The sequence below is a fragment of the Nerophis ophidion genome, linkage group LG11 (genome assembly GCF_033978795.1).
Source record: "Nerophis ophidion isolate RoL-2023_Sa linkage group LG11, RoL_Noph_v1.0, whole genome shotgun sequence".
NCBI lineage: Eukaryota > Metazoa > Chordata > Actinopteri > Syngnathiformes > Syngnathidae > Nerophis > Nerophis ophidion.
The window spans coordinates 52601410-52745588 of NC_084621.1; the positions used below are offsets into that span (position 1 = coordinate 52601410).

Below are 144179 nucleotides of genomic sequence, written 5' to 3' on the forward strand. Positions count from 1 at the left end.
TCTTTTGCAATTTGTTCAATTATTAATGGAGAAGTCAAAGTAGAAAGATGGAGGTGGGAAGCTTTAGCCTTTAGCCACACAAACAGACGGTGTTTCCTTGTTTAAAATTCCCGGAGGTGAAACTTTACTATGGATCAGAGCGGTCAAGCGAATATGGTTCCCAACCACTTGTCAACCGGCAGTTTTCGGTGAGAAAATTGTGGCAAAAAGTCGCCTCTTACCGGAGCTCAGCGGACCTTGCGCCATCCATGCAGCTGCCATGCTCAGACACTGGCGTCAAGACACCCGTGGACACACACCTCTGACTATCAGGTACTATTTAACTCACTAAAACACTAGCAACACAATAGAAAGATAAGGGATTTCCCAGAATTATCCTAGTAAATGTGTTTAAAAACATCTGAATTGCTCCCAATGCAATCGCCTTTTTTTTTTTAACCTTATTTTTTATTTTATTTTTTCTAGTCCTTCGCTATCAATATCATCATCCACGAATCTTTCATCCTCGCTCAAATTAAAGGGAAAATTGTTGTTTTCTCGGTCCGAATAGCTCTTGCTGCTGGAGGCTCACATTATAAATAATGTGAGGATGTGAGGAGCCCTCACCCTTGTGACATCATCATCTGTGACTTCCGGTAAAGGCAAGGCTTTTTTATTAGCGACCAAAAGTTGCGAACTTTATCGTCGATGTTCTCTACTAAATCCTTTCAGCAAAAATATGGCAATATCATGAAATTATCAAGTATGACACATAGAATGGACCTGCTATCCCCGTTTAAATAAGAACATTTCATTTCAGTAGGCCTTTAAGAGAAGGAAACGCACGATTGCAGCTATTTCGGATACAACACATCTCAGACTGCAACATAGCAATGTTGAGTGACGGTTTTGGATATGGCCTGGAATATGTTTGTCAACAAGAGTGTTGTGCTAAAGGAATGGCTAGAGAACTTTTGATTGTACAGGTCAGCTGTGATTCTACTCAGTGAAAAACTTTGTTCATTTGTCGAAGGGGAGACAACGAGAATGCGGGCTCCCGTGAACGTAATAAAAAAGGCAGCGTGGGCTTTGTATTACCTGGCCGACAAGGGAAGACGACGGAAAACAGCCAATCCATTTTGGACTGGCAAAGCAGACTGTATCAGTTATTGTCAACCATATATGTCTGGTGTTGTACTCCATAAATACTGTAATACCATGAAGGAGCCACTAAACGAACATTCAGTGGTTGCGGCCGTCGATTACGACCGGCAATTTCAGCCTCCAAGCACAGGCAGGATTGCAAGAATGGAAAATAAAGGTGGGCTTCACGGTGGGAGAGGGGTTAGTGCGTCTGCCTCACAATACGAAGGTCCTGCAGTCCTGGGTTCAATCCCAGGTTCGGGATCTTTCTGTGTGGAGTTTGCATGTTCTCCCCGTGAATGCGTGGGTTCCCTCCGGGTACTCCGGCTTCCTCCCACTTCCAAAGACATGCACCTGGGGATAGGTTGATTGGCAACACTAAATTGGCCCTAGTGTGTGAATGTGAGTGCGAATGTTGTCTGTCTATCTGTGTTAGCCCTGCGATGAGGTGGCGACTTGTCCAGGGTGTACCCCGCCTTCCGCCCGATTGTAGCTGAGATAGGCGCCAGCGCCCTCCGCGACCCCAAAAGGGAATGAGCGGTAGAAAATGGATGGATGGAAAATGAAGGTGAAGGCGAAAGAGTGAGGAGTGTCCTGACCAGATATCTAAATCTCGGGATTGATTGTTGTAAAATGTTCTTTTTCACATTGTTTACTTTCACATGGTCCATTAAAGATTTGATTCTTATTTGACGGCTCAGGTGCTATTCACTACAATAGGGCTAGTCTAACAGCTGCTGATGGTGAGGCAAGCAAGGTTTACTTTTCAAAGAATTGTGGCAATAGGCTGCATTAAAATACTTCACATACCATACTGCCGGGTAAGGATACACTTCCAGGTCAGAGGTGACTATGACGTAATATACTTTATGCATGTCTGACATTTTCCAAACATGCATACTAGGTCGGAGCGGGTAGGGGGGTCTTAAATCAAAGCTTAAAGGCCTACTGAAATTAGATGTTCTTATTTAAACGGGGATAGCAGGTCCATTCTATATGTCATACTTGATCATTTTGCGATATTGCCATATTTTTGCTGAAAGGATTTAGTAGAGAACGTCCACGAGTTCGCAACTTTTGGTCGCTAACAGAAAAGCCCTGTCTTTACCGGAAGTCGCAGCAATGACGTCACCCGTTGATGGCTCCTCACATCCTCACATTGTTTTTAATGGGAGCCTCCAACAAAAACAGCTATTCGGACCGAGAAAACGACAATTTCCCCATTAATTTGAGCGAGGATGAAAGATTTGTGTTTAAGAATATTGATAGCAACGGGCTAGAAAAAAAAAAAAAAAACCCTGATTGCATTGGGACGGAGTCAGATGTTTTTAGACACATTTACTAGGAAAATTCTGGGAAATCCCTTATCTTTCTATTGTGTTGCTAGTGTTTTAGTGAGTTTAACAGTACCTGATAGTCGGGGTGTGTGTCCACGGGTGTCTTGACGCGCAGTGTCTCAGGGAAGTCGACGGCAGCTTTATGGACGGCGCAAGCTCAGCTGATCTCCGGTAAGAAGTGACTTTTTACCACAATTTTCTAACCGAAACCTGCTGGTTGACATTCGGTCGGGATCCATGTTCGCTTGACCGCTGTGATCTATCGTAAAGTTTCACCTCCAGAATTTTAAACAAGGAACCACCGTGTGTTTGTGTGGCTAAAGGCTGAAGCTTCCCAACTCCATCTTTGTACTTTGACTTCTCAAATATTAATTGAACAAATTGCAAAAGATTCAGCAACACAGATCTCCAAAATACTGTGTAGTTATGCAGTTAAAGCAGACGACTTTTAGCTGTGTATGTGCGTGTGCAGCGCTAATATTTCCTAACAGTCCATGACGTCATGCGTACACATCATCATTACGCGACGTTTTCAAGAAGAAACTCCCGGGAAATTTTAAATTGCAATTTAGTAAACTAAAAAGGCCGTATTGGCATGTGTTGCAATGTTAATATTTCATCATTGATATACAAACTATCAGACTGCGTGGTGGGTAGTAGTGGGTTTCAGTAGGCCTTTAAATGATTGCATTGTGTGTGTATGGACAGGGATAAGGTTTGGTGGGTTATACCCTGTACAACCTTAGCTGTCTTTGTGTACAGGCACCCTGACAAGAATGGCTTCTAAAGATCCGGCTCCCATGAAAGAGCCATGAATCTAATTTCCTGATGTTGTCATGATTGCCGAACTAATGTGTTATGTCCTCTTTCGCAAGCAGTTTGGGGACAGAAAAAAACAACTCCATAAAATGTTTCCTATACTAATACAACGGCTCTTATGTATTTCACAATCACTCAGCGACACACAAAAAAAAAGTATGACTCCCTTTGGGGTTCACTTCCATTGGGACCATGTTAACTGTCACCTAAGACCAGTTTGTCGGTGACTGTTCAAACAGATTGGCGAGCAGGAGGTCGTAGCAGTACAGACTGGGTGATAATGAGGAAGTGTGCTAACTAGACCTCATTTGGCATGTATTGGAGTCCTCCACAACTTGGTGTCAGATTAGTAGCTATGGGAGTCATGAGCCTTGGCTCAGGAAAGAGGAGCGGATGAATGTGAAGAAGTCATCAGGGTGGAGGATAAGGGGATTGGTAATGGGGTTTGAAAGTGTTACGGAGTAAACGCAATTTATTGTGTTTCGTGCAGGCCGCTGAATAGCCTACTTACACGACCGAATGCTGTACGTCAGGTTTTTTCTTTTCTTTAAAACAAGGCACAATGATTGTCATAATAGCTTTAAGAAAAAAATAACGATTTGGTAAGATTTTTCTCATTTCCAGCATAAAAGCAATGCCGAGGACATCAGGTTAGTGAGCTGGATCCCAGCCGTGGGACAATCTAACGTCACTTTTTAGTCCAACACCTGGTACATGTTGGTGTATAACTGCATTTCATACTGTTATGTTTGAATCAAAGCATGTTTTATTCTGTTTCATACGTACCGTTTAGTAGGCTGTTAGCGTTACTTGTTTTTTCGAGGTCGCAAGCCTTTGGAATAGTGTACAGTTTGTCTCGATATGGTCCCTTGATGTTTTATTTTGTTCGATCCAGTTTGTTTCTTTCTCACGCATTACCACAAATAAAGTAAACCCATGTAAACGAAAGCTTTGGCCAACAAAAATTGCTACTGCAGCCCCACAATGCATTGCAAATCATATCATGCAAACTGTAGATCAGGGATATTCAATAAATTGTATTGTAGGGTCATATTTCCAGGGGGGAGGGGTAGTGGTGCTACCTCTACCTTCCCTATAAGTCGTATTTAGTATATTCCTGAGCACCAGCATCCTCCACAGTAGACATTTGATTTTGCATAACGCGGTGGAGAGGGGTTAGTGCATCTGCCTCACAATACGAAGGTCCTGAGTAGTCCTCGGTTCAATCATTGTCTCGGGATCTTTCTGTGTGGAGTTTGCATGTTCTCCCCGTGACTGTGTGCGTTCCCTCCGAGTACACCGGCTTCCTCTCACCGCCAAAAACATGCACCTGGGGATAGGTTGATTGGCAACACTAAATTGGCCCTCGTGTGTGAATGTGAGTGTGAATGTTGTCTGTCTATCTGTGTTGGCCCTGTGATGAGGTGGTGACTTGTCCAGAGTGTACGCCGCCTTCCGCCCGAATGCGGCTGAGATAAGCTCCAGCGACCCCCTGCTATCCCAAAAGGGACAAGCGGTAGAAAATGGATGGATGGACTCTATAGTGTTTTTCAGTATCTGCTTCAATAATGTAGGTCTCTCACATGTATTTTGAACTTAACTCGCAGGCCACTAGTTTAATAGCCCAAATAATGAAAAAGAGATGTACCAAAAGTGGAACTTTGATGAACACTACTAGTATAACAAAATAATTTGAACAAATGTCTACTGACTACATCTCAAGGAAACTAGCTACAGCAAGACCTTAGTTGCATAAATCACATTACGGAAATAAACTGTGACTCCCAAAAATGAGAGGACCTAACAGGATGCTTTGAGGAACATCTCAGTAATGTAAATCACAAGTTTTCTAGCTAGGTTAAAATGTCAATGCAAGGATCTGCTAATTTGTTTACAGTGATCCAAGTTCCTCTATATCAGTGGTCCCCAACCACCAGGCCGCGACCCGGTATCAGGCCGTGGCCCGATTGGTACCGGGCCGCAGAAGAATTTATGTAATTTTTGTTTTTTGTTTTTTTATTAAATCAACATAAAAAACACAATATACACTTACAATTAGTGCACCAACCACAAAAAAACTCATTTTTCATTAAAAACCTCCCTTTTTCATGACAAAGAAGAAAAAAAGAAAAAAAAAGTACAAAGTTTCATCTGACAAATAAGTCAGTATATTTTGCGTCTAGGTTACGTTTAAGTGACAACAATCAAGTAACATCAACAATCCAAATGATTCTTGGACATCCACCTCTAAACATTTTGAAATCTACAGCCAGTAGTGTACATGTTCCTCCATGGCCATTGACTCACAGTATTGGATCAATGCAGGACACTCTTGAGCATGTCTTCATGATCATTTTGGAAAAACTCCACTAAAAAACTCCACTTAAACATGCAGTTTTGTTTCATAACCAAAAATAACATACAGATTTTTCAGCAAGATTTCATATATCTGTTACCTTTATCTGAAACAACATCCTCAAACCTATCAGTACTAATTAATTAATCAAGGTTGACCAGATAACACTTAATTTGTCTGCTGTATTTGTATAGGGATAGTCTGAGAAATAATCTTCCAGTATAAAGTCATGCAAACAGGATCTCATTAGCGAATGCAAATGAGAAAACACCAAGTCTTTGCGGAGAGGCAGAAGTGTATCTCCATGGGATAGCTGGAACATGTCAACTCACCAAGTGCCCCCACGCTGAGCACCAAATGTGACGGTCCCGCTCCTGCTGTTGCCCTTAACAGGATGGGGGACCCAACAATAAATGGAAGATATCAGAATCAGAAATATTTGTATTGCCATCGTCTGTGAGAGAAGGATTTTCGTCTGGTGCAAATGTGCGACATGAAACATAAACTAAAAACATTCTTTAAATGAAACAACATAGAATAGAAATATTATAGAAATCTGGAAAGGTTTTTGATGGTATAGCCCTTTGCCTTTCGACATTCAAGCTATCCCTCAGATTTAACCTACATAGAACAGCCTCTGACATTTTCTTGTAGATTAGATTAGATAGTACTTTATTTATTCCGTCAGGAGAGTTCCTTCAGGAAAATTACAATTTTCAGCACAATCCCATTCAAGATCAGACAAACATTACAGGGAGAAAGAACAGGATCGCTGATGGGTCTGCCGGCTTCCAGCGCCCCTTACAAAAAAGATAACATACAGGTAAACATGGGGGGGGGGGGGAGAAAAGAATAGAAGATTAAAATAAAATAAAAAAAATCGGTCTTAGCCTAGGCCCTGTAGTGGGGATGCAGACTGAGGCCAAGGGAAAGAAAAAAAAAAACAACAACTCATAGCCATAGTACACATCCCTCTTACATGTGTGTAAGAGGGAAACATCAAACATCAAAGAACACAGAGGACATTAAAGACATTAAAGCAGCAGATACAACCAGACACTTCTACATACAGCTATGAATAAAAAGTAAAATAAACATATACACTGTGGTGGCCTCTGCGGTGTTCCACGCCATTGTCCGCTGGGGAGGAGGGAGCACGGCCAGAGACAGAAGCAGACCCAACAAGGCAACCAAGACAGCGACTCCACTCTCGGCCAGTGTAGATTGTAGATTTACAATTTACAATAGGAACTTTGTTCATTTGGGCTACAATAGAGATTTTAATTATACTGCCCTACGCAATAGTACCTCAATTTACAAGCACAATGTGTTCCACGACCAAGCTCATAACTCAGAACACTCGTACATCAAAGCCCTTCCAAAACAGCACTGTTTTAACATACAACATGCCTTTTAAAACTAAAACAAACTTTTAGACAACAACTATTGTTTAAAAAACATTTCAATAGCATATAATACAAACAACTACGGTATTAGTATGTAATAACTTCATGGTCTTGTAAAGCATTTACTTTGAGAACCAGACTATTGTGGTGTCTATGCTTATTATACGCGACGCGTTTTCAAAGAGCTGGTTGCTTGTTTTTCTCGTGACATCAGGCAACAATGTCTCTGTCGTGTAACAATGGGAACTAGAAAATTGTTTTTATGTTGCACACAAACATTTTTGAGTGACGGACCGTAAAGGTCGGAGTTAATAACTGTCAGGCTTGTCCCTGACAGTTTGGTTTTGTTTTAGTTTTTCCTCTGTGTATGTCTTTGTTTCCTGTCAGCGTTTTTTTTTTCGGTCATTTCCTGCTTTTTTCCCTGAGCGCTGTTTCCCCTCAGCTCTGGCTGAGTGGCACCTGGCCACACCTGGTGTCAATCAGCCCGCTTCCTATTTAAACCTGCTTTGTCTTCCAGTCAGTGCTGGATTATTTGTCACCACTACCTGTCAATGTCATTATTACTTATCGTGGTAGCTGTGTCTACTTCTGTTCACTCTGCTCATGCCGTAGTTCCTTCGTGTCACAGTAAGTGTTTTTGTTCATAGCCATGTTTGTTCTCCGCCTTTTGTTAGTACCCTTTTGTTTGTTCTTGTTTTAGTGTTAAATTAAGTGATGTTTTCCCACACAATGCCTGCCACCATCTCTGCATCTTGGGGTTCGTCACCAACTCAATGTGACAATAATAAGTAATAAGTACATTATGTTTGTGTGTATTCAAGGTAATGCTTGCCGTCCAGTTTATTGGATCAGGACGAACAATTTGAAACATGGCAAAAATAGCATCTGCAGCTTCTCAATGTTTTTATGAATAAATGTTGGTCAACTGGATGTTTCTGGCTGCATGCCTCGCAGGCTGGCTGCAGCTTGTGCGATGCTGACTGACGCTACCACAGGGCTGACTCGCCGGGTAGGCTACTAAGAGGTAGGACATATTTTTCATGTTCTTTTTTTCTCTGATTTGGTCTTCCGTTTCTTCTCCTGTACACTAACTTTTTCAGTTGTATGGAGGGCAGGCTTCCGTCGATCTCTGAACTGTCTGATCAAATCTAAAGTTTGCATCTTTTGTAAACAAAGCAAGAACAACAACCAGTAACAATATATTAATTCTTTATTGCTCAAATGACACTACTCTCTTACAAATATCACTTCAACCGTGGGTGAAAATGCTTTGAACTCAAATTATGCTTGCAACTTAAAGCACAACAAAAAGCTAAACGATAGCTTGTATCTCAAATTGCTCGTACTGTAAGTAGGTACCACGCTGATGACACATTTTCCCCCAGCGATAAACTAGAACAGGCTCCAACAAACGTCTCATTACAGCAGGGTAGCATTCTGAGAAAGGTGGCACGGCTAAAGAATGTCCATTTTCAGTGCCGAATCACTACTCTAAACTACTAATCCTCACTTCCATGGCTGTGAATAAACTACATTTCTTACAAGTTTAATTATCGCTGGAGTATGAGGAATAGCTTAGCAGGCATCACATTGAACAAGAGAGAACGTGGGAGTGATGCTAACCGCTAAGTTAGCTTGAATATAAAGTAGAAAAACAACACAAGAATAAGTGCTAAGTAAACTTTGTTAGAAATCAATATAGAACCAGGTTACATCGCACAGTAACTAGCTATAAAGAGAAACTTAGCAAGTAGATTAATAATAAAAAATTATACAACAACTACACAGAGCGTGCACATCGGAAAACCAGTAATGACGTTAGCGTTTACAACAGCAACCAAAGGAGGAGACTTTTTAACCCGTAACCTCCGTCAGCTTTTCTGCTGGACAATATGTTCACATTTGAATCGTAGTAAGGGACGGACTGTGACCTTTGTTGGCTCGGTGAGTCGATAGCTATGTCTGAGCGGGTTCAGTGACTTGTCCGTGGAAAATAAGACCACTTTTACTTACAGCACGCATACTTTGTTTTAGTTTCGAGCAGGGGTGTCAAACTCATTTTAGCTCGGGGGACAAACGGGGAAAAATCTACTCCCAAGTGGGCCGGACTGGTAAAATCATGGCACGATAACTCAAAAGTAAAGACAACTTCAGATTGTTTTATGTGTTTAAAAATAGAACATGCACATTCAGAAAATGTACAAATCATAATGTTGTTGGTTTTTTTTTACACTTACATGTTGCGGTTATAAATGTATTTGTCGTTATTTATATTTTCTGAATAAAATATGTGATAATGTTCATCAGTCAACTCACTGGTGTTAATTTTCAATGAAGATACAAAAATTATATGAAAATCAAATTACAAGATATATAATTTGAACATTTTCCTCGCCAGATGTACTAACATCATTTGGTTTATTTTGTACATATGTAGCATCATCTACAAAGATACAAGTAATTTCTATTACGACATATGACGGACACATTTAGAACAGCTGTTTCTTTCATTAAAAATGTTAAGGTTGAATTTCATACTTAGCAAACTCATCCCGTGGCCCGGGTAAAACCTGTTCGTGAGCCTGATCTGGCCCTCAGGCCATACGTTTGACACCCCTGCTTTGGCGAAACATGGCAGTTTCAGGCACAGAAATTTTTAAAGGAACTATCTTTTTGCCGCTTAGTACACACTTCTCTAATGCCTCCTTTTTCCCCACCCTGAGTCAGTTCAGGGTTCACACAGGACCTGCTAAAATAGCTGACCCAGGCTATAAATGTAAAACCTGTTTTGAAATGGTTGCCAAAGAATATATATTTAAGGCCGTGTGGTTTTTTTTTTTATTTGAATATACAAACCCCGTTTCCATATGATTTGGGAAATTGTGTTAGAGGTAAATATAAACGGAATACAATGATTTGCAAATCCTTTTCAACCCATATTCAGTTGCATGCACTACAAAGACAAGATATTTGATGTTCAAACTCGTAAACCTTTTTTTTTTGTAAATAATAATTAACTTAGAATGTCATGGCTGCAACACATGCCAAAGTAGTTGGGAAATGGCATGTTCACCACTGTGTTACATCACCTTTTCTTTTAACAACACTCAATAAATGTTTGGGAACTGAGGAAACTAATTTTTGAAGCTTTGAAAGTGGAATTCTTTCCTATTCTTGTTATGTGTAGAGCTTCAGTCGTTCAACAGTCCGGGGTCTTCGCTGTCGTATTTTACGCTTCATAATGCGCCACACATTTTCGATGGGAGACAGGTCTGGACTGCAGGCGGGCCAGGAAAGTACCCGCACTCTTTTTTTTTACGAAGCCAAGCTGTTGTAACACGTGCTGAATGTGGCTTGGCATTGTCTTGCTGAAATAAACAGGGGCGTCCATGAATAAGACGGCCCTTAGATGGCAGCATATGTTGTTCCAAAACATGTATGTACCTTTCAGCATTAATGGTGCCCTCACAGATGTGTAAGTTACCAATGCCTTGGGCACTATTGCACCCCCATAACATCACAGGTGCTGGCTTTTGAACTTTGCGTCGATAAAAGTCTGGATGGTTCACTTCCCCTTTGTTCCGGATGACATGATGTGGAATATTTCCAAAAACAATTTGAAATGTGGACTTGTCAGACCACAGAACACTTTTCCACTTTGCATCAGTCCATCTTAGATGATCTCGGGCCCAGAGAAGCCAGCTGCGTTTCTGGACCTTGTTGATAAATGCCTCTAACTTTGCATAGTAGAACTTTTAACTTGCTCTTACAGATGTAGCGACGAACTGTAAAAATGACAGTGGTTTTCTGAAGTGTTACGGAGCCCATGTGGTGATATCTTTAAGAGATTGATGTCGGTTTTTGATACAGTGCCGTCTGACGTGGAGTGATTTCTCTAGATTCTCTGAACCTTTTGATGATATTATGGACCGTAGATGTTGAAATCCCTAAATTTCTTGCAATTGCACTTTGAAAAATGTTGTTCTTAAACTGTTTGATTATTTGCTCACGCAGTTGTGGACAAAGGGGTGTACCTCGCCCCATCCTTTCTTGTGAAAGACTGAGCATTTTTTGGAAAGCTTTTTTTATACCCAATCATAGCACCCACCTGTTCCCAATTAGCCTGCACACCTGTGGAATGTTCCAAATAAGTGTTTGATGAGCATTCCTCAACTTTATCAATATTTATTGCCACCTTTCCCAACTTCTTTGTCACGTGTTGCTGGCATCAAATTCTAAAGTTAATGACTATTTGCAAAAAAAAAAAAAGTTTATCAGTTGGAACATCAACTATGTTGTCTTTGTAGCATATTCAACCGAATATGGGTTGAAAATTATTTGCAAATCGTTGTATTCCGTTTTTATTTACATCCAACACAATTTCCCAACTCATATGGAAACAGGGTTTGTACAATAATACAATACAAACACAATAATGCAGGGCATATTTACAGTGTCACACAAAGCTCAACTTGTCCAAAAAGGAGTAGGAAGAAGCTATTACAAAATCTTTTTTGTCAATCTAGAACATAAATAATCAATCAATAAAACATTATTGATGTAAGACTTTTCATGTGCAGGCAATAACTATTGACAATAACAAGCCATGGCATGGCATTGAGGATTAAGGAAAGTTAAAGTTAAAGTACCACATGTAGTCAGTCACACACACAGTCTAGGTGTGGTGTAATTACTCTCTGCATTTTGACCCATTCCCTTGTTCCACCCCAAAGGAAGTGAGGGGAGTAGTGAGCAGCGGCGGTGGCCACGCTCTGGAATCATTTTGGTGATTTAACCCCCAATTCCAACCCTTAATGCTGAGTGCCAAGCAGGGAGGTAGTGGGTCCCATTTTTATAGTTTTTGGTATGACTCGGATGGGGGAAAATGGCGTCCACACTGGAGAACGACAAATAATGTTGGTCATCTATAAAAACTTTATATATAATATATCTTTAAATCTATGTAAAAATTGTATATAAATAATAAATTAATGGATAGATAAAAACATATAATAGTGGTGATTAGAGCAATAAATAAAATGGAAAATAACATCATAAAAATTCAAAACCCAAGAATAGAAAATCCATACATACATAGTAAATAAATAAAAATATTCACATACATAGAGGGACAAATTCTGGGAAATGGATGGATGGAAAAGTTATCAAGAAGTAATTTTCCACATAAACACATAGTTGATGGTTAAAGTTATCAAGTAGTTATTGTCCACATATGCCTGATTTATTAGTAAGGTTCAAGATTCTACCTTGTACTTTGTAAACATTATACATTTAAACTGTTTCTTAAACTGGATTAGGTTATATTCCTAATCCATTCCATGATTTAATCCCAGATATTTTTATACTGAAAGTTGTATGTTTTGTACTTGCCGACAAATGTTTTATCGGCCATCCCTAACTTGTATTTTTTGTCTTTTTTTTTTAAAAGGAAGGAAAAATTAATTTATGTCTTAGGCTGAAAAAAAAAACCATGTGTAAATCATGTGTACATATTATTAAAATAGAATAGTTGTATTAAAATACAACTACTTTCATATGTCAAAATTACATAAAAATGCACTATTATGTTTGGTTTCTTGAATAATCTGGCAGTCGACAAGGCAGGATGGACATGAAATGAGATCACTTGCATATGAAGTGATAATCAATTAAGTTTTTATGTTATTAACATTGTGGCACGGGCATTTCCCTCCAAACATCAGAATCTCTGAGGGCCACACTGCTGACATCACAAGCTGCGGCGGGCAGAGTTCCTACTATGGCTTTAGCCCAACAGACCTTCTGCTGCCAGCAGGGTGGCGGTGGCCCATGGCAGCGTGCTGATAGCCAGGTCACCCTCCTCTTCGCCCTGCCTGGCATGAACACTGCGGGTGGGGGAGGCTGGCAGGATGGCTCAGTGTCAGAAAGAAGCCTTTAAACGTGTCAAAAAGCAAGCACGGCGAGGGCAAGATGCTTGGAGAGTGTGACGAAGAGAGCCCACTGGAACCTTTCAACACGTGCAACTTAGTTTCATTTATCAAAAATCATGACATGATTCATTATTGTATTGGGTGTATGCGACCAATGCCAATGAAAAGAAGTTATGCTCATCTTTTGCTGCAGAGCATTTTTGAATAGGGTTAAACACATCAGTTAAATGTTTTCCTTTCTAGAAATCCAAAACGGGGCTTCACGGTGGAAGAGGGGTTAGTGCGTCTGCCTCACATTACGAAGGTCCTGCAGTCCTGGGTTCAAATCCAGGCTCAGGATCTTTCTGTGTGGAGTTTGCATGTCCTCCCCGTGAATGCGTGGGTTCCCTCCGGGTACTCCGGCTTCCTCCCACTTCCAAAGACGTGCACCTGGGGATAGGTTGATTGGCAACACTAAATTGACCCTAGTGTGTGAATGTGAGTGTGAATGTTGTCTGTCTATCTGTGTTGGCCCTGCGATGAGTTGGCGACTTGTCCAGGGTGTACACCGCCTTCCGCCCGATTGTAGCTGAGATAGGCGCCAGCGCCCCCCCGCGACCCCAAAAGGGAATGAGCGGTAGAAAATGGATGGATGGATGGAAATCTAAAACATGTATTCCTACAGGACACATACAATGGTGTAATGTTTTAAATGTTTTTAGTGGTCATTTGGTTATGATAAAAAGGGGACTTTTTGGAAACATGGCAAAAAAAATCATACCAATAGTAAAAATAGTGGTCATAATTTTTTTAAGGCTTTTTTAAAATTTGTATATGAAGAGTTAATTTGCAAAAACAGATAATTAATACAGGCATTTGATTATAGTCTGATTATCTTAAATGTACAACAAAAAAGGTCTTATAAAACAAATATAACCAATTTTTTGCAAAACAGGGTTGTGAAACTAATTTTTATTGAGGGCTTCATCACAATTATGACTGCCACAACAGAACAGAAAACATATGTGAAAGCAATTTTTGTAAAAGTCTCATTACGCAGTTTTTTTTATTTTTTTAATTAAATCAACATAGATAAAACACAAGATACACTTTCAATCAGTCCATGAACCCCCCAAAATAATTCACTCCCCCATTCATTCGTTACACAGTTTGCATAAATGATTATGTCAGCTTATATATTTTTACGTACATTTAAATCGTAAGTCAAAATATTAAAGAAATATCTAAACAACGCTTGGAATAGCTTGTTGATTGATCCGATTATATTAAAGTTTAGAAGATATGCAATTACATGCAGTACATTTTTATGTCAAAATGAATGAAATAAAAAAATACATGTATTTTGCATATTGTTATTATTAATAATGTTTATTTACATTTTATGGGGCTTCACGGTGGCAGAGGGGTTAGTGCGTCTGCCTCACAATACAAAGGTCCTCAGTAGTCATGGGTTCAATCCCGGGCTTGGGATTTTTCTGTGTGGAGTTTGCATGTCCTCCATGTGAATGCGTGGGTTCTCTCCGGGTACTCCGGCTTCCTCCCACTTCCAAAGACATGCACCTGGGGATAGGTTGATTGGCAACACTAAATTGGCCCTAGTGTGTGAATGTGAGTGTGAATGTTGTCTGTCTATCTGTGTTGGCCCTGCGATGAGGTGGCGACTTGTCCAGGGTGTACCCTGCCTTCCGCCCGATTGTAGCTGAGATAGGCGCCAGCGCCCCCCGCGACCCCAAAAGGGAATAAGCGGTAGAAAATGGATGGATGGATGGATGTATTTTGCATATTGTTATTATTAATAATGTTTATTTACATTTTATGGGGCTTCACGGTGGCAGAGGGGTTAGTGCGTCTGCCTCACAATACAAAGGTCCTGAGTAGTCATGGGTTCAATCCCGGGCTTGGGATTTTTCTGTGTGGAGTTTGCATGTCCTCCACGTGAATGCGTGGGTTCTCTCCGGGTACTCCGGCTTCCTCCCACTTCCAAAGACATGCACCTGGGGATAGGTTGATTGGCAACACTAAATTGGCCCTAGTGTGTGAATGTGAGTGTGAATGTTGTCTGTCTATTTGTGTTGGCCCTGCGATGAGATGGCGACTTGTCCAGGGTGTACCCGCCTTCCGCCCGATTGTAGCTGAGATAGGCACCATCGCCCCCCGCAACCCCAAAAGGGAATAAGCGGTAGAAAATGGATGGATGGATGGATGGTAGCCATCCACAAGCCTCTGGTTGAATTTTTGACCACTCAGCTTGACAAAATTGGTGCAGAACTTTCCTCCAGAAGGTCTTATCTTTGTCCATGTGATGTCAGATGAAGTAAAAATTGAGCTGTTTGGCCTCAATACCCAAGGCTGTTTGGCCTTGCGATGAGGTGGCGACTTGTCCAGGGTGTACCCCGTCTTCCGCCCGATTGTGGCTGAGATAGGCACCAGCGCCCCCCGTGACTCCACAGGGAATAAGCGGTAGGAAATGGATGGATGGATTTACATTTTATTGACATACATTATTTTCCAGGCCTTTCGCAGGACCACTTGAATAATGTGGCGGACTGGACTTTATCCAAACAATATTTTCAGTATACTACTAAGTTTTTTAATGGAACCAATTTGGTTAAAATTCACACTTTAGTTGTGTCCTCATTCCTGTTACCCTAATAAACCCTGTCTGAAAAATTTGAAACACAATTCACATATTACACCGGAAGTTGCATCATTCCTCTGCAGCCCATGGAAAGGCGGAAAGTAAGTACACTTGTTTATTTTTCTGCGTTTTAAATTGTATTTCAACTTTGACTGAAAGGGGTTTAACTTTCAGCAATCTTGTTGCCTATTAATTTAATTATTTTGTAAAATATATGTTTAATCACGGTAGTGTGCTGTGTATCATGCTGCTTTTAGTATAAATGCCATGTGGATATATTTAATTGTATTCTATGCTAAACATTTGCTCCTGTAACTAGCAGTCCTGTTACTCAAAAGACACATCTTCATCTTAGAGACCTAAAAACCAACAAAAGAAATTGCCTCGCATATCAAACCACTGGCCCAATAAATATTATGTGTAGTTGACTAATACAAAAAATTCATTTTTGAGAGTGTGACAACTACAGTAGAGGTTGGTACCGAATTTTGTATTCTAAAACCCCTGGTTCACGTAAAATCAAACCGTATGTTGGTGCTTTTTCACATGTCCTGTTGCAGACTCTATACCAAAGCATTTAAGCATCTAGAGAGTGAACTAAGTCGGACTGTCTTGGGGTGGTATTATAATTGTATTATTACATTTTTTATAATCAAAAAAATAAAAAAATAAAATAAAAAGTATATGTATATATTAGGGGTGGGCAAGTTAATGCGTTAATTACGAGTTAACTCATCAATCTATTAACGCCGACAATTATTTTATCGCACATTTGCGTATGTTGTTTACATGCTTTTATTTTGTTAACGCCTTTTCTTATAAAGATGGCGGCACCCGGACGGCCTTCGACGTCGAGGGCTCTTGGTAAAGATGGAACTTTTGGCAAAAATACCGGACAATTCTGCAAATTTCATGGCTGGCTCACAGCGTGGTCACTCCGGGATCACTTACGACCGCCAGACAATTCTGGATGTGGATAGATTGGGCCGTTTTGGACTGAATGACGCGTGCTTGCTAGACCGGCTAGCTAGCATGGGAATACTTTGCCGGCTACATCCAGCGGCCTGTGAAGCAGCGGAGCATATGTGTTGTCTGTCTATTTATCAATAATGCAGACGAGGAGTTTTGGCTGAGTTCTTAACATTTACTTTCAGAGCGTGCATATCACATCATACAAGATGCCGTCATGGCGACACACAACCTTTACCGGGCTACCGCGCATGCTCGTCACTCCTGTTGCATGCTGGGTAGGGTAGTTCTTTTTTTCCCTGGCTCATAACATCACAATATAGTACCATGTATATGATGCGTTCAGTTTATCAAAGCACCAAGCAAACAATTGGAAAATTCCCATCATATCAATTCCTAGATATGGTCATAATTATTTTAAGTGCACTACGCATAATAAACACAACATTATTAATATTGCTACTACGGATAATTTAATCAAAAATTCCATAAAACAGCCCACTACCTATAATATAGGTTTTTTAAACATAAGATCCCTGATAAAAAAAATGTTTCTGCTGTTACCTCAGAAATTGCCTGTTCGAATGTTATGATTGTGGCTCAGAGATTTGTATGTAGATTATATTTATTTTCCATAACAAACAGGATAACTTAAATACCCTGGCAGTGGAAATAAGCTTAAATGTTTGTATTTACATTTTTTGAGTTGATTTTCATAAAATATGCTATTTAACTGCAACTGTTTAACAAGTACTGATTTAAATTGTGTTTGCACAACAAATGTTTTGGCGCTTTTGTTCATGTGGGAGAATATTCCAATAAAGGTGCACTACACACTACTTTTGAATTCATTATTGGGCTTTGCGTATACAATGCAGTTAATCGCGATTAATCAGAGAAATAGTGCGATTAACTTCGATTAAAATTTTTAATCGGTGTCCAGCCCTAATATATATATATATATATGTATATACAAACCCCGTTTCCATATGAGTTTGGAAATTGTGTTAGATGTAAATATAAACAAAATACAATGATTTGCAAATCCTTTTCAACCCATATTCAGTTAAATGCACTACTACCACAAGATATTTGATGTTTGAACTCAAACTTTATATATTTCTTTGCAAATAATAATTAACTTAGAATTCCATGGCTGCAATAGGTGCCAACGTAGTTGGGAAAGGACATGTTCACGGCGTGGCGCAACCCGAGGGTCCATGGTTCAATCCCCACCTAGTACCAACCTCGTTACGTCCGTTGTGTCCTGAGCAAGACACTTCACCCTTGCTCCTGATGGGTACTGGTTAGCGCTTTGCATGGCAGCTCCCTCCATCAGTGTGTGAATGTGTGTGTGAATGGGTAAATGTGGAAGTAGTGTCAAAGCCCTTTGAGTACCTTGAAGGTATAAAAGCGCTATACAAGTACAACCCATTTACCATTTACTATGTTACATCACATTTTCTTTTAACAACACTCAATAAACGTTTAGGAACTGAGGAATAAATTTTTTGAAACTTTGAAAGTGGAATTCTTTCCCATTCCTGTTTTATGTAGAACTTCAGTCGTTCAACAGTCCGGGGTCTCCGCTGTGGTATTTTACTCTTCATAATGCGTCACACATTTTTAATGGGAGACAGGTCCGGACTGCAGGCGGGCGAGGAAAGTACCCGCACTCTTTTTTTATGAAGCCATGCTGTTGTAACACTTGTCTTGCTGAAATAAGCAAGGGCGTCCATGATAACGTTGCTTGGATGACAACATATGTTGCTCCAAAACCTGTTTGGACCTTTCAGCATTAATGGTGCCTTCACAGATGTGTAAGTTACCCATGCCTTGGGCACTAATGCACCCCCATACCATCACAGATGCTGGCTTTTGAACTTTGCGCCTATAACAATCCGAATGGTTATTTTCCTCTTTGTTCTGGAGGGTACCACATCCTCTGTTTCCAAATATAATTTGAAATGTGGACTCATCAGACCACAGAACACCTTTCCACTTTGCATTAGTCCATCTTAAGTGAGCTCGGGCCCAGCCAAACCGGCGGCGTTTCAGGATATTGTTGATAAATGGGTTTGCCTTTGCAAAGTAGAGTTTTAACTTGCACTTACAGATGTAGTGACCAACTGTAGTTACTGACAGTGGTTTTATGAAGTGTTCCTGAGCCAATGTGGTGATATCCTTTACACACTGAGGTCGGTTTTGATGCAGTACCGCCTGAGGGATCAAAATTCCGTAATGTCGTCGCTTATGTGCAGTGATGTCTCCCGATTCTCTGAACTTTTTGATGATTTTACGGACCGTAGATGGTAAAATCCCTAAATTCCTTGCAATAGCTCGTTGAGAAATGTTGTTCTAAAACTGTTCGACAATTTACTTACAATGTGGTGACCCTCACCCCATCCTTGTTTGTGAATTACTTAGCATTTCATGGAAGCTGCTTTTATACCCCATCATGGCACCCACCTGTTCCCAATTAGCCTGCACACCTGTGGGATGTTCCATATAAGTGTTTGATGAGTATTCCTCAACTTTATCAGTATTTATTGCCACCTTTCCCAACTTCTTTGTCACGTGTTGCTGGCATCAAATTCTAAAGTTAAGGATTTTTTGCAAAAGAAAAAATGTTAATATTGTCTTTGTAGCATATTCAACTGAATATGGGTTGAAAATAATTTGCAAACCATTGTATTCCATTCATATTTACATGTAACACAATTTCCCATCTCATATACTGTAGTTATTTTGATAAAAAAAAACAAAAATGCGACAGCAGAAGTATTCCATACTTATTTTGTAAAACAAAAACAAAACAAACAATATCAGATACTGGCATCTAGATCCACATAAGTATTTGCCCATGTGGCTTGACAGGACAGCCCATCCATCAATTTTCTACCGCTTGTCCCTTTTGGGGTAGCGAGGGATCGCTGGAGCCTGTCTCAGCTGCTTTCGGACAGTAAGCGAGTTACACCCTAGACAAGTCTCTACCCCATCACAGAGCCAACACAGATAGACAGACAACATTCACACTCACATTCACACAATAGGGCCTATTTAGTGTTGCCAATCAACTTATCCCCAGGTGCATGTCTTTGGAGGGGGGAGGAAGCCGGAGTACCCAGAGGGAACCCACCTGTGAGGCAGATGCACTAACCCCTATTTTCTACCATGTTGCCCCAGTTTCAATGGCACAAACCAGCAAAACCATTACAAAAACAAACACGACTATTTTGTTATTGTTTGGACAACAAATTACACTGTTTTGGTCAAAAACTTAATATTCCTGTTTGCTCGTGATGTCACATTACAGGACAGGTTGAAGAATTTTTTTTTATTTTTTACAAAAATAAAAATTGTAATAAAAATGTATCAATAAGTTGCAATTTTAAAGCGCTCAAACATACAGTAAGGTCTTACTTTTCAAAATGTGGTAGCTTGATGGTAATTACCTTTACATTGTATATGCCATTGTTTTTTGGTGATTTCACACATCCAAATGTGGCTATCAAACTGCTGGTGTGTGATAAATACAATTTTTACAATATAAAAGGGCTCCACAAAAGACAAGACTGGCATATTCAGGTTAATGGCAAATACTACTTCTTGACTAGGCAACACAGTGTAGTTAATGTAATGTTATTTTTTTAAAATGTTTTATTATTTAGGTTGATTGGCCACACTAAATTGGCCCTAGTGTGTGAATGTGAGTGTGAATGTTGTCTGTCTATCTGTTTTGGCCCTGCGATGAGGTGGCGACTTGTCCAGGGTGTACTCCGCCTTCCGCCCGATTGTAGCTGAGATAGGCGCCAGCGCCCCCCGCGACCCCAAAAGGGAACAAGCGGTAGAAAATGGATGGATGGATTTTATTATTTAACAAATAACATTTCAAAACTAATGAACGCGCCAAAATATGGTGGTGTGGCTCAGATGGTGGAGCTGCTCCGCCAGAAACTTGAGGATTCGTCGTTCGATCACAACTTCCGCCATGTTGGTCACTTCTGTTGTGTCCCTGGGCAAGACACTTCTCCCTCCTTCCCGCCCACACTACAGATTTAAATGTAACTTAAAGGCCTATCGAAATGAGATGTTCTTATTTAAACGGGTTAACAGGTCCATTCTATGTGTCATACTTGATCATTTCCGATATTGCCATATTTTTGCTGAAAGGATTTAGTAGGGAACATACACGATAAAGTTCGCAACTTTCGGTGCTAAGAGAAAACCCCTGCCTCTACTGGAAGTCGCAGACGATGACGTCACATGTTGATGGCTCCTAGCATATTCACATTGATTTTAATGGGAGCCTCCAACAAAAACAGCTATTCGGACCGAGAAAACGACAATTTCCCCATTAATTTGAGCGAGGATGAAAGATTCTTGTTTCAGGGATATGGATAGCGACGGACTAAAAAAAACAAATAAAAACGTGATTGCATTGAGACGGATTCATATGTTTTTAGGGACATTTACTAAGATAATTCTGGGAAATCCCTTATCTTTCTATTGTGTTGCTAGTGTTTTAGTGAGTTTAACAGTACCTGATAGTCGGAAGTGTATGTCCACGGCCGGGTGTTGACGCGCAGTGTCTCAGGGAAGTCGACGGCAGCTTTATAGGCGGCACAAGCTCAGCTGATAGCCAATAAGAAGGGACTTTTCAACCACAATTTTCTAACCGAAACCTGCTGGTTGACATTCGGTTGGGATCCATAGTAAAGTTTCACCTCCGTGAATTTTAAACAAGGAATCACCATGTGTTTGTGTGGCTAAAGGCTAAAGCTTCCCAACTCCATCTTTCTACTTTGACTCCTTCAATATTAATTGAACAAATTGCAAAAGATTCAGCAACACAGATCTCCAAAATACTGTGTAATTATGCCGTTAAAGCAGACGACTTTTAGCTGTGTGTGTGTGCAGCGCTCATATTTCCTAAAAACCTGTGACGTCTTGCGTACACGTCATCATTACATGACGTTTTCAAGACGAAACTCCCGGGAAATTTAAAATTGCAATTTAGTAAACTAAAAAGGCCGTATTGGCATGTGTTGCATTGTTAATATTTCATCATTGATATATAAACGATCAGACTGTGTGGTGGCTAGTAGTGGGTTTCAGTAGGCCTTTAATATAGATAATGAGTCTTCACAATGTAAAGCGCTTTGAGTCACTTGAGAAAAAGCGCTACATAAATATCATGGATCAGTTGCTATATTTACTAAATTAATGGAATGACCAATATCAAGTAAATACAGTGATGTTGATGTTGACATTGATGAAAACTGGTCATAGTTTGCTTGCAATATTTTACAAAATGTTGAACATAAATGTCATGTGACTGTGGGGCACATCGACTGGTCAAAACAAATCATTAAAAAAATCAACTGATGCTTGTTGTGATACGTCCCCATATAAATATGCAAATAATTTGAAGTTGTAGTGCAAACTATTTAGTGATATATCGTATACATGTGATGGTAAATGTGTTTTTAATCAGTGAAACTGCATGTTGACACCAAGGTCTGTGACTTTTAAACCCCACATTCACGACTTCCTGCAATAATCAACAACCACCGTCATTTATCAATGCAATCAGTCCATCACTTGTTTGTTGTCCTAATAGTTTACCCAAATAGTTGCTTTGCCGTGTTTGATGTGCAGTGTGTTTATTTCAGAGGTGGCCACCTACTTCTTCTAATCCTTTCACTGCCTTTCTCATGCAAATGCCTTTAAACAAGCGACATCAGCCGAGCATCGTCTAGCCCTCCAGTCATGAGTTGAGTGCACGACTCGAAGGTGTCCCATTATCACACTAATGCAGTATGATTTGAAGCCTCAATCTGGTTGCCTTTGAACTGGGGGAAGTGGAGGAACTAGAGACTTGAGGAGGTGCCAGTGGAAGAACACTTGCAAGATGATCCTTGAATTCTTTGTACTTTGCTACAAACAACACTTCTACTGTGTAATGTTAGGACAAAAAATACTTCACTTCCTGTTATATTTGATTGCTATTTTGGATCGCACACAACAAGTTAGGATACTAAAGAGTTTAAAAGTGAGCTTTGACATCATTCACAATATTTACAGCTTTTGGACTTGGCAACTGGGCTCTTAATGCCTTAACAGCCGCAATGACACCAAATGAACTGCAAACATTGTGATTTTTACAATTCACTGGCTAATAACTGCATTACTTTCACAATAACAATATATGTACAGCAATTTACTGTGAAGGCAGAACTGTGATTTTACAATGAATTACAACAAAAATACAACTGAATATAGTAACTTCAGTGTCGTAATTGTATTGTTAATTTCAACAAGATTACAACTTTATGATGTGACTTTACAATTGTAAGTTTATTATAAATTACATGCTTGTATTAACTGCATACCGCCACCCACTGTACAAGAACCCCTGAAGGGACAAATCAATTTGAATTTACAATAATTTGTTTTGAGGACTGTGATAAAAGTATATTACAGTAATATAACACTAAATTGCTGTGAAATACAAGGGTATCATAATTTTTACAGTCATTTGTTGTAATGTTACAGTCAATTTTAATTAAAGTATTTAACTGTGGAAAACACACTGTTAAATGTTTTAAAGTTTTAGTTTTTTTTGTTTTACCATGTCAACAATTACAAACAATATTGCACATATCCTATAACAATGCACGCCACAAATTCGTACACAACTGAAAATACATATATTTAAAGAAGTGCTGTCAAATGATTATACATTTTTTTTAAATCAGATTAATCACACTTTTAAGTTTGGATTTTTTTTTTTTACCGCAATTTACTGTAAAGAAAGAGCAGTGATTTTACAGTGAATTACAACATAGATAAAACTGAATGCTGTAACATGCTTCAGTGTCATAATTGTATTGTTAATTGCAGCAAGATTACAAATATATGCCGTGACTTTACAATTGTAAGTTTATTATTAATTACGTGCTTGTTTTAACTGCATACCGCCAACCACTGCACAAGAGTGTCTAACGTAGTCTACGGAACCCCTTAAGGGACAAATCCAGTTGAATCTACAGTAGTTTTTTGTGAGGACTGTAATTACAGTACATTAAAGAAATATGACAAGGGTATCATTCATTTTTTTAACGGCATTTTTAGTAATGTTACAATCAATTTTAATTACAGTTGGGAAGACTATGTCTCCCGGCTGGCCTGGGAATGCTTTGGGATCCCCTGGGAGGAGCTGGACGAAGTGGCTGGGGACAGGGAAGTCTGAGCTTCTCTGCTTAGGCTGCTGCCCCCGCAACCTGATAAGCAGAAGGAAATGGATGGATAGATGGATATTTTACAGTGGAAAATATACTGGTAAACACTTTAAAGGTTGTTGGTTTTTTTTACAGTGCAGGTGTACCATGTCAACCATTTTTAAACAATATTCCACATATCCTATAACATGGCACGCCACATATTTGTACACTACTGGAAAGACATATATTAAAAGAAGTACTGTCAAATTATTGTTTTAAAAAAAATATCAGATTAATCACACTTTTAGGTTTGGATTAATCATGATTAATCAGGTTATTATGTGGTAGCATAACATAAATTCACTTTACAAAAAGACCCCAATATTACATACAGTTATACAAGAACATCATTTACATGTTTAACTTTAATGTACATTATTTATTTGCTCAAAAGGTTTTATCTGAACTCCAATCAGGGTTTATTTGGAAATTACTCATCTTTGCAATGACGTATGCATTGACCTGATCACTGGCCGTATAAAAAACGCACACCTTTCAGGTAGTCATCTACAGTTAAGGTAAAGGAGCATTTGCTGTCAAAATAAATAGTCTGATTAATCTGCATGTATAGATGATTAATGCATTTTTTTGGTGATTAACCACATGAATAATATCACTTTTTTTGACAAAAATTAAAAGATCACCATTGTACAAAAACCATTCACAAAATAAGATATCACCATTGTACCAAAACCCTACACAAAATAGTGTTCAATATACAGCCCTCAAGCAGCATTGTTTAGTATGGGGGTTGGAACAAATGAATTCTTAAAACGGTTGAGGATTCTATTGTCTGCCCGACTTGATAGCTTTCTTATGACCTGTTTCTGTCTTTCAATGGCAAGCCTTTCCACTTAGGAGTCATCTTGAGCACCCATTACTTTGAAACAGAAACTCGGCTGGGGATAGCTGCCTTTTTTTCTCTGTACACTGTAAATATTTACCAGGACTTTACAGCATTTAACAGTATTTCTTCACTGTAAAACACTGTAGTCAAAATGTACTTTAACATTACAACAAATGACTGTAAAATAGGGTAGCTTTATATTTCACAAAAAGTAACTGTATCTCACAGTAAAATACTGTAATCGTAGCCCTCTGTATCTGCACACCAAATGATTGTCAATTCCAACTGATTTGTCTCTTGTACAGAAGGTGGAAGTGTACAGCAAATAGTTGTCATTTTATTGTACTTAACCGTAAAATTGCCGCTGTAAAGTTATATAATTTAGTTGTAACGTTGTTGTGATTAATCTTAAAATCACAACTACAGTTACAGAAAAAGTAATTAACATAAAATTGCAATTGCGAAGTTACAGCATGTAGTTATAATTTTATTGTACTTAACCGTAAAATTAAAACTGTAACGTTATATAATTTAGTTGTATCTTTATTGTGATTAATCTTAAAGTCACAACTACAGTTACAGAGAAAGTAAAAAAACATAAAATTGCAATTATTAAATTACTGCATAGAGTTTTAATTTCATTGCACTGGACTGTACAATTACAACTGTAAAGTTATATAATTTAGTTAATCTTAAAATCACAGCTACAGTTACAGAGAAAAAAATACACATAAAGTTGCAATTGCGACGTTACAGCATACATGTTTATAATTTTATTGCACTTAACTGTACAATTACAACTGTAAAGTTGTATCAATTAGTTCTAACTTTGTTGTGATTAATCTTAAAATCACAACTACAGTTACAGAGAAAGTAAATAATATAAAATTGCAATTGTGAAATTACAACATAGAGTTTTAATTTCATTGCACTTAACTGCACAATTACAACTGTAAAGTTATATCAATTAGTTGTAACTTTGTTGTGGTTAATCTTAAAATCACGGCTACAGTTACAGAGAAAAAAATAAACATAAAATTGCAATTGCGACTTTACAGCATATGGTTATAATTTTATTGCACTTAACTGTACAATTACAACTGTAAAGTTATATCATTTAGTTAATCTTAAAATCACAGCTACAGTTGTAGAGAAAATAATACACATAAAGTTGCAATTGCGACATTACAGCATACATGTTTATAATTTTATTGCACTTAACTGTACAATTACAACTGTAAAGTTGTATCAATTAGTTGTAACTTTGTTGTGAATAATCTTAAAATCACAGCTACAGTTACAGATATAATTTGATTGTACTTAACTGTAAAATTACAACTGTAAAGTTATATCATTTAGTTGTAACTTTATTGTGATTAATCTTTAAATCACAACTACAGAGAACTAAAGATATTGATACTGTGAAAATAATGCACTTACTAGTCAGTAATGGGCTGTAAATTTACACTCACATTTTTTTACAATCTTGCACCTTTGCATGTTTATTATATTCAACATTTTAATTTTATTTTTGCCATAAGACCAACATTTTATTTGCACAATTTGCACAATGTGGGATTAGTGTTCCGCCCACATTGGCTCAGGTAACAAAAACAAGATTTTCTTTGCAGCCAGAGCCAACATTTTTGGTCAGAAAACTTTCAGATGCATGAAAGTTGTTTTTTTTTTTTTAGAGAGAGAGTTATTGTACAATAAAGCATATGCAAACACACAATGAAAGTCTCTGTGCTAAGTGAGTATGGATGAGGGGCAGCTTTGCTCAATGTGATGCGTAGAATCTCCTGCCCCTCCCCACGGAGATAGAAGGAGAATCTGATAACAGGCTGCTTATCTGGGAGTTGTGGCCACAAGGAAAGAGAAGCTGATGGGTCCAACACATCTTCATGTCACGTAGACTGAACTCTATTTAATTATTTTTTTCTTTGGTTTCTTCAACTACTATATTTGGACCAGAGACCATATTACCAGGTGAGTAAATGATATCTTATCTTCATTTTGTTATATAGTCCGACAATAATATAGGCTTAGTTTGCCTATAGACTTAAAAGGAATGATATTAATTCCCAATTTTAAACTTAGATTATTTCCCCCTTAAACTCCAATACTACTATTTATATATAACTATATATAGTTTTTTTTCAAAGGCCTTCACAAAAAAATTGAAAATGCAGCTTATCAACACCTATAGCTGTCAGCACTAAAAAGATTACCCTGTTTTTATGCTAAGATAAATGTTATGTTGTGATGTTGTAATTTATTTTTTATCATATTGGATAGGTTGATTGGCAACACTAAATTAGCCCTAGTGTGTGAATGTTGTCTGTCTATCTGTGTTTGCCCTGTGATGAGGTGGCGACTTGTCCAGGGTGTACCCCGCCTTCCGCCCGATTGTAGCTGAGATAGGCGCCAGCACCCCCCGCGACCCCAAAAGGGAATAAGCGGTAGAAATGGATGGATGGATGGAAATAAGCAGTGATCACATCACATGTAGCCTGTCTGATCCAAGGAACATCACAGGTTTCTTCAAATGGAAAAATAATTGCCTATTTCCCGTTTTCACGTCAGGAATCCCGTGGGGACCCTACAGAATCGCATCAGAAATGGAACGAATCCAAAATCATTAAGTGAATGAATAATAAAGGTTCAACTGCGGCATTAAATTACAGAGACAATTCAGAATTGCCTTCATTTATGTATACATTTATTTATTCACTCACAGAACCATGTAGAGCAAGTAGTCATTCCAATGATATGAGCGTTGAACAAAATCGCGTTTATTTGTTCATTCATTCATTCATTCACAAAGTGAACATTTTGATTATATGAATATTGAAAGAAATGTTAGTCACGAACATATGTGGGCAAGCTTTTCAATTCCACACTGATGGCTGCAAAATTGGTCACGTGACTTACAATAAGTCAACTTTTTATTTTAAACCGAAACTTCCATGAAATTAACCCCCCCTCCCCCCCTTTAGTTTGTATCGTGCATTTATTTTTAGCATGTTATTCATATCTGTTTCTACTTTCACATTTAACATTTGGAGGTGATGAATTGGTTTACGTCGGTATCAGTCAAGGTTTGGTATCAGTCCGAGCCACACCCACGCGTGTTGTTGCGTGTGTGTGTTTTGTTTTTTGTTTTTCTTACATTTATGTTGTCATTATGTCTTAGGGTGGGGGAATAACACCCCCACAAAAGTTCCATCTTCAGCCAAAAGATGCTCGGTGCTGAGGGGGAGACTGACTCGGTGGAAGACAGGCGCAAGTCCCCGCTCACAGGGGCCGAGGATCCGGCCTCAAGGAGCCGCTACTCGGAGCACGACCTTGGGCCGGAGCGTTACTTCCTCCCGCCGACGGCGCCTAAACCCGGGACGGACACAACCCCACCCTGCTCCTTCCTCCCCTACACTCCCAGCGGGGCCGTCTACGCCCCGTCCAGCACGACCAGGTACTCGGCGTCTCTTCACCTAGGCTCGGTGGGATTCCCCACTCCCACGGGCCCGCGGAACCACTTCAGCCCAGCCTACCAGATCGGGCAGAGTCCCGGCTGCCTCTACCCGCCTTACAGCGGCTCGGGCCCGGCTCTCGGCAACATCGCCATCCCGGCCAATGGGCCGAGCATGAGGGCCCAGGTCTACCTGTGCAACCGGCCTCTCTGGCTCAAGTTCCACCGGCACCAGACCGAGATGATCATCACCAAGCAGGGCAGGCAAGCTAACATTTTATTCCAAAAAACAATATTGTGTAGTGAATTATATTTATTTTTCTCTAGCGACTCAAAACACTTTTACATAGTGAAACACAATATTTAAGTCAGTGGTTCTCAAATGGGGGTACGCGTACCCCTGGGGGTACTTGAAGGTATGCCAAAAATAGCAACAATTCAAAAATCCTTTGTTTCAATATGAATATGAAAATATGAATGTAAGTGCATAAACTGTGAAAAGAAATGCAACAGTGCAATATTCAGTGTTGACAGCTGGGTTTTTTTTGTGGACATGTTCCATAAATATTGATGGTAAAGATTTTTTTTGTGAAGAAATGTTTAGAATTATGTTCATCAATCCAGATGGATCTCCATTAAAATCCCCAAAGAGGGCACTTTAAGTTGATGATTACTTCTTTGTGTAGAAATCTTTATTTGTAATTGAATCACTTGTTTATTTTTCAACAAGTTTTATATATATTTTTTCCAAATAGTTTAAGAAAGACCACTACAAATGAAGTTACAAAGTTAAAGTTAAAATGAGCAATATTTTGCACTGTTATACAATTTAATAAAGTTTTTAGTTTTTTTTATATCTTTTTTTCAAAATAGTTCAAGAAAGACCACTACAAATGAGCCTTATTTTGCACTGTTATACAATTTAACAAATCAGAAACTGATGACATAGTGCTGTATTTTATTTCTTTATCTCTTTTTTTCAACCAAAAAAATGTTCACAGGGGGTACATCACTGAAAAAAGGTTGAGAACCACTGATCTAAGTTACATTTAAACCAGTGTGGGTGGCAGTTAGGTAAAGCGTCTTGCCCAAGGACACAACGGCAGTGACTATAGGTGGAAGCGGGGATCTAACCACGAACCCTCATGTCGCTGGCACAGCCACTCTACCAACCGAGCTTTACCACCTGAATGTATTTAATTTAGAAACACAATTTGCATGTAGAAATATTTGTATTTATTTTTTATTTTTTTTTACAGGCGAATGTTCCCCTTTCTGAGTTTTAATATAGCAGGTCTCAGCCTGACTGCCCACTACAATGTGTTTGTTGAGGTGGCCCTGGCAGACCCGAATCACTGGAGGTTCCAAGGGGGAAAATGGGTCACCTGTGGGAAGGCAGACAACAGCAGTCAAGGTACTTTTTTTATTTTTATTGGAGGTGTGAGAAGGGACTTTTGTGTTTTATTATATACACTCTCAAAAAAGAGGTATGAGACGAGATTTCTGTCCCGGCATTTTTTAAGAATGTGAAGAGGCCAGACTTTATACTAAGAAAAAGGGTACAAATTACGAATGTATACAAACAGTACAAATTTATAAGGGTACGTGTGCATTAAAAACGTTTTTAGGGGATTGATATTATCGTAGTATTTTAAATAGGGTATAGTACTATAATTAAAATTAAGAAATTTAAAACTGACAATATTTTGTATGTTTATTGCTATTCTATTAACTTTTATTCATCATCATTTAACATGATCGTCAGTGTAAAAGTGTTCATTTTTCAATATATTGTCTAATAATTGCATTATTTTTACAGTAACATTTACGGTATTTTAATTCAGTAATTTACTGTAACTTGCAGTAATTTCACAGTTAATTACATTAACGTTGCAACTATGTGCTGTAACTTTACAGTTGTAATTTTATGGTTTAATTACAATAAAGTTACAATCTGAATGCTTTTGTATATATGTATATAGTATATTTATTTCCTGTAAACAACACATTAACATAAATCGTTCTCAGGACTGGACTGTGCACCATATCTCCTTTTGAACTATTTTTCTTTTTCTTTCCTTCCTATGTTTTGCATATTTTGTACGTAGACTGTCACACTGATACCGAAGTTGTTTTTGATCTAATTGTACCTGTGTATAGTGCCAATAAAAGGCATTCTATTCTATTCTACTATATGCTGTGGTTTTACAGGTAATTCCAGTGTTGAAATGCAGAATTGCTGTGCCTTGTTGTATCTAAGTCACAATACATTGCCTGTAGATGTACATATTTTCTGTGAGAGTAATGCGATACTGTCAAATAACAGTTAAATGCGTTGAATAAGTGTTGTTTTTTTGTGAGTTTTATCTTAAAATATTTTGTTGTCTATTGAGCTAGTATTCTCTTTGTTTGTGGGTTCAAGTACATGTTTACATTTATAACATATTTTTTTGATCATTTTTAAATTTTGAATATTTAAATGGCTGTTCATTTTTATGTCACACAGGCAACAAAGTATACATCCATCCAGAATCTCCAAACACAGGAGCCCATTGGATGCGACAAGAAATCTCATTCAGCAAACTAAAACTCACCAACAACAAAGGGACTAATCACAATATTTCACAGGTAAAAACAATTACCGGTAAGTAGACCACAGTCTAACAGAATAGACTTTGCAATATAAACATTATTCATTATTTTTCTTTTTTAACATTTATGTATTTAATTTTTTTGACACACACACAGAAATACAATATATATCAAATGTTATTTTTTCCTCGACCCGAAGAAAAAAAATCAGTCAAAGGCAAATATTGATATAAACCCACAGACAACTGCACTTCCGTGGTGCAGCAATGCACAAAAGCAAACTAAAGGCAAACAAATAATGAATCTTCTTATCAAATATTTTCTAAATGTTGACCAAATTTGCTTTAGACTGGGATTTTAGAAGATAAAAAATATGCTAATAATTGTGTAGACTTTACAATTAATGTTTACATACTATATGTATTTATGAACTTTTTTCACATCAACTATGAAACAATCTGACCATTTATGAAACAAATAATTGTATCATATTTCTGTACTGAATCATAATTATTTTTACAGTCCTGATGCAGATATGTCCAATATATAGATATTAAGACCGTAATTACCAATTCCACATTTCCCCAACACATTAATTTTGCAAAATCTGCTTAAAAACTTTAGTTAACATATTTATCAAAGTTGTTCTAATGTACTTGCAAAAAGGACATGTGTATTAAAGTTTTTCTAATGTATTTGCAGATGATCGTGCTGCAGTCACTCCACAAATATCAGCCCAGGCTGCACATTGTGGAGGTGACAGAGGACAGTGTGGAAGACGTCAACACCGATCCAAAAACTCAGAGCTTCACCTTTCCAGAGACCCAGTTTATAGCAGTCACTGCCTACCAGAACACAGATGTAAGATACATTAATAAAAAGTTAAATATAGCTCACTATTGTTTGCATGAATATGTAAAATTACTTATTTAAGAATATTGCGCAAGTATTGTAACTCTTGTGAATAATGCTCACACATTGTATCTTGATTTTTAGATAACACAACTGAAAATTGACCACAACCCCTTTGCCAAAGGATTCAGAGATAATTATGATTCGTGAGTATTCCTTTACATGTTTTGCTGCCACATATAGGGATGATGTTTGATAAGAAATTATCGCGTTCGAGCCTATTATCGAATCCTCTTATCGAACCGATTCCTTATCGATTCTCTTATCGAGTCCAGATAGGTTGTTGTACATGGAAAAATATATATATATTTGGTTTAACAAAAGCTCACTTTTATTATACAAGAAAAAAATAAAATCTAATAGATATTGACTGTTACCCCTCTAAAAAAATAAAATCAAATAAATAAATATTGACTGTTGTTACCCAAAGTATATTAAGTAGGATTTTTCAGGAAAACAAATATATACAGTAACACAAAAACAACCTGTCTCTGTGATCACTATAGGTGTATAAATAATAATATAGTGTTAAATAAAATCAGTCCCCCTGGGCATAAAACTGAAAATAATACAGCTCTCCAAAAAGTGCACTTCTGCTACTATTTCACATAACTGTTATGATGCTTTGACAGTTTTGCACTTTATTTCTTCATTGAAAGAAAATTCTATGACGAGAAAAGTTGTTTGCAAATGTGGTTACAATGCTAAAATATGAAATGTTAAAGCTAAATAAAGAAATACACTTTATTGCGTTAACATTATTTCTTTATGAGCTAGGAAATACAACAACTACAATACCCAGCATGTAACGGGAGTGACGAGTATGCCTGGTAGCCCCGAAAAGTGTTGTTGCATGTCGTCAAACGGCAGTAAACGTCAAGAACTCAGCCAACACGCCTCGTCTGCATTATTTATAATTAGACTGACAACACATATACAGTGTGATTTTGCTTTGTTTACAAGGAAAGAAAAACAAAAGTTCAAAAAGGGGGATATGTTGTATATATGTATGCATGTGCTGCGGTTTGCTTTAAGAACGTTGCGACAGCTGCCGTAAAGGAGGTGCGTTGCTAGCCTGGTTGCTATGTTTCCGGTTGGTCGTAAAAGTGTTGGTCATGTGTTTGTACCCTGCTCAAATCTCTCAGTACAGTTATTCATTGGATTATGTCTTTTGTTTTGAACTTTATTACACCTTGGAGCGCTTTTTCCCGTCTGTTGTTTTCCTGCTCACATTCACGCACTAGGGCCAATTTAGTGTTGCCAATCAACCTGAATGTGAGTGTGAATGTTGTCTGTCTATCTGTGTTGGCCCTGCGATGAGGTGGCGACTTGTCCAGGGTGTACCCTGCCTTCCGCCCGATTGTAGCTGAGCTAGGCGCCAGCGCCCCCCGCGACCCCGAAAGGGAATAAGCGGTAGAAAATGGAAATGGATGTTTTACTGCTTTCGCTATCTGCGCCTAATGACTGAGTTACGTGACGTCGTTTCTTGTGATGTCTCACGGAGCATTTCTGGTCGGGACGGATTCGAATAAAGAACCAACTCTTTTTCTTTACTATAGTGGTCTCGATAACGGGTACCGGTTATCAAAAAAGGGTTCGAGTCAGAAGACTCGGTTCTTTTCTTATCGAACAACCGAGAAAACCGGTTTCGAGTATCATCCCTAGCCACGTATGAACATTTTACAACACAAATTAAAGGTGCAGTTTGCAGCAGACAAAATCTAGGAACACTGCGTGCACCAACGGCATATGTTACGATTTGTTTTCCATTCTTATTTTTTATTTTATTTACTCAATAACAAATAAAAACTTATCGATGGAACATTAAAATTCATTGTGAATGAAAAGAAGCAGAAATAACAACCATAAACGTATAATAGCCACTCCCATTCACACAAATACAACTCAGAAGATTATTATGCTATCTTTTGTATTTCATAACATACCACAACTAATAAATAAAAACATCAGCTTACTTGAAGTCATATATTTTCATGATCTCGATTTTTAACGTTGTTGTTTTTTGTTTTAATACAGAAAGGGATTTCAAATGCTTTGTTCCCTTGTCAAGTGTGTTCCAGAAACTAACAATAGTGATTTAAGACACTATTGGAACATTTTTCCACAAAGGGCCGCACACTGAAAAGTCAAACCATGCGGGAGCCATTTTGGCATTTTATTTTGAAAAACAAAAAAAAAAACCATGCACATTTTGTATGATGTATTTTTAAAGATTGCTGTGTCAGCTTCATGTGTTTGCTGACACAGTGTGTTAGTATCAGTTATTAGTATGACAATTTCAGCTAATTCCTATTACCGGTACTTCACGTCTTTTTGTCCTTTTATTTTCTTACATTTTACTGTTGTTTGATTTTGTTTCGGCGGAGCCAACAAAACTTTACCTGTGGGCCGCAAATAGACTCGGACCACACTTTGGACACCAACGACAAGTTTACCAACTACATTAAGTTTTTCCCACAGGTCAGGCATCTATTTGTGGTGGTGTGGTCGGGCGGCGGGGGGGTGAGGGGGGAGAGGCAGCAGCGGCGGCGGCGATGACCAAGAAGAACGCGGAGTTGGAATATAATTACAACACTTTATGTACATATTTATATACATATTTATATAATATTTACATATTTATATAATATGTAACTACAAGCTCCATTCACAGACAGAGTCCCATTGCTTTTATGAGTGGTCGAACGAGTCAAAAGACGAAAAACAAACAACAAAAAAATATATATATTTTTTAATTATTATTATTATTTTTTTAAATTTATTTATTTGTGGCGGCCGTAATTCTTTTGTGGCGGGCCGCCACAAATAAATGTGTGGGAAACCCTGACATTAGGGATGTGCCAATTGATCTTCCACCGATTAGTACCGGCCGATTTCTGTGGAAAAGAAAGGTGATCGGCCTATGCCGATCAATGCCTTTCGAAGTTGATCATCTCTGACTAAAATCATATTTCTTTCTGGTCACTCAACTGACAAAGTTAGTTAATATAGTCACATCCCTTGTGGCAGATAAACTGCATTTATTAGTATCTCAAGTATCATTATTATGTGTCATTATCACTGGAGGATAACGTCAAAAATGCTTCACACAGTAAGAGCTTGCTCGGAGCAGACATGCTAATCACTAAGCTAGCTCGAAACAACACAAGAAAAAAGTGCTTCAAGAAGAAAATATTTTTTATTAATTAAACGTTTACAAATTCAGGGAATGATTCCCTAGAATTAATTGGATTAAATTGGGTTGAATCACCAAAATGATTTCCGAGCCCGACCACCGCTGATGCTCACTGCTCCCCTCACCGACCAGGGGTCGGAACAAGGGGAGGGGTCAAATGCCGAGGTTAATTTCATAGAGTCATACCAAACTCTATAAAAATGGGACCCACGACCCATTACCTCCCTGCTTGGTACTCAGCATAAAAGGGTTGGAATTGGGGGTTAAATCACCAAAATGATTCCTGGGCGTGGCTACCGCTGCCCACTACTCCCCTCACCTCCCAGGGTGTGGAAAAATGGGATGGGTCAAATGCAGAGGATAATTTCACCACACCTAGTGTGTGTGTGACTGTGGGAAAAGATTTGAATGATTACTAAAAAGTAGATTTTGCTTTTGTTTAGTTAGTGTGCACAATTAACTTTATTATGATACAACAATAGTATGTATTTAAAGAGAATAAGAAACTAGTTTTAATATTTGTTTTTTTTTTGTTAAAAGTTTTACCAGCACTCACCATGAATAAATACAAAAAATTACAGTTAATCCATGTGAGTGGTATTGGTATCGGCCAATTTCACTCACAAATGATTGGTATCAGACTCTGCAGCATACAACCCTGATCGGAACATCCCTAAAATACACATCAATATTTGTCACAATTAGTATTTGAATGTTGTAAAAAAAAAAGTAGAGAATTCAAAAATGGGTAAGGTTGCGCAATATAGACTATTTACCATACAAGTGATAACAATTTGGCCAACGATAGCGCTTTTATTAGTATTGTGATCATGCAAGTTGACGGCACTTTCTAGCTGTATCCCACAAATTTAACAGCAACAACAAACGTACTCTCAACGTAATGTAGCATTCTTACGAGTAGCTAACTTCCCTTCACAGTGCAAAGCCACTTGTAAATCAGCAATTTTCGCCTCCATGTTGGAAAATAAACTATGTTTGCTACAAGTATCAAGTACTATAATCACTGGAGGACAAAGACTAGCTAAACATGTTACACTATGTGGAAGGATATGCTGATTGCTAACAGCAAGCTAGAGCTCTTGAATGTAAACAAAACTTGATATTTGAGATGAATGTTTTTTACGAGCACAACGATGAGGTGGCGACTTGTCCAGGGTGTACCCCGCCTTCCACCCGATTGTAGCTGAGATAGGCGCCAGCGCCCCCCGCAACCCCGTAAGGGACAAGCGGTAGAAAATGGATGGAACATATTTTGTCTTTTTTCGTGTATAAACTTAGGAAATAAGTTTGTGGACACAGGATCTTGAAAATGTTGAAGTATCTGTATTATTGTATGAGCAATACTGCCCCGGTAATTACTTTGTATTGGATTGATACCCAAATTTGTAACATCGCCCAAAACTTATGTGAAGTATCCAAACAACAGAAGAATAAGAGCTAATTACATTTTAACAGAAGTGTTGATAGAAACATGTTACCACAGAAAGTAAGCAAATAAAAACAGTAAATAACAAGTGGATTAATAATAGTTTTGACAAAACTGGAAACGAGGCAATAGCAATAAAATTAAGAAACTTTCTAACCCGTTTTGAAATGGTTCTTTTATCACATATATACCGATTAATGTATTGTGATATCTACAAAACACAAAACCACTGAAGTCGGCACGTTGTATAATACGTAAATAAAAACAGAATACAATGGCAGCAGGATTTTCCAAATGAGTGTTTGATGTGCATTTCTCAACTTTTTCAGTCTTTTTGCCACTTATGCCAGCTTAAAATGTTGCAGGCATCAAATTCCGAATGAGCTAATATTTGCAAAAAATAACGTTTTCTGTTTTGAACGTTAAGTATCTTTTCTTTGCAGTCTATTTAATTGAATATAGGTTGAAAAGGATTTGCAAATCATCATATTCTGCTTATATTTACGATTTACACAACGTGCCATCTTCACTGGTTTTGGATTTTGTAGATATCACAATACATTAATTGGTATGTATATGATAAAAGAACCATTTCAAAACGGGTTAAAAGTTTACTATTTTTCTTGCTAATGTATGCAGTAACATATTGCATCGTTTCCAGTTTTGTCAAAACTATTATTAATCTACTTGTTATTTACTGTTAATATTTGGTTACTTTCTGTGGTAACATGTTTCTATCAACACTTCTGTTAAATTGTAATTAGCTCTTATTCTTCTGTAAATTTTTGGCGAGTTATTGGAACCTGCAATATATTTTGCGATATACTGTAGATTTTAGGCCATATCACCCATGCTATATGGTTGTTATATTACAGTTGAAGCAATAAGTGAAGTCATAAGCGTTTTCAAACACTGTTTTTGTAACATTATGCTATTCTACAACAGGGGTGTCAAACTCATTTTAGATCGGGGGCCACATGGAGAAAAATCTACTCCCAAGTGGGCCGGACTAGTAAAGTCACTGCATGATAACCTCAAAATAAAGACAACTTCAGATTGTTTTCTTTGTTTGAAAATAGATCAAGCACATTCTGAAATTGTACAAATCATAATATTGTTGGGTGTTTTTTTTACACTTACATGTTGCGGCCAGAGGTGGCGACTTGTCCAGGGTGTACCCCGCCTTCCGCTCGATTGTAGCTGACATAGGCGCCAGCGCCCCCCGCAACCTAAAAAAGGGAATAAGCGGTAAAAAATGGATGGATGTTGCGGTCAATAGTATTCTATCTTTATTTGTCGTTATTTATACTTTCTGAATAAAGTATGTGATAATGTTCATCAGTCAACTCATTGGTGTTCATTTTCAATCTATCACCGACCCCGACTTAAACAAGTTGAAAAACTTATTTGGGTGTTACCATTTAGTGGTCAATTGTACGGAATATGTACTGTACTGTGCAATCTACTAATAAAAGTATCAATCAATCAAGATGAAAAAAACAATATCAAAATGAAATTACAGGATGTGATTTCTGTAGTTTCCTTATTTTCCTCGACTGGTGCACCAACATCATGTGTTTTTTTTTTCTTTCTTTTTATATAGCTACATCATCTACAAAGATTCAAATTATTGCTATTGCGACATCTAGTGGACACATTTACAACAGCAATTTCTTTCATTCCAAAAATTTCGTCTCATTTTCATACTCGGCCAACTCATCCCGTGGGCCGAATTAAACTGTCTTACACTTCACGTGTGTATTAGTAGGGCGTGGAAGAGGGCGGAATATAATGCTTGTTAAGACGCGATCCACTTATTGCAAACAGCGCCTGTAACTAGAAAATGTATGTTTTCATTAGTTTACAATGCTTTCATGAGCGTATGTGTTTTACAGGATGTACACAGCTCCAGACCACGACCGCCTCACCCCTTCTCCCACCGACTCCCCCCGTGCCCACCAGATCGTCCCCGGTGCTCGCTACGCCGTGCAGCCTCTCTTCCAGGACCAGTTTGTCAACAACTTTCCTCAGAACCGTTTCTACAACAGCGAAAGAACAGTGCCTCAGACCAGCGGCCTTCTCTCCCCTCAGTCGGAAGACGGCGCCTCCCAGAGGTGGTTCGTCACCTCCATGCAACAGGGGACCGTCAGCAGCAATGGTCACAAGCTGGACCTGACACCGTACGAGGGGGAGTACTCCAGCTCCCTGCTACCTTACGGTATCAAATCCCTGTCCATGCAAACATCCCACGCTCTCGGCTATTACCCGGACTCGCCTTTCAACAACATGTCAGCCGGATGGGGTTCTAGGGCGGCGTACCAGAGAAAGATGACTCCCGGCCTGCCCTGGTCTCCAAGGCCCAGTCCCACAGCTAATTTCCCAGAAGACTCGGACAAGGTGAAACCGCAGTTAGACGATGACGTGAATGGCGGAGGCCTAATATCTTCCTGGATGGAGACGCAGCCATCTTCTCTTTCTCTAGACAAGGTTGATTCCTATACATCAGTCTGCAAGCGAAGGCGTGTGTCTCCCAGCACTGAGGACTCAACCGCCGACATTAAATGTGAGGATATGGTCTCGGTTGCCAGTGGCTCCTATAGCAAAGAAGTCCCTTCACCCAAAGGCATGGCTGCTTACTATTCTTTTTACACAAATCATTGAGCATATTGTCTCACACGCACAGTATACGCTTTATGTTTTATGCACACACTCAATTTGTCCAGGTTGTGCTACATGGTTTGTATGTTTATAGTGGCAAACAAAATATCAAGAAAACATTATTTATTAATGCAGACATAAAAAGTCAGAAAACTGCGCAGCCATGACTTTGGACTCATGTATTAAACAATGTTCTGTTAAGTTTAATTCTGTGTATTTTACATAATCTGCCTTTGCACTGAAGTTTCCTGTTTACAAATTATTTATTGTGAAACTTGTGCACTGCGAAATGTGAGGAAAGTATGAAGCATATGCCTTGGTTGCAATGTTCACGTTTGATATTAAAAAAAAAAGCACATGTGCTGTTTGGAATATATGCGTACTTATTTGAAGATAATCTTTTCAGACAGTTCATAAAAAATGATGCCAACTGGTTTAATATATTGTGTTTTAAATTTAGTTTTACCAGTATTTGATAGAAACGAAATTCAACAAGGATTTGTGGACTCTGGCGCACTCTAGTGGTAGATCCTTGTGACTACAACCACACGTCTTTTGCTATTAATGTGCCGCTTATACTGTTTAACTATTAGGCAACATTTATTTAAACTAATCAAACGCCACCTGTTGATGTATAAATTAAAACATATTTTGATTATTTTTGTTTAAAATACAGACAACACATATTAATGAAAATATGTACATTTGTCAGGTTTTAGCCAAAGGCTATAATTTCCGCCTGTCTTCAGACATGTTGGTATTATACTCAGGGTGGTCTAACTCGTTTTCATTGAGGCCCACATAGCAGTTATGGCTGCCCTCACAGGGGAAATAGTAAATGCATTCGATTAACAAATACATATTTTACCTGGGGCTTCACGGTGGCAGAGGGGTTAGTGCGTCTGCCTCACAATACGAAGTTCCTGCAGTCCTGGGTTCAAATCCAGGCTCGGGATCTTTCTGTGTGGAGTTTGCATGTTTTCCCCGTGAATGCGTGGGTTCCCTCCGGGTACTCCGGCTTCCTCCCACTTCCAAAGACATGCACCTGGGGATAGGTTGATTGGCAACACTAAATTGGCCCTAGTGTGTGAATGTGAGTGTGAATGTTGTCTGTCTATCTGTGTTGGCCCTGCGATGAGGTAGCGACTTGTCCAGGGTGTACCCCGCCTTCCGCCCGATTGTAGTTGAGATAGGCGCCAGCGCCCCCCGCGACCCCAAAAGGGAATAAGCGGTAGAAAATGGATGGATATTTTACCTGCACTGTACAAACACTGTAGATTTTACAGTTAAACAACTGGCAACTCAGTCACAAGAATTTTAGTCTACAGTGTTTTTTTCCAACATAATACAGAAAACGGAAAAATTCTGGCAACTTAGCCAATGTGTTGCTGTACAATTTACGGTGTTTTTTTTTTACATATTGCGGTAAATGAAAAAAAAAGCAACACTTTTTTTTCCTAAATTCTATTGACTGAGCTGCCCGATTTTTACAGTGGAAAACAGGTGGTACAGTTTTTACGTTTACAGTCATCCAGCATAAATACAGCAACTGTATATTTTAAGTAAAACAATTTGGTCGCGTAGTCGCCAGAATTTTACGGAACAAAAACTGTGGTTATTTTTTCAATGTACAATATATGTAAAATATATTTAATTTTTAGCTTTGTAATCATAAGTCAAGCAAACATGTAAGTATTTTCTTAAAATTTTGACAATAAAAATGGTTTGCAAAGTATGATAACATATTTGTTGCAATATTGGATAATAATAAAATGTAAAATGTATGCAAATTTCATGCAGTACACATATTTTATTTTGTCCAAATGAAAAGAAGAATACATTTACAGTAGTAAAAAATTACAAAAAAATGTATTGACACATAATTTCCAAGCGTTCACAGGCGTCATAATAGGATGTGGTCCGCCAGAAGTGGCTCTCGGGCCTTGAGTTTGACACCTGTGGTGTAATGTATACATCAGGGGTGTCAAACTCATTTTAGATCGGGCGCGACATGGAGAAAAATCTACTCCCAAGTGGGCCGGACTGGTAAAATCAAAGCACGATAACTTAAAAATAAAGATAACTTCAGATTGTTCTTTGTTTAAAAATAGAACAAGCACATTCTGAAAATTTACAAATCATAATGTTTTATTTATTTTTCATTATTTATACTTTCTGAATAAATTATGATATAATGTTCATCAGTCAACTCATTGGTGTTAATTTTCTATCCATCAAGAAAAAAAAACACCAAAATCAATTTAAAGGATGTTATTTGTATAATTTGCTAATTTTCCCCGACTGGTGCACTAATACCATGTGTTTTTTGTTTTGTTTTGTTTTGTACATATGTAGCATAATCTAGAATAGAACAGAATAGGATACAAATCATTTTATTGATCTCTGGGGGAAATTCAGCATTCAGCAATTAATCTACATAGATACAAAGAATTGCTTTTGCGACATCTAGTGGACACATTTAGAACAGCAGTTTCTTTCATTCAAAAATTTCGGCTCATATTTAAATTTAGCAAACTCATCCCGCGGGCCGGATAAAACTTGTTCACAGGCCAGATCTGTACGTTTGACATCCCTGGTATACATCCATCCATCCATCCATTTTCTACCGCTTATTCCCATGAGGGTCGAGGGCGGCGCTGGTGCCTATCTCAACTACAATCGGGCGGAAGGCGGGGTCCACCCTGGACAAGTCGCCAACTCTTCACAGCCCTGGTATACATATACCATCAAATAACAATATACCAACCCATCCATCCATCCATTTTCAACCATTAATAATAACAACAGAACTAGGTCATGCTCACCACCTCATACTTATTAACATTCTGGTAATTGAGGGGGAGCTGACATGCCAGGTAACTTGCTTTAAAATCAAATTAAATGAAAAGAAAATAAAGAAGAGAAAAATAATTTAGAACTAAATATGATTTCTTCTCAGGCACCCCACAGTCTGCCCTGGTTATGATCCTGATGCGAGATGTAAATGTTCAAGTTGTTCTGTATTTATTGTCATTTTGGGGGCGGAGCTAATTCATTGTAGACAGTTATTTATCAGACAGGCATTTTTATATATGTATATAAGTGATCAAAGCTCAGCAGATTGTTTTTTGGAAATATTATTACAGCAATGATGAGTAAACTATTTCTTGTAAGCTTTTTTTTTAATATATATAGATTCTATCAGTTTCAGATGTGTTAAACCAATTAAGACCAGCTAATTATACAATAACATAGGCGAGGAAACATCATGCAATGCAAAAAAATATCACGGCAGTTAAATACCTTCTTATTTGATTAAAATTACGCACGAGGAGATCCTTAATTACTTAAAACGGAAAAGTAGCAATATGTTGCGCTAATCCACGTTCGACCTGTAGAGTTGATTCAACACAGTGGTGTCCAAACATTTTCCACTGAGGGCCACAGACTGAAATATCAAAGTATGAGTGGGCCATGTTGATTTTTTTTTTTTTTTTTTTTAAAGCAATACAATAGTTGTTTACTTACCTTTACGGCTTTCCGGAAGGGTCTCAGTCATAAAAATGTTAGAAATAAGTCATACATTTTGTTTTTCTCCATTTAACGCTTGAATCTCGGGATGAACTTCAGGTCCGTCTGTCATTATAACATTTTTTTTAAATTTTGTTTTTTATGTTTATGGCCTTTATGTCAAAACCCTTATTTATATGGCAACACACACAAACTATGCAACATTTTCCCCCAAAACATTTCAAAGTGGATAATTTGACGTGAAGTAATTGCAACCCTAAATAGGTCAATAATTCATAACAATAAAAAAAGAATAAGTGTTGAAAATAAGCCAAATGTATATTTATATTTGTTTTACTTTTAACGCTTAAGTCTGTAGATCTCTTGATTATAAGATTTTATAATTTTTTTCATACTTTTGTTTGTTTGATGCCCTTTTTGTGAAAGAAAACTTTGTTTCGCACAAAATATTCAATAGAATAGAATAGAATAGAATAGAAAGTACTTTATTGATCCCTGGGGGAATTTCAGCACCACAGTTTGCTCACAATAGACAATAAAAGTAATAAATAATATATAACATATATTATATATATATATAATATAGGGATAGTATAAATATAATCTACATATATTCTACATTTAAGTGCAGTTAAGGAACACATGCATTATACAGTCTGATGGCTGTCGGTATGAAGGACCTCTTGTGTCGTTCCGTGTTGCATTTAGTGAGTCTGAGCCATCCACTGAACGTGCTCATTCTCTCAGCAAGGTGCGAGTGTAGTGGGTGTGAGGTGTTGTCCATAATGGCTAGGAGTTTTGCTAGACTTCTCCTCTCTGACACCACCGCCAGAGAGTCCAGCTCCACTCCCACCACGTTACTGGCCTTCTATGCCAACTTGTCCGGTCTGTTTGTGTCCCTCACTCTTAGCCCGCTGCCCCAGCAAGCCGCTGCGTACAAGAAGGCGCCCGCCACCACCGACTAGTAGAAAATCTTCAACATCTTTGTACAGACATTGAAGGATCCTAGCCTCCTGAGGATGTAGAGGCAGCTCTGTCCCTTCTTGTAGAGGGCCTCAGCATGTTTTGACCCATTCAGCTTGTTGTCCATGTGTACACTGAGGTATTTATAATCCTCTACCATGTCCACATCAACCCCCCTGATGGAAACAGCGGTCGCCGGAGTACTCCTCCTCCTTCCCAGGTCCACAACCAGCTCCTTGGGTTTTGTCACATTAATATTATCCCCCCAAAATATTTGAAAGTGAAATTGTTCCAGTGAAGTAGATAGATAGACAGACAGACAGACAGACAGACGGACGGACGGACGGACGGACGAACAGACAGACAGACAGACAGACAGACAGACAGACAGATAGATAGATAGATAGATAGTACTTTATTTATTCCTTCAGGAAAATTAACATTTTCAGCACAATCCCGTTCAAGATCAGACAAACATTACAGGGAGACAGAACAGGATCGCTGACGGGTCTGGCGACTTTCGGCGTAGTGGTTAGAGTGTCCGCCCTGAGATCGTTATAGGTTGTGAGTTCAAACACCGGCCGAGTCATACCAAAGACTATAAAAATGGGACCCATTACCTACCTGCTTGGCACTCAGCATCAAGGGTTGGAATTGGGGGTTAAATCACCATGAATGTTTCCCGGGCGCGGCACCGCTGCTGCCCACTGCTCCCCTCACCTTTCGGGGGGTGATCAAGGGTGATGGGTGAAATGCAGAGAATAATTTCGCCACACCTAGTGTGTGTGTGACAATCATTGGTACTTTTCTTTTAAACAAGGGGGTGGGAAGAAATAAAGGATTAAAATAAAATAAAATAAATAAAATCCAAGCTTGGGCCTCTGGAGAGGGGGTCCAGACTGAGGCTAAGGGGAAAAAGAACAACAACTCATAGCCATAGTACACATCCCTCTTACATGTGTGTAAGAGGGGAACATCAAACAAGTAATTGGCAGCTTTGTGTTACTAGTGTCAACATTGCAACTTTTTCTTGTTGCATGTCACTGTTTACTCTTTTATTACACTCTTTTATGCTTTACATTTTTATTATAGTATTTTTTTTAGAATGGGCCAGGGGCCATTAACAAATTAGCTGGGGGCCACAAATGTCCCTCGGGCCGCACTTTGGACACAGAAGTGAGGTCTTCCACGTTGCCATGTAATAACAGAAATCGGTTTTCCGCGATTCTGAAACAAACCATTCGATAATGGACATAAAGGGGAATATTAGTTTCTACATTGTGTCTGTCGAACTTTTGTCTACACTCAACATCCGCCGTCACGCCTCCTGCTTCTAAAGTCGAGTATAAGACGAAAGCGAAGGTAAAAGTGTCCCAGTCTCCTACGGGGGGAATTCCAACGAAACTGGCAACTCGGTGGCAGCCAGCAGAGTTGCCAGGCTCGGGGAACAACATTCACATTACTCATTACACCTACCAGCGTCGTTTTCTTCCGCGTTTATTGTCACAGCCGGTGACAGTTGATTCCACGGGACCAGAGCGCGAAGCAGCGGAATGTGCCACGCGTGTAAGTAAAACAAGGACCGTTGGCCATTGTTTACAGTGACTTTGTTTACTGTACAGGCTAAGTTGGCTAGCATGGCGGCTAGCTGGCTAGCTATCGTGTTCGCTGACGTCAGCCAACGCAGATGTTAGCGTCATGTTTTTGTTTGTTTAAAAAAACACACAATAAGCAGTCAACGTTATGGACAGGGAGTAATCTAGGACAAATATGTCAACTAACCAAATGGTTCTTTCTTTCTTTTTTTTTTTTTTTTTAGCTAATGTTGTCTGAGGTCAGTTGACCGTTCCACGGTAATGCTGAGCAGAAATGTAATTACGTGTTAACTAAGTGTCACCGTGGACCAAACATTGGATACAACGCCGTGCAATAGTCGGATTAAGGTAGCCCAAATGTCCATAATGGGAGATAAGGCCTGTGCAAAAAAAAAGAGCATACAGAGCAAGAATTGTTTTCATAACTGTTGCTGTTCGGAGCAGCGACTTTTTAAAGCTTGGTTAATCAGTCATTATTTGTGGGGAGCAACCGTATTGAGTATTATATAACTGAGCAAAGATCAGATGTGTAAACTCGCTCAACATCTTGTTTGTTTTGTTAGTGCCAGTCTTTATTGTGGTGCAGTTAGGCTTTGTGTTTTCCGATTCCTGTATACTTTGAAACTTGCTTTTATATCTTAACTAAGGCAAAATACACTGGGGCAAACACTTATTTAGTCAGCCACCAATTGTGTAAGTTCTCCCACTTAAAATTATGGCAGAGGTCTGTAATGTTCATCATAGGTACACTTCAACTGTGAGAGACAAAAAGTGAAAAAAATAATCTAGGAATTTACATTGTAGGAATTTTAAAGAATGTCTTTGTAAATTGTGGTGGAAAATAAGTATTTGGTCAACCATTCAAAGCTCTCACTGATGGAAGGAGGTTTTGGCTCAAAATCTCACGATACATGGCCCCATTCATTCTTTCCTTAACACGGATCAATTGTCCTGTCCCCTTAGCAGAAAAACAGCCCCAAAGCATGATGTTTCCACCCCCATGCTTCACAGTAGGTATGGTGTTCTTGGGATGCAACTCAGTATGCTTCTCTCTCCAAACAGACAAGTTGAGTTTATACCAAAAAGTTCTATTTGGGTTTCATCTGAGCACATGACATTCTCCCAATCCTCTGCTGTATCATCCATGTGCTCTCTGGCAAACTTCAGACGGGCCTGGACATACACTGGTTTAAGCATGGGGACACGTCTGGCACTGCAGGATTTGATTCCCTGTCGGCCTAGTGTGTTACTGATTGTAACCTTTGTTACTTTGGTCCCAGCTCTCTGCGGGTCATTCAACCGGGTCCCCCCTGTGTGGTTCTGGGATTTTTGCTCACCATTCTCATGATCATTTTGACCCCACGGGATGAAATCTTGCGTGGAGCCCCAGATGGAGGGAGATTATCAGTGGATAATTGCTCCCACAGTTGATTTTTTCACACCAAGCTGCTTGCCTATTGTAGATTCACTCTTCCTAGTCTGGTGCAGGTCTACAATTCTTTTCCTGGTGTCCTTTGACAGCTCTTTGGTCTTGGCCATAGTGGCGTTTGGAGTCTGACTGTTTGAGGCTGTGGACAGGTGTCTTTTATACAGATAACAAGTTCAAACAGGTGCCATTAATACAGGTAACGAGTGGAGGACAGAAGAGTTTCTCAATGAAGAAGTTACAGGTCTGTGAGAGCCAGAGATCTTCCTTGTTTGAAGTGACCAAATACTCATTTTCCACCATAATTTACAAATAAATTCTTTAAAATTCCTACAATGTGAATTCCTGGATTTTTTTCCACATTATGTCTCTCACAGTTGAAGTGTACCTATGATGAAAATTACAGACCTCTGTCATCATTTTAAGTGGGAAAAATTGCACAATTGGTGGCTGACAATACTTTTTTGCCCCACTGTATGATTTAAAGTCACAATGGGGGAAAAACACTTTGTCCGGAGTGATGATAGTTTAAGTCGCCTGTGGTTGATTAGTCACTCTATGAACATTCATTTTCTACCGCTCGTCCCTTTCTGGGTTGCTGGGGATGCTGGAGCCTATCTCAGCAGCATTGGGGCGGTAGGCAGGGTACAACCTGGACAAGTCGCCACCTCATCGCAGGGCCAACACAGATAGACAGACAACATTCACACTAACATTCACACACTAGGGCCAATATAGTGTTGCCAATCAACCTATCCCCAGGTGCATGACTTTGGAGGTGGGAGGAAGTCGGAGTACCTGCAGTGAACCTTGATGAAAGTTTATGTCGCCTGTGGTTGATAAGTCACTCTATGAACATTCATTTTCTACCGCTTATCCTTTTCGAGGTCGCTGGGGATGCTTGAGCCTATATCAGCGGCTTTCGGGCAGTAGGCAGGGTACAACCTGAACAAGTCGCCACCTCAATGCAGGGCCAACACAGATAGACAACATTCACAGTCAAATTCACATTTTGGGGCCAATTTAGTGTTGCCAATGAACCTATCCCCAGGTGCATGACTTTGGAGATGGGAGGAAGCCGGAGTACCCGCAGGGAACCCTGATGAAAGTTTATGTCGCCTGTGGTTGATAAGTCACTCTATGCACATTCATTTTCTACCGCTTGTCCCTTTCGGGGTTGCTGGGGATGCTGGAGCCTATATCAGCGGCTTTCGGGCGGTAGGCGGGGTACATTCTGGACAAGTCGCCACCTCGTCGCAGGGCCAACACAGATAGGCAGACAACATTCACACTCACATTCACACACGGGGGCCAATTTAGTGTTGCCAATCAATTTATCCCCAGGTTTATATCTTTGGAGGTGGGAGGAAGCCGCAGTAGCCAGCGGGAACCCACGCAGTCACGGGTAGAACATGCAAACTCCCCACAGAAAGATCCCGAGCCCCGGGATTGAACTCAGGACCTTTGTATTGTGAGGCACATGCACTAACATAAACTGTTGTATTTACAATGTTGTAAGTCGTTTGCAAACATAGTCAGGTCGGGCTCATGCCGTCGCGGGTCAGATGTACCCCCGTGCTACCTGCCGCAATCGGGCAGAGGGGGCTCGTAAACTGGGTAAGGCAGCCCATCTAGGAGGAGGAAATCTCCAATGTCAAAACCCATCACTGCCGTGCGGTCAACCCACTCGTGGGTAAGGGAAGGGGACAGAAAATCATGAGCCGTCATTCCGGCAACTCCTGCGTCGTCGCTGGTGCCAAGCTGTATCGACACTCATCGCTCCTTTGGATACACTAGCCACGCGGAGAGGGGGGGCTTGCTTCCTGGACAACAGCTTTCCCTCTATAGTTCCAAGCCCAGGCCATGTAGACAATCCCCTCCCCCCACCCCTATCATCACTTACCAGACCGTTGCGAAATATTAGGCAAACCTGTACATTGTAATGAGATCCATATAAAACCAATCTGACTGAGTCAACAGTTTTAATTACGGGCTGCTGAGTGTTATCCTCGCTAAAAAATGTTTCAACGTTCGTAGTAGGGATGTTCCGATCAAGGTTTTATGTTGCCGGTACCGATACCAATCACATGTACTAACTGTACATTTTTTCCAATTGGGGCAGCGTTACTCAGATGGTAGAGTGACCATGCAGCAACTTTAGGGTTACTAGTTCGATTCCAGCTTCCGCCCTTCTAGTCACGACCGTTGTGTCCTTTGGCATACACTTCACCCACCCTTCTCCTAGTGCCGCTCACTCTGGTGTATGAATCCGACTGACTCTTTGGTGGTGGTCAGAGGCAGCTATTTGTCTTTAAATCTATCCCACAAATGTTGCTCACCACCATCCCGTGTGAATGTGGAGTGAATAAATGATGGATTCTCAGTCCTCCAGAGTGCTTTGAGTGTCTTGAAAACCACAAAAAAAATCTCATCCATTATTACTTTGTTATGCCCCAAAAAGGGACAAGCGGTAGAAAATGGATGGATCGGATGGGTGGCTATTGACAGTTTAACAATATCAACACAGTATTTAAACTAGTTGCTTATTTTAAATTGCATTGTGTCACATGTTCAGCCTCGTCCTCGGGAATAAGGATACTATAGGTACAAATAAATGCAGTTTATTGCTGTAATTAAGGTTATTAATAACTTAGAGGAACGGCTCCACACTGTGCATGTAGCCAGCCAGCGGACTGCAAAGAAAAGAATGATGAATTGTCTGCATATATATAGCATTTTACTATACCCGGAACAATACTCAATACAATTTTCATTATTCGTGTCTGCCAGAGGAGATCAGCGTTTGTGATCGGCATTAAAAAAGTGCAATAATCAGCAATGGATATTGATCAGCAGGCTCATCAATCGGCACATCCGCATTTGGTAGACCCTTGATCTGAGCAGAATACTCGTGTGCAAAAGGAAGACGCTGGAATCATAACAGAAAATACAATTTTGCATTTTGGAGAGAAGTATTATTTATCTTGCCATATGGCACTCTGATGGACGTGAAGTGCTGACTGTGCATGTTGTTTGAGGATATCTTGTCACACGCTGATTCACCTCAGTGGGATGGGCAGCTTTGGTGGGGGAAGGCGGAAGCTTCCGTTGATGCCAGCGGAAGTCGTGTTCTTCTCTCAGTGTGAGCTTTGTTGGCACAATCATGAGCTATTCAAACAAAACAAAAAATGAAAAGAGAAGCACAGGCAAGCGGTTAGGCAGAGTTTGTGATCCTGACATGGCTTGTGTACAGAGCAGCCTTGTGGACCTTGGAGATTAAGCGCTTTTCCTTGTGAGTCATAGGGAACTGATCATTCTTGGAGGACCCTTGAATTAGTGGTCTAAATAGATTTATCTTCAAAAGCATTTTGGATTTAATTATTTATTGACTGGACAATTAAATTGCATGAAGCTCAGTTAGCAGTTTATTAGTTTTGCTGCTTACAAGAACCTTTGGAACTTGGAATCTCGGAATTTAAAGCCTATTTTGTGTTTTCAGGACTTTCAGTATGTCTGCACATTGGACTTGAGTAAATCAAAGAGGACCCAAGAGTTTGCAGTGTCAAATCCTGAACCATCCACAGGGAAGGAGATGGGAAACACGGCGACCAAGTTTCGTAAGGCTCTCATCAACGGGGATGAGATTCTGGCCTGCCACTTGTATGAGAGCAACCTGCAGTTCAAGGAAGCGTTGGATCCCAACTCTACTTATGGAGAATCCTACCAGCACAACACTCCGCTCCATTATGCTGCCCGACACGCCATGACACGACTACTCAGGTCAGGATCTCACCAAAACAAAAACAAAAGTGTAGACAATATAAACATTTCAAAAGAGATTTTAACTAGTTTTAGGGATTAATTAAAAAGGGAGGACATTTCTGTACTGCTCTTTATTATAATTTTTTTTAGCACTTTTTTTATAGACAGACCACTGCGCTAGTTACAGAATTTGAGCGTGTTAGTTGAGCATATTTAATTGTGCCCTCTTCTGGTTGCTTGCAAGTAATGAAAACCACTTGTATGGTGCAAAACTTTGATAATTTAACTTCCATCCATCCATTTTCGACTGTTCTTCCCTCTCGGGTTCGGGGGCTGGGGGCCAACGGAGCCTATCTCAGCTGCACTTGGGCAGAAGGCAGGGTACACCTTGGAAAAGTTGCCAATTCATCGCAGGACCAACACAGATAGACAAAAAATATTTAGCTTCCAACCTATTTAGAAAATACTGAAAAATATTGTTTGATTGTTTTAAAATGGAGTAATACACTCATCATTACTGTTTTTTCTTTGGAATGTTTAATGTTAAAGTCCATCGCAGGGCCAACACAGATAGACAAACAATGTTTAGCTTGCAAGCTATTTAGAAAATACTGACCAATATTGTTTGATTTTTTGTTTCATTTGAGTCATCCATTCGTCATTAATGTTTTTTCTTGTAAATATTTAATGTTAAAGTCCATTGCAGGGCCAACACAGATAGAAAAACAATATTTAGCTACCAACCTATTTAGAAAATTAAAAGAATATTGTTTGATTATTTTTCAGTTGAGTCATCCATTCGTCATTAATGTTTTTTATTGAGAATATTTAATGTTATAGTCTGGCATTATATCAAAGTTTTTCATATCCTGCCTCTATACGTTTGTGTCCCATCTGTTTTTCCACGTAGCCATCTGTTATCAACTCATAGGAATGTGGCATGCTGGGAGGGATTTAGGCGAGCCTGAAAGCGCTTCCTACCTCACAAACTAATAACTCTATTTTAGCTATTTTTTAGGATATTTCTTCTCTAAGGGGAGACGTATAGTTTTAATCGAAATATAATTGTATTTAACATAAATTCAAGAGGGATTGATTTAGAGGCAGTAAGTACAGTCAAGAAAACGGCCAATGTAGATACTACTCTTTTAACATTAAAATAATAGAAAAAACATGATTGTTAACTGCACTTTGATAAAGACAGAGACTGACTGGTGCCAGCTCGCAAGCTTAAACATGACATAAAAACAAGAGAAATTAATGTATTTACCCATTAAGAAATAACATATTACAATCCAAACGTATAGAAACACATTGCTGTGTGAGCAACTATAAGTTATTCAATTGTGAATATTAAACCTACAAACTGCTCTTTTATAACAGAGTGATTGTTCCATAGACAAAAGAATACAAGACAGAAGTGTTTTTATGTTCAAGGTCCGCTGAACAAAGTAGGACACAACAATGCTTGTTACAAATAGTAAAAGCTTTTATTTGTTAGACATTTTTCTTTTAACTAAATATTAAAAGTGCTAAAGTTACAAACAACATAAATATTAAAACAATTTAAAAACAATAAAAGCTTATCTATCAAAACTGATGAAATACTAAAATTTAAACACTTTCAAATAAGCATACGATACTCAAAACATGCAAAATAGTGGGTTTTCTAACTGCACATCTATTTTGTGTATCAAAAAATAACTTGGTCAAAATATTTCAATATGAGGCTATGAGCACATTCAACAATACCTCGATAATAATTTAAATTTTGGTCACATTAACATCCATCCATTTCTACCGCTTGTCCCTTTTGGGGTCGCTGGAGCCTATCTCAGCTACTTTCGGGCGCAGGGCGGGGTACACCCTGGACAAGTCGCCACGTCATCGCAGGGCCACCACAGATAGACAGGCAACATTCACCCTCAAATTCACACCCTAGGGCCAATTTAGTGTTGCCAATCAACCTATCCCCAGGTGCATGACTTTGGCGGTGGGAGGAAGCCTGAGTATCCGGAGGGAACCCACGCAGTCACGGGGAGAACATGCAAACTCCACACAGAAAGATCCCGAGCGCAGGATCGAACCCAGGACCTTCGAATTGTGAGGCAGACGCACTAACCCCTCTTCCACCGAGCTGCCCCACATTAACAGTGATGTGAAATTTTCCGATCATTATATGCCTGGGTGCCACGTAATGGTTAAATTTTATGATGTGGTTAATCAATAGACATAGCGAAAAAACGGAGTGATGAGAGATTTCACTCTTTTTAAACGGGATACCTCTGTTTTACTTTTTAGGTCTTTTGTCCAGAACAAAGATGGAAATCCTAACAAACGCAATGTGCAGAATGAGACCTCTTTGCATCTTCTCTGCATGGGGCCCCTGATCATGACCTCAGCGGGGGCGCTGTTACCTCGCATCTCACGGCCATATGAAGATGAGCAGCGACGTGCAGCGTGTCTGCAAATCATCCTGGCTTGGACCGGAGCAAAGCTGGACCATGGAGAATATGAGAGGGCCGATATCAATGCCACAGACAATAGGAAAAATACCTGTCTGCACTATGCTGCTGCCTCAGGAATGAAGACCTGTGTGGAGGTAACACCGCACCGTATTTTTAATTGTCATTTTGCGTAGTGTAAAATATTCTCAAATATGACCTGTGTATAGATCAAATTACCCGGCGATGGAAAGTAAGAAGCACATTTGTTTGAAGTAAAGGAAGATAAAAGCAACAGTTTATAGATAACAATGAGATCTAGAATCAAGACAAGTGGCAGATGTTCTTTCGCGTGTCAAGGCCATTTGTGTGTCAAAGAAAAGTAACAATGTTTGTCATCCTTATCACAACCATTTATTATAGGCCAGAAATCCTTGCTAAAAGACTGAAAACTCAATTTTATTGCAATCTGGTGTAAAGGAAATAACTGACAGTTGTATAGCTCGGTACAACAAAATTGAGTAGTCAGTTGGGTTCAGCGTTGTATCTGTAAGTATGTAATACACCACTAATTGTCTCTAAAAAGGAACACTCAGACACATATGCAAAACCAAGCTTCACCTAAATAAAACTATGACTTCAGTACCAGGTTGGTTCTTTCATCAAGCGGGAAACACATTTTTGAAAAGAAAGAATTGTGTACAGTATCTCATAAAAGTCAGTAGACTCTCCACGTTGCAGCAACGTTTTTTCTGATTTCTTCTTGGCACAATGCTAGATAAACCAAACTTGGACAACTTTTAGTGTAGTCAGTGTACAGCTTGTATTGCAGTATAGATTGACTCAATCCTAGGGTTGTGCGATATATACAATATACATTTGGCCGACGATAGAGCTTTCAATCGCATTGTTTTATCGTGATCATGCAAGTTAGTGACACATTCTAGCTGTGTCTCGCAGATCAGAGAGCGACAAGAGAACAAACGCATCCTCGACACAATACAGCATTATCGCTAGCGACCAACATCCCTCCACAGTGAAAATTCACTTGTAATTTAGTAATCCTTGCCTCCATGGAGGCAAATTAACTGCTTTTCTTACACGTGTCATTCTCATTGGAGGATGAGGATTAGCTGACATTCTACACTGCGTAATGTAGGAGGATACGCTAACTGCTATCTGCAAGCTTGAGCTCTTGAATATAAACAGAGGTAGGTGAATCGATACAAATGTTGAGAAAAATGATACCAAGTATAATATCAGTATGAGGTCGATTCTGCAGTGGATAGATTGCTAAATTGTTCATCATCTAAAATCTTATGTTGTTTTTTTTATTTTTTTTAAATTTAAGAAATAAGTCCCTGGACACAGTAGGGCTTGAATGGCAAAGACCAAAGGATTTAAATCAGAGTCGATAGTAGGACATCATTTAGATATTTAATTGATATTGTCACACCGTTTATGTGTGTTTTTGTCTGATTATATATGTGTTTAAAAATGTTTAAAAATGTAATCATTATAATATTTTCAAACATTTGAAGTGACCAATACTGCCACTGTAACTACTTGGCATTGGATCAATATCCGCATTTGTAATATTGCCCAAAAGTACTCAACAAAAAATAAGTGCTTATTACATTTTAACAGAAGTGTAGAAATAACTATGTTACAACAGAAAGTAACCACATATTAACAGTAAATTGGGGACGGTGTGGCGCAGTGGGTGAGTGGCCGTGCGCAACCCGAGGGTCCCTGGTTCAAATCCCCGCCTAATACCAACCTCGTCACGTCCGTTGTGTCCTAAGCAAGACACTTCACCCTTGCTCCTGATGGGTGCTGGTTAACGCCTTGCATGGCAGCTCCCTCCATCAGTGTGTGAATGTGTGTGTGAATGGATAAATGTGGAAGTAGTGTCAAAGCGCTTTGAGTACCTTGAAGGTAGAAAAGCGCAATAGAAGTACCACCCATTTATCATTTATTTATAACAGTAAATTACAAAGTAAGTTAATAATAGTTTTGACTCAATAATATAACTAGGAAATGGCACGTATGTTACCATAGCAGCCTTATCAGTAGCCTTTGTAATCTGTTTTGAAATTTTTTTACAATCATTTACATACCTAATAATATATCCTATATATCGTTACCGTCAGAGGCTGCAATATATATTGCCCATCCTTACTTGTAGACTTAACAGTTAAAATTTCTATATCGTGCCCAAATTGTCAATATTTGGCGAGGAGCATCATTATCTCGCCCTGCCTTAATCCTTTTAAGATCTGCACTGGTTGTCACTGGAGTTTTCTTGTAACCCAGATTCCTGAGACCTCTGTGGCATTGCATCTTGAGAATGGCCCATATGTTTTATGCTCAGTTGGGTTTAAGTCTGGACAGGTTGGCCACTCTCAATACTTTCAGCTTCTTCAGCAGTTGGAGTTTTGTGTTTGGGACCGGCATTGTGTTTCCAAAGGAAGGAGATCGTGTTCCACTTCGGAATGTTTCAATGAATGATGGAATTCATGTTTCCTTGCTGCACCCCAATGCTGACAGCAGTCATGACACTACAGTACCACAAAATGTTTGACAGCAGGCACGGCACCATTACTGTATCTTGGTACTGACTTGTGTTGCTAGCTATTTAGAAAAAACAGGCGGTGTGTAGTCATTTTCAGTGGGTTATTAAATCTTTTCAAAATTACAAGCTTAATTCTTGTAGGATATATCCATGTTCCATTTTTACAACATTGTCCTTTCAGCAGGTATACAGTAATACAAATGCTTAATGAAGTATGAAAGGTGTAGTCACTTTTGTGAGATACTATAGTTCTGTGAAAGTCATTGACTTTGTTAGGCAAGGTTTATATTAACAAGAAACACTGCAGTCAGACCTAATAAAACCCTGTGTCACTCTTCCTGGCACAGCTGTGATTAGCATGTTTGCTTATATTAATTTTGCTGCAGCTAATCTAATCAGAAAGTATATTCTGGACAAGACACACCAACTCCAATAAAGTATGGTGAATTGGAGTTGCCTCTGAATGGCACGCCTGACTGTAATGTTAGATAACATTAAATTGCACGTGTAATCTGTGCAGCAATAACATTAAACACAATTAATTTACAGTATTTCTTATTACCAAATCTTCCAAAAGTTCTAAAAATATATTAAGCTCGAGTAAGTGCCTGCCTTAACAAATGATGTCCCTCTAAAACATCATAAATGTGCTCTTCTTTTCAGTTTTTAGTGCAGAGATGCGCGGACCTTTTTGCAGAGAATGAAAACCGCGAGACTCCGTGTGACTGTGCTGAGAAGCAGCACCACAAGGAGTTGGCCTTGTGCCTGGAGTCACAGATGGTCTTCTCACTAGCCCCTGAGGCGGAGGGTATTGAAGCAGAGTACGCAGCTCTTGACAGAAGAGAGGTATACAATGTCATATCAAGAGGTGGTGAAATCTACACAGACTTTATCATGGGAGGATTTATCTGGTGTGATTTTTTTTTTTTTTCTGCAGTGCTTAATTTTGTCGTCACGTCGCTCTTGAAAAATAGATTTTTATCTCAATTAGTCTTTACCTGGTAAATAAAGGAAATTTAATTGAATTGAATCGTCTTTCCAAGGTGATAATTTCATAAATCTGATATTGAATGCAAAATGGTCATCTTCTAACAGTATTTTCTTATTAGTTACACTTAATACTTGTGACTCATATTTCTGTGAATTCACTCCAATTGATTTAGATGTTATCTGTTTATTTCAGTGGTTCTCAAACTAGCAGCTCAGAAAACACCAATAATGAACAACATTAAAATAAAGTAGCACAGTAGGCATAACTATTCATTAAAACAAGGCTGAGGTTTTATTTACAAGTATATTTAATATTTTTGGCCACTGTAACATTACACACAGTTTGAACGGTAACACTGTTTTTGAATATTTAAGTGACTTGTACCAAAGTTTGAGAATCACTGGTTTGTATGCTTACTCTCTTGTGTCCCCCATGTAATTTTCACCCTTTCCGCCTGTTTCATCCCATCCAGCTGTATGAGGGCCTGCAACCTCAGGATCTACGGAGGCTAAAAGACATGCTCATAGTGGAGACGGCAGACATGCTGCAAGCTCCGCTCTTCACGGCAGAGGCACTGCTACGCGCCCACGGTACTTTGGACAATCAATTACACTGCAAGAATGCTACAATTTGAACTTGTCATCAGTAAAGATAACTTTCAAAATTTGTATTCCAATAACAGAAGCCCTATAACTTGAGATCATCATGCAATAGACAGTCATTGCGGGATAAGATGGAGCGGTTGTGGAACATTCCACCCCTGCAAAAAATACTATTCTGTTGCAAGCATTCCTTTGGGTCTTTATTAGCTCCACTAAGAATACTTTGTTTTCACAAGTGTTGACCTTTTTGTCAGTGTATTTAAGAAGAAGGAATGCCATTTGGGGGTTTAGCATAAAGCAAAAAAAAAGTTGTTGTGCATTGGTAGAAATGTGCCTGGCTAGTTGTCCCTCTCGTAGCCCGTTTACACATAAATTAGCCGAGTGAAACTTTATTTCTAAGCCCCAGTTATAAGGCTATCATGGGACTGGGCAGACTAAGGTTACATGAGTCTACGTAGGCCTTTGCGCTGTCAGCGAGTCACAGGTTTGTTTTTCTATCTTAAGTTTTCAGCCCAAGCCCCCATTGACTCGTTAATCAGAGTGACTAAACATTAATTCTACCACAGAACACTACCATCTACCTTCTGTTGTGTTGGATCAAGAGTCTGATGCAGTGTGGGGTTTGTGCTACACAAGAAACATACTTTCAGGGTGTAGATAGGAAAATACCCCATACACGTGTTATATTTGTTTGCCTTGATCACAAGAATAGGACTACCAATGTAACAGGAATGTGATATGTTGTCCTCTCAACCCAATTAAAAAAAATCACTTAATTTCCATAATAATCTAGTTAATGTTTCTTGGTTCCGAGCTGTCTCTTTTTGTCCAATCCTTCTGGCAAGTTTTAATTTACGACCAAATGTGAAAAACTTTTAATTTCAACCTAATTTTAAAGCCTGAAAGCATGAAGATACTGTAGGGTCACCCCAAGTGAAGACTTTTAATTGAATGGAGATTGGAGAAATTGTTGCAGTATTCATTATCTAAACGAGGCCATTTAGGGTATGGGGCCTTTGATTGGTGGCGAAACATGTCTGGCGGCTGATAATGACCTAATTGCACAGTTGACCGGGTTGTGCTTATTTTAAACAGAAATTTCCATGTGAAATTTTGAAATCAAGTACTGTTCGCAATTTCAATATTCATCCCGAGGAGCTCTCAAGTGTGTTTGTGTGCCAGTGTAAAATAGAAAAGCTATTCTGAAAGAGGAAACCAGGTGGCAGTAGTTCTATGCTGTTGGCTGTTTGAGAGGCTTCAGTGGTTGCCACTGAAGTGAGGTGTCTATCAACTGCAGGAGATTCACTTGGACAATAGAAAGAAATAAGGCCTAATAAGGTCATTGTCATAACCTGTTTAATTTTTTACCATTCAGTATAATCAAATGTTAGGTTGTCGTCATTGTTGAATTTTGTTAATTTTTTTTGGCGACAGACTGGGACAGAGAAAAACTCTTAGAGGCTTGGATGACCAATGCAGAGAAATGCTGCCAACGCTCTGGTGTACAGATGCCCAACCCGCCTCCCAGTGGCTGTAACGCCTGGGACACCTTGCCATCGCCTCGAACGCCACGTACCACTCGCTCCTCTGTCACCTCACCAGACCATATCAGTCTCAACACTGCTGATGGAGATTCGTCTTTGGTGAGATAAGCTCACAATCTACTGTAAATTATATATATTTTGCTTACTTAAATGATTCTTTCTTGCTTATTTGAATGAAAATGATTCCGTAAAATCACAAAAAGGAATACGATTATTTTTTGCTTACTTAAATGAAAATGAATCTAAGATCACATAAAGGGATACATTGGTGCATATATTGTGTTTCAAAACTAAGTAACTCAATAACTTGTGGCCTGCATATATAATATATACGCTATAGTAAGGTATGTTCCAATCAGGGTTTTATGCTGCCTATTCCAATACCGATCATCCGGGGTTGAGATCGGCCCATACCAATACCAATTACATTTATTAACTTAAAAATGTTGAATGTTTTTATGATAAGTGTTTTTGACAGTTTAACAATATTAGCACAATATTTAAACTACCTCTTAGTCTTTTTTATTGCATCCATTTGTTTGAGCAAAACAATGTCCAAAACTATTATCTATTACTTATTTAAATCATTTTTGTCCTCAGTCATTTTGTGTCTTGGGAATTTTTCTACGAATTTATGAAAATTAACAAATACAATAAAAAAACATATTTAGAGAAAATAAAAATAATCTAATCATTCTAACAACGATCCACCCTCCTCTTACTGACTGTGAAAATGCAGGCACACCATCTCTCTAACTATTAATAATCTACGTGTTAATTGCATGCTAATAACTGCTTACTTACTGCTGTATTGTGGTTCCATCTAATCCATTTAGCACTTATTACTTCTGTTGTTTCTTGCTAGCGTAGCAACTAGTTTTAGCTATTAGCAAACCTGCTCCTGCTTGCTCTCAGGGTGTAACATGTTTAGCCTCGTCCTAATACTTGATAATAATGTGTGATAATGATACTTAAAATATTAAGAAATGCAGTTTATTTGCTGTAATAGAGGGGATTACTGTTAATTTAGGGGAGCTTCTCCACACTACATGGACATTAGCAAAGTTGCTAGCTTGTCAGCCAGGTGGACTGAAAAAAAATACAAAATTAGACAGAGGGGACCAGCTTTAAAGGGCATTAATCACGAAAGGTGATTACATAGTTTTGTAAGAAAATATTCCCAATACTGATTGGTGCCCGATCGATTGGCACATCCCTAAATATAACATATCACCAAACCTCAAAATTAGCCGTCTTCCATGATGTTAACACCTCACATGGGTGAAAATGTCCATCCATCCATCCATTTCTACCCTGTCCTTTTGGGGTCGCGGGGGATCACTGGAGCCTATCTCGGCTGCATTCGGGCGGAAGGCGGGGTGAACCCTGAACAAGTCGCTACCTCATCGCAGTGGGTGAAAACGTAAGCTCTTGAAAGCATTTAATCAATAATGCAATTCAGTATGTGAACTAAACTAATTTCACTAGTTAGTTTTTTTCACCAGAAGTTGCAGGTTATGTTTCTGACACATATCGTTTGCCAACAGTGCCAATCGAACACTGGCTACTCCAACAGCCCATTTAAAGGTTACAGTTGATTAGATCACATTATGCTCTTTCACAAATCAATACTGAAATTGTTAAAGCACACTGTCTGTTTTATATGTCTTATGTAAGTTATTGCTGTGTCTGTGTGTTTGTGTCTCATTGTGTTGGAGGTGTGAGGAAATAACTTTAATAACAAAATAGTTGCCACTTCTCATTCTGAAATTATATGCAGGTTTTCAAGATGACATTTTAATTAATGTCTACTTTTCTGATTTAGCCACTCGGTGGTGCTTTGGAGGAATAATGTTATTTCTCTTCCCTCACAGTGTGGAATCTGCATGTCTTCCATCTCAGTCTTTGAAGAACCCGTTGACATGTCCTGCGGCCATGATTTCTGCAGAGCCTGCTGGGAAGGGTATGTGGTTTACATATTTTTTTTGCATTGACCTGATATTACATTTTGTCCATATTTATTGTGTGCAACAGATTTCTGAATCTAAAGATCCAAGAGGGGGAGGCTCACAACATCCTCTGTCCAGCCTTTGACTGCCTTCAGCTGGTTCCTGTGGAAGTCATCGAGAGTGTGGTGTCCAGAGAGATGGACAAACGCTACCTCCAGTTTGACATCAAGGTGTACAGATGCACCAAAGTTGATACTTCCTCTAAAGAGCTTCTATTACTAAATAGTGAAATCATTTTCACAGGGACAGACAGAACTGTTTTTCTACAGTTTAGCTTGAAGACAGAATATAAATGACGTTTAGTGGGATTTAAAATAATCATTAAAGATAACTTCTTTTTTTTCCGCAATTTATATTGTTTAGTAGAACACCATTTATGTGTTGGCTATATCTCAAGACCTAATGCAATTATTATATTGTATACACAACAATGTTTGGAGTAATGACAGTTTATGACTCAAATCACAATGCAAGCCCATTTTATTTTCTATTAAGTGTTTACTAGGACTGGTATTTGTTTATGATGCTTATAAAAACTGTTCAAAGTGTGATAACAGCTTGTCTTAACTACATATATGTTAATAATACTTTTATTAATTTCAATATTGTTCTGACTCGTGTTTTTCTATTGCCAGGCGTTTGTGGAAAACAATCCAGCAATACGGTGGTGTCCAGAGGCTGGCTGTGAAAGGGCAGTGCGGCTGAAGACCTATGGCCCCGGAGCATCCACTTCAGACTCTCTCAGCTTTCCATTGCTCCGGGCTCCTGCTGTAGACTGTGGCAAGGGACACCTCTTCTGCTGGTCTGTAATCATTGCGCAACCACATAGGATATGATACGATTTAGTTAATCACAGGATTATAACCTAATTATAATATTACCTCCTGATTAATTGCAAATTAATAGTCCATCCGGGCTGTTAGAGTAAAAAAGCTGGAAATCTTTTTATACCCTGTGCAGAAGCACAAAAGACATTCCGGACACACACGTGTAGGTCATAACATCTACACACTGTCTAGTAGGGTTTCTGTATTTCTTGTCTTGATGTGTGAATGTTGTCTGTCTATCTGTGTTGGCCCTGCGATGAGTTGGCGACTTGTCCAGGGTGTACCCTGCCTTCCGCCCAAATGCAGCTGAGAAAGGCTCCAGCACCCCCCGCGACCTCAAAAAAGGGACAAGCGGTAGAAAATGGATGGATGGATGGATGGCCTACAAAACCAACATATTGAAGCAATTGAATATACAAACCCCGTTTCCATATGAGTTGGGAAATTGTGTTAGATGTAAATATAAACGGAATACAATGATTTGCAAATCCTTTTCAACCCATATTGAGTTGAATGCACTACAAAGACAACATATTTGATGTTCAAACTCATAAACTTAATTTTTTTTTTTGCAAATAATAATTAACTTAGAATTTCATGGCTGCAACACGTGCCAAAGTTGTTGGGAAAGGACATGTCCACCACTGTGTTACATCACCGTTTCTTTTAACAACACTCAATAAACGTTTGGGAACTGAGGAAACTAATTGTTGAAGCTTTGAAAGTGGAATTCTTTCCCATTCTTGTTTTATGTAGAGCTTCAGTCGTTCAACAGTCCGGGGTCTCCGCTATCATATTTTACGCTTCATAATGCGCCACACATTTTCGATGAGAGACATGTCTGGACTGCAGGCGGGCCAGGAAAGTACCCGCACTCTTTTTTTGAAAAGCCACGCTGTTGTAACACTTGTCTTGCTGAAATAAGCAGGGGCGTCCATGATAACATTACTTGGATGACAACATATGTTGCTCCAAAACCTGTTTGGACCTTTCAACATTAATGGTGCCTTCACAGATGTGTAAGTTAGCCTTGTCTTGGGCACTAATACACCCTCATACCATCACAGATGCTGTCTTTTGAACTTTGCACCTCTCACAATCCGAATCGATATTTTCCCTTTATGTTCTGGAGGACACCACGTCCTCTATTTCCAAATATAATTTGAAATGTGGACTCATCACACCACGGAACACCTTTCTGCATTGCATCAGTCCATCTTAGGTGAGTTCGGGCCCAACCAAGCCGGCGGCGTTTCAGGATATTGTTGATAAATGGGTTTGGCTTTGCATAGTAGAGTTTTAACTTGCACTTACAGATATAGCGACCAACTGTAGTTACTGACAGTGGTTTTATGAAGTGTTCCTGAGCCCTTGTGGTGATATCCTTTACACACTGATGTCGGTTTTTGATGCAGTACCGCCTGAGGGATCAAAAGTCCGTAATATCGCTTACGTGCAGTGATTACTCCAGATTCTCTGAACTTTTTGATGATTTTACGGACCGTAGATGGTAAAATCCCTAAATTCCTTGCAATAGCTCGTTGAGAAATGTTGTTCTAAAACTGTTCGAGAATTTGCTTACAAAGTAGTGACCCTCACCCCATCCTTGTTTGTGAATTACTTAGCATTTTCATGGAAGGTGCTTTTATACCCAATCATGGTACCCAACTGTTCCCAATTAGCCTGCACACCTGCAGGATGTTCCATCTAAGTGTTTGATGAGCATTCCTCAACTTTATTAGTATTTATTACCACCAACGTGGACCCCGACTTAAACAAGTTGAAAAACTTATTCGGGTGTTACCATTTAGTGGTCAATTGTACGGAATATGTACTGTACGGTGCAATCTTCTAATAAAAATATCAATCAAACTTTTCCCAACTTCTTTGTCACATGTTGCTGGCATCAAATTCTAAAGTCAATGATCATTTGCAAAAAAAAAGAAAAAGTTTATCAGTTTGAACATAAAATATATATTGTCTTTGTAGCATATTCAACTGAATATGGGTTGAAAATTATTTGCAAATAATTGTATTCCTTTTATATTTACATTTAACACAATTTCCCAACTCATATGGAAACGAGGTTTTACATGTGCACAACAGGCAATTACAAATGTGTTTTAAATGTTACTCTGTCATTGTGGAAAAACTCTTATTCTAACCTGGCAAACATTTTCAATATTGATTTTTGAGGAAAAAGCATGTGATTGGCCATTGTCGATTAAAGCCTTTTAATCACAAACACTGATACACTCTGGCTGACGAGCGGCTAGAAACTAATATTTCTCCATACACAATGTACAAACACTCCCCTAAACTAAATATAAGTTTCTTAATATCTTAAATATCATTATCAAGTATAATTGTCACCGGAGAACCAGGCTAACTAAACATGTTAAACACTGAGAAATACTCAGGAGCAGGCATGCTAATAGAACCCAGGGAATAATTCCAGACATATAAATTAAAGGCAAAAACTGAAGGATTAAAAAGTACTAGATAGTAGTTTTTGCTTTTCTTTATTGTATATCATTGACTTTGCTTCACTCAAACAATTGTATGTCCCACATAAAAAGGAATTAGGTTAAATATTGTGTTGATATTGTTAAATTGTCAATAGCACTCACCATAAATATATTGAAAAAAATACAGTTAATACAAGTGATCGGTATTGGCATTGGCCGATTTCCCTCATGGATAATTGGTATCAGAATCGGGAGCAGATCGAAACATCCCTAATTTTCCAGCAGACTTACTAGAATTGAGCCTTAAAAAGATAGTTTCTTTATGTTAAGCATGATACTAGTTTGTATTCCAGGGAGTGTCAAGGTGAAGCCCATGAGCCCTGTGACTGTGACATCTGGAAGTTGTGGCTACAGAAAGTCAGTGAGATGAAACCTGAAGAATGTGAGTATTGCTGGTATTTAAAGGAGCCATTTGTAGTAATGTGGCCAGAAAAAGTTCTGCAATCACGGTCAAAATTCTGTAGTCCCCTCCCACTCTCCATGACTGAGGGTGCCAGATATGCAGCCGAATCCGAAACCTACCCCAAGGAACTTCAAATGGCAATCAACGAGACCTACGCTGTAGGTTTCTCTTGTTTATGCTTCTTTCAAGATGGTTTACTCAGTAATTATGCCACATTTTACTGATGTCGATTAGCCATTCGTATTTGTAAAGTTACCCAGCAATATTTCCGTTGGGACAGATTGTTGGCATTACCCTGTTAAAATGTATAGTTTGACCGCAGGGACCACCATCAAAATAATTATATTTAATAATTTATTATATATTCCGCCCGAATGCAGCTGAGATAGAGGCTCCAGCACCCCCCGCATCGCCAAAAGGGACAAGCGGCAGAAAATGGATGGATGGATTATATATCGCATAGGCCTGCTTTGATGGCAAGCTAAGGCCAACAGTAAAATTACCGCCACATTTCGTTCAGCATAACTCCGTATTGCATCCAACCTGACTCACTGCATTCTTTTCCATGTACGCACATCACCATCTTTCAGTGCAGTGCGATTCTATGAGCCAACCGAGGTTAGTTGTAAATAATGTAAATCATTTAATGTAAATACTCTGATGATTAACTTGTGTGATGACTGTATTATGCTGATAGTATATATTGGTACCATGAAAGGATTAACGTGGACCCCGACTTAAACAAGTTGAAAAACTTCTACGGGTGTTACCATTTAGTGGTCAATTGTACGAAATATGTACTGTACTGTGCAACCTACAAATAAAAGTTTCAATCAATCAATCAAAGGCAAAAACATGTAATGCATAAAAAATATAGCCTACTACCATGTCAACAGACAAAAGTAGTAATGAAATCATTACATGTAGTGCTTTACATTGAGCCAATATATTGAGCATATATTTTTCCCATTAGCCTACATGTCGACCGGGCTGGCATGGTAAGCATTCATTACACGAATATACTCGCTTTTTTAGATAAGATCATAGACTTGGACAATATAGTTTCCACACAAAACGTACATTTACAATTATTGCAAGTAATAAGAAAACGCAAAGACCTTACTTACCTATCAAGGAGGAAACTAGCAAGTTTGGCGTCAGATGAAAAAAATCTCCGTTTTAAATCGTCTCCATCTTACAAAGGCATCCTCAATACAAATCCTTGTTTTTTTCCTGGCTTTGTCATGAATAAGTTGAGAATCGTAACAACGCCGTTTAAGATTTACTGACATGTTTAGTAGTGGCAGTAGCGAGACAAAGACAAAGGTGGCGGTGCGTAACTGGCAACAAAGATGTGACACACTCACAGACTTTGTAATTGGTCAAACGGTGGAGGGTGGGAAATCGAAATGAAAACGATAAGATTTCTGAGCTTTAAATCTAACTTTGAAATTAGCATATCCCGGCTGAACTACAGTTATTTGTTATAAACGTATTCGAAAAGAACATGATTTATTAATGCCTTTTGACACATCAGGGCCATTTAATGATAACTTGACAGGAAATGATTACATGTGGCACCTTTATTTTTTTTTTGTAGAAGATGGTTTTGACATGTGGGGTTTGTGTATATTGTATGGACTCAAAAGTGTTGTATGCCGTTTTAACTAACAGATAAGTTAAAGTTAAAGTACCAGTGATTGTCACACACACATGAGGTGTGGCGAAATTATTCACTGCATTTGACCTATCACCCTTGATCACTCCCCGGGAGGTGAGGGGAGCAGTGAGCAGCAGTGGTGGTCGCGCCTGGGAATCATTTTTGGTGATTGAACCCCCAATTACAACCCTTGATGCTGAGTGCCAAGCAGGGAGGTAATGAGTCCCATTTTTATAGTCTTTGGTATGACTCAGCCGGGGTTTGAACTCCCAACCAACCGATCTCAGGGCGGACACTCTAGACTACTTAAAGTACCGGTACAATGGAACAAACATGTTGACCTAATATGCTGAATCGTTTTTCATTGTATCCATGCCCAATTGCATTTACAATCCGCAAAGTATGTGAACATACCATCTAAACATCCACAAAATGCCCTAATTTCAGACGGCTATTTTGAATATTCCACTTTCAATATATTTGGCAATTTCCGTAGTTGGATGACATCACAAGGGAAAGTCCTCTGCAGTCTTTCTACATCAGCAGATCAGTGATACTATCCATCCATCCATTTCTACCGCTTATTCTCTTTGGGGTGCGTATCTCAGCTACAATCGGGCGGAAGGCGGTGTACACCCTGGACAAGTCGCGACCTCATCCCAGGGCCAACACAGATAGACAGACAACATTCACACTCACATTTACACACTAGGGACCATTTAGTGTTGCCAATCAACCTATCCCCAGGTGCATGTCTTTGGAAGTGGGAGGAAGCCGGATTACCCAGAGGGAACCCACGCATTCACGGGGAGAACATGCAAACTCCACACAGAAAAATCCTGAGTCCGGGATTGACTACTCAGGACCTTCCTATTGTGAGGCAGATGCACTAACCCCTCCTCCACCGTGAAGCCTCAGTGATACTAGAAATATGCAAAAATTGGAAATAGATGTGCTGTTTTTATCATTCACAATCCCTATGTGAGACAATAACCCATGTTTTCTTTTTTTATTGCATTAAAAATCGTAAATAAATAAGTCCATTAACAATTGAGTCAACCGGGACTCCTTTATTTCTCCTACGAAGCCCTCTAAATAACCACCCAAAACCTACCAAAAATATTTAATTTATATGTTTTTACTTGAATGTTAACCAAATATGATCTGTATTGTTATTATAAGCGCTAATGCAGACATACTTTTTAGGGGCGCATTGATAAGAGCTATCCAGCCTATACCACTGGCTGTGGTACTGCTGCAGTGCAGATCTTGTCTCAGATGGTGAAAGTTAATTTGAGATTATAAACAATACCTCTCACATGGGCAACAGGAGGATTTAACTGTTAACGGAGAATTTGCTTATCTGTGACACTCCACTTTTATCGGGAGATGAAGAGCAAGACTACAAAACAGAAGTGCGAGAGTCTGCTGGAACTTTTTTTTAACCCTTAGTGTGGATTATAATTAATTCTTCATCTGAACGGGAAGATAAAAACATCCCAGTGAGAGAAAACATGATACAGTAAGTCAGCGTTTCTCAAAGTGTGGGGAATAGAGACACGACAGGTGGGGCGCCAGGAACAGGAGTAAATTTCAATTTACATTTTTTTCTTTAATTATATTATTAGATTTTTTTTTTTACAATGCTTTCATTTTCTATACACACTGTAAAATTAAAAGCTGTCCCACTGTCAAACGACACAGTTGCGAGACGTATATGCGGCATTGCAAGGGATCTTGAGGAATAACTCGTAGACAAATTAAAAGAAAGTCGTTTTGTTTTACAAGTGGACCAAGCTACTGACAGCAATAAAGGCTGCCTGTTCATCGCATACGCCCGCTTTGTGAATGGCGAGTCACTGTGCGAGGATTTGCAAATGCATAGCTCCTCCTTTTTTTTTGCAAAGATTGCAAAGTGGCACTTTTATTTTATTTATTATTGAACTTGATGCAAGTTATTTGATTTATAATTGAACTTGATGCAAGTTATAACACTTTTATTTGATTTATTATTGAACTTTATGCCAGTTATAACACTTGTTTTTATTTATTATTGAACTTGATGCAAGTTATAACACTTTTGTTTTATTTATTATTGAACTTGATGCAAGTTATTTGATTTATTATTGAACTTGATGCAAGTTATACCACAGCTGCACAGTTATTTTATTTATTATTGAACTTGATTTTATTGTATGTTATTGAGTTTAAATGTATACAACTTGATGTTACTTGATGTTCAATAAATTTGAAAATGTTAAGCTTCTGTTGGGGCGATGGGGGCAGGTGGGGCTTGAAAACTCCCCCTTGTCCAAAGTGGGGAATGACAAAAAAAGTTTGAGGACCACTGCAGTAAGTGATCATTTTATAAAGTTGATAACTGTTTTTTTGTATTTAGCACTTAGCAATATTGCTGCATCCTGCTTTTTCGTTAATTGAAGCTGGCTCTGTTTAGCACACAGCTTCTCAAACTTGTATATCATCCTCTTTATAGTAAGGCTCAAAAATATAAGGTTCTGGATTATCATTTGTCTCATAGTAGTGTTTGTTGTCTCTCATGAAGTCTGCATGGTTACCGTAGTAGTGTTGTCGCCGGCAAAGGAAACTGGTCCTCCTGGTGACGTCACAGATCACGTGACTGGCCTGCTCATTCCCTCTCAAAATGGCTTGGAAATCTCAGTGAGATTCATACTATTTTGATCATATCTATTTACTTGCAAACTTTGTAAGTATTTTGGTGTTATGAATCAGATATACATGATAATTGCTCCAATATAGAGGCAGCTTGTTTTTCAATTATACCAGTGTTGTACGCTTTACCAGTACTAAAAGTACAGCGGTCGGCACTAATGAATTTAAAACAGCAGCGACATACAGAGCGGAGGAGCATTTTAAGTGTGTCAGCGCAAACACACTTACATAGCACACGAGGAGAAACGGTGTGGAGAAGAAGAAAAATGGCAAATAAAGGCAATTTTACTGGTTAATAAAAAGGGTGCGTAAAGCGCAATATGAAGGTATTTGGGCCTCAAAACTATCGATAACGATTATGCTTTAAACAAGGTCGGGCCACACTGCAAGCGGTGCTTTAAAACATGCCTCGCCAAAGGTGGCATGATTAAAGTATTACAATCTTTGCTAATCAATTATATAACAAGCAATCAGATAGACAGGTAATATTGTTAACTAGCTCCCCAGTTGTGCAAATACAGTTTTGTAGACATGTACACAGCTGCTTGGCCTGATGCCAAATATTAGTAAAACCGCCCACATATCGTAATCTAATGCTTGTGAAATGACAGAGTTTTGTAACAAATTGCTACAATTTGTGTATTATCTTTAAAACTGTGTGTTTTACCTGCTACATGTCTTATCTGTAGTTTCAGCCTTAGAATTGTTAAGTATTTACAAATGATTGCATTTGTCTTAAAGCACAAACCAAGAGTGGCAACCATTAATCATAAAACATAATGACAATAAAGTGTTCTATTCTATTCTAACTTGATCCTAGATTATGGCATTTTTTGTTAAAATGAAGCCAAAAATTATTATTTTTTGTGATTCTCTTTACTGTGAAAAGTATTGATTAATATTTGGTACCTGTAGTGGTACCAACATATTTGTATTAAGACAACCCTACATTATACTGGTATTTTAAATCTATCGTGATTATAGACTACACCAATGTAGGAGAGGAAAACTCTGCCATTGTTATGGGTACAATAAACTGTAAATGAAAAAAAGGCTTTCTGTGAAAACAAACAAGTGCTTTTGAGAATGATGTCTAAGATTATTTAAAATAGTCTGTCAAAACAAAACCTACATTCAGTTTTTTATCCAATTTCCATTTTGTGTCTTGTTTATCTTTCCATTGTGGCTTTCAACGCATCAGAGATGTTTCTATTCTAGATGTGCAATGTGCTATTAATGTGTAATAACTGTTAAGCTATCGTCAAATACTGTATACTGGAGGCTTTGGATTTCATTGCAGCAATTTTCATTGACTCGTGTTTCTATTTGTTCTTCTGTTGTTCAAGTGGCTGGTGTGGGTGAAGCTTATGAGGATGCAGCCAACTGTTTGTGGTTGCTCACCAACTCGAAACCCTGTGCCAATTGCAAATCTCCAATCCAGAAAAATGAGGGTTGCAACCACATGCAGTGTGCAAAGGTAAGTTGAACTGAGACCCCACACACATCTTCAGACACACACCTTTTTTGTCTTGGTTCGGAGTATTATGCTTATGTTTAGGTATTTACAAACCCCGTTTCCATATGAGTTGGGAAATTGTGTTAGATGTAAATATAAACGGAATACAATGATTTGCAAATCCCTTTCAACCTATATTCAGTTGAATGTACTACATAGACAAGATATTTGATGTTTAAACTCATAAACTTTATTTTTTTTTGCAATTAATAATTAACTTAGAATTTCATGGCTGCAACACGTGCCAAAGTAGTTGGGAAAGGGCATGTTCACCACTTGTTATATCACCGTTTCTTTTAACAACACTCAATAAACGTTTGGGAACTGAGGAAACTAATTGTTGATGCTTTGAAAGTGGAATTCTTTCCCATTCTTGTTTTACGTAGAGCTTCAGTCGTTCAACAGTCCGGGGTCTCCGCTGTCATATTTTACGCTTAATAATACGCCACAAATTTTTGATGGGAGACAGGTCTGGACTGCAGGCGGGCCAGCAAAGTACCCGCACTCTTTTACTACGAAACCATGCTGTTGTAACACGTGGCTTGGCGTTGTCTTGCTGAAATAAGCAGGGGCGTCCATGATAACCTGGCTTGGATGACAACATAAGTTGCTCCAAAACCTGTATGGACCATTCAGCATTAATGCTGCCTTCACAGATGTGTCAGTTACCCATGCCTTGGGCACTAATACACCCCCATACCATCACAGATGCTGTCTTTTGAACTTCGCGCCTATAAGAATCCGGATGGTTATTTTCCTCTTTGTTCCGAGGACACAACGTCCACACTTTCCAAATATAATTTGAAATGTGGACTCGTCAGACCACAGAACACCTTTCCACTTTGTATCAGTCCATCTCAGAGGAGCTCGGGCCCAGCGAAGCCGGCGGCGTTCCTTGGTGTTGTTGATAAATGGCTTTTGCTTTGCATAGTAGAGTTTTAACTTGCACTTAAAGATGTAGCGACCAACTGTAGTTACTGACGGTGGTTTTATGAAGTGTTCCTGAGCCCTTGTGGTGATATCCTTTACACACTGATGTCGGTTTTTGATCCAGTACCGCCTGACGGATCAACGGTCTGTAATATCATCGCTTGTATAGCGGAAATAAAGCAAGTGTGTTATAATAGGAGTAAAGTCAAACAACTGTGTGACTCCACTCCACCATACCTGACTGCCATTACCCAAAATACACTGTGTCCAAATCTTATTACCACACAGATCCGTCCACTATAACTGCAATTAAACAGTTACATATACTTCACTGTATTAAAGCAGTATAAAATAGTATGTTATCAAATTATTCACACATATGTAATAATTATAAATAAAGTGTGCCTTATAATTACTCTAAGCTTGTAATATATACTTTTTAATATTATTCAAATAAAGTAAAGAGTCCCCTTTTGGCTGAATAATAATTTGTTTTAGTTGTACCTTTAAAATGTTTTTGAATAATGTTGTTGCATTTGGGTTTTACTGTCAAGTTTTATGTTCTGGCCAATGTTGATGTAGGTATTATGGTAAGATACAGTGGACATTACAGTTCAAAATGTGTGAAAGGTGTTGAGCAAGCGAGACAGAGCAAGGTGTCATACAAAGGATACAAGTTGGAGCTTGTTGTCTCTGCACAATTAAGGCCTGCTATATCCCACATTTTGGTCCACTAGGAATTTCACTGCTGTTGTTTTACAAACCCCGTTTCCATATGAGTTGGGAAATTGCGTTAGATGAAAATATTAACGGAATACAATGATTTGCAAATAATTTTCAACCCATATTCAGTTGAATGCACTACAAAGACAAGATATTTGATGTTCAAACTCATAAACTTTGTTTTTTTTTTTGCAAATAATTATTAACTTAGAATTTCATGGCTGCAATACGTCCCAAAGTAGTTGGGAAAGGGCATGTTCACCACTGTGTTTCATCACCTTTTCTTTTAACAACACTCAATAAACATTTCGGAACTAAGGAGACACATTTTTGAAGCTTTTTAGGTGGAATTATTTCCCATTCTTGTTTTATGTACAGCTTAAGTTGTTCAACAGTCCGGGGTCTAGGTTTTGACTACAGGCAAGCCAGTCTAGTACCCGCACTCTCTTATTATGAAGCCACGCTGTTGTAACAAGTGACTTGACATTGTCTTGCTGAAATAAGCAAGGGCGTCCATGATAACGTTGCTTGGATGGCAACATATGTAGCTCCAAAACCTGTATGTACCTTGCAGCATTAATGGTGCCTTCACAGATGTGTAAGTTACCCATGCCTTGGGCACTAATGCACCCCCATACCATCACAGATGCTGGCTTTTCAACTTTGCACCTACAACAGTCCTGATGGTTCTTTTTCTCTTTGGTCCGGAGGACACGACGTTCACCGTTTCAAAAAAACAATTCGAAATCAGGGCTCGTCAGACCACAGAACACTTTTCCACATTGCATCAGTCCATCTTAGCTGAGCTCGGGCCCAGCAAAGCCGGCGGCCTTTCTGGGTGTCGTTGATAAATGGCTTTGGCTTTGCATAGTAGTTTTAACTTGCACTTACAGACGTAGCGACAAACTGTAGTTACTGACAGTGGTTTTCAGAAGTGTTCCTGAGCCCATGTGGTGATATGCTTTACACACTGGTCGCTTTTTGATGCAGTACCGCCTGAGGGAATGAAGGTCCGTGATATCATCGCTTACGTGCAGTGATTTCTCCAGATTCTCTGAACGTTTTGATGATTTTACGGACCGTAGATGGTAAATTCCCTAAATTCCTTGCAATATCTTGTTGAGAAATGTTGTTCTAAAACTGTTCGACAATTTGCATATAAATTGGTGACCCTTGCCTCATCCTTGTTTGTGAATTACTTAGCGTTTCATGGAAGGTGCTTTTATACCCAATCATAGCACCCACCTGTTCCCGATTGGCCTGCACACCTGTGGGATGTTCCATATAAGTGTTTGATGAGAATTCCTCAACTTTATCAGTTTTTATTGCCACCTTTCCCAACTTCTTTGTCACGTGTTGCTGGCATCAAATTCTAAAGTTAATGATTATTTGCAGAAAAAAAAGTCTTTATTAGTTTGAACATCAAATATGTTGTGTTTGTAGCATATTCAACTGAATATGGGTTGAAAATGATTTGCAAATCCGTTTCCGTTTATATTTACATCTAACACAATTTCCCAACTCATATGGAAACGGGGTTTGTAGTTTTAATAGTTGTACAATGATATGTATGAATTGTTACTTTAAGGCAGTGGTCCCCAAACTACGGCCCACGGGCCGAATTCGGACGGCCAGTGTTCGAGATCTGCCCCGCAGGAAGTCCCAAGTAAAAAAAACAAACAAAAAAAAAAGTGTTTTTTTTAAACCTGTCCTTTCTAATCCATTTCCTACCACTTGTTGCTTGATACTCTCAGAATCTCCTAGCTGCTCAGGCAAATCACATTGTCTAAAAATGCATTTTCCAATCGATGACGTGATATCATATATATTAGGGGTGTGGGAAAAAATCGAATCGAATCGTTTACGTTGTGCGATTCAGAATCGATTCTTATTTTTTAAAAATCGATTTGTATTTTATTAATTTTTTTTTAATAAATCCATCAAACCACTACACAGCAATACCATAACAATGCAATCCAATTCCAAAACCAAGCCTGACCCAGCAACACTCAGAACTGCAATAAACAGAGCAATTGAGAGGAGACAAACACGACACTGAACAAACCAAAAGTAATGAAACAAAAATGAATATTATCAACAACAGTATCAATTTTAATTATAATTTCAGCATAGCAGTGATTAAAAATCCCTCACTGACATTATCATTAGACATTTATAAAAATATTAAAAAAGAACCATAGTGTCACAGTGGCTTACACTTGCATCGCATCTCATAAGCTTGACAACACACTGTATCCAATGTTTTCACAAAGATAAAATACGTCATATTTTTGCTTTGTTTAATAGTTAAAACAAATTTACATTATTGCAATCAGTTGATAAAACATTGTCCTTTACAATTATAAAAGCTTTTTTTTTTTAAAATCTACTCTGCTAGCATGTCAGCAGACTGGGGTAGATCCTGCTGAAATCCTATGTATTGAATGAATACAGAATCATTTTGAATGGGAAAAATATCGTTTTTGAATCGAGAATCGAATCGAATCGAAAAAAATCGATATATTATCGAATCGTGACCCCAAGAATCGATATTGAATCGAATCGTGGGACACCCAAAGATTCACAGCCCTAATATATATATGGGGCGACGCCCCCTTCCAAGATGGAGCCAGTATGTGCTTTGGCCTGCCGTCTCTCGCTGTCAGCTCTGTTCGTTTTTGTGTTGTTTGCATCATACACAAGCTCACTGCTTGTGTATGACCGCCAAACACTGTTGGATCTTTGCCCCTCTCCGACTGATATGATCAACTTCGACGTTGGTTTTTCGACCACCCAGTCTGCTTTTTCACTTGGCCGGATTCCTGTCTTCCTTTCCCGCTTCGTGGCTACTCTCCCCCGGCGCCGTGGTAAACGTGGTGGCCAGCTGGTGAAAGTTAGGGCACTCCTGGCCCGGCTTCCCGTGGCTTCCCGAGGGAGGAATGGTGTGGTATCCGTTCTCCTCCTGCACCCACGCTTGTTCGATCCCATCGGTTCCTTGCTTGTTCGTATCGTTGGTTTGGAAGTTGTGGCTTGCCGCCGTCGCTCCTGCTGTCCCTGCCCTAGGAGGTGCAAGGTGGATTCCCGCCACCTGCGGGCTGTGTGTCGGGCCCCACCTGGATTAGCTGCGCCCTTGGACGTGCTGGCCCCCGCCAGGTTCGGTCTTGTGAATGCAAGATCTTTGACAAACAAAACGTTTATCCTGAAGGATTTCTTCACTTCCCGCGGACTTGACTTCCTCTGTGTGACGGAAACATGGCTGAGAGCCGGTGAGTCCGCCCCTCTTAATGAACTTCTGCCTCCGGAGTGTTCCTACTTTAATTCTCCGCGGTCGTCCGGTCGAAAAGGAGGAGGATTAGCAGTCGTTTTTAAAAAAGACTTTAAATGCAATCAGATCCGCCTGCAGTCCTCCTTTTCAACCTTCAAACTGTGCATGTTGGAACTGGGTCTCTCTGATGTCGTCCTGTGTGCCGTCGTCTATCGACCACCCAAGTACCACAAAGACTTTATAACTGACTTTTCTTAATTTCTGGCTGAAATCCTGCCCAAATATGATCGTGTCCTTATAGTGGGTGATTTTAGTATTCACACCTGCTGTCCAGACGAGTCGCTTTCCAGGGGCTTCCTGAATGTAATTGACTCTTTTAACTTTGTACAGTCTGTGTGTGTTTCCACACATGAACCCGGGAATACACTCAATTTAGTGCTCTCGTATGGTGTGTGTGTTTTTAATTTGGACATTTGTGACGCTGTGTTCTCTGATCATTTGCCGATACTTTTTGATATTCCCACTCAGTGTCCGGTTAAATTGTGCGCTACGCCCCAACGCTCTCGCATATTTAATTCTTCGTCTGCTGCTCTGTTCTTCTCCATTTTTTTCGACCCTTTGTGAAGATTATTCTGCAGCCCCTGTATGTCTGAATACTGAAGAGTTGGTTTCTGAGTTCAACTCTTATTTGTTTACAAATACTGGACACGATCGCTCCTTTCAAATTCCGCCGCTCTAAAGCCACGTCTCGGCCCTGGTTGAATGACGTCACTCGTGCTGCCAGGCGTAAGTGTCGGATAGCAGAGAGAAAATTGAAAAAAGACAGGCTGCATGTGTCCTTTGCCATTTTTAAGAAAGCCTGCTTTCCTTTCAGATAATTTTAAAAGCAGAGATGAATGTATATCTATCTCAGATTATATCTTCTAACTGTAACAACCACAGCGTTCTGTTCAAAACTATTAACACTGTCATTGATGCTCCCAAATCTGTTGGTTTTGATGCTTCTTTTGAATTCTGTGAAAATTGTCTCCATTTTTTCACTGACAAAATTGTGTCAACTAGAGCCAGTTTATCCCAGCCTTCATATGACCCTTCTGTTCCTCTGCATTTCTCTTCTGTTTTCCATCAGTTTGAGCCGGTGTTCTTTTCTTTTTTTAAATGACACAATTAGTCATATGAAGCCCTCTGGTTCTCCTGCAGATGCCCTCCCACCTCACCTGTTTAAGGAGGTACTTGCTACTATTGGATCAAGTGTCCTTAACATTATCAATAGTAGCCTCTCTTCTGGAATAGTTCCAGTACAGTTTAAACATGCAGTGGTACGACCTTTACTTAAAAAAACCAAGCCTCGACCCCTCTCTCCTCTCTAACCTTAGACCTATCTCTAATCTTCCATTCATTTCCAAAATATTAGAGAAGGTTGTCTACAGTCAGTTGTTGCCCTTCTTAAAGGATAATGGTATCACTGAGCTGTTCCAGTGCGGTTTTAAAGCCCTCCACAGCACAGAGTCAGCGCTTCTAAAAGTTTTTAACGATATCCTCCTGTCAACTGATTTTGGTAAATATGTTGTCCTGGTGCTTTTAGATCTGTCTGCTGCGTTCGACACCGTCGACCACCCTACCTTAATCACTCGTCTTGAGAACTGTGTGGGTATTAAGGGCGCCGCCCTCAACTGGTACCAGTCGTACCTAACCGACAGGAGTTTCTGTATAAAAATAGACAGTTTTATGTCTTCCACAGCTCCTTTACCACATGGGGTCCCCCAGGGCTCTATCCTTGCCCCAATCTTGGTTCTATTTTTAGGAAGTACGGTAATGCATTTAATTCTTATGCCGATGATTGCCAGATCTATTTTCCCATGGCACAAAATAACACGGTTCAACGTCTCATTGACTGCCTGCACGGCATCAAAGCCTGGCTTTCAGCTAACTTCCTGAGCCTAAATGAAAACAAAACAGAAGTTATGTGTTTCGGTCCAAGTCGCTCTTCCTCCCCCAATGTTGACCTCGGCATTCAGACCCCGTAACTCAGCGACTGTGTCACAAACCTGGGGGTAAAGTTCGACTCAGATTTTAAATTCGAAAAACAAATCAGCAGCGTCGTTCAAAAAACCTTTTATCAATTACGCCACATAGCGAAAGTGAAACCGCTTCTATCAGGACATGATCTCGAGAAATTAATCCATGCCTTTATCTCGAATCCTTTAGACTACTGCATTAATTGCATATTTTTTATTTTAAAAACTGCGTAAACAAATATTATACAAAGAGTACTAAAAATGGCCTAACACCAAAAGAAAACACAATCTTAGATCCTTTAAATCAGGGGTCCCCAAACATTTTGACCCGGGGGCCGCATTGGGTTAAAATAATTTGGCGGGGGCCCGGCTGTTTTTTAAATATATATATATATATATATATATATATACATATATATATATATATTTAAAAAACAGTACTCTTTAGTACTCTTTGCATAATATTTGTTTACGCAGTTTTTAAAATAAAAAATATGCAATGAATTCTATGAATGACAAGTTGTACTTGTAATTATACGTCATAATTGGCAGTTTTCTTTACACCATTATTTTTAATTCAGCCCTGTAACTGACAGGTGTGCTTTCAAACTTTGCCTTTCTCTACAGGTCAACTGGAATAGGCTTGCATAACCTTAAATAAAATAGGCTGCATTGATACTTGATGGGTTGCTTTTCATATACTTTACTTTAGATATGCTTTTATTATAATTGCATTTAAGCCTATCCAATGCCTTTTGTTAAAAAAATGGTCCTTTCATTATCTTGTACTAAAAGTCAAAAAGCAGGGACACCATCACATTTACCGTATTTTTCGGACTGTAAATCGCAGTCTTCTCCACAGTCCAGTGGATGATGGTAAGACACGTCCAAACCTACAAAAAAAAAACATTTTTTATTTTTATTTTATTTTTATTTTTTATAGTTTGGCCAAGTCTCACCCCAGGCCAAACTACAAAAAACGCGACTTATAGTCCGAAAAATACGGTATGTTACTCAAAGGCTTTGTGTCTTCCTGATATGGATATAAGAAGTAATACAGAAGTAACTGAGAGAAAATACACTTTAGTCAGTAGTAGAGGAAATGTGAGACCAGCGAACACACAGAATCCTATTGGCACAGTGATATGTGTTTCTATCTTTGTTGCTGGAAGCCAAGCCATGAATGGACCTCAGTGCAGTCATGCAGCCAGGCCACTTTTGTCTCTTGTCATTGTGTCATCCTGGTTCAAGATGACTGACCGAGATTGAGATTAATTCAGTAGAAATAGTGCTGCCGTCCAGAGCTCAGAGGCCATGGACAGCTCAGTCTCTTCACCTGTTATTACTGAGTAAGAAATAGCTTCTCATGTGTTGCTTGGAAACAAAGAAATGTGTTGCTAAGGAAGATTACTTTTTCTTTCACTGATGTCTCCTCTCCTCAAATGGCGTCTCTTGCTTGTTTTAATTGTGTCACTCCTTTCCATGCCACCTTTGTCTTACGCATACACCCCCCCAACCTTGTATTTTTAATTTTCTTCTGTTAAGTGTCATTTACGAAGAGTATTTTGATGCTCTGGCTAAATTTTCATTCTAAGTGCTTGTAGTGTTAGAACATGGATGGATCCTTTACCTTCAAATAGGCTCTGCATTGAAGTGGCTGCAATGTTTTGTTGTTCTACAATGCCCGATTGAGTTTCTGATTTCCAATGTAGCCTTGAGTGCCAGTAGTGGTGGAATGCTTTAAGGAATTCATTTTGAAGTTGAGACAATTGTCCAGAGAGATTGGCTTTTGACAGCACAGGAAAATACGCTTTGACAAAGTTTAAGTTTAATTTTGATTGTTTTCCAAGAATGTAGAATGAATCTTTAAATTGTTCTTAGCTTTCCAAGTGCATGCTTACACAATATTGACGGCGTCTTTTGGCATTAATGTAATTAAAACACAGGGACACGCTCACAAGAAACTCAATTTGTTTTCAGCATATATTTCAATAAACTGGTAGTTTAAATGTCAGAGATACAGGTAAGCCGACATTTCTTAAATTTTAACATTTCCATATTTTCCCCGTAGTGTAAGTATGACTTCTGTTGGATCTGTCTGGAAGAGTGGAAAAAGCACAGCTCGTCCACAGGAGGCTACTATCGCTGCACCCGCTATGAAGTAATTAATCAGGTGGAGGAGCAGTCAAAGGAGATGACTGAAGAAGTATGTACACAAAATATTCAGATAAAAATGAACTATTCCTAATATGGGTACAAATTAAAAAATACTATTTAACTAATAAATCCATCAAATGTTTGAATCATATATAATTTTGATTTGCAGGCAGAGAAGAAACACAAGAGCTTTCAGGAACTGGACCGCTTCATGCACTACTACACACGCTTCAAGAACCATGAACACAGCTATCAGGTACAATCCGGTCTTGCAGACCGGAACATTGTATGCTGCGCATACAGTACAATATTCTGATACATGAACACGTGTGATGCTAGCTTACAGTATGCTCCTGCTTTGTCTCATGTATAGTACATTGCTGACTTATACGCTCAGATAATACAACAACTACTGTCTTCCTCAACATAGCTGGAGCAGCGTCTGTTAAAAACAGCCAAAGAGAAAATGGAACAACTCAGTCGGGCCTTGCGTGGAAGTAAGTTTGAACATTCTTGATCTTAATTAAGTTGCCTTATCTTGAGCTTTTAGAACTACAAAACGATATGAGTGGTTGTAGTTATCATTTAGCCGACATTTTGACATTTGCAACTGTTTATTTTGACTGGCAGTAATTACACTGTCCTGACAACTGTACATATAGGTGACAACCTGTTAAAGATACCAATCAGTTTGTCTAAATATAAGTAGACTTTGTTTCTTTGTTATAAATATATGATAACATTTTTATTTTGTTCTAACGTCTTCACGATTCACATTTGCTGCAAAGATTGTATTTCATTGTAATTATTATGTATTAGTCACTGAGGTGTGATTTTTTTTTTTTTTGTGCATATAAAGTTCTTACTTTTCAGGCCTTTAAAGAAGCCTGGTGTGACAGGACACTGTATGGAAATTTTGCAAAAAAAAGCAAAGGTGATATTTGATGTCTGACTCTTTCATAGGGGAAGGAGGGCCACCTGACACTACATTTATTGAAGATGCGGTCCTGGAACTACTAAAGACTCGCCGCATCCTCAAGTGCTCTTATCCTTACGGATTCTTCTTGGAGCCCAAAAGCACAAAGAAGGAGATCTATGAGCTCATGCAGGTTTTAGTCGCACTTACTAAAAAAAAGATTACCGGTAATGTTCAAAGCTTTTTATATAAGTCATTAGCGGTGTGAGCTTTCCAAACTAACAAAGTACCTGAGATAGACATGCACCTTTTGTTAATTGAATGACGACAATTTTCTTCTTGGTAGAAGTATATTTTACTCAGTGTAAATTCAAGGAACACAATAACAAACTGGCCACCGCCGTTTACATTAAACGACCTACAACCGCAGCCCGCGCATAGAGCAATGCATGCTGGGAGGTACCGTAACTACACTAAAAGAGTGGCTAAACCGTAAGTACCATAAAAATGCGCAATGCAAAAACAGAACATTTACACCTTGCATGTAGTTAAACATGTAATTATATAATTCATGATGCATTTTAAGCACAGCGTATATTTACTGTACAATTTGGACACATGTTAATCAATACTGTAAAATGAATGGGTAAAAAAAATTGGCCGTTTTTTTTCTCTAATAATTTTAAAATCAATTAATGGTTAATAAAGTTTTTCCTCTGATTACTCAAAATCAATTCACATTGTTTTCTTCTAAATGTATTTTTATTCTTAAGAATTATTTTGTAGCTACAATTTAATTTGTAAAATCAAACAGTTGCTGTGTTTTTCAGAAAATGTCCCAACCTTTGTTTCTTGTTCCCCCAGACGGACCTAGAGATGGTAACTGAAGACCTTGCACAAAAGGTCAACCGGCCTTACTTGCGGACTCCACGTCATAAGATGATTCGTGCAGCCTGTTTGGTACAGCAAAAGAGACAAGAGTTCCTGGCCTCAGTAGCAAGAGGAGTGGCCCCCAATGACTCTCCTGAAGCCCCAAGACGGAGGTAACTTAAAGCAGCAAAGCTCTCACAGTGAGACGCTGGATATATTGTTGCCCCAGTACTTACTCAAACATTTAATTCTTACTCAATTGCAGTTTTGCTGGAGGAACGTGGGACTGGGAGTATTTGGGCTTTGCGTCACCTGAGGTAATCAATATTATTTTGTTTGCTTCTGTAGCCAATGAAAAAAATATCAAATGTTAGGATGAGAAACTGAAAACAATGTGTAAACATCCGTGTTAAAATGAACGAGGTGTGTGAAGCCATCTGCTATTTGTTTTAGCACTTTGAATGTATCATTAGGAACTCTGCACAAAACTTCACTTCAACAAAACAAAGCCATCAGAATGGGTTGCGAAATGGACAAAATGATCCCTACTGCACAATAAAAGCCATGTAATGTATTGCCGTGACTGAACATTTTTTGTTGATTAATTTAAAAGGAAACTGCACTTTTTTGGGAATTCTACTGATTATTCACAATCCTCTTTTGAGACAAAAACGCATGTTTTTTCTTTTTTTACGCATTCTAACTTGTAAATAAATGCAAACAAAAGTCAGCTAACAGTGGAGCTGATGGGATTCGCTATATTCTGTTTATAAAGCGTTGTGAAAACATCCAAAAACCTCTGTCAATGATTTATAAACATGCTGTTAGTATATATTTAATGTCGTAACAGACATATTCATAATGTAATATTTACGTGTTGTGCTCATTTTAAGCATACGGCAGGGTATCACTATGTTTGCTACTTTGTTCAGCAACAATAACAACAACGCCTACTAATTATGAGCGCCTTCTTGAGAGCCACAACACTACTATGGGACAAATGATGATCCAGAACCTTATATTTTTGAGCCTAAAAATAAAGAGGTTGAGTTACTGGTATTATAAGTTTGAGTGATTAGCAGATCCAGCAAGTAGCACTATTGGTAAGTGCTTAACAAGGAATAATAACTACAAACATAATAAAGCAATCACTTACTGTACAATGTGTGCTCTCAGTGGGATGCCGACTGATAGGATTTGCATATCTTCCCGTTTAGATGAAGACTTTATCATAGTCCTTAGACAGGTATTAAAAAAAAACATGCCGCAAATGAGCCTCCTTTTATGTCTTTCCCGCCATCTCTGGGTCTAAGTTGGATATTAGAGTTGACCAAATTCTCAGTTTATGGCCACAACCTTCTACTATACAAGTGAGAGGCATTATTTATAACAGTGGTCCCCAACCACCGGGCCGCGGCCCGATTAGTACCGGGCCGCAGAATAATCTTTTATTAATTTTTATTAAAAAAAAATATATATGTATATTTTTTTTATTTATTATTATTTTTTTTTTATTAAATCAACATAAAAAACACAATATAGACTTACAATTGGTGCACCAACCACAAAAACCTCCCTTTTTCATGACAAAAACCTCCTTTTTTCATGACAAAGAAAAAAAAAAATAAGCGTATTTCTGGACAACGGATAAGAAGAAGAGTTAACAGCTAAGGCGAGTATGGATTGCTGATATCAACCGAGATGTGACGTGCTCTGATGACTTTGTATTTGTCCGGATCATTTCATTACAGGTATTTAAAAACTTTTCGTAAATTGAAATTAATCTAAAATAAATAACTGGGTGCCCCATTCTACATTAACTTGATGTGCTCGGTGAAGTAACATAGACGATAGATAAAACTTATCTCATCTGGACTGAAGCCTCCACAAAGTGAAGCGCCATGTGAACATATTTTTCCCAATCTTGCCCTACTTTAACACTGTGCTGAGATGAAATTAGATTGGTTATCCTCAATCATCCAGTGTGTCAAACTTGGGTGAAGCCTGGCTTGACTACACGAAGTCCACGGGGTTTGTACAGATAAACCCTTAACGTCAAAAACCCATCCACAAACAAACTGGTAGTAGCTTTCTAGACTGTTATAATTTTTAAAGTCCTTCAAGGTGTAAAATGGGCGGGTTTGAAAAATTAAGTTGTTCACAAAGTCTGGGTATGAGACATCAGGGCAGATGTCACGCATGGTCTCTGCTTCACTCCGACTTGTCGATCTTGTATGGATCCTTGCCTCCAATTACGGCTGTTTTCTCCTTATAATAACGGGGGGATTTCTTATCTAATGACTCACAGTATGTTTATATCATGTCAAAGTCGGTGCCATGTTATTTTTCATGGAATAGTTCGGAAATATCCTGTGTAGCGCTATGGTGAATGATAGCATTAGCCTTTCAATGTGGCTGCTGTGGGATACTTAAGCCAAAAATCGAAGCCCTCTATTTTGAATGTATGGGTTTCCCAATGTAAAGCGCTTTGAAACAATTGTATCTGCATTATTAGCTGACTCTTGCTAGTGTTTATTTACAAACATGTTTTCTTGTGTTACATAGGGATTGTGAATGGTAACCACAATTTCAAACAAAGTGCAGTTTCCCTTTAGTCACTCGGAGTGACTCTTTAATTTCACTTGTCAATATGCACATAAACTAGAATGACTCACGGTTAAGTGTTCCCATGTGCACACCGAGGACAACACCTCAGAGGTTGCTTTGTGTCAATTTAACAAGCCTTTGCAATTAATATTTCTGGCCGGATTTACTAAAGGTTAGCGTGTACTCAAATGTGCAAACTTGATAGCATTTGCAAAGCAGATCTACTAAATGTGTGCAAAGTGGATTGCATCTGTTGTGAGCAGAATAGGGCGTGCAATCCATTTTGCATCTCTGTCTTCATTAATATGCAGAATATATGCTGATCAACAGAGCACCAACAATATTGGGAGGAGAACATGCAAATACTAACAGCACGCAAGTGCAATGTGATTTATCTCATCACTGTTTTGCAAACACTATTTTGCAATTTATTTGTCAGAAAGATGTGCTATCTGACACAGTTACTACCCACACGGCTGTGAGAAAAGAGGTGCTTGTGCCGCACAGACAAACAATGGATGGAGAATCCTCCGTCTTATGTGTGTGTGTCAACATATTTGGACCTACAAAAAAAATTTAATTAGACATATCGTTTATTCAGAACTTTATTTTAGAATTTTATAGCTGGTGAATGACTTAAAGGGGCTGATTAAAATCAATGAATGCGTTTTGGTGTCTGTTTTTTTAAAGTTATTTAAAAAAAATTAGGAAATATATTATTATATCTCCTCATGAAAAGACATTCCATCATGCTTTTTCTTGCATTTGAGTCATCCCAAATGAACACATTTTTTTCTGATGTGATCCACAGCCTCGCTAACAGAATCAATTGTCAGTGTGCATATGTTTCTGTTGTCTTGTGGTTTAGAACATATTTTGCAGATTATAGACACATCACACACAGGCATGATGACATGAATGTGTAGAAAATATACAATCAAGTGTCTCTGTGGCAAAAGACCCATATGGATGCAAAATTCTCATTTTAATAAGGAGGTCTGCACCACTTTTAATTACACACGCAACACACTTACTAATACTACCGGTACACGCTTTTTGTTTGAGCACACTGTAAAGCGTGTGTGGTATTTGGATTTTAATAAATTTAGGCCCTTATTTAGCAACGGTTAAACACATAAACACTGCTCGGCCAGACAAATGTATTCACATTTAAAAAATAACATGTTTCATTAGCCTAGTGGACTACTGCTAGGTTTTCTGTCATTTCCTTTTCATTCTTTATTAATTATGAAAATCATAACATGTGCAAATCTCACTTCAAACCTAACCCCTGGAATATTGTGTTGTTGTTGTTTTTTAACAGAATACAGTTTTACTGCGTACATAAAATATATGTACTGTAAACTGTACTATAACAAATTGATGACTGCAGCTGATACCAGCATTATAAATGATTATATAGCATACATTTAAAACTCTGCAATATGAATGAATTCCCAACCTTAATACAGTGTGTGCACCTTGGGCTATCAGCCAGTTCACAGTAAGTATCAACACCCATGCTGAACTTTCAAAATAGTTACTATTTTAGTACCCGAATACTCAAAATTTACTTCACTGCAGTAATTATAGAAATAATTAAATAATAAAAGCTCAAAAACACTGCTTTGCAGTGTCAGACAAAGGTCCACTTCATGGATCTTATAATTATAATATATACAGTATATTGTAACTAAGCGGAAGAAAATGAATGGATATAATAATATAAACACATTTAAATACAGGCTGAGAGGACTTTGATCTCATGATCGTAACCATTTTAGTGTATGGTTAAATTATTTTGTAATACTGATACAAGATACAGGTTTGCTGACTGAGAATTGCTAACCTGTTTATGTTGCTCACAACCACATTAATTTTTGCAGCTATTTTTATCCCATTTGTAATGTTATTAAGTCATTATCTGTGCTGTCAATGCAGCAACTCTGAGCATCTAGTTTTAATGATAAATTGTGTTGTATCTTTGGTTTAATAAAGTCATGGTTAGTTATGGTCAATTCCACACACGGTAGTTCTAATGTATTTTATTTGTGCTTCTCTATTGAAAAAAGAATATGTAATAATTCATGCTGTTCTGTTGAAATAAATCTGAACTTTTAGCAGTCACCTATTTATGGTTAAATGTTTGTTATTTTTGTTTTGAAGGATTATGCTGAGTTCCAGTATAGACGGAGACATAGACAGGGGAGGCGAGGCGACATGGCCAGTCTCCGTAGCAACACACCTGATCCAGATGATCCCAGTGACAGCACTTTAGGTATCACAATTGACTAATTTCCTTCACTCTTTCTGTCATGTCTTCATCATTTTATGGTTTGTGGGTTACTTGACACATTCATTCTTCCCAATCACACTGTTGACTAATGTTATCTTATTGGCCCAAATGTTGAACAAACTGTTTAATAACCTTATGTATTGAATGATTTTCTATATTCTACAAAGACAATGAGGAAATGGACGGTGGACATAGACATGGTCGTCTGATGGTGAGTGACACATTTCCTCTCAAGTCTTTTCAGACATTGACAAAAATACATCTTCTCCAAGTTTAATAGACTTGTATTGTCTGTTTCTTTGCTGTTTGGGTCAATTTAACCCAATATGGTTGCACAATATGGACAATATACAATATAAATGATATACATTTGTCCGCAGGTAGAGCTTTTAATTATTCTTTATATTGTAATAATGCATGTTGAGGAAATATTCTAGCTGTGTCCTGCAACTTTCACATGATCAAGTGAACAAACGCGTCCTCAATGCAATGTACCATTCTTGCTCGCAACTAACCTCCCTCCACAGGGCAAAGCCACTTTTGTCTGAGTCAGCAATTCTAACCACCAAAAAAAAACTACGTTTCTTACAAGTATCATCTCTAGAGGACGAAAAATAACTAAACATGCTATACATGCATTGTTCTGAATAACGGCGTTATATGATGAGTAATCTAAATAATTAAGCTTATGTATGTAACATAACTGTTTGCGAGACGTTTTATGTAACGTGGCACACTACTTTTGATGTGGTTGTTTGTTAACAAGACAGGGTCAGAAGCACATCAAGTTCAATGCAGAGAATATCATTTAACTCATGGGTTCTTGCTTCTCATTATTATTATTATTACTAATGAAGCAACAACCAGCACCACACTAAAATGAACTTGATATCAAAAAGGAGCAACATCGCACAGCGAACAATGCAGAACATATAAGTACAGGAACACACACAGGGAATAATGAACAACAAATAAATAATTCAAGTGACAAACTTGCAATCCTACATACATGACTCCCGTTTGTGGACACGGAGACTACAGTCATCCAACTCATACAATCTCTTTACATTAACTCGCACTAACACAGTCCAGTGAACATAGTCAACAGAGATGCCGCCATCGGCCGCAAACTGCGAGTCTGAGCTAAAAAACACAGCTGTCTTTGCCAAAGGTACAAACACTGGTGTTATGAATCATAATCTGTTTTGTTGGCCAAGTACTTTACGTAACAGGCAAGAAATTAGACTTGGTGCTGTACACTCTGCTAAATGCAAGAAACAAAGAAAAACGTAGCAAATACGAGCGAGCACATTACCATGCAGGCCATCTGCGGCACCATCTTGGTATGAAACAAGAGAAACATTAATTAACATTGTGACATTAAAGGTATGAGTACAGAGCTAATGCAGCAAGTTGCCACTTCAACAACGCTATTTCTACATACAGCGAAAGAAGTAAATCAATGAAAAACAAAAAGAGCAATAAATAATACATGTTGTGCACATGTGATTGCACCATGAATAGACAAACAACAAGTCAAAAAACATAATTTCAATACCAATATACTGTACACCACGCAGGCCTCTGCAGTGCTCCATGCCATCGTCTGCTGGAGTCAAGGGCAGCATGGCCAGAGACAGAAACAGACCATCCAGTTGTAGTTTGCCCATTATATTAACTGCATATGCCATATATTTAATTTTTTTTAAATAAAGTAACGCAATATTTTATTTCCCTTGTAATTAATTACATGAATTAAAAAATTATTCCATTAGTATTATTCTTTTGGGGCCAAGTAATCAGTAACTATAATTAATACATTTTTAAAACTAATTTTCCAAACACTGTACATTACACACAGTAGGAGGATTTGCTAACCACAAACTGTAATTCTTGAATCTAAACAAAGGTGGACAGATAGATACAAATATTTACAGTAACGATGCCAAGTATAGTATTGGTATATCGTCGATACTACAGCGGGCTACATAATTTTTTCTTATCAAAGTATCTTTTGTCGTTTTTGTTATTGTTAAAAAAAATAAGCGACTAAGTCCTTGGACACTGAAATACTTAAGGGCAAAGGCCTAAGGGTTTAAATCATCACCAATAGTTGGAAATAATTTTGATATTTAAATTATATTGTTATGCTATCATCCTGTGTGTTTGTCTAATTAAAATATTGATAAAAAATTAAATCCTTCAATGATATTAAAGTTTTGAACTATTACCATTTATATTTCCAATACTGCCCCTGTAACTACTTGTGGTATTGGATACCCAAATGTGTTGTATTGCCCAAAACTAATTTGAAGTATCCAAATAATAGAAGAATAAGTGCTTACTACATTTGAATAGAAATGTAGATAGCAACATGTTACAACAGTGGTTCTCAAATGGGGGTATGCGTACCCTTGGGGGTACTTGAAGGTATGCCAAGGGGTACGTGAGATTTTTAAAAAATATTCTAAAAATAGCAACAATTCAAAAATCCTTTATAAATATATTTATTGGCTAATACTTCAACAACATATGAAAGTTCATAAACTGTGAAAAGAAATGCAACAATGCAATATTCAGTGTTGACAGCTAGATTTTTTGTGGACATGTTCCATAAATATTGATGTTAAAGATTTCTTTTTTTGTGAAGGAATGTTTAGAATTAAGTTCATGAATCCAGATGGATCTCTTTTACAATCCCCAAAAAGGGCACTTTAAGTTGATGATTACTTCTATGTGTAGAAATCTTTATTTATAATTGAAGCACTTGTTTATTTTTCAACAAGTTTTTAGTTATTTTTATATCTTTTTTTCCAACTAGTTCAAGAAAGACCACTACAAATGAGCAATATTTTGCACTGCTATACCATTTAATAAATCAGAAACTGATGACATAGTGCTGTATTTTACTTCTTCATCTCTTTTTTTCAACCAAAAATACTTTGCTCTGATTAGGGGGTACTTGAATTAAAAAAATGTTCACAGGGGGTACATCTCTGAAAAAAGGATGAGAACCACTGTGTTACAACATGAAGTAACCAGATATTTACAATAAATTAGCAAGCAGAATAATAATAGTAATTATGACAAAATAATACAACCAGAAATTACGCAGTATGTTACCACATAGTACAGCAGCCAAATTAGGAACCTCTGTAACCAGTTTTGAAATGGTTCTATTATCATTTAAATACCAAATAACATATTGTGATACTGTATATATTGTATATTGCAATATGTATTTTAGGCCATAACGCCCATTCCTATATCCCACTTGTTGACTTGCATGGAGTTAGCTAGTTTGACATTGTGCTAAATATGCCTAATTGCTTCATTCCAGAATGGTAGATGGAGATATATCACTCTCAGAGCTAGAACAACAAAGAGCTTTTTGCTTAGTCAATGACAGTGGTAGCATTCTTATGAAAACTTACTCGGTGGTCATACCAGGTGTCTCGTACTGAATACAGTGCAATCTCTAAGGATGAACGCATCTCTTCTATCACATTGTCAATTGTCAGATCTAATAATTGAAGAAATTGAAAGGATCAGTTCAAGAATTAAAATGTAGCCATAATAAAACATGCAGTAACTCTACAAGCAATGTTTTTAAAAATGTCATATGTAATAATTTCATGTGAAGACATCATTAAATGGCCCTGATATGTCAAAAGGCATTAATAAATCATGTTATTTTGGAATACCTTCATAACTGATAACGTTAATTCAGCCAGGATATGCTCATTTAAAAATTTGATTTACAGCCCTGAAATATTGTTATTGTTTTAATTTGGATGCCCTGCCCTCTGCTTTTTGACCAATTAGAAAGTCTGTGAGTGTGTCACATCCAGGTTGCTAGTTACGCACCGCCTTCTTTGTCTGGCTACTGCCACTGGTAAAGTTACTAAACATGTCAGACCTTAGTAAATCTGAAAGACGTCGCTACGATTCTTAACTTATTCATGATAAAGCCAGGAACAAAACAAGGATTTGTATCGGGGGTGCCTTTGAAAGATGGAGACAATTGAAGGTGGAGATTTGTTTTCATCTGACGCTAAACTTGCTAATTTCCTCCTTGTTAGGGCAAGTCAGGCATTTACGTTTTCCTATCATTTGTAATAAATGGAAATGGGCATTTCGTATTTAAACTATATTGTCCAATACAGTTTATGACCTTGTATAACTAAGCTGGTATGTTCGTGCAACGAATACTTAGCATGCTAGCCCGGTCAATGACCCATCGACATACAGGCTAACGGGGGAAATATATGTCCGGTATGTCGGTGTGTCATCCAACTGATGGGCAACATAGATTTTCAACAAATACAACCTATGTGGATATGGGTAATGTCAGTGCCTATTTCTCAATATGCTGATACACTGAGGAAATGCGTTCCAACAATAGAATGGCTAATTGCAGTTTCTAGCACTGTACTGTATATGCATCAGCCACATATTGGGTGATGTTTGCTTGGCAAGATATACTGCATTACATGTAATGATTTTGTACTTTGTGTATCGACATGGTAGCAGGCTCTATGATTTATGCGTAACGTGGTTTTTGCGTAACGTGGGTTTGCTCATAGAACGGCACTCTGCACTGAAAGATGGTGACGTGCGTACATGGAAGAGAATGCAGTGCGTCAGGTTGGATGCAACATGGAGTTATGCTGAATGAAATGTGGCGGTAATTTTACTTTTGGCCTTGGCTTGCCGTCAAAGTAGGCCTATGCGATATATAATGTATTATAAACTATTATATGTAATTATTTTGATGGTGGTCCGTGCGGTCAAACTAGACATTTTAGCAGGGTAATGCCAACAATCTGTCCCGACTCCCGACGAAAATACTGCTGCGTAACTTTACAAATACATTTGGCTAATCGAGATCAGTAAAATTTGGCATAATTACTTAGTAAACCATCTTGGAAGAAGCATAAACAAGAAAAACCTACAGCTTATGACTCGTCGATTGCCATTGGAAGTTCCTTGGGGTAGGATTCGGATTCAGCTGTGTATCTGGCAACCTCAGTCTGGAGAGTGGGAGGGGACGAAATAATCTTGACCGTGATTGCGCTACCATTTCCGGCCACATTACTACATATGGCACCTTTTAATAATCCTAGCCAACAACTCTACAAGCAATGTTTTATTCTTCCTAACTGTCATACAAGTACTGTACTAGTGTTGATAGCAATACAAAAACTAAAATGTATCTACCAATATTCAACCTGAACTTTGATGACGAGCAAGCAACAGATGAATACCGCCCAAGTTTGGGAAATGAGTCACTACATATAATGATTTTTACTTTCCGGTTTAGTGTTTTTTTTGTGACTGTATTGTAGTGAGCAACAAAAATGCAGTGCTTTCACCAAACTTGATATGTTTTTGTTGGTTAATACCTTAAAATAAGCATGAACATTGTGTTGCTATCGTTCCTTGCAGGGCCTCGGTTCTTTGGATGATGATGACCCTAACATTCTATTGGCCATTCAGCTGTCGCTCCAGGAGTCAGGGATGGCAGGGGAACAGTCTCTTCATGACGTCCTTGCAAATGAAGCATCGCTCGGAGCAATTGGCACATCTTTGCCTTGCAGGCTTGAACAGAGTGGTCCCGGTGTAGAGGTTCTTCCCAGAGTGTCTTTCAGCAGCTCAGAACTACTCGAGTTGGGAGACAACTTGGCTAGACTTGGCAACATCAATATCAGCAGCCAATACTCTGCTGTTTCTGGTCTTCCCACCTCTGGTCAGCTCTGTGACAGCCACAACCGAGCCAACAGCTGCTCTCTGCCAATACCAGTTGCCTCAAGCAGCAGTTTCTCATCAACTGGTGTGTTTTCATCCGACACGACAGACTCGACCACATGCAGCAGCAACGACCCGTCCTCCTCTTCTGCATTAGCAGCAAATGCTAATTTGCTGGGCAACATCATGGCGTGGTTCCACGACATGAACCCTCAAGGTATCACCCTGGTGCCCTCAGCGTCTTCCGACACAGATGTTGATGCGCTCCATGCAGGTGGACATGAGTGCCTGCGGGATGAAGAACAAGCTGGGCTCATCCCGTTCCATGAGAACAGAAAGTCTCAGGAAGGAATGGAAGAAGTTGCCTTTGGTTCCTCAAGAATTTGTGACATGGAGACAAAGGAATGTCCTGTTGTAGAAAGGCCAACACAGCTACATCTAGTGGGGCTGGACGCCATGCCGTTACCTTACCTTCGCACCCATGGTACAACTGGGGACCATGAGCAGCAGGTAGACACAAAGGTCTGTCATGTTGACACACCACAATGTGCATCTGACCACTTAGCCAGCAGCAGCTCCTCAGACTGGGAGGAGCAGGTGCACTTGGTATGATCCTTTTGCTTTGAGATTTTTTGGCTGATCAAAGATGTGCATATTCTAGTTGCTACATTCACTTGGAATGTATACAGAATTGCGTTGTATCACTTTGTGTTTTCAACTCGAGATGGCAGATAGAAGAGCATCGCTTTCAGAAATGTGTTTACTAAGAGCTCTTTATCAAAGGCAGCTCCGACCAATGAGAAGATTGCACCAGATAAAGATTAAAACACATTTCTTTAATGAATCATAGTATACTGTAGAATTGAATGTGGACTGAATGGAGGGCTTTGACTAACAGTGTAACTAACTGTAGTCCCTGCGATGTGACTGACTATACGCTTCAGTCACATAATTCAATTAGCAGAAATCGGTTTAAAATTACATTTACTTTGTTTTTTATCATCTAGGTGTGTTAGTTTGAAAGAATAAGGCCGCCAGAGCTCTGCAGCATTGCAAGCCGGTTCCTGGCCTCAAAAAGATTGGGGACCACTGACATAGTTGCTTATTTACAACAAAATCACATCTCCTTATTAAAAGCACTGACAGATTTGAACAGACATCTAAGTATTCCAAAATGCTACAGGTAGTTACAGTCAAATGTTTTTTTTTGGTTTGCAGAGCCAACACACTTCTCTGCTGCAGCCACTTCTATTTGTTTTACATATTTAATCTGTAGCTTACAACTGATTAAATGTCATCCCTGCACATGTTGTAGTGGCTAAACACCGACCTTTTAAAAGCACAGTTTACAGTCACAAAGTGGATTTTTTTTTAGTTCAAAGTGTGCCTGTGTGGGGAAAAAAACAATGCCATCCCAACAGTTACATTTACATGAAAGTTTCCAGCCTGGAATTTTTTTACTTGATATTTGCAGCTGCAAGGGAAAGGTTTAGTTGGATTCACACAAATAGTTTAATGTCAGACATTCACACACAAACGGTCAATATACAGCAGTGAAAATTAAGGAGAAAGTTCTTAATAGGCCTGAGTGGTGAGTCAACGTCGACCTGAACTTCTTCAGCCATTTTTTTTAAACAAGTCTTTAAAATTCTCTAGAAACTGGGCTTAATTTGAACCTCCAAATAGTGCAGTTGAGTCTGATGAAGAGACTAATCAGTAAGCGGTCTTGTTTGGACTGCAGAAAAAGGCCAGCGAAAGAAGTCACATTAAAATGTGTCGATAATGTGACTCAAATCCAGTCCGCTGTAATTGATCTCCAGCTCACATTGATGTGTAATGAAAGCCTTCACAGGGCTGTGCACATGTCCTCGGGTAAACAGACTGCTGATGTGTGTCGCATCGCAAACAATGGCGAGTTTACGGTTTTGAAAAGGTTCTTCACAAGATACAGTGCCTTTATTTCGATCACGGTTGTTGAATTACTATCTTGATTTGAATGCAGTGTAAGCAAATACATAGAACTTTGAAGTTATTTATTTTGCATTACGCTTAAAATGCACAAACCAAAAAGGTTTGGTTGGTTTTGAGGTGACACTTGGGGTTTGACAGTGTTTGAGTTGTAATGGTTGTCATACTTCACACAACATTTCTATATAAGGTTTGTGTTATTCATATTTTTTGCAAGCAGGGCTTCTTAATCATGCTTTTTTTTTTTTTTTTTACTACCGTCTGGTTTTCCTGTGGTTTAAGAATTCATGTCACGATTGACTTTGAGTTGACCTACTGTATCCCAGAAGACACTAAAATGGAGGAAAGTTGCAATATAATTTGATATTTATTTGAAATGAAACGTAAATCCACTGAAGGAAATGGAGTGTGAATAACCATTATAAACTGATACACATGATTGATCAATGTTTTACCTTTTGAGACTTTTGTTCTGCCTCGCTGGTCTGAAGTCAATTTGTTTTCTAATAACCAAGTACAGAAACATGAAGATTGCTTTGGCAGATTTCTTGAAGTTCTTCAACTGTGAGTGCCATGTGGTCTGTGGAGCAAGGTTCCTTAAGACTTGGGTTTGTGTGTAGTAGTTAAACACAGGCTATGATGTATACTATATACCCTGTTGTACACCCTACAATATGCTGTGCATTACACATCTTACTGTCCAGGTGATTTCTTTTAAAATACCATTTTGTAACTCATTGAGATTTTCTATTGTAAAGCGACTAATCCTTGAAATGCTATTTGCACTTTCATAGTCTATACTTGATACATTCCCTCTTTATATGAATCGTTTTGTGTATTATGCCAATAAACAGTGTGTTGAGTTTTAATTTGTGGGTTTTATTATCAATACAACTAAGGGCCTAAATGTTACAATGGTCATTATTGCGGCGCTCAACAAGTACTTCTACACACACTGAAACATTTTAGATTTTTTCCAATAACAAATACACACTGCTCGAAAGCCTTTTTGCATGTTCTTTGTTTCATATGCTTCACTCAGAAAAATGTTCAGGCGGGTGTTGCGGTGTCCTACTCAAAGCAGCACACCTTGAACGTTCTGTAAAAACACCTCCGTTTCCTATTCTTCAGAGTATATATCAGTTACCATGGTGCCTACACATGGAGTTTGTAAATTCAATGTACACAATTGAAAATCTTAGTTGCAGAGACAGCAATGTGTTTTAATTTCTTAATGTTCATACGGTTTAACGATAATTCTAAACGGTAATACCAACCGTCTTGAGTATCACAGCTATTATCATTACCTACTGTTCACCTGTACCTTATGCAGTATAACCCCTGAAAAGTACCTTTTTTTGCCATTTTCCCGTCACGTCGCTGTTTAAATAGTGCCCAGATTTTCCCTTACTATTTTTGGAAAATGTTCTTAATTTTTTGAAAATCGAATGTTGACAGGTCTCAAAAACTATGCCAACTAAGTGGCAAGATTGTGTTGTAGAAAAATATATTTTGAATATTAATCTTGATTTTTACTAACAAATTAGAGGAAACCGCAAAAATGTTACATGTTGGTCACAAAAAACATTCATTAATTTTGGTTATTTTATAAATTTATTATGGGTCTACTGAAAATGTGACTAAATCTGCTGGGTCAAAAGTTTACATACAGCAATGTTAATATTTGGTTACATGTCCCTTGGCCACAATCTGATTGTGGCGGTCCGCTCCCTGTATGATCAGTGTCAGAGCTCGGTCCGCATTGCTGGCAGTAAGTCGGACACATTTCCAGTGAGGGTTGGACTCCCCCAAGGCTGCTCTTTGTCACCGAATCTGTTCATAACTTTTATGGACAGAATTTCTAGGCGCAGTCAGGGCGTTGAGGGGATCCGGTTTGGTGGCTGCAGTATTAGATCTCTGCTTTTTGCAGATGATGTGATCCTGATGGCTTCATCTGCTTAGGCTCTCCAGCTCTCACCAGATCGGTTCGCAGCTGAGTGAAGCAACTGGGATGACAATCAGCACCTCCAAGTCCGAGTCCATGGTTCTCGCCTGGAAAAGGCTGGAGTGCCATCTCCGGGTTGGGGAGGAGACCCTGCCCCAAGTGGAGGAGTTCAAGTACCTCGGAGTCTTGTTCACAAGTGAGGAAAGAATGGATCGTGAGATTGACAGGCGGATCGGTGCGGCGTCTTCAGTAATGCGGACGCTGTATCGATCCATTGTGGTGAAGAAGGAGCTGAGCCGGAAGGAAAAGCTCTCAATTTACCGGTCGATCTACGTTCCTTTCCTCACCTATGGTCATGAGCTTTGGGTTATGACCGAAAGGACAAGATCACGGGTACAAGCGGCTGAAATTAGTTTCCTCTCCCTTAGAGATAGGGTGAGAAGCTCTGCCATCCGGGGGGAGCTCAAAGTAAAGACACTGCTCCTCCACATCGAGAGGAGCCAGATGAGGTGGTTCGGGCATCTGCCACCCAAAAGCCTCACCAGGGAGGTGTTTAGGGCACGTCCGACCGGCAGGAGGCCACGGGGAAGACCCAGGACACTTTGGGAAGACAATGTCTCCCAGCTGGCCTGGGAACGCCTATGGATCCCCCGGTAAGAGCTGGACAAAGTGGCTGGGGAGAGGAAAGTCTGGGATTCCCTGCTTAGGCTGCTGCCCCCGTGAAGATGGATGGATGAATGGATGTCCCCTGGCATGTTTCACTGCAATAAGGCACTTCTAGTAGCCATCCACACGCTTCTGGTTGTATTTTCGACCACTCCTCTTGGCAAAATTGGTGCAGTTCAGCTAAATTTGTTGGTTTCCTGACATGGACTTGTTTCTTCAGCATTGTCCACACGTTTAAGTCAGGACTTTGGGAAGGCCATTCTAAAACCTTAATTCTAGCCTGATTTAACCATTCCTTTACCACTTTTGGCATGTGTTTGGGGTCATTGTCCTGTTGGAACACCCAACTGCGCCCAAGACCCAACCTCCAGGCTGATAATTTTAGATGGTGTTCCTGGGATTAAAGGCCCACCTTTTCTCTTCCAAACATATTTCTGGGTATTGTGGCCAAACAGCTCAATTTTTGTTTCATCTGACATCACATTGACAAAGATAAGACCTTCTGGAGGAAAGTTCTGTGGTCAGACGATACAAAAATTATTTCTATTTTTTGTTGTGTGTGTGTATATATATATATATATATATATATATATATATATATATATATATATATATATATATATAAAGCTACATAGAGTATATACTTACATGTATATACAACCTCAATGGAGGTGTTTGTATGTTTTTTCAGGGCTTTGTAGGCGGAATTGCGAGGCTTCCATTGGCTCCATTGTAAGCATGTATTTAATATTTAGAATGCAAAAAAATAAAAAACATCCGTTGTCATGTCTTTCATAATGATTGTGAATGAATTCCCCCAAAAAAGTGCAGTTCCCCTTTAACATTTAGCGTGTACATTTAGATTGAAGATTTCTTTTTAACATTTAGGTTTAGATTTAGATTTAGATAAAAAAAAAAAAAAGGCTTAGATTTAACATTAGGTTTATATTTCAGTTTTAGTGCTCACATTTAATGTACTTTTTTTGGAATTTTGTCTATTGTTCAAAATCATTATGAAAGACATGACGATGGATGGATGGATTTTCTTTTTAATGCATTCTAACTATTAAATACATGTAAATAAAAGTCTGCTTACAGTGGAGCCAATAGGAAGTCCTCTATTTCGCACATCAACCATTCAAATAACCATTCAAAAGGCCCTACCAATACTCCATTTACATTTCGTGACTTGATTATTGACCAAGTATTAGTGATATTGTTATTGTAAGCACTAATGCAGACAAACTATTTAAATTGGCTCCGCGATCACTTGCTTGTGCCCCTATGTTTACGTCATCGAGTGGTCTGCTGCTTCCTTGCCTCGTTTATTGTAAATCATAAATCATGATTCTCACCTACACTGAAGAAGTCTGAGTAGGTATTATGACAAGTTGGTACACTTTGACAGCCGCTTAGGACCCAAAACTGTCGAGGACGACACTAAAAGACACTTTGTGCCCTCACCATCCAGTCGGCATCCTAATGACAGTGGACCTTGTACAGTAAGTTATGTTTTATTATGGCTGTTGGCTCTCACAAAGTCTGCAGTGAGTAATGATCAAAAAAATTTGTTTTTTTAAATAATGCGCCGTGTATGCTTAAAGTGGAACATCACCAGAACTATGTAAGCGTCAATATATACCTTGATGTTGTAGAAAAAAGACCATATATTTTTTTAACCGATTTCTGAACTCTAAATGGGTGAATTTTGGCGAATTAAACGCTTTTCTATTATTTGCTCTCGGAGCGATGACGTCAAAACGTGACGTCGCCTAGGTAGTCAACGCCATTTTCTCAAACACATTACAAGCAGGAAGTCAAATCAGCTCTGTTATTTTCCGTTTTTTCGACTGTTTTCCGGTACCTTGGAGACATCATGCCTCGTCGGTGTGTTGTCGGAGGGTGTAACAACACGATCAGGGACAGATTCAATTTGATTTACGTTGAATGAGCATCGATTAGCACGGCATGCTAATCGACGTTAACATGCTATTTAGTCCAGCTCTATGTACATATTGCATTGTTATGCCTCATTTGTAGCTATATTTGCATCCAGCCTTTCCTTCCATCCACATTGAATGCCAAACAAACACCTACCAATCGACGGATTTAAGTTGCTCCACTGTCAAGAGATGCGAAAGTCCCTCGTTTGGTCCGCACATTTTACCGGCGATGCTACGACAGACATGGCACAGAGATGAATGGATACCCTGCGACACTCAAAGCAGATGCCTTTCCAACGATAAAGTCAACGAAATCACAAAGGTGAGTTTTGTTGATGTTATTGACTTATGTGCTAATCCGACATATTTGGTCGCGGCATGACTGCCAGCTAATCGATGCTAACATGTTATTTAGACTAGCTGTATGTACATTTGGAGCTGTATTTGTATCCAGCGTTTCCCTCCACCCACATTTAATTCCAAACAAACACTTACCAATCCACGGATTTAAGTTGCTTTAGTGTCAATGCAAAAGTCCCGAACGTTTGGTCTGCACATTTTAACGGCGATGCTAAGGCAGACATGGCCGAATAGCATCAATAGCTATTCACTTAATAGCTTCAGTTTCTTCTTCAATTTCGTTTTCGCTATCTGCCTCCATACTCCAACCATCCGTTTCAACACATGCGTAATCTGTTGAATCGCTTTAACCGCTGAAATCCGAGTCTGAATCCGAGCTAATGTTGCTATATCTTGCTGTGCTATCCGCCATGTTGTTTGTATTGGCATCACTGGATGACGTCACAGGAAAATGGACGGTGGATTTACAGAGAGCGAAAATCAGGCACTTTAAAGCCTTTTTTCGGCATATTCTGGGATGGGTAAAATTTTGAAAAAAATTTCAAAAAATAAAATAAGCCACTGGGAACTGATTTTTATTGGGTTTAACCCTTCTGAAATTGTTATAATGTTCCCCTTTAAAATGATCAAAAAATGTAAATATGAAATGTTATTATAAATGTGACCGTTACAACGTCACATACAGGAATGGTCAAAAGTTTACATACGCTTATAAAGAACATAATATCATGGCTGTCTTGAGTTTCTTATAATTACTACAACTCTATTTTTTTTGGGATAGAGTGATCATCCTTGATTTTTACAAACAAATTAGAGTAGACCGCCAAAATATTATGAACAATAGGGCTGTTACTCATTTGCAGCATATTCTAGAGGGGGTTCTGACCAAGTGGGGACCACAAAATGTAAATCTCACATTTAAACTAATGTTCAATGAGTAAACATTTCTGACAGTATTTTTTATTTTGCTGATTTTTTGTTGTGTGTGTATATACAGTATATAACTACATACAGTATATACTTACATCATGTATATACAACCTCATTGGAGTTGTTTGTATGTTTTTTTAAGGGCTTTGTAGGCGGAATTGCGCAGCTTCTGTTGGCTCCATTGTAAGCAGACTTTTGATCGCATTTATTTAGCTGAGATAGGCTCCAGCACCCCCCGCGACTCGGACAGGGACAAGCGGTAGAAAATGGATGGATGAATGGATTTAATATTTACAATGCAATACAATAAAAAATAAATAGCATCCATTGTCATGTCTTTGGGCTTCACGGTGGCAGAGGGGTTAGTGCGTCTGCCTCACAATACGAAGTTCCTGCAGTCCTGGGTTCAAATCCAGGCTCGGGATCTTTCTGTGTGGAGTTTGCATGTTCTGCCCGTGACTGCGTGGGTTCCCTCCGGGTACTCCGGCTTCCTCCCACCTCCAAAAAACATGCACCTGGGGATAGGTTGATTGGCAACACTAAATTGGCCCTAGTGTGTGAATGTGAGAGTGAATGTTGTCTATCTGTGTTGGCCTTGCGATGAGGTGGCGACTTGTCCAGGGTGTACCCCGCCTTCCGCCCGATTGTAGCTGAGATAGGCGCCAGCGCCCCCCGCGACCCCTAAAAAGGGAATAAGCGGTAGAAATGGATGGATGTCATGTCTTCCATAATAATTGTGAACGATGGGCAAAATTCCCCAAAAAAGAGCAGTTACCCTTTAACATTTAGCACTCACAAATGTAGCTGAGATAGGCTCCAGCGACCCCGAAACGGACAAGCGGTAGAAAATGGATCGACGGATGGATTTAGATTCAAATGCAACATTTAAGTTTAGATTCAACATTTAGGTTTAGATTTCACATTTAGGTTTAACATATTGGTTTAGATTTCCATCCATCCATTTCCTACCGCCTGTCCCTTTTGGGATCGCGGGGGGTGCTGGAGCCTATCTCAGCTGCATTCGGGGGGAAGTTGGGGTACACCCTGGACCAGTCGCCAAGGTTTAGATTTTATATAATATATTCATATGAGATATATAGTGTCAACATTTAATTTAAACATAAATGTAGAAAAGTGAGTTACATCTTAGAAATACAGTCAGGATCAAAAGTTTACATACACTTGTAAAGAACATAATATCATGGATGTCTTGGGTTTCCAATAATTTATACAACTCTTATTTTTTTTGTGATAGAATGATTGGAAAACATACTTGTTGGTCACAAAAAACATTCATGAAGTTTGGTTCTTTTATGAATTTATTATGGGTCTACTGAAAATGTGAGCAAATCTGTTGGGTCAAAAGTATACATACAGCAATGTTAATATTTGGTTATATGTCCCTTGGCAAGTTTCACTGCAATAATGCGCTTATGGTAGCCATCCGGCTTCACGGTGGCAGAGGGGTTCGTGCGTCTGCCTCACAATACGAAGGTCCTGCAGTCCTGGGTTCAAATCCAGACTCGGGATCTTTCTGTGTGGAGTTTGCATGTCCTCCCCGGGAATGCGTGGGTTCCCTCCGGGTACTCCGGCTTCCTCCCACTTCCAAAGACATGCACCTGGGGATAGGTTGATTGGCAACACTAAATTGGCCCTAGTGTGTGAATGTGAGTGTGAATGTTGTCTGTCTTTCTGTGTTGGCCCTGCGATGAGGTGGCGACTTGTCCAGGGTGTACCCGCCTTCCGCCCGATTGTAGCTGAGATAGGCACCAGCGCCCCCCGCAACCCCAAAAGGGAATAAGCGGTAGAAAATGGTTGGATGGATGGTAGCCATCCACAAGCCTCTGGTTGAATTTTTGACCACTCAGCTTGACAAAATTGGTGCAGAACTTTCCTCCAGAAGGTCTTATCTTTGTCCATGTGATGTCAGATGAAGTAAAAATTGAGCTGTTTGGCCACAATACCCAGCAATATGTTTGGAGGAGAAAAGGTGAGGCATTTAATCGCGGGAACGCCACACCTACCGTCATGCATGTTGGTGGTAGTATTATGCTCTGGGCCTGTTTTTCTGTCAATGGAACTGGTGCTTTACAGAGAGTAAATGGGACAATGAAAAAGGAGGACAACCTAAAATTATCAGCCTGGAGGTTGGGTCTTGGGTGCAGTTGGGGGTTCCAACAGGACAATGACCCCAAACACATGTCAAAAGTGGTAAAGGAATGGCTAAATCAGGCTAGAATTAAGGTTTCAGAACGGCCTTCCCAAAGTCCTGACTTAAAAGTGTGGACAATGCTGAAGAAACAAGTCCATGTCAGGAAACCAACAAATTTAGCTGAACTGCACCAATTTTGCCAAGAGGGGTGGTCGAAAATACAACCAGAAGCTTGTGGATGGCTACTAGAAGTGCCTTATTGCAGTGAAACATGCCAGGGGACATCCATTCATCCATCCATCTTCACGGGGGCAGCAGCCTAAGCAGGGAATCCCAGACTTTCCTCTCCCCAGCCACTTTGTCCAGCTCTTACCGGGGGATCAAGGGACATGCAACCAAATATTATAGGCCTACTGAAATGAGATTTTCTGATTTAAACGGGGATAGCAGGTCCATTCTATGTGTCATACTTGATTGTTTTGCGATATTGCCATATTTTTGCTGAAAGGATTTAGTAGAGAACATCCACGATAAAGTTTGCAACTGTCAGTGCTAAGACGAAAGCCTTGCCTCTACCGGAATTCGCAGACGATGACGTTGCAAGTGTGGGGGCTCCTCACATACTCACATTGTTTATAATGGGAGCCTCCAACAAAAAGTGCTATTTGGACCGAGAAAAACGACAATTTCCCCATTAATTTGAGCAAGGATGAAAGATTCGTGTTTGAAGATATTGATAGCGACGAACTAGAAAAAAAAACGCAATTGGGACGGATTCTGATGTTTTTAGACACATTTAATAGGATAATTCTGGGAAATCCCTTATCTTTCTATTGTGTTGCTAGTGTTTTAGTGAGTTAAATAGTACCTGATAGTCGGAAGGGTGTGTCCACGGGTGTCTTGACGTGCAGTGTCTCAGGGGAGTCGACGGCAGCTATGGACGGCCCAAGCTCAACTTTTCTCCGGTAAGAACTGACTTTTTAACCACAATTTTCTCACCTAAACCTGCTGGTTGACATTCCGTCTTGATTCATGTTAGCTTGACCGCATTCTGATCCATAGTAAAGTTTCACCTCCAGGAATTTTAAACGGGGAATCACCGTGTGTTTGTGTGGCTAAAGGCTAAAGCTTCCCAACTCCATCTTTCTACTGTGACTTTTCCAATATTAATTGAACAAATTGCAAAGGATTCAGCAACACAGATCTCCAAAATACTGTGACGTCTTGCGTACACGTCATCATTAAACGAAGTTTCCAGGACGAAACTCCCGGGAAATTTAAAATTGCAATTTAGTAAACTAAAAAGGCCGTATTGGCATGTGTTGCAATGTTAATATTTCATCATTGATATATAAACTATCAGACTGCGTGGTCGGTAGTAGTGGGTTTCAGTAGGTCTTTAACATTGCTGTATGTAGACTTTTGACCCAGCAGATTTTGTAGACCCATAATAAATTCATTAATGAACCAAACTTCATGAACGTGAAAGTATGTGCTCTAATCACTCTATCACAAAAAAATAACAGTTGTAGAAATGACTGGAAACTCAAGACAGCCATGACATTATGTTCTTTACAAGTGTATGTACACTTTTGATCGCGACTGTATATATGCACGAAAAGTGTGACTGAACTTTTACATCCGGCACCCCATTATGTTGCACGCTGCGTTACAATTCAGAGAATGCTTCTTGCAAGACACGGCGTTTCAGCCCGTCGTGGAGGCTGAGGGTCAGCGACAGAGGTTGATGAGTTGTAGCAAGAGCAGGAACAAGGTAACAATGTCCAAGTAGAGGCTGAGGGCGGCGTAAACGTACTCCTCGGGAGAGACCTCGTATTTCCTGTGCTTGCCGCCCACGATGCGCTGGGTATCAAACACCAGGTACTGCAGAGATAGTGAGAGAGGAGATGCTTCAACGCGATGACAGCTTGTTTGTGTGATTAAAGAGACTTTGTCCCGGCAAGGGGAGACACATGGAAAGAAACTTAACAAGGCGGTAGTTGTCTGCTGCTCATAAATAATTCTGTAGACCCCAAATAAGCTGCGACTTGCTCCTGACGGCTTGTTTGGGCCCCGGGAGCGGTCCGACTGCTCCCATCTGTGACGGCGGGGGTCACCAACGTTTGTGGTTGGCGCCAAGGGCATGTAGGGAGGATGGTTGTGAAATTGAAGCCCCCCCGTTAAGAAGGAGTATGAGTGAAATAAAAGGGCACAAGGACATCAGAGTCTGTCTATTTGCGCTAACGACTCAGACGCTGGCGGTTTGCAGCTTAGCCCTGGGATCAAATCTTGCATCTCATTCACAGCGGTGACATTAAGCCCCCTTTGATGGTGATTTATTTCACTTGGAAAGGTCAGCGTTGGAGAGCTTATTTCATTCCTGACAGGTGTGGAGTGTACTCACCAGGGAAAACAACAAGGTGCCCAGGCAGGCGTAAGCAATGTACGCAAACTGTTGAAAGACAAAACATGGTAGAAATAAGTTTAGAAAGGTGTGAAATTACACAATTTTGCACTTGATTAAAAGGATTGATGTACGCCTCTCCATGTGTGCAGTTTAGGCTACATTCACACTGCAGGGTATGATGTTCCATTTTTTTTTGTTAAATCCGATCTTTTTAAGTCGTCCTTTACATTACCCCCCCCCCCAAAAATGCCCACCAAATATGACATCAAACACACAGCCCTTTGCTTAGGAATTAGACACAGCCCCGGTGTTCTGGAAACATTTGCTACCCATAAAAATCTGCCGCCTAACGCTACGGAGCATGCACACTCGTGCGCATCAAGGCTATGGGTTACCTCAAAGAAAATAATCATAGCAATTTAGGCAAAAAATTTAGTTTTTAGCAATTGTTTACACACCAGGAAACAAACCAAAACCAAAACAATATAAACCTTGATTATCTTTAAAATACATGGCTGGTTGTTCGTCTATACCAGGGGTCCCCAAACTTTTTGACTGGCATTGGGTGAAAAAAATACACACATATATATATATATATATATATATATATATATATATATATATATATATAGATATATATATATATATCTATATATATATATATATATATATGTGTGTATTTTTTTCACCCAACGTGATATATATATATGTATATATATATATATATATGTGTATTTTTTTCACCCAATGCCAGTCTATATATATATATATATATAAATATATATATATATATATATATATATATATATATATATATATATATATATATATATATATATATATATATATATATATATATATATATATATATATATTCTCCTGATGATTGAGGGAACCCCTCATGAAACAGTTCTGTGGAGATGAAGTAGTCTTGTGATTTTTCCCACACCTACATATTGCCCTCTACCACGGTATCGAGCATTATCCTCTGGATAATCCAATCAAGACATATATATATATATATATATATATATATATATATGTATATATATACATATATATATATATATGTATATATTAGGGGTGGGCAAATTAATGCGTTAATTATGAGTTAACTCATCAATCTATTAACGCCGACAATTATTTTAGCGCACATTTGCGTATGTTGTTTACATGCTTTTATTTTGTTAACGCCTTTTCTTAACAAGATGGCGTCGCCCGGCGTCGAGGGGCTCTTAGTAAAGATGGAACATTTGGCAAAAATACCGGACAATTCTGCAAATTTCATGGCTGGCTTACAGCGTGGTCACTCCGGGATCACTTACGACCGCCAGACAATTCTGGATGTGGATAGATTGGGCCGTTTTGGACTGAATGACGCGTGCTTGCTAGACCGGCTAGCTAGCATGGGAATACTTTGCCGGCTACATCCAGCGGCCTGTGAAGCAGCGGAGTATATGTGTTGTCCGTCTATTTATGAATAATGCAGACGAGGAGTGTTGGCTGAGTTCTTAACGTTTACTTTTGGAGCGTGCATATCACAACATACAAGATGCCGTCATGGCGACACAACCCATACCGGGCTACCGCGCATGCTCGTCACTCCTGTTGCATGCTGGGTAGGGTAGTTCTTTTTTCCCTGGCTCATAACATCACAATATAGTACCATGTATATGATGCGTTCAGTTTATCAAAGCACCAAGCAAACAATCGGAAAATTCCCATCATATCAATTCCTAGATATGGTCATAATTATTTTAAGTGCACTACGCAAAATAAACACAACATTATTAATATTGCCACTACGGATAATTTGATCAAAAATTCCCTAAAACAGCCCACTACCTATAATATAGGTTTTTTAAACATAAGATTTCTGATAAAAAAAATGTTTCTGCTGTTACCTCAGAAATTGCCTGTTCGGATGTTATGACTGTGGCTCAGTATGTAGATTATATTTATTTTCCATAACAAACAGGATAAATTATATACCCTGGCAGTGGTAGTAATAAGCTTAAATGTTTGTATTTACATTTTTTGAGTTGATTTTCATAAAATATGCTATTTAACTGCTACTGTTTAACAAGGACTGATTTAAATTGTGTTTGCACAACAAATGTTTTGGCGCTTTTGTTCATGTGGGAGAATATTCCAATAAAGGTGCACTACACACTACTTTTTAATTCATTATTGGGCTTTGCGTATACAATGCAGTTAATCGCGATTAATCAGAGAAATAGTGCGATTAACTTCGATTAAAATTTTTAATCGTTGCCCAGCCCTAATATATATATATCAGGGTTTCCCACACATTCATTTATTTGTGGCAGCCCGCCACAAAATAATTATGGCCGCCACATATAAAAATTAAAAATAAAACTTTTATATTTTTTAATTAACTTTTTTTAATTTTTTTTATTTTTTTAAACGCTTTTGACTCGCTCGACCGCTCATAAAAGCAATGGGACTCTGTCTGTGAATGGAGCTTGTAGTTACATATTATATAAATATGTAAATATTATATAAATATGTATATAAATATGTACATAAAGCGTTGTAATTATATTCCAACTCCGCGTTCTTCTTGGTCATCGCCACCGCTAAGGGAACTCTCCTGAAGGAATAAATGAAGCACTATCTCTATCTATCTATCCATCTATCTATCTATCTATCTATCTATCTATCTATCTATCTATCTATCTATCCATCTATCTATCTATCTATCAGAGATGTGCGGATAGGCAATTATATCATCCGCATCCGTATCACCAAAGTCGTCATCCACCCGCCGTCCACCCGAACCAACATTTTATCAGGACCGTACCCGCCCGCCAACCGCCCGCTAAAAAACATCAGAGATTGTCCGCCTTTACCACTCACAGAGCTATTTAAACCTGTTTCACAGAGTAAAGATGACAATTGGAGCCGCTAACGTTCCCACGATTATCCAATAGCGTTCATCCTGATGACAAGAATAAGGGAGTGCTGCGAAGCCATTTCCTTAGACACCTTCAACAACATGTACTAACCGATTGTTGGTCCGGCAATATGTTGTGTGCAGCTTCCGCAATTACACGTTCAAAATTGAAAGGCATACTGGGTGATACAGAGTACACTGATGGTTGTGATATAAACAACTTTAACACTTACTAATATGCGCCATGCTGTGAAGCCACACCCAAAAAGATTGACAAACATTTCGGGAGAACATCCTCACAGTAACACAACATAAACGCAACACGACAAATACCCATAATCCTTTGTATTCGTGACACGTCCCGAATATATTTTACACCCCTGCGCCCCCAACCAAGGCCACCTTACAGACGCACGGGGGAGGACTCGGGAATTGTCACGAATACAAAGGATTATGGGTATTTGTCGTGTTGCGTTTATGTTGTGTTACTGTGAGGATGTTCTCCCGAAATGTTTGTCAATCTTTTTGGGTGTGGCTTCACAGCATGGCGCATATTAGTAAGTGTTAAAGTTGTTTATATCACAACCATCAGTGTACTCTGTATCACCCAGTATGCCTTTCAATTTTGAACGTGTAATTGCGGAAGCTGCGCACAACATATTGCCGGACCAACAATCGGTTAGTACATGTTGTTGAAGGTGTCTAAGGAAATGGCTTCGCAGCACTCCCTTATTCTTGTCATCAGGATGAACGCTATTGGATAATCGTGGGATTGTCATGAATACAAAGGATTATGGGTATTTGTCGTGTTGCGTTTATGTTGTGTTACTGTGAGGATGTTCTCCCGAAATGTGTTTGTTGTTTTTGGTGTGGCTTCGCAGCGTGGCGCATATTCCTAAGAGTGTTAAAATTGTTTATATCACAACCATTAGTGTAGTCTGTGTCACCCAGTATGCCTTGCAGTCGTGTGCGTGTTGCCGCGGAAGCCACACACAACATGATGCTGGACTGACAAGTAGATCGTACATGCTGTAGTAGGCGACAAAGCCAATGGCTTCATAACACGCCCTAATACTTATCATCTGGGTGACTACCGGCAGTCATCCAGGAGAATAATATCGTCTCTTATTGTTTTCTTCGCTTAATGACACGGGTCTTAAATGGCTCTTTGAATGGCAAAGGATACCGATCACAGAACCATGTATATCAAATATTTCCGGATGGTTCAACCGCCACCCGCCCGAATCTAATTAAAATCTATTTTTTTGTCATGTCAACTGGCCGACCCGCGGTTTATCCGCAGACTCCACGGATGAGACCGCAAACTGCGCATCTCTACTATCTATCTATCTATCTATCTATCTATCTATCTATCTATCTATCTATCTATCTATCTATCTATCGATCTATGCTTAAAATTATCAAATTAGGTAACTATTAAATGTTATTATTAATGTTTATTAAATGTTATTATTAATGTCCTCATCACAACGTTACATATATACTTACATCATGTATATAAAACCTTATTGGAGGTGTTTGGATGTGTTTTTAAGGGCTTCATAGACATAATTGAACGGCTCCCATACGCTCCATTGTAAACTGACTTTTGATCGAATTTATTTAATATTTATAATGCATGAAAAAAAAATCTGTTGTAACATCTTTTATAATGATTGTGAATGACAGGCAAAATTTACAAAAAAGTGCAGTTCTCTTTCAAGTTTTTAACAATTAGAATATGCACCTTGTTGCATTTTTGAAGCAACACATTTAAAAAAAAACAAACGTCTCATTTATGGTAATTTCAAACAACAATCTGAAAATGGTTTCCGAAAAAATGCTAAAATCATGTTTTTGTTAAGATTAAACATGTTTTAATCAATTCTCGAAAATTATGAATCTCTTTAGAATCAGAATAAATAAAAATCACAGGTTTTATTGTGAATTGATTTACAATCCTAACATGTGGAAAGACATCTGCGTTGGATTTAAAAATATTGAAATGGAAAAAAAATAATTGAGCTACAGTGTGAACAGAGATTTATGAGTACTTGTCTATAATTTTTTATGCCACAAGGGAATCAATATATATTGTCTTCCTTTGACCCAGGGATTTTCAAACTGTGGTACGTGTACCACCAGTGGCATGCGGGCTCCATCTTGTGGTACCCCAAACATTTTGATTAATTATTTAAGTACTGTTTTATTTTCCCATAGACAATCACTGTTCAAACCGTGTGTAATGCTACGGTGTAAACCAGGGGTGTCAAACGTACGGCCAGAGGGCCTGATCAGGCCTGCGAACAGGTTTTATCCTTTATGAGTTTGCTAAGAATAAAAATGTACCTGAAATTTTTGAATGAAAGAAACTGCTGTTCTAAATGTGTCCACTGAATGTCACGATAGCAATTTTTTGTATCTTTGTAGATGATGCTACCTATGTACAAAATAAACCACATGATGTTAGTACATCAGTCAAGGGATATTATCAAACTATATAAATAGCATCCTGTAATTTTATTAATTTAATTACATTTTTTATCTTGATGGATGGAATATTAACACTGATGAGTTGACTAATGAACATTATAACATAATTTATTCAGAAAATATAAATAACGACAAATAAATGATTAACCGCAACGTGTATGTGTAAAGAAAACCCCAACAACATTATGATTTGGACATTTGTGCTTGTTCCATTTTCTAACAAAGAAAACAATTTGCAGTTATTTTTACTTACTAAAATTGTGCCGTGATTTTACCAGTCTGGCACAATTGGGAGTAGATTTTTCTCTATGTGGCCCCTGATCTAAAATGAGTTTGACACCCCTGGTGTAAAGAAATATTCAGTATACTTGTTTCTGCCTTTTTTTTTAAAATGAATACTAAGGCCTACTACGCTACTTTATTTTGATGTGGGTCATTATGGTGGTGCTTGTTTTCTGAAGTGGTACTTGGTGAACAAAGTTTGAGAGTCTTCTTGTTTACCTGCGATCGGAGGATGGCACAGAGCAGTGCAAACGAAAGCAGAGTCCATGCAAACACCCACAGGCTCCCACTCGCCATGGTGAAGTCCCACTGGTGTCAAAGAGGAGAGAGACCGAGAGGATGTGAGCAGCCTGGAAAAGGCTGTAGCCGGAACATCTTTCATTTATGCTCATCATCGCTATAAAGGCCACTCAAGGTCTTCCAACGTTGCAGCTGGGCTGTGAGGCGTCCCAGATTACTGAGTGATGAAGACACATCGCAGTTCAACGCGTGAATATACTAACGATTATGGCTGTAATGATCCTGGATAATTAATCAACCAGATGCACGGCTGGCATGGAAGGAAGGGAGGCGGTGTTTTGGCCTGCATGCCCTTTTCAGGCAGACATAAAGCGATGGCTGTTACCAAATAAAAAATCACTATCATGATTACCTGGCCTGCAAACCGCAAGATTGATATTAAGCCGACAACTTACAAAAAAACATGAATCACTCTAATAAAGCTACTCTTTATTGTTGAGTTGTGTGATGTATTGGCTCTATAAACCTTGGATGAACAGTAAGGAGTATTCACGAAACATACAATACAATAGATATACTCCTTCAGATGTAATAAGTGACAAGGCATCCTTAAAAACTACAAACCGCGACTAAAAGTAAATGAACAATCACTTCCAGACTTCGTTTCCATTTTGCCCACATCTGTTTCACTGTTTGACGGCCGCTATGCGAGCGGCTCATTGAAGGAACATTCATTGTCATCAGGAGACACTTTCTCAATAGGACGTTTGCTCGTAAAATATCGCACATTGTAATGAGACTTTTTAAAATGTCACTCAAACCTATGTTGGCGTGAAATTGAAAATGATTAATACAAAGTCAAACATTATTTCGTTTCAGCTTCTGAATGGAGTCCTCTGCTTTACATACTGCAGTAGCGTTAACTACTTACCCTTACACTGAACAAGAACTGGGCTTATTTTCATTCTCAGTATATGAAACTTTTAAGGCAAATTTTATGGACTAGAATATAGACATGGCCATATTTAGTCATCTGGGGGTCCAAAACAAACCTAGTTGTTGGGGTCCTCCACCTTCTGAAAACGTGCACGCTGCACGTTAAAGCTTGGCGAGGGATCCCAATGCTTTTAAAGTAAAAGTTAAAAGTACCAATGATAGTCTCACACACTCTAGGTGTGGTGAAATGAGCCTCTGAATTTGACTCATCCCATTGTTCCATCCCCTGGGAGTTTAGGGGAGCAATGAGCAGCAGCGGTGGCCGCGCTCGGGAATCATTTTGGTGATTTAACCCCCAATTCCAACCCTTGATGCTGAGTGTCAAGCAAGGAGGTAATTTAATGTAATTAATAAGAAGTTAGGAGCACAACTTGAGTAAAGTGTACAACTCGGGATGGGAATCAAAAACCGTTTGTTGTTTGGAATCGCTTGCCATTTTGTTAACCGATCCCGTAAACGGTTCTTCCGGGCGACGATGACCATCAGACAGGAACATGGCTGCAGCCGGTGACATCTAATGGACAAAGATAAGACCTTCTGAAGGAAAGTTCTGTGGTCATATGAAACAAAAATTGAGCTGTATGGTCACAATATGTTCGGAGGAGAAAAGGTGAGGCCTTTAATCCCTGGAACACCATTCATACCGTCAAGCATGGTAGTGGTTGTATTATGCTCTGGGCCTGTTTTGCTGCTAATAGAACTGGTGCTTTACAGAAAGTAAATGGGACAATGAAAAAGCATCCAGAGCCTTAAGGAACTCCAGGCGGATCTCATCCATCCCCGGGGCTTTGCCACCGAGGAGCTTTTTAACTACCTCATCAACCTCAACCCCAGAAACAGAAGAGCCCACCACAGGTCCCCCAGGAACTGCTTCCTTTTAGGAAGACGTGTTGGTGGGATTTAGGAGGCCTTCAAAGTATTCCCTCCACCGATCCACAACATTCACAGTCGAGGTCAGCAGAACACCATCATCACCATACACGGTGTTGACAGTGTACTATTTCCCCTTCCTGAGGCGGCGGATGGTGGTCCAGAATCGCTTCGAAGCCGCCCCGATGTCGTTTTCAATGGCTTCCCCGAACTCCTCCCATGTCCGAGTTTTTGCCTCCGCGACCGCTGAAGCCGCCCACCGCTTGACCTGTCGGTACATGTCCGCTGCCTCCGGAGTCTTATGAGCCAAAAGAACCCGATACGACTCTTTCTTCAGCTTGACAGCATCTCTCACCACCCGTGTCAACCAACGGGTTCTAGGATTACCGCCACGACAGGCACCAACTACCTTGCGGCCACAGGTCCGATCAGCTGCCTCGACAATAGAGGTGCGGAACATGGTCCACTCGGACTCAGTTACCAGCACCTCCCTCGTGACATGTCCAAAGTTCTTCCGGAGGTGGGAATTGAAACTCTCTCTGACAGGAGACTCTGCCAGACATTCCTAGCAGACCCTCACAATGCGTTTGGGCCTGCCAGGTCTGTCCTGCATCCTCCCCCTTCATCGTAGCCAACTCACCACCAGGTGGTGATCGGTAAAAAGCTCCGCCCCTCTCTTCACCCGAGTGTCCAAAACTTAAAGCATCAAAGCCGATGACACAACTACAAAGTCGATCATGGAACTGCGGCTCAGGGTGTCCTAGTGCCAAGTGCACATATGGACACCTCTATGTTTGAACATGGTGTTTGTTATGGACAATCTGTGACGAGGACAAAAGTCCAAAAAAAAAAACACCACTCAAGTTCAGATCCGGCCGGCCATTCTTCCCAATCACGCCTCTCTAGGTTTCACTGCCGTTGCCAACATGAGCATTAAAGTCTCCCAGTAGGACAAAGGGAATCCCCCGGTGGAGCACTTTCCAGTACTCCCTCGAATGTATCCAAAAAGGGTGGGTACTCTGAACTGCTGTTTGGTGCGTAGTTACAAACAAAAGTCAGGACCCGTCCCCCCCACCCGAAGGCGGAGGGAAGCAACCCTCTCGTCCACTGGGCTTTGAGCCGGGGGAAAACAAGAATTGCCACCACAGCCTGTCGCCTCTCACAATGCCAGAGCGGAAGAGAGTCCAGTCCCTCTCGAGAGAAGTGGTTCCAGAGCCCTTGCTGTGTGTCGAAGTGAGTCCGTCTATATCCACCCGGAACTTCTTCCCCTCGTGCACTAGCTCAGGTGCCTTCCCCCCCAGCATGGTGACATTCCACGTCCCAAGAGCTAGCTTATGTAGCCGGGGATCAAACCGCCAAGTGCTCTGCCTTCGGCTTCCGCCCAGCTCACAACACACCCGACCTCTATGGCCCCTGCTATGGGTGGTGAGCCAATTGGAGGGGGGACCCACGTTGCCTCTTTGGGCTGCTCCCGGCCAGGCCCCATGGGGACAGGCCCGGCCACCGGGCCCAAACTCCAGAGGGAGCCGCAGTGACCCGCGTCCGGGCGAGAGAAATCGGAGTCTCGGTTTTTGCATTTCCATAAAAAGTCTTCGAGCTGCTCTTTGTCTGATCCTCACCTAGGACCTGTTTGTCTCGGGAGACCCTACCAGGGGGCACGGAAGACCCCGGACATCACAGCTTCCATGATCATTGGGACCCGCAAACTCCTCTACCACGATAAGATGGCAGCTCAGAGAGGAGGAGAGGCCAAGGGACATGTAACCAAAATATTACCATTGCTGTATGTATACTTTTGAACCAGCAGATTTGGTCACATTTTCATAGACCCATAATGGATTCATAAAAGAGCCAAACTTCATGAATGTTTTTTGTGGCCAACAAGTATGTGCTCCAATCACTCTATCACAAAAAAATAAGAGTAGTATAAATTATTTGAATCTCAAGACAGTCATGACATTATGTTCTTTACAAGTGTATGTAAACTTTTGACCACGACTGTTTTTCATGCAGAGGAGGACATGCGAGCAATATGCTGAAGCATTTCAACACACAGCATGCAATAACTATATGAATGTCACGTTTTTGAACCGCCGCGGGGCACCTTCTGATTGGGCTGGCCATTGCTCTGGTGTATCGTCAAATTCGGAAATCGATGGCAGCCACTCAACGCAATGGAAGGATTGGGTCGGGCTGTGAGAACACAGACTGGAGCGATTTTTTGATGTGAATCGCAAAATGGATTTCATCTTGGAGAAGCTTGCTGAGAAGAAATAATTAAATTGGAATTGGAGAATCCAGCACGGACACACAGAGAAGGTAAGTCATTGTTTAGTCTTCTTGAAGAAAAACAACTTCTTAATCTACGATTTGACTCCCTTGAATGGCCTTGATGCAATCAGAAACAGGCTGTTCTGAAGAACTCCCCCGAGGACTCCTCAAAGATGGACGCTTTTGACCTCCTTTTTTTTCAACAACACCTGGTGTCGAACTTCAGATCGGCCCCAGTCCACAAAAACATTTCAACATCTCACCCAAGTTAATTGGGCATACATACACGCACACGTCCCTCCCCAAATCCAACGCCTTCACCACCGCTTAATTCCTTTGGGGTTGTGGATGGCATAGTGGCGCTCTGTGGATGGCATAGTAGCGCTCTGTGGTGGCAGCCGGCCTCCAGGGCATCAACCCCCCCCCCTGTTGTAAGTTGGTGTGATTACATATACCATGTTTATGTGTGCCATGCTATGTGAGGTTTTTTCCTTGGACTCAGTCTGGACCCCTCTTGAGGGTCTAGCCTTAGACTGATATTTGCTTTTTCTCTTCCCCATCTCCCAATGTCACCTTTTTCTCACTTTTTTTAAGGAGCGCCGTAGGTGGCTGATCCGTTGGCGGTCCCGTCTTGTCCCCCCTGTAACGCATGTCTGCGCCTAGCGGGACTGTGCCGAAAATGTAATTTCAGTTCTCATGTGTCCTGTACATGTTAAGAATGGACAAAATAAAGCTGCTGTCATGCTGACCTCATCCCAGGCAAGCGCGGTCATCTGACGTAAATACAACAGGTATTAATACTGCCTCTAATGATAGCGCTATTACCTGTTGAATTGAAATAAATGCCTTCTCACTTAGATGAGCACGAGGAGACAAATTCTGACTGGTTTCAAGGCGGGCAGTAACAGCTCTAGTTCAAATATGCCTCTAGCTGTCACCGCGGCAGGAAGGAGTACGACAACGAATGGCACAGAGCAGTGAATAAGTTTGTGGTCAAAAGCTTGCAACAATTTGCCACAAAGATGCTCCTTTGGTAGGTGAATGTTCAATTGGAGTCAGAGAAAAGTGTCATGTTTTCCTCCTACCCCGTGTTCACTCAGTCATTTTATTTTACAGGTGGAACTTATAGTATTAGTAGAATATTGTGTAAAAGTCCATTTATGTCAGCAATTCAACTAATATGTAATATAGACATTACATGCAAAGTGAAATATGTCAAGCCTTTATCCATCCATCCATTTTCTACCGCTTGTCCCTTTTGGGGTCACGGAGGGTGCTGGAGCCTTTCTCAGCTGCATTCGGGCGGAAGACAAGTCGCTAGTTATTTATTTATTTATTTATGTATTTAATGTCATTTTGATGATCATGGCTCACAGGTTTTGAAAACCCCACATTTTATGAGTTTTTATTAACTGTTATTAATCATCAAAATTATATTAAAAAAAGGCTTGAAATATCATAATTTGCATGTTATGAGCCCATATTATTATAATAGTTTCACCTAGTAAATCTAAACCATTATTTACTTTTTAAAATTGATCTCAACTCTGTACACTGCTGCTGAAATTTTTATTTTCCTGAAGGAACTCTCCTGAAGGAATCAATAAAGTACAATCCATCTATCCATCTATCTATCTATCTATCTATCTATCTATCTATCTATCTATCTATCTATCTATCTATCTATCTATCTATCTATCTATCTATCTATCTATCTATCTATCTATCCATCTATCTAAACAAATATTTTCCAGGCAGATTACAAAGATTGTTTAAAGTTATAAAAAAAAGGTTACACAATGTTATATTCTTGTGCAATTTCTCCATGTTTTGTTTTGTTAAATACTACATATTTTTTTTATGTATTTATTTTCGAAATAGTTTTTTATGCTTTGTGCCTTTGAACACCTCACCGGTGGCTTTGTAAGGTCATGTTAGCTCTAAAATAAACCCAATTTGTTATGATCCGTTGCCTGTTGTTTTAGTTTGACTCCCTTAGTTTCTGTTTCCCTGGGTGTGTGTTTTAGTTGCCATGACTGCAGATTAGTTTCACCTGCCTCTGATTAGTGTTCGGTACACTCACCTGCTCCTGGGCACTAATCAGAGAGCTACCTATTCCTAAATTTTGCCACAATCAGTCTGGCTTCCTTGTTTGCACTACACAACAGTGACGACGTCTGCTATTTGCTTCCATGCAACTCCTTACGTTAACTATTTCTATGATCTTGGATTCCTCTTCCAAGTTTCGCCATAGCTTCCACGCTTTTCGGTCTTTTTGTATTTTTGAAGGATTTCATGGACAATAAATCAATGTCTCACCTACACCATGCCTCTGGAGTTCCTGCTGCATCTTGGGAGAACGGTCAATCTTCTGGTTATGTTTTTTTCCAAATGAGAATTGATATGAGACCCGATAACGAACATAACAGTTAAGCAAAGTGGAACCAGAAACCGCAAAAATCTTATCAATTTCTATCCCTGTGTACAGCACAGGTATCGAACTCAAGATCGGGGGCCAGAGGCCTCATGTAACTAGAGTTGCATGGAGTTCTCACTAAAAACAGACGTTCTGTACGTTCAAATCCAGAGAACTAAAATAATGTATTAAAATGTGCGCACGCACAATGCCAAGCACATTTCTTTTGTACATTGCAATCAACTTGAAACTGTTCACAGATGTTGGCCATGCCTCCCTATAAATATGCAAATCATATTGAAAGTAGCCATTTGCTTGAGCTTGGCACGGTCTGACCAATCGCAACTCAGTAGGAGGTGATTCTTTCTCATGTTTCGATTGAACCGAATAGCAAAAAACAAAAACAAAAGGGTCGTGTCAGGAAGAAAGCGAAGAAGAAGATGGATGCACGTGGCCAAAACTGACTGGGGAAAATGAGTACTGCACTTTGTTTGAGAAGATAGTCGCTGTAATGATATGTAAACTTCAGAAGAGGTGGATTGATTCTGATTCCCCCCAATATAAATATATTTTGATAGAAATTATAAAATGTGTTTATACAGTAGCCAGCTGCCATCAGTCAGATTGGAGTTTCATGTGAAAATTATGTTTTATTGATGGGCTCTAGCCCACTCTACCCCCAACCCAACCCCTAATGCCCCTCAACTCCCTGCCCTCCTCACCCATGCGATCCCGAGAGGGACATTTGCGGTATAGAATGGATGGATGGAGTTGAACACATGTGTCTCTGATGGGCACATCAATCAGTTTGAGTAAAAAATGGCACTTTTTAATGTAAAGTTTTTCCCCAGCATCCCCCGTGTGTGTCGCTAAAGTATTCACACCCTGTAGAAAATGTGCGTACGGCAGCGGTGGAGTTGATGTCGGTTTTGATACATTTAAAGACGGCGTATGGCAGTTTTTTGTGCATACGCGATACTTGTGTATGACGCCCCAGGTCTGGCCGATCACAGCATTTTACGAGATGGCAATAAAATAACACAATCAGAGCACAATTTTGAAATGTTAATATTTCAAATAATTATACCTAAGAATAGTAATTAATTTATTTGTGATAGAGGAAAAAAGCATCACCAAACTCTTACTTATTGTCCGGTGTCTGACCTGTCGTTCAAACATTCTTTGTGCATGTTTTACACTTAAAACGTTTTTGTTTGTCTTATATATTCATTTAAGTTTTAACACGTTTTCCCTCGCAGAATCAGAGCATTTATTAGGAGAATGATCCACATTATAGATTTGGCTTTTATCTGATATTAATTATTTTGTTGAAGTCATTTGTATTTTACTTTTTATCTTAATAGTTATGCAAAATTGTATTTAGTTATTTTTATTTACTATTTATTTACTGTATATTTATATAAAATTAATCATCATCTGTCTTACTTGTATTTTATACTATACTCATGGTTCTTACTATTTTACAAGTTTTATTATTGAACATTTTCAACGTTCCTCAGATGATCCATCTGTCTCAGGGTTTATCGGCCGTACTTGTGGGGACGCTTTTGTGTCAGCATCCTGTTGGCCATAGTCTGATGACCTCCTAGTGCAGATGGCTCCTGTGATAGTGTTTAGTCACATGTCTCCTCTGTACTCAGCCACGCAATCAATGTGTCCATATAGTTGCATATGTGTGTATGTTGTGTGTGTGTGTGTTTGTGTTCGGTATCTGTGTCCTTGAGTACGTATGTGATAAATCCTGGATAAATAAATGTTAAAGGCCTACTGAAACCCACTACTACTGACCACGCAGTCTGATAGTTTATATATCAATGAGGAAATATTAACATTGCAACACATGCCAATACGGCCCTTTTAGTTTACTATATGACAATTTTAAATTTCCCGCGGAGTTTCTTGTTGAAAACGTCGCGGAATTATCACGCGTATGATGACGCGTGCGTGCGACGTCTCGAGTTGGAGGGGACATATTAGCACAGCACCACTAGCGGCTAAAAGTTGTCTCTTTTCATTGCGCAATTATACAGTATTCTGGACATCTGTGTTGCTAAATCTTTTGCAATTTGTTCAATTAATAAAGAAGAAGTAGAAAGATAGAGGTGGGAAGCTTTAGCCTTTAGCCACACAAACACACGGTGATTCCTTGTTTAAAATTCCCGGAGGTGAAGCTTTACTATGGATCAGAGCGGTCAAGCGAACATGGATCCTGACCACTTGTCACCAGGCAGGTATCGGTGCTAACATTGTGGTAAAAAGTTGCCTCTTACCGGAGATCTGCGGAGCTTGCGCTGTCCATGCAGCTGCCGTGACTTCTCTCAGACACTGGCGTCAAGACACCCGTGGACACACACCTCCGACTATCAGGTACTATTTAATCTCACTAAAACACTAGCAACACAATAAAAAGATAAGGGATTTCCCAGAATTGTCCTAGTAAATGTGTCGAAAAACATCTGGATCGCTCACAATGCAATCGCCTTTTTTTTTAACTTAATTTTTTTTTTTTTAGTCCTTCGCTATCAATATCCTCAGCCACAAATCTTTCATCCTCGCTCAAATTAATGGGGAAATTGTCGTTTTCTCGTTCCGAATAGCTCTTTTTGTTGGAGGCTCCCATTAAAAACAATGTGAGGATGTGAGAAGCCCTCACACGGGTGACGTCATTGTCTGCTACTTCCGGTAAAGGCAAGGCTTTTTTATTAGCGACCAAAAGTTGAGAACTTTATCGTCGATGTTCTCTACTAAATCCTTTCAGCAAAAATATGGCAATATCGCTAAATGATCAAGTATAACCTGCTATCCCCGTTTAAATAAGAAAATCTCATTTCAGTAGGCCTTTAAATAAATACATAAACACATGTAAACGAAGACGTGAATGTTTATATACGTACTACATTACCCAGAAGGCTTAGAGCTGTAGACAGGAACATGAAGTAGGTCTTAGCGATGTGGAAGGACTGATTGTGCTGTTTGAGCAATAAATAATTCCTATATGGTTACACATATTTGTTTCTGATTTGTCTACACAAGGCACACAGATACATTTAGATTATACAGGTGACATGCTCGTTTGAGCGCCGCTCAGAGACAAATTCGAGTAGCGAAAATGACGGCAATTGGTCAATCAATCAATCAATCAATCAATCAATCAATGTTTATTTATATAGCCCTAAATCACAAGTGTCTCAAAGGGCTGCACAAACCACAACAACATCCTCAGTACAGAGCCCACATAAGGGCAAGGAAAAACTCACCCCAGTGGGACATCGGTGACAGTGGCTATGATGACTATGAGAAACCTTGGAGAGGCCCGCATATGTGGGCAACCCCCCGCCCCTAAGGGAGACCGAAAGCAATGGATGTCGAACGGATCTAACATGATATTGTGAAAGTCCACTCCATAGTGGATCCAACATAACGGTCAAAATGTTGGGGGTAGTTGAGGGCATTGGACAAAGTTGCAAGACAAAGTATAATCGGATGAGATTGAATTAGAGTAAGTTGGTGCGATTGTGACATTGCAAAATCCTGGAGGGACTGATATTTTTCTGGAATCTACACAAAAGAATATTGTTCCTATAACGTGTGATGTTTATAAAAGACTATGGCCTGACCATGACCTGAGACAAGATCATGCTGATGTTGATACCGATCCTGTTGCTGTCAATGCTGATGAACCTCCATATGTGCTGAATATAGAAATCCTAGCCTAGACTTATTGGTGGAAATGTGTTGAGTAAATCCCTCCAGTGTGGAACAAACACTCATGTAGTCTGTGTTTTGACAGCGTGTGTGTATTGTCTGATTGGCACTCAGAAATTAAATGTTTCTACTGTTGGGTGGGATTAATAAAAAATATTGTGTGAAGTTTTGAGAAAAGCTGTTGTTCTAGAAAATTCAATTGAAAATCTGAAACTCAAACCAAAGGTACCTTTATACATGGATAATTTCTGGAGTGGTACCAGTCTGGATGACGCGCTAGCTGACCCGAGTTGAGATCGGGATGGATCACTCTTCCATACACAGCTGTGGACGTCTTTGTATAACTGACCAAGCTGTGGCCAGAAGACCCTAACCCCCTTGGCTTTCAGATGGACTGGACTCCCCATTATCTACGTATGTATTATGGGTAATTTAACAATTCAATAATAATACCAACTTAACATCCATTGCAGTCGATCACCCTTCATCTGCAGTCCCTTTTCGAGGTTTCTGCTCTATCCCAGCTGGGGGTTTTTTTAAACGTTTTTCTTTGTCAGGATGTGAATTTAGATCAGGATGATGCTGTTGAGAGTTTCAAAAAGCCCTTTGAGACACTTGTGATTAAGGGCTCTATCAGACCTGGGCAAATTAAGGCCCGTGGGACACATGTGGCCCTTTAAGCTTTTCAATCTGGCCCCCCGGACATTCCCAAATAATTGTTTTAGATCTTTAAGATGGAAAGTGTAGCTGCCATTATGATGTGCAGTGATGTTTTCTAATGACCGTAAGTCTTCAACTATACGAAGTCTTTCAATGCTTGGAATCTGCATAATATCCTAGTTACTATGGTCATGTAATTAGTTACTGTGGTAATGTAATTAGTTACTATGGTCATCTAATTAGTTAGTACGGTCATGTAATTAGTTACTATGGTAATGTAAGTCCCAGCAGCTCAGACGAGGCACCAATCAGTGTGGGAAGGGAGCGTTTCCACAGAGTGTTTCCAGAGCCTGAAATGTGGGTTTCAGGGACAGACGCTAAGGAGATCTTTACAACAAAGTTCTAAAGCTTAGTGATGTATCAAATATATCAGATTGTGGGTAGTGTTTTTTTTTTCTTTTTTTTGCGTTTATAGTTCGCTGTGTTTGTTGCATTTTTGTTGTGTTTCTCTTGATTGTAAAATATGTGGATGGAGAGGGGGTGTGACAGTCATATATTGTCAATATTCTGTGTTTTATCATTCATAGTTTATATTGTAAATCCCAAATTCTTTATTTCAATGTACATTCTGGGTGTCTCTGTCAGTAAAAAAAATTAAAATTCCATTCCTTTTTTAAGGCAGTCCGTCATAACATTTTTAGCTTTCAATCAGACATTATTGTGAGGTTTTGTAATAGTGTTCATACAAATAGATATATCGGCCCCCAGACACATTTTTTTCCTCTAAATTTGGCCCCCGAGTCAAAATAATTTTCCAGGCCTGGGCTATATGAATACATTCTGATAATTTAATTGATTGATTATCCCTTGCCCCCCAGATTAAGGTTGACCAACTTAACGGCTCGGAGAATGACCCCCCCAACAAAGTACGAAAGCAGCAAATAGTCAAACCTCTAGGTGACCCTCAAACAGGTTAAACTGTGCCAACACTGAGAACAAGGACTTAACCTGATTGACTGATCTCAGCATTAATCATACTTTTGCTCAAGCAGAGAGACCATTTTTAAAGCTTTGCTGGCAACCGCAAGCTCATTTTTACACCTTTGACTCCAATATGGACATTTACCTCTGAGCCGGAGCCAAGTCATTGCGGTTTTATGACGACTCACCTTGCCAACCGAAACCGGAGTGTATGACAGGCCTCACCTTTGACTGCATTGCAAACACACTCAGGGAAAAGGACACCAGCGCAGTCGCCCCTACGGCCCACAGAACGGCTTCGGCTGAGTAGAACCTGCACATGTACAAAATCAAACCGGTATGCCGTTAGAGAGCACCTCCAGAGTTTCATGTCTTCAGTCATACATGATTTCTCTCATATTATTTCCTTTGTGTCTCAGCTGTAGAAATGCCCCCCACTAGACATTTGTTACGTAATGTATCACTCATCTTCATTTTATATCACTTTCACTTACTCCGACTCCGATGAATATAATAATACCAGTGAATTCACAGAATGGCTTCACCTGAAACTGCTGTTTAAACTGTCATTCGTATACCAAAATGTATTTAGCAAAAAACATTGTTTGCATGATTTATGCACTGGGTAGAGGAGGTTGGTTTGAAGGAATGTACGTAGATGCCTTGGTAGTTTCAGTGGGTTTTTGGCTTTAGATTGGTAGATGGATGTATGGACAGACAGGGAAGGCAGGTTTTCAAGCAATCTTTTTTTTTTAACCATGGGTTTCTTGTAATCAGTAACTTGTGGATTTGGTTGATAAGTTAGATAGATGAGTGTGTTAGATACGCTACCTAGATCATATTGTTATGGATGAACGGGGGCAACCTTAGACTGATAACTAGTAATAAAATCTCACAGTGCTACAACGGCAACAAAGAATACAATATAAACTAACAGTCCTATTTGAGGCTTTTATTGAAAAGCTGTGTCTTCGACCTAGTGATAGGTCAAACAGTACTGAAGCATCGACACATAATGAAACAAGTAGATACTGTGTCACTTCATACCTCAATGTGTGCTGTGTTGTTTAACTGTGAAGCCCCAAACTGTGTTTTTCAGGAAGTCCTTCTTTCGATTCACGAGTGACAGCTTGTACGGTCTACTGTAAATAGGACTATGGAAAATCAATCAATCAATCAATGTTTACTTATATAGCCCTAAATCACTAGTGTCTCAAAGGGCGAGGTACAAATATGCATGAAAACACTCTTAAAGACATCACCATGGGATGGTTTAGTGCCTATGAATTGTTTTAGTTAAACTGCAAACAAAATGGAACATTCCAATCCTTTTGATCATAAAGTGCCAAACCGTCAAATAAGGTACCGTATTTTTCTAATGTAAATAATGTTTTGTATTCAACAAAAATGTTTTATATTAAACCAACAGAATCTGAATAGGTGTTATTGTTTGTCCTATGGCACCATCTTTTCGACAAGTTTGTTCACTGCAAGTGCTGCGGGTTGAAAATGTACTTCCTGTTTCGCGCCTTGAACCGGAAGTATAACCGTCCATAGCGTTTCTGCTCAAAAGGAGTTTTGCAGTTTAACTAAAACAATTCATACGCACTAAACCATCCCATAGTGATGTCTTTAAGAGTGTTTTTATGCATATTTGTACGTCGCGAGCATTAGCGAATATGCTTACATGTTTGCAAGTGTGAGTGTTAGTATTATTAACTTACAATGCCATTATTTTTGTATTGTTTCAGTTTAGTGAATTTTCTAAAATGTCACCGACTTCTGTTTCGTGTGAGCAGCCTTTTTTTTGCCGTTTGACCAGCACCGTTTGGAAACAATTACGGTATGTTAAATCCATCCATCCATTTCCTACCGCTTATTCTCTTTTGGGGTTGCAGGGGGCTACAGTCGAGCCCCCCGCTATCTCAGCTACAATCGAGCAGAAGGCGGTGTACACCCTGGACAAGTCGCCACCTCATCACAGGGCCAACACAGATAGACAGACAACATTCACACTCACATTCACACACTAGGGCCAATTTAGTGTTGCCAGTCAACCTATCCCCAGGTATGTTAAATAAACTTTTACAAATGTCTCATTTCACAACCTATATATCTGTGGCTTATAGTCCGGTTTGGCCAGGGTCGGCTCTACGTAGGGACTACAGGGAGCAGAGACCCCTTAAATAAATGTGTTGCACCCTCGAATCAAAATGTCTGAAGTTAAACAAGTAAATGTTTTCAATATAGACACAAAACGTATAAAAGGGACACGCTACAACACTCGTATGATGTCATCTTCCCTTTTTTCTGTCCATCATCTATCAGGTTTCGCTATTCTGCGCGAACACAAACCCACACAATCCCCTCCCCTCACAAAAACCAGGCTGCAGGCTGCAGGATCGTGCTGCACATACAGACGATAGACGGATGAAAATCCTACATCCTACTTTCACGTCTAACCATATTTGAATGGTCAGAAATAACATTTTTAGACAAATTGTCTATTCAGCAACATACTTTCATAGCTGCTGGAGAATTTTAAGGGGAACTGCCCTTTTTTTTTTTAATTATGCCTATCAATTAGAATCTTTATGAAAGACATAACGATGGATTGATTTTTAAAATGCATTCCAAATATTGAATAAACGCAAATAAAACTTTTGATCGCGACTGTATATAAAACCTCAATGGAGATGTTTGGATACTTTTTTAAGGGCTTTATGGGCAGACTTGAGCGGCTCCATTATAGGCTTAATTGTAAGCGGACTTTTGATCGCATTCATTTAGTATTTAGTGTGTGAATGTGAGTGTGGATGTTGTCTGTCTATCTGTGTTGGCCTTGCGATGAGGTGGCAACTTGTCCAGGGTGTACCCCGCCTTCTGCCCGAATGCAGCTGAGATAGGCCCCAACGACGCCCCCGCGATTCCATAAAAGGGACAAATGGTAGAAAATGGATGGATATTTAGAATGCATAAAATTAAATACATATCCATTGTCATGTCTCTCATAGTGATTGCAAGCGATGAGTAGTTTAGGTGTGTTTTTTTGGGTAGTCAGTCCTCAAGGGAATCAGACATGTCAGCTGTGTACTGTATGTAGGCAATTAATCAGTTTAGGTTGGTTTACAGGTGGGTTGATGAATGAACAAAAGGCTCGGTTGGGGTGTTTTTATACTGAATATGTTTGAACAATGTTTTCTTTAAATACTGTAGAGAGTTCAGATGTGTCAGGTTGGGTCGGTAGAGCCCCTTATAAAGATAATTATAGGTTTGATAGGTAATTTAATTAGCAATAAATCAGGTTAATCAGGTGTTTTGCTCTGCTCAGTGTCGACCCTGAGATCAGTAGGTCGTGAGTTCAAACCGTACTTGCCAACCCTCCCGATTTTCCCGGGAGACTCCCGAATTTCGGTGCCCCTCCCGAAAATCCCTAGGGGCAACCATTCTCCCGAATATCTCCCGATTTCCACCCGGACAACAATATTGGCGGCGTGCCTTAAAGGCACTGCCTTTAGCGTCCTCTCTCACCTGAAAAGGAGACTATTATATATGTCTCCATTATCCATAGGTTTATCTATAACCCATAAAGTAGGCAGGCACGGAGCTATTTCTCAGCGTCTGTTTATTACCAGCTGGCACGTTAATACACTGACACACAACATCTGGATTCCCATCGTGCATTGCTTCAAAATTGCGGCAAGTAGTAATGTCCAAAAACATAACAGAGACGAAGCAGAAGAACGAAGAAGAGACATGGCAAGGACGAGAAGAAGTACGCTTGCAAGTTCCAAAATGATTGCAAAAAAAAATTTCAGTTCTTCCAGGACAGATCAAAAGGGGAGGGGGAATGCTGCCTGCAAATATACTCATTCATGAACGGATTATTTATAAATACATATATATACATATATTTATAAGAAATACGGGTGTCTTGAGGCCAGTCTCTGAGGGAAGTCGATGTGAGCTGCATGGACAGCACAAGCTCAGCTGATCTCCTGTAAGAGGCGACTTTTTACCAAAATTTTCTCACCGAAACCTGCCGGTTGACATTCGGTCAGGATCCATGTTCGCTTGACCGCTCTGATCCATAGTAAAGCTTCGCCTCCGGGAATTTTAAACAAGGAATCACCGTGTGTTTGTGTGGCTAAAGGCTAAAGCTTCCCAACTCAATCGATCAATGTTTATTTATATAGCCCTAAATCACAAATGTCTCAAAGGACTGTAAAAACCATTACGACTACGACATCCTCGGAAGAACCCACAAAAGGGCAAGGCCAACTCACACCCAGTGGGCAGGGAGAATTCACATCCAGTGGGACGCCAGTGACAATGCTGACTATGAGAAACCTTGGAGAGGACCTCAGAAGTGGACAACCCCCCCCCCCTCTACTCCATCTTTCTACTTTGACTTCTCCAATATTAATTGAACAAATTGCAAAAGATTCAGCAACACAGATGTCCAGAATACTGTTTAATTGCGCAAATGAAAAGAGACGACTTTTAGCCATAAATGAAGCTGCGCTAATATGTCCGGACAGTCCGTGACGTCACGCGCACGCGTCATCATTCCGTGACGTTTTCAACAAGAAACTCCACGAGAAATTTAAAATTGCAATTTAGTAAACTGGCATGTGTTGCAATGTTAATATTTCATCATTGATATATAAACTATCAGACTGCGTGGTGGGTAGTAGTGGGTTTCAGTAGGCTTTTAACTAAGTTAGGTTGGCAAGCAAATTACGTTTCAAACATTACAGTCAAATTTCTTCAAACAGGTAAGCCTTAGGTAGGTCACACACAGTATGTCAGGTACATGGATGAATATGGTGGGTTGAATCCAAAATATGGTGAATATTGTGATTCTGCATCAGGTTGATACTTACACTGCTAAGGACCCCAGCATTAGACCCTCTGCTATAGTCTGCATGGAGGTAGCGGGGCACAAAGAACAAGTCAACAGCACAGAAGAAACAACAAAGGAAGTAAAAGAGAGCAGGTGAGGTGAGGCATTCATTTGATGTTGTTGGTACTCTGCTTGTCACTCACAAACACTCCCAGGGTGATGAAATTGAGGGGGACGCGGCGGCGGATGTTGTCACAGCACGACAACAGCAGGAGGAGGACCATCACTGTTGGCCTATTCCCCACAGAATACAGAGTCGGTTGCAAGTAGCAAATAAACAACAAACACTTGAGTTCAGTATAGGAGAGTTCACTGAAGGTGTTTATTTAAGCACAGTCGAGCCAGACATCTCAAATACTGAGACTCTCAGTGGGGTGACGGTCCTCATTTACATGCACGCTTTTTGCAATAGGAGTTGTTGGAAGCATCAAACATTTTTAAACAGCATCCAGATAATCAAAATGAACGGTTTTGATAGCTTACATCATGGCGTAGGTGAACCAGCTGTTGGTCCTGGTCCATTCCTTCAGAACATCCCTGTTGTTTGAAGAGAAAAACGGAGAGGAGAGCGGCATTTAATAGAGTTGCTATTTCTTTGACGGCAGCAATAGAATCATTGCATTAAATATTAACGGAGGACGGAGCATCATGCACATGGGAGCCGAATGCAATTTATGAAAAGAAATTACTATTGCAGCGTTCCACTGTATCCATAATGCAAGACATAAAGCTCTATAACCACCGCGAGCAAACATATTGCAGAGTCGAAATTGTATTTTGTTCTTTACCATCTTGTCACACATATTTATTTTCGAAAGCATTCTTACCAATAGTCTTTAAACGCTGTAGAGGGGTGTGCATGAATCAAGCAGAAATATGTACTTTTTCAAATTTCATCCACTATTATTTTTCAGACATGACTTACAATTTTTGGAATTTGAAATATAGTTTATTAATTAAAAAAAGTAACTTGGCCATGTTCTGAACAGTTGCCTGTTTTTTTGTTCCATTTTACTTACACATGTTAAGCTAAAAAGTCAGAGACATTGAAAGAAGACTTAATAAGATAGCGGTCAATAAACTGCTTGTGCTCATTCGGATCACAGGTGAGCGAGACACCAAACAGCCATTCACACTCACACCTTTCGACAATTTAGCGTTTCTGATTATAATATAACGCATGTTTTCCGACTGTGAGAGGAAACCATAGTACCCGGAAAAAGAAATGTCAAACAAATGCTCGAAAACCCCCAAAAACATACTGGTAAAGGGGGTGTAGAGAGGACCACGCTCAGATTCAAACCCAGAACCATCATCTTCAAAGTTTCGACAAGTTTATCCTTTTTCTCATTAGTGTCACGATCTCAGCAGCACGGCACTCGTTATGTCAATCAAATACGTTACTTGCCGATGCACAAAAGAAGTCCAAGTTTGTCTTTCACTGATTAATGTTAAATTTGTGGACCCCTCAGATGACTTGCCTCCAATCTTTTCTTCTCTAAATCTATAAATGTGTCGAAGAAAGGGAGGTCGAAGTGAGCAGTAAGGTATAGTGATGATGAATGGTTTAAATCTTTCAAAAATATTTTTCTTAATAGTGTATACATCCACTCCATCCCATTTTATATATTTGTTCATGATCGCTTACATTTTTAAATTCCAAACCTTTCAAAATACACCCAAATTTGCAGTAATGCAGGTAAATAAACAGTAGCTTAATGGGACTTTTTGTAACGATTGGGTCGCATTGTGATGCGGAGTCGTTCTCTCAGGGACGCAGTCAGGCTCAGACACAGCGTGAAGGTAAGAACAAAAGATTTATTTAAAATTATATTAGACCCTAACAGAGAAAAACTTGCTCTAGGCACAAAAGGCAAAACAAAAGGCGCTTAGCATGAGAGCTAGCATAAACAGAGGACCTAGCGTGGGAGCTAGTGTGGAAGCTAGCTGGTAGCGAACAGGAATACAGAATCGGGAACCAAAGTTGTTACTTGTTACGCAACCAGACAGAATGAACCGAGGAGGAAGGCTTAAATCAAGACGGTAATTACAAAACAGGTGTGCATCTGGAACAAGTAGGAGGTGAAACTAATAAGTTACTATGGTGAAAAAACCAGCCCACAGGTGCACAAACAACAACAAAGGGAGTCCAAATTAACAGAAAACACAAACAGGCTCAAAAATCCAAATCAAGACATGATCTGGGCAGCGGATTACAACACTTTTAAGACCATCACTTGAAACCCGGAAGATTGCAACCCTGTCCCTGATTGGCAATCAGAACACACCTGTTTCTGGGTGGCAATCAGAATGCTTTTTTTAGTTTGTATAGGGATGGGGCTCCAAAATTTTGCTCCGTACCTCAATGTTGCTTAGCTTTCCCCATATTTCCTGTCAAGGTTTCTCCTTTTTGTGCAGTTCCCTGCTACTCTATTTTTCTTATTAAACACATTGTACCTGCACTTCACCTGCCGTGTCTGCATTCTGGGGTCCATACCAACAACACCAACATCGAAATGTAATATTATGTACTGTACATGTGGGATACGTTTTGCTTTTCTATGGTTTTCCCTCAAGTTGCTGGCACAGTCGCACTACCCACCACACCACACCATCATGTAACATGCTTTTAAGAATAAAAACAAACTTTTAGATAACAAATACTGTAGGAAAACACTACATTAAAAAGTAAATAGTTGGTTGTTTTTTTTAAACATGAAATAACACAGCATGTACCTTGGAGAGTGGACTTCTATGGCATCTCCTTCCTGCTGTCAAACACACCATCAGCAGCTTTTCCATATTTTCATGAATACATGCCGTTTAAATATTATTTTAACAAATTAAGCTGCCATTAGACTCATTCTGCTCCAGTATGGTGCAAATTAGCAGTGAGTCGCTTAAATTGCTCTGCCAAGTTTGATTTATTTTTATTCTTTTCAAAGAATATCAACTTTTTCTTCTTACTTCACATGAAATTTCTTCCTCTCATAGGTTGGAAAAAAAAGTTATGATGATCTATAGCAATAAACTAATGCTACAGAGTAAGGCCTGATGTTTTGGTTAAATCTCATAGGTTTTATTGTTAAATTTGCAATACCAAATAATGGTTTGAAACACTTCTGACTAAAATGTTTGGCTTGCAACTAATAACATGACAATTAGAGAGGCTTTTAATCCCTTGAACGCCATGTCTCCCGTCAAGCATGGTGGTGGTAGTGTTATGCTCTGGGCCTGTTTTGCTGCCAATGGAACTGGTGCTTTACAGAGAGTAAATGGGACAATGAAAAAGGAGGATTACCTCCAAATTCTTCAGGACAACCTAAAATCCTCAGCCCAGAGGTTGGGTCTTGGGCGCAGTTGGGTGTTCCAACAGGACAATGACCCCAAACACACGTCAAAAAAGTAAAAATATGGCTGAATTAGGTTAGAAATAAGGTTTTAGAATGGCCTTCCAGACCTAAACGTGTTTACAATGCTTAAGAAACAAGTCCATGTCAGAAAAACAACAAATTTAAATGAACTGCAACAATTTTGTCAATAAGAGTGGTCAAAAATTCAACAAGAAGCTTGCCAGAAACTATTGGATGGCTACCAAAAGTGCCTTATTGCAGTTAAACTTGCCAAGGGACATGTAACCAAATATTAACATTGCTGTATGTATACTTTTGACCCAGCAGATTTGGTCGCATTTTCAGTCGGCCCATGATAAATTCATAAAAGAACCAAACTTCATGAATGTTTTTTGTGACCAACAAGTATGTGCATCAATCACTCTATCACTAAAAAATAAGAGTTGTAGAAATTATTGGCATTATGTTCTTTCAAGTGTATGTCAACTTTTGACCAAGACTGTACATATCTGGCGTAACTGACTGTTTGACATTGGCAGAAGTGTGCACTCTACTATAGCATTTCTGCTTTTATTGGGTTTTATTTACTCAAAGTTTGTGTATAGACCACTTTTGCCGGTAGTTTGACGTTGCTGCTGTGACAGATTACACTCCAGTTTAATTGGCAGATAGCTGGCTGACAGCAGTTCATCTCGCCTTGAAAGGTGTTCTCTGGTGTAACGAAGCCTCACCAGTAAAGAAATGCGCAGATGATCCCGACAGTCACCAGCAGCTGAATCATCAAGGTCAGGTATACTTTCCTTATGAAACCTGTTGACAGGGAAATCCACAGTGGAAGCGTAAGGACAAGGAGAGAGGGAGGTAAAATGAGCCAGGCCGACAAGCTGTGAGAAGCAATATGAAGGTAGGCATGTTTACGATGCACAGCATTTCATTAATGCCCTGCATCCAAGCCCCGCTATTTTACTCTCATTTCAAAAGATTGGTATTGTGCGAGAGGTGATTGCAGCGGAGATCTGGGAAAACAATTTGCAGTTTTACATCAATTTGAACGAAACGGCGCCAAGCAAACGAGGCAGTAAATATCGGTTATCCTTATTCAGCTCTGAAAGGTACAAACAAACTGTGTTTCTTTCTATCTATAACCCTCCATTACTGTCGTCTCCTACGAGTTAGGAGGACTCACCTCTTCGGATGTCAACGTCTGCAAAAACACTGTCCTCCATGCCGGGAGAATAGTTGGGTGGAGCTGGACCAACTGCTGCTGCTTGTCCTTCTAGGTGGACCATGTTGTCATAGGAGCCAGGAGGGGTCACCACGGTGATGCCACCCTTGCCCACCTTGCTCGCACAAACATTAAAGGTCAGATAAAGTCGTCAACGTTTGGGGAAAATTAGGTTATTTATCACACTGTTAGGCTAATAGTCATTTCCTGTCACACCTATGGATCATGTTTTGTTTTGGTCGTGATCGGTTTAGTTTTTTGGACATTTAGTTCTTTTTTGCATTTCCTTGTTTGTCTTGTTACCATGCCAACTCATTAGTTATAATCTGTCATGTCCGATCATGAGTTTGTATGAACATACTACCCTGAGCATCCCCAATCTCGTTTGTTCTCAAAGCTAAGCAGTGTCTGGCCTGGTTAGTACTTGGATGGGAGACTGCGTAGAAATACCACGTCCTGTTTGACCTTTGGACTCTTTAAGTTCCTTTTTATTTTTTCACTCCCTGTTTTGTCACCATGACGACCAATCAGTTCGCCTGTCTTGTCTCACACTTGTTTGCACTTATCATGTTCATTATTTAAGCCACAGTTACCAGGTAGTCAGCCTGGCAACATCACCTCCTGCACCCATGATAGCCATGCTGCTTTTCTCATACCCTTGTCACAGTAAGTTTTCTTGTTATTTATGCCACAGTGCAAGTTTTTGTTTCATGTTTATAGTTAATTGCCTTTGCGCTAGTCTTTTGTTTCATTGCCCAGTTTTTTGTACCGCCTTTATGCGCACTTTTTGTTGGTTTCTGTCTTTAGTTTTAGTGTAAAAATAAAGATGTCTTTACTTTCAGGCCGTTTCCACTCCATTCGCTTTGCACCTCGGGAAAACAACCCAAGTCCAAGTCTGACATTGCTCTAGCAATCACAATTTGTCAAAGGGCGTATTTTATTTTCCTAAGTCACAACAAGAACCCTGGTGATCTTAAAAAAAAAAAAAAAAACTTAATGCTTGTGGTTGCTGAGGTCAAATGCCTGAGGAATATGTGCTGTGATTGCACCAAGGTTGAAGAGCTTGGGTGTGATTGGACCAAAAGATGGTTTCATTGCATGTAGACTGTGATCTGACAGACATACGTAGTTAAAGTCTCTATGGTCGTCACACACACACTGGCTGTGGTGAAATTTGTCCTCTGCATTCGACCCATTCCCATGTTCACCCCCTGTGAGGTGAGGGGAGCAGTGAGCAGCAGCGTTGGCCATGCTCGGGAATCATTTTGAATCTACATGAATCTACAGGTTGTTTCCATGACATATGTATGTGAATGTACATACAGATTGTACAATGTGTTTATGTGAAAGGACAGATAGTTTTTAATTGTCCGCACATGAATCTACTGGTTTTCATAATACATGTATGAATGTACAGACAGTTTTTACAGTGTGTTTATGTGAAAGGACAGATAGTTTTCATTGTCTGCACATGGTTGTTTTCAAAATACGTGTATGTGAATGTAGATACAAATTGTACAATGTGTATATGTGAAAGGACAGTTTTCATTGTCTGCACATTGATGGATTGATTGAAACTTTTATTAGTATATTGCACAGTTCAGTACATATTCCGTACAATTGACCACTAAAGGGTAACACCCGAATAAGTTTTTCAACTTAAATCGATTCATAGTAATTCACGAATCTGTTGGTTGTCCTGAGCATGATGTTAAAATGCATCCGGCAGTGGAGGCTCCTCAATGGGGTCTTGGGGCACTGAGGTTAACCGCTTTACTACTGTTACCCCAGGTGGCCCTTGGCAAAGGCCTAGTACCTGACTGCTCCCTAGCCAGGGATACGGTGAAGACCTCCAATGGGGGAGCAGACGTAAGCCTGAAGATTTAGGAACTACTGCAACGGCTGTGATGGCCGGAGAAGGCTGCAGCAAAATAGGGTGCCCAGTTGTCTTGGACTCCATGCCACTGGACCCTGGCCCGGTTCTGTCAGGGATCGTGTGATGACTGTCTGTGCATCATTCTCCCCACGTTAAACAAAGTCACGCACAGTCATCCTCCATAAAGGGACACACCCCTACCAGGAGGATTGTCATACTCGTTCGAGTGACCGCCGATGATGTGAATGAATGTGCTTTGTTCTAATAACGTGTGTATGCAAATGGACAACATGGCGTTTTTCAGTTTTTATTGTTTGTATGTGAATGGATGGACCGATATACCTTTTATTCATTCCACATTGGGGAAATGTACGGCACAAGCAGGACATAATAAAGATGACTAAATATAAATATAAGTTTTATTTTGTGCGTATGTGAATGTACACTAGGAAAGGGATTCGTTGCGGTTTACCTGACAGATGAAACGTGACAAATTAGGTGTGGTGTGCATTGTCAACTTTATCCGCCAGACGGCAGTAGGGTGTGGAATATTTAAAAATGGGTTTTGTGGCAATTTCAAGTGTCAGTTGCTATGTAGAGTGGGGCTTTCCATTGTTTTCAGCAGACTGCATTGCAAAAGCATTAACCCCTCCACCAGGAATGGTGCCATAGGAATCCATTCCCTAAAGACAGTCCTTATTAAGCATGTACTGTAAGTAAATGTACGGACATGTTTTATCCTGTATTATGTGAGTAGACAGACAGTTTTCACTGGGTGTGAATGACTATGCATTGTTTTAATCCTGTTAGTTTGCACACAGACAGGCCAGGAGTGTTTAAATTCAGAATGTTTATCATGGTTCTTCTTCTTTGTACTTTGTAAACACTTTCAGTTGGAAGAGTTTCGTGAAGTGGATCATATTAGTAAGTTGTTTGATTTATTTGCCTAATCCATTCTATAATTTAATTCCACATACAGATATACTGAAGGTCTTAAGTGTTGTACGTGCAGACAAATGTTTAAAATTAAATTTTTCTCTCGGATTATATTTCTCCTCTTTTGTTGAGAAGACTTGTACATTATTGGGTAGCAGATTGCAGTGTGCTTTGTGTATAATTTTAGCTGTTTGCAAATTCACTATGTTGTGGAATTTCAGTATTTTCAATTCAATAAATAAAAGCTTTGTATGTTTTCTTTATCCAACATTATGCAATATTCTAATTGATCTTTTTTGTAACACCGTTAATGAATGAAGTATACTTTCACCTGGGGTACAGTCTACCCCAGGGCAGCTTTGGCTACAAATGTAGCACCATTACTTTTCATTAATTCTTTGTTTATCTGTGAATGAACTGGCATACGTGTCGATAAGTGGAAATATGTTTAAAATCATATCCAACACATAACAGAGAAATTTGAGGTAAAAAAAAAAAAATCACACTTATGCTAACTTTAAGTGTTCTATAACTTGCACCACTCCACCATTCAAACCTTCAGCATTCATTTAATTTCTTAAAACAAGAACATCCTTTATTGTAATATTAAGTGGTATTTGAGGACAGAGGTAAGACTACTACATGATAGTTTTGGCTCATTCTGAAGCAATCTACTTCAGAGTTTAACCTGTTAAATCGAATCTTACATTTTGTGAGAGGCTACTGTCTTTTGTGTATATATATATATATATATATATATATTAGGGCTGCGAATCTTTGGGTGTCCCACGATTTGGTAATATATCGATTTTTTTACAATTCTCGATTCAAAAACTATATTTTTACGATTCAAAACGATTCTGTATTCATTCAATACATAGGATTTCAGCAGGATCTACCACTGTCTGCTGACATGCAAGTAGAGTAGTAGATGTAAAACAAAATAAAAAAGTTTTTATAATTGTAAAGGACGATGTTTTGTCAACTGATTGCGATAATGTAAATTTGTTTTAACTATTAAACGAACCGAATATATGACATTTTATTTTTGTGAAAACATTGAACATAGTGTGTTGTCAAGCTTATGAGATGCGATGCAAGTGTAAGACACTGTGACACTATTGTTCTTTTTTTTAATTTTTATAAACGTCTAATGATAATGTCAATGAGGGATTTTTAATCACTGCTATGCTGAAATTATAATATTGATACTGTTGTTGATAATATTAATTTTTGTTTCACTACCTTTGGTTTGTTCTGTGTCGTGTTTGTGTCGCCTCTCAATTGCTCTGTTTATTTCAGTTCTGAGTGTTGCTGGGTCAGGTTTGGTTTTGGAATTGGATTGCATTGTTATGGTATTGCTGTGTAGTGGTTTGATAAAAAAAAAATCGATTAAAAAAAAAAAAGTCAGAATCGATTCTGAATCGCACAACGTATTCGATTTGTATTCGAATCGATTTTTTCCCACACCCCTTATATATATATATATATATATATATATATATATATATATATATATATATATATATATATATATATAAACGCAATAGATGTTTAAATGATATCCAAGACAAGGACGGCCAAGATCAAGAGCAACACACTCCAATCAAGTTTTCCTCACTACCACTTAAAAGTTACCTTGTGGGGACTAAACTGCACACATTTTATTTTCTCCACTCTTCACCACAAAAGAAGAAATGGGTTCATGGATGAATGTGTAAAAACATGAACAGCAAAAGCTATTATTTTTTTAATCAATTATAACTTAATATTGATTGATAACTTCCATGTTAGTGCTGTACCTCATAGGTCTTTCCGGTGTATGCAATCTGCCCATCATCATAAGGGTTGTAAGGTGGAGGCTGAGGTCCATATCTATCACTTCTGCTTCCGTTAGCCTGATCCATTCTGCTGAAAAATGATAAAGAAAAAAATAAGACCGCATAAAAGCAACACTGAGACTCTGCTTGCGTAATCGAGTCATACATGCATGCTGAATAGCTGCATTACCTGATATTTGCATGTGAAGGAGAAGAGGACAAGATGTCCTTTTATATGTATGCAAGTTATCTAAGCACACATGCATTATGACTTCTCTTCTGCTTTATAAAAAAAGCCTGGATAACAACGGACACCATGGTCACTTTATTAAGTATCACCTGGATAACCAATTTCTATTAATGATAGATTTGTAATAATTTCTGTGATTGACACTGTCGACTGTACAGAAAAGTATTCGATATACAGTAATACCTCAACTTATGGGTTTCAATTGGCTCTGTGACGCAGCTCTCAACTCAAAATCTCCAGCTCAGTGGCCTTGTGGTTAGAGTGTCCGTCCTGAGGTCGGTAGGTTGTGAGTTCAAACCCCGGCCGAGTCATACCAAAGACTAAAAAAATGGGACCCGTCACCTCCCCGCTAATAAAAAAAAGAACCTAAATATTCAATAAAAAAGCAACACAAAATAATGTACTGATAACAACTGTAATCGTTTTTAAAAGTCATTAAATAATGCAGTGGTTCTCAAATGGGGGTACGCGTACCCCTGGGGGTACTTGAAGGTATGCCAAGGGGTACTTGAGATTTTTTTTTAAATATTCTAAAAATAGCAACAATTCAAAAATCCTTTATAAATATATTTATTGAATAATACTTCAACAAAATATGAATTTAAGTTCATAAACTGTGAAAAGAAATGCAACAATGCAATATTCAGTGTTGACAGCTAGATTTATTTGTGGACATGTTCCATAAATATTGATGTTAAAGATTTATTTTATTGTGAAGAAATGTTTAGAATTAAGTTCATAAATCCAGATGGATCTCTATTACAATCCCCAAAGAGGGCACTTTAAGTTGATGATTACTTCTATGTGTAGAAATCTTTATAAATGAATCACTTTTCTATTTTTCAACAAGTTTTTAGTTATTTTTATATCTTTTTTTCCAAATAGTTCAAGAAAGACCACTACCAATGAGCAATATTTTGCACTGTTATACAATTTAATAAATCAGAAACTGAGGACATAGTGCTGTATTTTACTTCTTTATCTCTTTTTTTCAACCAAAAATACTTTGCTCTGATTAGGGGGTACTTGAATTAATAAAATGTTCACAGGGGGTACATCACTGAAAAAAGATTGAGAACCACTGAAATAATGTACAGCATTTACCTTGGAGAGTGGACTTCTACATTATTATTATATTTTATGGTTTTATAATGATAAATGGGTTGTACTTGTATAGCGCTTTTCTACCTTCAAGGTACTCAGAGCGCTTTGACACTACTTCCACATTTACCCATTCACACACACATTCACACACTGATGGAGGGAGCTGCCATGCAAGGCGCCAACCAGGACCCATCAGGAGCAAGGGAGAAGTGTCTTGCTCAGGACACAACGGACGTGACGAGGTTGGTACTTGGTAGGGATTGAACCAGGGACCTTTGGCTTGCGCACGGCCACTCACCCACTGCGCCACGCCGTCCGTTTTCATGGTTTAAACATTATTTTAGCATTTCTTAGCAGGCCATAGACTCATTCTGCTTCAGTATGGTGCATACTTGCAGTGATACGCTCAAATTGTCATGTTTTGAATATATTCCATTTTTTCTTCTTCCTTCACACACATGTTCTTCCTTCCAAAAGTTAGAAAAAAGTTATGTCGATCTCTAGCTATAAGCTAATGCTAGTGAATAATACCAGATATTTTGGGCGGGTTTTATGTGGTTCACTGTGACATTTGCTATGACAACTAATGGCAGGGAACCTTCTAACTCAAATTTATGCTTGCAACTTAAAGCATAACAATTATCTGAGGCACAGCTCTATCTCAAGACACTCTTAAGTTGGAGTACTCTTAAGTTGAGGTAGCAATTAAAGTACAATTTATTTTGTCTCTCCAGCTCATGCTGAAGCAGAGGGGAACTTGGCTGCAGTTTAATTGGTACTGATCAGCCACAAGCGAGCAGAAATGAAGAAATGCAGAAAACCTACTCAGTGGCCTAGTGCAGTGGTTCTCAACCTTTTTTCAGTGATGTACCCCCTGTGAACATTTTTTTAATTCAAGTACCCCCTAATCAGAGCAAAGCATGTTTGGTTAAAAACAAGAGATAAAGAAGTAAAATACAGCACTATGTCATCAGTTTTTGATTTATTAAATTGTATAAATATTGCTCATTTGTAGTGGTCTTTCTTGAACTATTTGGAAAAAAAGATAAAAAGATAAAAATAACTAAAAACATGTTGAAAAATAAACAAGTGATTTAATTATAAATACAGATTTCTACACATAGAAGTAATCATCAACTTAAAGTGCCCTCTTTGGGGATTGTAATAAAGAGCCATCTGGATTCCATCCATCCATCCATTTTCTACTGCTTATTCCCTATGGGGTTGCGGGGGGTGCTGGTGCCTATCCGAGCTACAATCGAGCGGAAGGCGGGGTACACCCTGGACAAGTCGTTACCTCATCACAGGACCAACACAGATAGACAGACAACATTCACACTCGGGGACCGTTTAGTGTCGCCAATCATCAGTCATGCACTGACCAAATATGCCTGATTAGCACTCCAACAAGTCAATAACATCAACAAAGCTCACCTTAGTGTATTCACGTACAACATAAAACATTTGGTGGACAAAATGAGACAAAGAAGGAGTGGCATTTCCTTGCCCTGATGTGGGGATCCGAACCGAGGATGTTGTGGCTTGTGCAGCCTTCTGAGACACTCGTGATCCATCTGGATTCATGAACTTAATTCTAAACATTTCTTCACAAAAAAAGGAATGTTTAACATCAATATTTATGGAACATGTCCACAAAAAATCTAGCTGTCAACACTGAATATTGCATTGTTGTATTTTTTTTTTCACATTTTATGAACTTACATTCATATTTTGTTGAAGTATCATTCAATAAATATATTTATAAAGGATTTTTGAATTGCTGCTATTTTTAAAATATAAAAAAAAAAATCTCACGTACCCCTTGGCATACCTTCAAGTACCCCCAGAGGTACGCATATCCTCATTTGAGAACCACTGGCCTAGTGGTTAGAGTGTCCGCCCTAAGATCGGTAGGTTGTGAGTTCAAACCCCGGCCGAGTCATACCAAAGACTATAAAAATGGGACCCATTACCTCCCTGCTTGGCACTCAGCATCAAGGGTAGGAATTGGGGGTTGAATCACCATAAATGATTCCCGGGCGCGGTACCGCTGCTGCCCACTGCTCCCCTGACTTCCCAGGGGGTGATCAAGGAGATGGGTCAAATGCAGACGACACATTTTACCACACCTAGTGTGTGTGTGACAATCATTGGTATTTTAACTTAACTTAAATGGACAAAGGAAAGTCCTCTATCTTATGGAAATATCAGGTTTAAAACCATGACAAGTTCTCCTGTCCAAAGGCAAAACCTAGTAACTCACCTATCACTGATTTTGAGAAAACGAAAGAAAACCAATCTATCTTGATGCTGTCTTACAAAGATCTACAAAGTCATCAAACGTATAGATGTTTTCTTGAGCTTTCATTTTCTTGCCGATTGAGCCATGGATTGAATCTGCTCTCATGAACGTGTGCCCTTTCTCCAGATATTTTATCACAATCTCGGGTGGGCCCCATTCTGCGTTAGCACATTGGGCAAGAGCCGTGTACAGCGTCCAGTTTTTATTTTGACCTCCACAGTTATCTGCCCAAAAGAGTATGCAAGGGGAAGAATCAAGAACAATACATTTAATGAAGGTGCTTGCAAAGTCCTGGGCCAATCTTCCAAATATCCCCTCGTGCCATAATATCACATAATCAAGTTGACCGTCGGCCCCCATTCATGCAAATGTCTCATTAAAGACAATAAGGCGACTGACAAAGAAGCTCCGATTGGTCCCTTGAGATACTAGGTTTTTGTGTTGTATCCACGCGGTTATGTGGTAGTTGCTAGGTCCTGCCATGCGCGTAACAGCTTACTTACGGAACAAATTACAATATCGCATACACTAATGTAAAGCATATCACCTAGGAACTCCAAAATTATTATCAGCTCAGTTTTGACCAAAATTGAGTTACTGGGTTTTGCCTTCGGACGGGGGAGTTGTGCTCCCGACAAGAGAAGAGATGACATTCCAGCAGTCAACGCCTGCTACGCTCGTTCAGAGGTGGGTGGTGCTTCACTTCCGTGTTCAGATTACATGTAAGGCGTATTGATAACATAACATTTTGATATTACTTTGACTGATTTAGTAATAGGGATGACATAAAAGCTCAACAGAAATGAAATACGGTCGGCCGTAAATCGGAAGAAGACTTTTTGTTAATTGCAAACAGTTCAACATCAAAACTTGTCGAGACGCTTTTTCTGGCTTCAAAATAAAAGTGCTACCCTATACATCCGAAACCGATCAGTACTACCATGCACCGATTCATATAAGATCCAGCAGTGCCATGTTTCAAGGCCTGGGTTGAATTAGCACTTGTGAGTGGCGAGTACTTGCTAGCACTTGAGAGAAAAACAGGCGATTTCAAAGTGGACATGCTGTTGGTAATCTTGCAACCCATCAATGCTCATGCCAAACACCCAACCATGCCAAATAGAAAACCCTCTTAAGTGTGGCTCATCTTTTCCAAATGCTTTGCTGATGAAAATTACACTTGCCAAAATCAGGGCAAGTGGCGGGAATACTTCCAATCTGAGGAAGCACCTGGTTAAACACGAGATTTTTCCTCATAGCTGAAGAGTGCAGCCAACTTCAACTCTTACATTTGGCGTCGTAAGCGACTCGGCTGCAGCCAACGACACGGGGAAGAGATGGTGTTAACATTTGCTGACGATAACAGCGACATCATCATTCTCTTTGTCTGCTTCAGGTAAAAAGCCTACTGGATAAGAATACGTTAGCTTTCCATTTTAACTTGCAATAGTTATCATAATCAGCTCGGTTCCTTGTACTGTACTTTCTAATGTTAATGTAATGTTTTTGCTTCACTTTCACTTTTAGTTTAATAGTATTGAAAAATAATAAATTGTCTTTTTTAACCCCTATCCTCTTTTGCTCTTTTGTTTTTAACTTAGTTGCCTCCAAGGACCACAGCACATATTTTCCAAATAGAAAAAGAAAGGAGTACATGGTTTTATTTTGTGCAACACTAAGAAAATAACACTGCATTGTTGTAATTTAGTGTAGTTAAGTTTAGTTTAGTGTAGTTAAGATCTTATGTTGAAGAAATTAGCAAAACAAATGCAAACATGTTACTATACAAGTAATTGGATATTGTTTTGATATATTTGAAAATCGATCGATAAAGAGGAAAAAATATGTTAAATATAAATATTTTAAGATTTCATTATAAAAAAAAAAAAACTAATTTACCAGGTGAACACACACTCAAGTACCGAAAATTTGTATTTTAGAGTTCCGGTATTGATTCCCAGATACCGAGAATTGATTCAAATGTGAAACGTACCCATCCCTATTTGTCAAAGATGTTTTGTAATGTTAATCTGTGATATTCGCACCTAAATAAATGCTAGTACATCAGTTGAGGAATATGGTACATTTCTGGCTGGCTGAAATATTGTGTAACTTATTTCATAACGTGCTCTGGCCGAGTCCTCAATTACAGAATGATTAGCAGGTAGAATATTATGTTTTTTTTAATTAATTATTAGAGAATGTACAAACCCTGTTTCCATATAAGTTGGGAAATTGTGTTAGATGTACGTAAATATAAACGGAACACAATGATTTGCAAATCCTTTTCAACCCATATTCAATTGAAAGATATTTGATGTTCAAACTCATAAACTTTATTTTTTTTTTGCAAATAATAATGAACTTAGAATTTCATGGCTGCAACGTGTGCCAAAGTAGTTGGGAAAGGGCATGTTCACCACTTTGTTACATCACCGTTTCTTTTAACAACACTCAATAAACGTTTGGGAACTGAGGAAAGTAATTTTTGAAGCTTTGAAAGTGGAATTCGTTCCCATTCTTGTTTTATGTAGAGCTTTAGTCGTTCAACAGTCCGGGGTCTCCGCTGACGTATTTTATGTTTCATAATGCGCCACACATTTTCGCTGTTGTAACATGTGGCTTGACATTGTTTTGCTGAAATAAGCAGGGGCGTCCATGATAATGTTGCTTGGATGACAACATATGTTGCTCCAAAACCTGTATGTACCTTTCAGCATTAATGGTGCCTTCACAGATGTGTAAGTTACCCATGCCTTGGGCACTAATACACCCCCATACCATCACAGATAATGGCTTTTGAACTTTGCGCCTGTAACAATCCGGATGGTTATTTTCTTCTTTGTTCCGGAGGACACCACGTCCACAGTTTCCAAATATAATTTGAAATGTGGACTCATCAGACCACGGAACACTTTACCACTTTGCATCAGTCCATCTCAGATGAGCTCGGGCCCAGCCAAGCCGGCGGCGTTCCTTGATGTTGTTGATAAATGGCTTTCGCTTTGCATAGTAGAGTTTTAACTTGCACTTACAGATGTAGCGACCAACTGTAGTTACTGACAGTGGTTTTATGAAGTGTTCCTGAGCCCATGTGTTGATATCCTTTACACAGTAATGTCGGTTTTGATGCAGTACCGGCTGAGGGATCAAATGTCCGTAATATCATCGCTTACGTGCAGTGATTTCTCCAGATTCTCTGACCCTTTTGATGATTTTACGGACCGTAGATGGTAAAATCCCTAAATTCCTTGCAATAGCTCGTTGAGAAATGTTGTTCTAAAACTGTTCGACAATTTGCCTACAAATTGGTGACCTTCGCCCCATCCTTGTTTGCGAATTACTTAGCAATTCATGGAAGCTGCTTTTATACCCAATCATGGCACCCACCTGTTCCCAATTAGCCTGCACACCTGTGGGATCTTCAAAATAAGTGTGTGATGAGCCTTCCTCAACTTTATCGGTATTTATTGCCACCTTTCCCAACTTCTTTGTCACATGTTGCTGGCATCAAATTCTAAAGTTAATGAATATTTGCAAAAAAAAATGTTTATTAGTTTTAACTTCAAATATGTTGTCTTTGTAGCATATTCAACTGAATATGGGTTGAAAATGATTTGCAAATCATTGTATTCCGTTTATATTTACATCCAACACAATTTCCCAACTCATATGGAAACGGGGTTTGTACAAACATTATCAGGCAGCAATATGAAGACCACTAACTTGTACAACATGGAATGTGAAGTGAATGTGAAGAATATCAGAATCATTTATTCAGGTAGAAATATCACAGATTACAGCTGACCCCAAAAGGGACAAGTGGGAGAATATGGATGGATGGATAATACTAAACATATTTGACAATCAAAGCATGATCATAACAATCCACATTTTTGTGTGAAACTGGTATCTAAATATGGAAGTGTAGCTCCTTCTCTGAATGCAAGTGCTACTACAGCAGGAATACACATTTTGTATTTCTCCAAAATACAAACAGGTTGTTATTAAATCATATTTGTACTTTTTGTGTTGAACTGTTAAAAAAAGCACATTTCATTAAAGCAAATTAATAGTCCGTTCATGGTGTTAAAACTTTAAAAGTATCTGTGTGGTGATGAAAAATGTATGTATCTGCGAAGATCGCGATTAAGTTTGATTAATCGGGATCACATATATTAATTGTTTGACAGCCCTAATTAAAATTGTTAGTATATATATCATTGGTATACATATTGTGTATACCAATGAAGTGTTAGGAGCGTGTCAAGGAGCCATTACAATGGTGTCATTGTGTGTACTTCCGATATTAACTCCCTGTTATAGACTATGTTTCAATAGTTTCTATATATAACGGTAAACATAAAGATCATAACATGGGTACAATGAGTACAAAGTCCACTTATACTGTATTTGAATCGTCCAGTATCTAAGTGCCTCAAAGCGTACAAAAAGTTGAAAAGTTTCCAACACTCCAAAAAAAAACAAAGCAGTTGGACTTTAGTCTTTTTCTCTCGAATCAATGACTTACAGCTAAACCTTGTAAAAAATGTGTCTTACCTGGGTTTGTACAATCGGCAATTGAGTTTCTCTTCTGCTCTTC

The 144179-nt window shown here is 39.2% G+C and overlaps 3 protein-coding genes across 4 annotated transcripts in view; 2 read left to right on the forward strand and 1 right to left on the reverse strand.

Moving 5' to 3' along the window:
• The first annotated feature begins 26586 nt into the window (after positions 1–26586).
• eomesb (eomesodermin homolog b) lies at positions 26587–39356 on the forward strand. Its single transcript, XM_061916241.1, has 7 exons — positions 26587–26699; positions 27907–28443; positions 29439–29593; positions 30686–30807; positions 31474–31632; positions 31768–31829; positions 38222–39356. The coding sequence occupies exons 2-7, from the start codon at positions 27953–27955 to the stop codon at positions 38985–38987; spliced, it is 1755 nt and encodes a 584-aa protein (XP_061772225.1). The 5' UTR covers positions 26587–26699; positions 27907–27952; the 3' UTR covers positions 38988–39356.
• Positions 39357–44845: 5489 nt separating this feature from the next.
• LOC133562238 (ankyrin repeat and IBR domain-containing protein 1-like) lies at positions 44846–94418 on the forward strand. Its single transcript, XM_061916242.1, has 20 exons — positions 44846–45044; positions 49999–50279; positions 52563–52863; positions 55944–56126; positions 56744–56861; positions 58308–58516; positions 60292–60380; positions 60452–60596; positions 61062–61228; positions 64075–64163; positions 69882–70012; positions 79059–79193; positions 79314–79400; positions 79575–79641; positions 80108–80253; positions 80925–81103; positions 81196–81247; positions 85704–85815; positions 86001–86044; positions 91282–94418. The coding sequence occupies exons 2-20, from the start codon at positions 50092–50094 to the stop codon at positions 92191–92193; spliced, it is 3354 nt and encodes a 1117-aa protein (XP_061772226.1). The 5' UTR covers positions 44846–45044; positions 49999–50091; the 3' UTR covers positions 92194–94418.
• A 7513-nt stretch (positions 94419–101931) lies between these two features.
• zgc:110410 (uncharacterized protein LOC553618 homolog) overlaps positions 101932–144179 on the reverse strand; it is a 42307-nt gene continuing 59 nt past the window's right edge. Inside the window, exons 1-11 of one of the 2 annotated variants that reach the window (XM_061914738.1) lie at positions 144137–144179; positions 135903–136011; positions 131250–131403; positions 130795–130873; positions 127194–127247; positions 126854–126944; positions 126691–126728; positions 122030–122117; positions 109864–109953; positions 103950–103997; positions 101932–103429 (exon numbers count right to left, since the gene is read on the reverse strand). The exon at positions 144137–144179 is cut by the window's right edge and continues 59 nt beyond it. In XM_061914738.1, the coding sequence (XP_061770722.1) occupies positions 103277–103429; positions 103950–103997; positions 109864–109953; positions 122030–122117; positions 126691–126728; positions 126854–126944; positions 127194–127247; positions 130795–130873; positions 131250–131403; positions 135903–136007 (900 nt within the window). In that variant the 5' untranslated portion in view covers positions 136008–136011; positions 144137–144179 and the 3' untranslated portion in view covers positions 101932–103276. The remainder of the gene's footprint in view (positions 103430–103949; positions 103998–109863; positions 109954–122029; positions 122118–126690; positions 126729–126853; positions 126945–127193; positions 127248–130794; positions 130874–131249; positions 131404–135902; positions 136012–144136) is intronic. The other variant, XM_061914739.1, reaches the window with a different exon arrangement.

Bases quoted from the DNA above. Each gene is read 5' to 3' on its own strand.
- eomesb (XM_061916241.1), top strand. From the start codon at position 27,953: ATGCTCGGTGCTGAGGGGGAGACTGACTCGGTGGAAGACAGGCGCAAG. The intron at 28,444-29,438 runs GCAAGCTAACAT...TTTTTTTTACAG, and splicing joins ATCATCACCAAGCAGGGCAG to GCGAATGTTCCCCTTTCTGA. The intron at 29,594-30,685 runs GTACTTTTTTTA...TATGTCACACAG, and splicing joins GGCAGACAACAGCAGTCAAG to GCAACAAAGTATACATCCAT.
- LOC133562238 (XM_061916242.1), top strand. From the start codon at position 50,092: ATGGGAAACACGGCGACCAAGTTTCGTAAGGCTCTCATCAACGGGGAT. The intron at 58,517-60,291 runs GTGAGATAAGCT...CTTCCCTCACAG, and splicing joins CTGATGGAGATTCGTCTTTG to TGTGGAATCTGCATGTCTTC. The intron at 80,254-80,924 runs GTTTTAGTCGCA...TTGTTCCCCCAG, and splicing joins AGATCTATGAGCTCATGCAG to ACGGACCTAGAGATGGTAAC.